Source organism: Corvus hawaiiensis, chromosome 14, assembly GCF_020740725.1.
Source record: "Corvus hawaiiensis isolate bCorHaw1 chromosome 14, bCorHaw1.pri.cur, whole genome shotgun sequence".
In the NCBI taxonomy this organism is placed as follows: domain Eukaryota; kingdom Metazoa; phylum Chordata; class Aves; order Passeriformes; family Corvidae; genus Corvus; species Corvus hawaiiensis.
Window position 1 is genome coordinate 1,954,271 of NC_063226.1, and position 144,179 is coordinate 2,098,449.

Genomic DNA, 144,179 nt, shown 5'->3' on the forward strand with positions numbered 1-144,179 from the left:
CTCTGAGCCCCTATAGCAAATGCTACACTTTATTTATTCTTCCTTAGGTGACGTGGAAGTGTTGAGAAGAAGGAATTCCCTGTTGAGATGTAGCACAAGTCCAGTGATCAACCTGGGGACTAACCCCAAACTGTTTGAAATATAAAGAATTCAAACATTATAAACAGTAGCACGAGGTAGCAGATGGCAATGGAAGTTGTAAGAGTTGTCCAAGCACAACTACCAAAATGAGCAACCTGGATGTTTGAAGTGGTTTAGTAAGGTCTAGAAGAAGACAAAATACCTGTAACAGAACATGAGAATTTCCAACAATACATCTTCCTTAGAGCTGTAAATGATTTAAGCAAACCTAATCTGCAAACACATTTGTTAGCAAAATGAATGTTTTAGACTCAAAACGGTATTAGAAGCTTTTATATAGTTACACTTGGATCAGCCTTGAGGAGGCTCATGTTGGGACAATGAGCAGCTTGGAGCACAGGTTACAGTTGGGAAAATTTCTCTTTGAAAACTTGGATTTCACAGTGAAACTGCTATAACTCTAGAAGCTGTGAGGGGCAGAAAATCTCTCACTGCTACCATGTGAAAGTCACTGTTTGGTGAAGTGCTTGAGTGAGCATCAGCCCAGATCCTGGGATTTATGAGGTGAATCCTAGAAGTCACCTCGCTGCTACTTCTAGGGAGGAAAGACACAGCTGAGCAAGTACCATCAACCTATGTGCAGCCACTGCTATAGAGGTCACTTGTCTGGAGACTGAATTACATGCATTCAAACAAATATCTAAGTTTAAACTCTCCTGGGAAATATTAAAAAGACTCAATAATACTTATTTCTTGCCAAATAGGCATTTCCACAAATTTCTACCTTGCCTATAGAACTGATTTTTCTACATTAAGGAGATTGTTTTATAATTTAGCAGCACATAATTCTTGTTTCATTTTGATGTTGGCATTTGGAGCATTTTTCAGTGGGTTGCACTAAGAAATGAAAGCTAATGACTTCATTCAATAGTGATAGATATAGAAATAATAGATAGATTATATCTATTTCTATATCTATTTCTATCTAGAAATAATAGATATAGAAATAATCCCCAGAAATGTCTTTTTACATTGTAAATTGATGCACGTTATTGTCATTATGTTATATAAATGATGGTGGGGTTTTGCTGCTCTTTCTAGGCTCATCTCTGTTTTAGAGAATAAATCATAAGGAAAATTTAGTGAAGGCCTCGCTGTTCTGTGATCTGCATGAAATATGCCTGTATCCATTATCAGGGTACAATTTGGGAATTGATCACAGCTCTTGCTCACTGCCATGTTCCTGGGATATTTGGCAGCCAAAATGTCATTTCTAAGGTGGGGAAGGAAGTGACTGAGAGAGACTTGAATTAAATATGAACTTCATCTATATGGAGGAGGAGTCAGGCAGAGACTGGAATTGTATAAAGCCTATCCTGAGGCACACAGTTGAGCTGGAGCTAAATTATTTGGAAAGCCATAACTTTGTCTGAAGTTATGAAATGCAACAGGGTTAACTTAACTGAAGTATCTGTGTGGGTTTTGATGTTCTTTTTATAAAGACACATAAGATAAAATATACCATAATTTGGGACTTTTAACTGGGGGTTGTAAGAAGATGTTGCACAGTAACAATTTACTTTTATGGCCTGTAAGCAAGCCCATGGCTCCTCTGGAGTCTCCTACTCTTGCTTCCCAAGCAGTGAGACTATTCAGCCAAGTGAAGCTCTGCTCTGTGGAGGAGTGGGAAGTAGGAAAACTGCAATTGGAAAGCCTGCAGCATATGAGCAATCTCCTCCTTCAGCAGTGTTCTTGAGCTTGAAGATAGCAAGCTGCGAGGAAAGGACAACAGCAATGGGCAGCTGTCAGTTTTACTGTTTAGCCACAGTGATTTTTATCAAAGACAGAAAACAGTACATCAAGAGTAAACAGCAAACAAATAGTTCCACCATCTGCTGTGGTGGGAGTAGCCATATGGAGTGGAGTTCAAAGGGTGCTGTGTTATGGTTGTTAACTCTTTTATTGCATCCCTGTTGTACTCGAGTCAGGAGCCGAGATGAGAGCTACTGATTATCAGTGGCAGGCTCTGAGTGGGACGGAGCTGATTTCCCCACTTTATCAATAGCAGCAAAAGAAAAATTTCAATGTAGTACACGATATCCAGGGTCCAGCTCTTCTCATCCAGTGAAAATCGGGTGTGGCAAGGAGGTGCAAAAATGTTTTTTCAAAGGGTAGGTCGCAGGTGTTGCAGCTGTGCTTCCAAATGCTGTGTGTGAGCAAACCCAGACTAGGAGCAGAGGGAGTAAGCAAAGGAGTGACTTTCTAAATTAGCAGCCCTGAAGATGTGGAATACGCAAAAGATGATAACTTAGCGGGTTTTATACTTTTTAATCCTTTATTTTGTGCTTTGCTCATTTCTCCAGTGCTGCAGCATTTCCCTAATGGAAGAGTGACCTCTCAGTGGGAATGGAGTGTGGCTGATCTGCAGTTGGTGGGTGGCTTGGGAACCCCAGCTCCCTCATGTGCTTTGTTTTCATTCAAATCTGTCCCCAGGTCATGGCAAAGAATGGTATTTCAAATTCCATTCTTACTATTTCTTTCTGGCCATCCTTCTAGTGTTTTGAAACAGCAGGTACTGGCTCTTTACTTGTGCTTCTAAAAATTCATGATTTATTTTGTAAAATAGATTTAAATCTAACATTTGGTGTAAGAAAAGCTTAAAAGAGAAAGTTTAAGGGATTAATCCCTTTAGTGCATTGGGGTTTTATTTTGTTTCTAAAACTATAAAGGGTTGGGCTTCAAATTAGATCAGAAATTAAGATAAATGTTGATGAAATTTGATCCGTTAAAGCAAGTCTTGCCTGTAAGATCCCAAGCTGTGAGTTTTACTGTTATACATTTCAGGGTTATTGGGAATCAAGCTAATGAAGGTAAGATTTATAAATCCAAAAGATTTGGAGGCAGCTTTAATCCAGTGATATCATGAGCATGCCAATAACTTGGTCTGGTGTGCAACACAGAGCACATCCTTGTGCTTATGGGTCTCTTTTTCCCTGGATTGCAAGTTTGTCACTGATAGAAGTTGAAATAGTCATGTTTGATGTCAGAAAGGTGCATCTAACTGCAGATCTGATCTGCTCAGCTCACTTTTGGCATCCCTGTTGTCATGGGAGCCTTTTGTCTATGTAGGAGTGAGGGGAACGCTGCAAATAAATGTTTTGAATACGTGGGATGGAATTTCTTTTCCATCAGAAAGGTAATTTGTGAGCAGGAGGACAACTGAATGCTGAGGAAAATTCTTGGGTTGGGAGAAGCCCAATTTTAATTCACTCGAATGCTTTAGCCATGGTAGTTCCTAGGGAGTGTGTTGAATTTTAGAATTTTTAGGTCTTGTATTGGGTTCTGGTTCTTTGGGATTTACTTTAGTCTTTGTTTTAAACACTAATGAGCAACAAGAGTTTTCTTTATTCTGTTCAACACAGAACAGAACTGATTTCCTGGTATCTCTTTTATTTCAGGATTGTGGTTTTTCTTGGCAGAAAAAACCTAACTGGTTTGTCAATGAAATACGAATGTATTAATTTTAGTTCTCTCTTATGAAAGTGTCATAGTTTTGCATTGAATGGTCTTAGAACAGATGCTTCTGTTTTTCTGTCTGCCTTCTTTTCTCATAGAAAACCCAACAAAATCAGTTTTAAAAGCTTGTATTGAAGTGCTATACTGAAATAGTTAATATGCAGAAAAACTTAACTCAAATCTTTGTAATGAACTTGAAATATCAAGGGAATTTCCGACAAAAGGTAATCAAACTGTGCATCAGGACTGTTTTGCTAACTAATGGTAATTAAAACTTTCCCCTTTGCCTGCTTTCCTGTGTTCAGAACATAATTGATTGTATTAAAGTTTCTCAGAACTAAATAATTCAACCCTGGGTTAACCATATTTCTGGATACTTAATCACATCCAAAGAAACAAGGGAAGCAAAACAAGACAGAATGCCAGCCTCTTTGTGAAATAGAAAATAATATTGTTTGCAACAATTAATTCTCTATCTAGGGATGCCTCTGAAATGATCAGTTAAAGACTTCAGATAAATTGAACTAAATAAAGTAATAAAAAAATAATTATATAGTAAACAAAATCTTACCCAGGTACAAAAATAATTTAGTTTTTTTTTAAACTCCAAATTAATTTTTGCAGGCTAATGAGTGGTGTATGCTTTTAGAGCTAATACTGCAACAACAGGTGATGTTATGGAGCTTCAAAGCTGAGGCAAAGAAACCCATGGATTTAAAACTGGGAAAGAACTGCATTACTTTGAGATGATATAAGCATTCTGTCATAATGAGAACAGTTATAACTTCAAAATATGAGTTATTCCTTCCTTTCACTGGCTTTGCTTAAAGAGGGGGATGCATGTAATGTAAAAATCTGTTGTTTTTAAAGCCAGAGCTATAATCCAGCACTCCCTTTCCTTCAATCCCAACTAACCAAATGGATTTGCTTCAGTATTTATCAACCCTGCCTGTATTTTAACTCTGCATTCCTGCCTTAGGCTGCTGGATCCCAATGAATACATTTCCAGCAAGTTTCTTGAAATTTGGGTCTTGGTCTTTGTAAAACTGTTCAAAATCACAATTATAAACTGTGTGACAACAACTCATATTGAATCCATCTGTATAATATATATTCTCCTATATTCTTCCTTGCTCAGAATAATTCTCTTTTGTAAACTTTTGTTTGGTCACTTGAATGTATCTGATGGGTTTTGCAGCCTCTTGCTTTCCTGTAAAAATAAGGTATTTTCCTCACTACAGTTACTAGAGCATCAGACAAACTGGCTGCAAAAATATCCGAATAGTTAAGCATTTTAAAATGTGTTTCAATGCGATGGAACACTGTATGATGTGCTAGGAACAATGTCCTCTGAAATGTATGGTGGGATGATTAGGTTGTTGGGTTTCTAATAGGCAACAAATGTAGAAATTCTTTGGTTTAAATTAATATTATTGCACATTTTACTATTAATTTTTTTCAGTCTTCTACATTCTTGTAATGTGAGAGGGTATCTGTGCTTATTATTAATACATTATGCTGATCTGTAGTGCTAAAGCTCATATTTGGAAAATTGAGTTCATCTTTATGAAGCTGGAATTGCAGTGAGTGGTTCTGGAAGCAGTTTTGTTACTTCTCAGTACAAGAACTTTGTGATGCACCTTCACTTCCTGCAGTTACAGTTGGTTTTGGATACACCCCTTCCTACAGAAACTTATATAAGATAGCTCCTGTTATCCTTGACTTCCAGAGAACATCAGAAGCATCAAAGAGTTTAAATGTGAGGTAATTGTGAACATAGTGATTACTGAAAAGCAGAGAACTGTGAAATGCTGCTGAATTCTTCCCTTCTGCAGTTATCTACGGCTACATTTTTTCAGAGGTACCTGATGGAATTGGGCCCCTCTGTTGTAGCATATGGAATATTTTTGACTTATTTTTGGGGGAGCAATGGAATGGCACAAATTACAAGGGAACAAAAATTTAGGGTGAGTACGATGTTGAAATTTCCTGTTATCGTGCTGTTTATTCGGTAATATTGTGTATGATGTGGGCTGCGCTGGAGCTAAAATTTTTCTGCAAATAGTATCTTTTGTGGCTATAAGTAGAAACAATAAATGTTTATTCATTAGCAGTGATACTTATCTGAGTTTAGACAGCTGATGTTACAAGTCCCATAATTCAAACAATGTTGATGACTCATTTTGTTAATTGCTCACTCTGTGACAAAATACACTGGAATTAGTTTCTTTGTTTAACAATATGTGTTCCCTTGAGCAGTGAAAGCATTAAGAATTAAACATGTCTGTCTCACTGGAATGGTAAAATCCCTTGAATGGAAACCTAAATCAAATTTCTGCCCTGTTGAGGACTAAACATTGTCCTAAGATCTAGAGCAGATGTTTGTGTAAATGGAGGATTGAGATCAGATGAGAGAGGCTGAAACTGGTCACAGGGAATGGCATCAATACACAACCTCACAGTTCTGACCGGATTTGGAATAATTGTTCCAGCATCCAACATGCAGGAGCAGTCAGGGCTCTTTGGGATGTACTTGTTAAGATGCAGAAATCATCCTGGGTAAATAACAAAAGCCAAGGCCTTTGCTTAGGCAGTTTCTATTTGATATTAACCAGCATGCAAAAGAAATCTGTTCATCTATTAATTTTTTTCCAAGTCCAACCCCAAATACCGTTGCTAATATTTAAGTTGATGTAGATGAGGGACAATGAATAGAAATTGCATCCAGGCAAATTCCAGTAGTGTGCTAAAATAAGAATTGGCAGTGTGGGTCATCAATAATTGAACAGGTATCCAGGATGTGAATGCTGCATGTTTGGGGATAGTCAGAACCTGGCTGACGTTTCCTGATAAACCTGCTTCAAAACTGGAGCCAGATGAGTTTGGAGCACGCTGTAGGAGGGGAAATGAGCCAGGTAACCCTCTGAGGTCACCTTCCAAAGAAAACAATTCTGTGATTTTTGTAGGGGGGGGCAAAAATTGCCTGAATGGTACCTGGGTTACCTGGTATGTTGCTGCCTTTTCTGCATTAGAGGCATAATTCAATTTATATCCTTAAAACCCTAAAGGGCTAACACTGTTTTTAAAGAGAGTACACAAGTACCTCGAATGGTAGCCTATTTGTTTCTTAACAAAGATCTGCTAAACTCATTATTGGAAGTAGATGTGATGAAAGGTAGATTTAGCTATTTTCTTTCATCTCTAAAGCAACTTGGATTCATATTTATTGGTAGACTACTCATGGAATCATAGAAAGGTTTGGGTTGGAAGGGACCTTAAAGATCATCTTGCTCCACCTCCTGCCATGGACAGGCACACCTTCCACTATCCCAGGTTGCTCCAAAGCCTTCTCCCTCCACAGGCTGGGCTGGGGTTGTGATTTAGCCCTGTTTTGAGCCTGGTTTATGTGGTGATGAAGCCAGGCTGGGGTTATGATTTTCCCCTTCTTTGAGCCCGGTTTAGGCGGTGATGGAGCCGGGCCGAGGCTGTGATTTAGCCCTGTTTTGAGCCGGGTTTAGGCGGTGATGGAGCCGGGCCGAGGCTGTGATTTAGCCCTGTTTTGAGCCCGGTTTAGGCGGTGATGGAGCCGGGCCGAGGCTGTGATTTAGCCCTGCTTTGAGCCCGGTTTAGGCGGTGATGGAGCCGGGCCGAGGCTGTGATTTAGCCCTGTTTTGAGCCGGGTTTAGGCGGTGATGGAGCCGGGCCGAGGCTGTGATTTAGCCCTGCTTTGAGCCGGGTTTAGGCGGTGATGGAGCCGGGCCGAGGCTGTGATTTAGCCCTGCTTTGAGCCGGGTTTAGGCGGTGATGGAGCCGGGCCGAGGCTGTGATTTAGCCCTGCTTTGAGCCGGGTTTAGGCGGTGATGGAGCCGGGCCGAGGCTGTGATTTAGCCCGGTTTTGAGCCCGGTTTAGGCGGTGATGGAGCCGGGCCGAGGCTGTGATTTAGCCCGGTTTTGAGCCCGGTTTAGGCGGTGATGGAGCCGGGCCGAGGCTGTGATTTAGCCCGGTTTTGAGCCGGGTTTAGGCGGTGATGGAGCCGGGCCGAGGCTGTGATTTAGCCCTGCTTTGAGCCCGGTTTAGGCGGTGATGGAGCCGGGCCGAGGCTGTGACTTAGCCCTGCTTTGAGCCGGGTTTAGGCGGTGCCGGCGCCGCTCCCCGGCTCGCTGCCCGTGCCTCCGGCGCCATCTCTCGGCCGCGCTCGGTGGCTGCAGCTCCCGCCTCTGCCCGGCCGCTCCCTCCCGGGGCTCCCTCTCCATCCTCATCCTCTCCTCCAGCCCGGTTCCCGCAGCTCCTGGGAGCTTTCAACATCGCCGGGATGTTCAAACCGGCACGTTCCTATTGCTGTGCTTCCTGTCCTGCTTAGGGTTAAGCAGCTCTTTAACAATACCGCCCCAAGGCTGGATGGTTATGAGTGACAGGGCGTGGGGGATAGTAAGGGCGGGTGTCTAGGACAGTGATCACCTCCAGCATTTTGGAATTTCACCTCATAGCAAGTGAAGAATCCTGCAAACCTAGTAAAATGTTTGGAAAAGCGTGCTGCTGCTCTGACAGCTCCTGAGAGACAGGAATCACTGCAATGTGCTGGGGCCTGGTCCCCGGCTAATGAGCCCTGTTCAACACTATTCGGTACTCAAAGGGAGGAGAATGTCCCTGAATCTGCCAAAACACAACAGGCACAGTGCCTGCTCCATCCCTGGCTACAGGCACTGCAGCTGCACCAAAGAACCAACCTGGGCCATTGTCAGTCACCCTGTACACAACAGGGAACACTGAAAGTCAGATTGCTTAGTAAGGGATAAAGGTGATGCCTTTTCCTGGTCTTAAAATCAAGAGTCATACATGGTTAGAAAGGGAAAAGGGATTTTACCTTGGTATTTATTTTAAGGGTCCTTAGGTGCACATGTCCAGGTTGAATGCACCTCCATGCACACTGTAATGCCCACCCCAAAAGATCTGGTATAACATTATAGGTGTTACTAATTAGCAGATCTATCAAAGATTCCCCAACGAGAGGCTCAAGTGAGCCCCCCTCCCCAAGGAGCCTTCTCCTGGATGGTTCTATCTTAGTTTACAGGATGTGTTCTGGAGAGGACCTTGGGGTCTGGGGCACACTGATCCCTGGCTACGAAGCTTCTAAAATGTTTAATCTCTTAGCTTGACAAACAAGTCCAAGAATGTAGGCAAAAAGCACTAGGAATACAGAAGTTGTAAAAAGGTATAACAGGGGTATAAAAGAAAAGGCAAAAATCTTCATGGCAAAGGAAAGGGTGCACAAGAGGCAGGGAGGAGGCAGAGCTGGGCCACCTGACTGAGCTGGCCACAGGGATGTTCTGTGCTGCATGGCATCCTGTTCTGTGCATAAACTGGAGGAAAAGTGGCTGGGGAGCTGACTGCACATTGCTCAGTTGGTGCTGAACAATTGCAGTGTGCTCCACTTGTTTTCTATCTTCTAATTATTTTATCATTATTAATTTCCCTTCTGTTTCTGTCCTGTTAAACTGTCTTTATCTCAAGGCATAAATTTTGCTTTTCCCCCCTTCTTCTCTCCCCCGTCTTGTTGGAGAGGGGTGAGGGAGTGAGTGGCTGGGTGGTGTTCACCTCCCTGCCTGGTGAAACCACAACAATGATAAAGTAACTTGCTTCTTTAGAGTAGGTAGATGCACAGTGTGATCCATCAAAATGGCACACTCTTAAAAATTCATTCTCTTTCATTTTCGAACTTCAGTGGGTGTTCGAGAGGGTGGGAGCTGTTATTCTGCACAGTATGAACCTCATGGAAATGCAGACAAAGTGGAACAGTTTAGGGCTGGCTGGGTTAGATGCAAACCCCCACGCAGGTGGAAATGTAATCTCACCTCTAGTACCTCCTGCTGATTTTTTTCTTTATTTCTTTCTTGTTTTCCCCTCTCTGCTTCCAAAGTACACATTGGCTAAGGTGAAACAGCTATTTCCTCCCAGCTGACCTGAATGGAGGGATCCACATAATTTCTTGGATTCAGTCTCTGCAAGTGACTTCTGTTAAATGAAGAGACTCTGTAATGCTGTCACAGATCATGTCCCATAGCTAAAAGGCAAGGTGTTCACCAGAAAAAGGAATTTAAGGAAGAATGGTGCTTATACTGTTATATGTATGACTGAATACTTAGTCTGTCTTTGACTCGATTTCTTTGGTTTTTGATGTTAGTTTGTTTGTTTTCCTGTGAAGACTGGAATTTTGTCACAAGTACAATTTTCTGTACTGCTGTATGGCAAAAGAGAAGAGCAAGGAGCAGAGCAACTTCTCTTCTTTGTGCCAGCTGTTAGAACAAAACAACTGAAATTTGTCAGCTTGGGAATATTGTGAGTCTTCATTGGACATTCTGGTGATCTAAAGGTGCTCACAGTGTTCTCCTCCTGAAATGACCTTACCAAGAGCTGCCAGGAAGGACATTATTTCATTTTATTTTGCGTTTCATTTGCTTTGAAGATAGTCTGTTGTAATATATGTGTTGTTTTAGTGCTCTAGTGTGTGGAAGATTTGCAGGTCTTGAAAGCGGAATGTTTTTCAAAAAGTAAATTAAAAGCAAATGTGATTTTTTTTTTTAGTATTACTTTTAATTGATGTGTATTATTACTGCTACAGTTGTCCTTCTAAAGCTGATGAAGTTAAAACTAACATATATTACTCAGATTGCTCATCAGAGCACCTTGTAAGGCCATTTGCAATGGTTTGATCCTGAACTTTTCATTGTTTGTAATAGAATGACATAATCCTGGCAGCATCTTTTCTCTGTGAATAAACACAGCCTTGTCCTGGCTGCTCTTGTAGCGCCCAGCCCCATCCCTGCTCTGCAGGCACAAGGAGAGTTCAGTGAATTCCAAATAACTTCTCCAATAAAAGTAAAGCAAAAATACCCCACAAAGTAAAACTTGTTCTCTCTGACTCTGTTTAGGCAAGAACTAATAAGATGAAGTTGTGTGATTCAGCAATGTTAGATTTCTTTTTGGATTTGTTCCTCAAATTGAAGACTGTAAAAGAATTTTCAGGACTGGTTGTAAAGGCTTAAATGTTCTACTTCCAAAATGACTGAAATGCTGTTCAGTCTTCATTACTTTTGTTCATTTGAATCTGCCAAGACAGGTGCCAATTAGTGCTACAGATGGTGCAAGCAACCAAACGGAGCCACCAAAGAGTTCTGTGTGCATCAGTGGAATATCCTGACTTGATAATGGCCTCCTGGCACCTGTAGGGATGGTGTGACTCTACAACGAGTTTTACAGAAGTGAGAAGCCCTGTGATTCTGCTACCTTCCCGAAAATTCCCTTTTGTGTTCCTTGGAGTTAATGGGCTTGTAAGGATCCCTAGAAACGGAAAAGTTTCAGGAAGTTTGCAGATGACTCATTAGTACATTATTATAATGATTCCTGACAGACTATGAATAAAGGGGTTCTGCTTTCTTAATCTGATATCTGGTCACTTAAAACAGTGTTTACTTTTCAGTGATGTGCCACTAGATGTGCAGGACTGTAATTTTACACTTTTTTCAACAAGTCTTCCAGTGACTGTACATTTTGCTCAGCCTTTACTGCAAAGATTTAAAATAGAATATCTTTTCCTTATTGAATACTTAGTGTTATTTTTTCTCCCTTTTAATGATTTTAATGAGACACCATCCCTGGTAGCTGCCATAGTCTCCTACACCTCTGTTGGGATGGAGAGCTAGGCCAGCTTTCCAGGCTGAGCAAGAGGTCTGTTTTTCATTTGGCCAATCCAGCCCTTGTGGCTGAGAGTGATCTGATCATTCTGTGCATCCATTCAGGTGCTGTTTGAGGTTGGCTCTGTCCCAGCCTTCATGGAGCAGTGTTGAAGCAACAGAGCTCTCTGTTTCCTGACTCTGCAGCTGCTCAAAACCCTCTCCAAGACCAACTCTTTATCATTTACTGGGACTTTTCTGTTGCTAAGGCACACAGCACAGTGAGATGGTGGGTTTATGTCAGTGTTTCTGAGGTACCTCACCACATCGTGGAGAAAACCTGAAGTCACCCAGGATTGTTTTTGTATCCCTGAAGCACTTAGAATGCTGTATCTTTTTGGTTAAGCTGGAATGGTTCTGTTTCTTCCTGTTTAATTATCACTACTCCTGTCTGTTCTAAGCCCTGAAGTGGATTTGTGTTTCAGTGATAGAATGAGGGCAGCAGTAGAAAACTACAGAGACTTGTTTTTTCTCTATGGACTTAAAATAAACGACCACATGTTTGATAAGGGAGCTGGTTCTGTCTAGAATTTAAAATCACCTGACAAGAACCTGTAGAGCTTAATTTTCTTTAAACTGTTAAATGGAAATCAGAACATGGGGAGAGTCTGTGCAAGAGGCATTAAATGAAATACTCACCAGCAGAGTACCTACAAATTTGGGAGCTAATAGATTGTTATCTGCCACAATTTAAAATCCTGAGACCAAATAAAATTCTAAATGTGGATTCTTATTCCTGTGTGCAGCATGAGCAGTCTTTGCTAAAATGTTCTGTGCATAATTTAACGTTCATCCTTTTAACTTTGAAGGCATATTGCCAAAGAATTACTCATACAGTTAAAGAAAAAACTGAAAATCAGTGAATGCAGCCCATAAATAAGCTACACAGTCTTACTTTCCTTTCCAGATTTTTCAACAAATGGTAAAGGATATACTCTTCAAAAATGCATTTACCAAAAAGAATCTTTTCAAATAATTTCTCATACTTACAGCTCTGGCTTTTAATGACTGCTGCAGTAAGCTTGGGAAATTGCTTTCACTCTATTTTAAGAGCATTTTTACCTAAGTGTTCTTACTGTGAAGTCCATTGGTGCCTTTGGTCCTGATTAGTGGCACTTAGTGGTTCAGGTGGAAATAATGCACTGGGGTTGGAAAGCAAGTTTAGTAAAGTGACAACTGTCACAAATGGTGTCTGTATAATTAATGTGATTTGAGAGTATCTGTGACAAGCAAGATGTCATAATTAAACCATTCCTTGCAAATTGTTGAAGCTGTTTGCTCCGGAAACTTTGTTTTTCTTAATGATAAAGGCCTCATCTCTGGGCAGCCAGTTGTGCTTGCACTGAAAGTTGATTTGTGAACTTGTTTTTGTGAGTAAATAGAGATGAAGTCTTCACAGCATTGTAAGTCCTTTATTTCTTTTTTTTTTTTTTTTTTTTTTTACTGTGCCTTATGTTCTGCTATTCCTCTAAAAAGACACTTCCATTACTTATTATGGTAGATTTGGGGCTAAATTTTGTGCTGCTATTCCTAAAGTCACTTTAAACATATCCAAAAGTGAATTTCAATGAACAACCCCCAAAACGTCAGCCTTTCCCTCTAGGGGCTAGGAAGACACCTGATGGCAATTTCAGTGTTTGTAGGTGCTGTAGGAGTGGATTATCCTTAGCACTGGAAGGTGTTTCCCCAATGTGAGAAGAGAAATCATGCTTAGAATCACTCCAATATCTCAAAAAATTCAACAAATAGAGATCAGAAAAGAACTGATACTACAGGTACTACAAAAACAATGTGTGAATAATGAATATTATTGACTTCATTGAATTTAATTTAGCTGTAGGGGAGATCTTAAGCACATGAATAAAAATACTTATTTTATGGAGAGAAAAGCAGCAAAATAGAGGAAATGGTTTCTCTGTTTCTCTCTATTCAGAACACTGTAAGAATTTAGGATTGCTGCAAAGAGACAGTAATTCGGAAACACAAAGCTTAAATAATTTCCAAAGCCTACACATTTCTTGAGTTTTGTTGTAATTCTTCCACAACCACAAAATAGGAGCCTACAGAGGCAAGATATTAAACTACCTTGAAAAATACTAAGCAATGCTCCATATAGTGGAAAGTGAAATAAAACTGCAATATAGAAATTCTGTATTGGCTGAGATTGGATGTTGCTTTCAAAAGCTGCATAAAATGGAAGCCATTAGCTTCTATTTGCATTTAAGCAGTGGAGTTATAAAACCAGAATGATATAAAATTGTAAATTATAATCAGGCAGGTAATGTTACATGTTGGAGGAAGATCGTTCAGTTTGAATACAATGTTTGAGGAAATGCTTTAAAAAAGTATTCATGGCAAGAGTAATAAAGTATTGGACTGTTGAGATATAAAGGCATTCTTGTCAGAGTACAGAGATTGCCCCTGGAAGCAGACCTTTTTTTTCCCTTGACATTTACCTTCAGGAGCTCTAAAACCTGTTCATTCCACTAACATATTGCCACTTCTTCCTTCTTCATAGAAACTCATCGTTTCTGTCTTTTGTTTGTAGGTATTTCTCAGTGCTTGCTATTATTTACTTGAGAAATCAAGGGAAATCAAAATTATACATAAACAGTCATTAATACACACTCAGATGACAAGTCCCTCTTTCTTTCCTTACCCTGTAGAAGTTTTCTTCTGAGAAAATGAAGCTTCAAGCATTTGCTTCTTCTAACATAATGGGGCTTTTAAGTTATCATCTGAATGACACGAACTGCTGGAGAACTGCTCTGGGGGATAGCAGAGCATCACTCCCAGTGACAACAGAGCTTCCAGCAGTCGGAAGCAGCGAGGCAGGAGAGGTGGGTGGCACTTGTAGGATGAAATGTTTTTGAAGTGTAGGATATGCTTCTTCTAGTTCTGTCTAATCCTGTCCAGTGGGGTTTAGGACAGGGACAGTTGGTGTTTAGATGATGTCTGTGTGAGAGTGCTGTAGGTGTACCTTTGTCACCACCAAATCAAAAGTAAGTAAATACCCATGGATACATTTAAAAGAAAAAAAATATGTCCAATCAAGGGCACAGTACTTCAGGTTTATCAACTGAATTGAGAGAGTTGGGGCTGTTCAGCCTGGAGAAGAGAAGGCTCTGGGGAGAGCTTGTAGAGATGGAGAGGGACTTTGGACAAGGGCCTGGAGTGACAGTGGAGGGAATGGCCTTAAGCTGCAGGAGGGTAGGTTTAGATTAGAGAGTCGGCACAATTCCTTTCCTGTAAGGGTGCTGAGGCCCTGGCACAGGTTGCCCAGAGGAGCTGTGGCTGCCCCATCCCTGGAAGTGTCCAAGGCCAGGCTGGATGGAGCTTTGAACAACTTGGGGTAGCCGAAGTTGTCCCTGCCCAGGGTATGGGGAGAGAAGTGGCTGATTTTTAAGGCCCTCTCTAACCCAGCCCATTCCATGATTCCATATTCAGAGCTGCAGTGCAGTGACACTTTGCACTTGTCTCTGCTTTCCTACAGGCACGTCAGCAAGAACAGGCTGAGGGGACAAGAGCCAGCCACAAGGAGAGAGAAAATCAGATTGTCAGGTAGGAATAGTGGGGAAATGGGGACACAGGAGTTCAAGCTGTATAAATGATAATCATGTTTGCAGATTACTGCACTCACAATTCCAGTTATGGTCTAGTTTCCCACTAAGTTTTGATGCCAAGCAAACGGGATTAAATCGTTCTTTAAAAGTATCTTCACTACGACTGACAGTGAAATGTTCACGTGTGACTAGAGTCAACTGGAAAATCTTTTTGCTAATGATTAAAGTAGTATTACCCAAGATAATTAATAAGGTTGGGGTAAAAGAGGTATCTGATTCCTAATAAAAAAAGTGTTATAGTCCCATTGATTTTATTTTATGTTCATATTTTATAAGTGCCTTCTGAATATGCAGTCCATGATTCAAACATCACACTGTTTTTAAGCTGTAAAATCTTATGCAAAGCCAATAAGTACAAAAATATCAATCTTAAAATTATATTCTGATATTTGTGTTACAAACTTGAGAACTGATAGACCTGTTAAACTGAAATATCAGCCTTTCAACAGCAAGCACTAGTAATAAACTGAACTATTTCAGTAACTGTAAACATAATAAAAATCCTCATGATGAATCTCAGAAAAGTTCATTTGATGAAACTCATAACAAATACTCTGAATCCAAAGGAATGAATAATTTTGCATTATTGAAACCTAGCTAACTTTTTTTTCTTCAAGTGGCAAGAAGATGTCATGTTTTGCTAAAGAAGTAACAGTAAAAAATAATCACAAGCATTTTCCTTACTTTTAACTCTATTAGCATCCGTTGGCAATGTACTGATGGGGTCCAGCCAGATGGCTGAATCCTGAAATCCTGAGCTTTGTGCCTGCTGAAACAGCCTTGCTTTTTCCTTTTTTTTTTTCCCCCCCCCCAGAAATTGTGCCACGGTTCTCAACAAGGAAATTCAATTCTGGAGACATTCCAGGAGACAATCAAACTTTGACTGTGACTATTAGCAGCTATTGTGGTGAAGTAGGTATAGCTCTGTGCAGTAAGGCACTGCAGTTGATGTCCCTGCATTTGGGGTGGGAAGGCAACAGTTGCTTAAAAGTAGTTCTGGATCCTGTAGGTTCAAAAACCTTACTGCAACGAGGGTACATCAGATGGGTTAGTTGAGCACACCGTGTGTCTGTCTTAATTTAATCCAAAAGTGTCCCGGGTTGCAGTGTATTCTATCACCATCCTCATGAGCTGTTGAAATCAGGTGGGGCAGTGTTTCCTTGCCTCCTCCCCCCAGACTATCTTGCTGTTAATGGCCCATCATTGTCCTGCCCCATGACTCCTAGATAACTCCCTCCGGACTATCTTCTGTTAATGAGCCTAATCAACACTTGGCCTCATGACTCATTACCCCATTGTGAGATGCTCCACCCAGAGGGAGGAACCAAGCATCCCATCGTGGATATAAGCTGGGACTCTGAACACCAGAGACACCCTTCCCACTGGATTTCCAGAGGACAGGAGCTACACAGCCACCACTGGGCCTTCTGAGGAAGAGCAGACCCTTTTTCCTACAGGATCACCGCTTCAGAGGACTGCAGCCACCATTCTACCAGACTGCTACCACCACCCTGCCTAACAGGGACTCAGGTTGTATCCTGACTCTGTCAGTTTGAACCAGTGTTCTCTTTTAGTTTCTTTTCTTTCCTTTTCTTTAACTTCCCCATTAAATTGTTATTCTGACTTGGTGCCTCCCACTGGTTTGTTTTCAAACTAGTACAGGGTTACATCTGCCACTTCAAGAGAGGTTTCTGCCTTCCTTAGCAGACACCTGTCTTTCAAACCAAAGACAAAAAGGGATCCAGATTAAGGTACTTGAATACCTTCAATGATTTAAATGTGTCCACTGGTGGGAGTGACCAGGAGGTACAGTTCTCACTCCCGTGAACTAAATGCACTAATACAGCAAATACCCTGGTATCTTTGGTGTGTGAGACATCTTTTCCCCTGGCCAGAGTCACGAATGATAAATGCAGTTGTTCCACTGGCAGTAGTTTGGGTCTGCCAAAAGCGCGGATAATGCTCTGCACCTCAGCCATTGGGGTGTTTTAATGCAGCGCCTGCTGTCACAACAGTTCAGGTAAAAGCATCACTTGCTCGAGGTATATTTGTTTTGATAAAAGTGCTATGAGCACTGTGTTTTCCTGAAGTGGTCTTGCTTAGCCAAGCACTGTTTAACTGAGCCCTGCAGTGCAGTCCTGGGCACATGATCACATTTTAGAAATCACCCCAGTGCATCAATTCCTTGAGCTTACCAGCTGTTCTGTTAGTGTTGAGCTTGGTATGTGGCTACTTGCTTTTCTGTCAGAAGAACGTTTCTTAATGGGTCATGTGGAGATCTCTGAAAGTGAGCTGGTCATACACGCAGCTTAGAACTATTTTAATAGCAGAGATGTAAGTCTTTCTGGTGAGAACATACTCTCCTTTGGTTCGTGTCCTAGTTACAGATAATTTCTTTGGATTAAAAGGAACAAAACATATGAATAAGTAAATTCCTCTTCTCTTATGCTTGTATTTGCTTTCCTAGTTCTACTCAGTGTGGAAAGTCTGAGGAACTGCCTTGGAAACTGAGAGCTAAGATGCCTCTCTGTATTCTGTAATAGAGTAACATCTGCCCACTGATGACAGCTCCATCAAACATTTTTGTATCTGTTTGCTTCAGTTAGGCAAGTTAAAATTATCAGCAATGGAATGTTCTTGTTTGTGTTCTTTTTGGTCCTCTGTAGCAAATACTAAATGTGCCTCTTCCTTCCCGGGAAGCTTGTTGTTGTTGTGTTAATGAGATTTTGCACATTAAAGCATACGGATAGGAGCATGGTGGAGCTAAGATTACACACTTAAAGTTGTTCCTGTTGCTAGGAAGTGATGAATCTGCTATCTAACATGTTGATTTTCCTTCCAAATCCATCCAATGTATCCCATTAAAATTTTCTTTCATTTAAGCGATAAAATCAAATTCTCACTTTACAGAGCCAAAAGCTGGCGCCCATTAATGCTCTGAGTGAGCTTAAACCCATACTTTCATAATTGAATTAACTTAAAAAGGTAAATATACTCATTTTTCTGTAGTTCACAGAGGTATTTTCCCCCTACTGTAGTATGTTATCTGCAACATAATTTAGAAGAGCTGATTGCTTTGCTGCTTTTCTTTAAATGACAGATGATTTTGTGCAAGCTCTCAATTTTCCTTCCCAATTTCCCACCTTGAGGATTGTCATACCAAGCCTTATTGCCTTTGCAATGAAATTTTTCCTTGGGAGGTACTATTTTGAGCACAGATTTTCTGTAACAGTGGGAATTACTATCTGTGACTAATAACAATCTCTGTGGAGCTTGTTATACAACGAAGACTGATCATGTGCTTGAATATATTCATCTGATTGCTTGCAGCTACGAGTAGCTTAAATTTCTGTAAGTTGCTGCTTTATCAAAAATGATTTTTTCCCTACTGAAATAAGGTAAATTATTAAACTACTGCTATTTTAGCTCAAGTTCAATAATACTTACGTGAACTTTCATGCAACAATCTGGAAAAAAAAGTATGAATTAACAGTGGTTAATCTGGTCCTTGAACTGTTCGAACAGAATTTTAATTGTAATTTAAATGGATCTTTCTATAGCTAACCTATGTTTCTAAAATAACATTTCTTCAGAAGCGCCCCATAGATGTGCAAATTATAAGATACCAGGAGGGAAGATTTTACTTGGAACCCACTTTTATCCTTGTTTATTTATTTTTAAACATCTCTTGTTTGTTATAAATGTTCTGAGAATTAATTATCCCTCTGGGCACAGTGTGGAGGTCTCTAGAACATCCACGTCTTTGCAGGAAGATCAGAGTCAGGATGTTCTTTCTTCTAATGTGGCTGAATTTCATATTCTAATACTCATTCAAGTATTTGTATTGGAAAAAACTTGAAGGCAAGGCAATCTGTAGTAATAGAGAGTACAAGACTGGTGGTTGTGTAAACATGATGTTTCTTACCTTGTTTTCTGTTGATTTTTGTAGGTGACAAGATGGTCTTTAAGGCCCCTTCCAAGCCAAGCCATTCTGTGCTTCTGTTATGGCAGGTAAATTTGTACAGTAGGTAATTTGCTTCTAGTAAGTCTGCAGATGTAAAATAGAAGTGTAAGTGAACAACAGGAGCTTGTTACTCAATAAAAGCTACAGCTGAGATTGCAAAAAGTGTCAGCAGTGAGAGCCACAAGGAATTTTTGTACTGGGCAAGTCCAAAAATGAGGATGCTGGAGGCATCCCCAGTACTGGGGCCATGTTGGTTTTCTGTAGAAATTGTGCATGGGATGGATTTGATTTATTTTGGAGGGCCTGGAATGAAGAAGTGCTTGATTACTTGTTCAGTAACATTCACTTATGACCTTGTTGGCTACAAGTTAGGGCAGGAAAATTGCCTGGGCACTGTCACCTCATTGTGTACCTGATGCTGTCCTGGGAGATGGGGCGCAAGAGTTTGTGTGCTGCTGGGGAGGGGGATGAAGGATGGGGACTGCAACCAAAGTAGGGAAAATCATTAGAAAATAAGACATTTTTTCAAAAACTCTGTAAGGATTTGATTGCCATTTGTGAATGTTTGAGTTCTGCCACTTCAGACTATAAACACAGCATGATTATTGGGAATGAAATTGTGTTTCTACTGTGGAGCATGAAGCAAGGTCAAAAAGCAGAGTGTTTGAATTGTGCAAATTAGACAATAATTTTGAGCAATACTTCATGACACAGAGCTATCAAAAAACGGGAATTGAAGAAAAGAGACCAGGGAAAAGGTTGTAACTGTATATTCTTAACCATATGAAGTTGTCAAACAGCAGAATTACTTAATTTTAGTGAAACACTGTCCTGTGGTTCTGTCACACTGCTGTAGAGTCTAAGGCGAAGAAAGCTCTTCAAGCCTTGACAATTTATTCCAAAGTAGGATGATGATGATGAATTCTACCTTGTGTTTTCCATACTTCAAAAGCTTTGAGCCAGTCATAGGATACATACGGATCCAGCAGTGCTGTGCCAAGACTTGGTTATGAGGCATCTGCTGTGAGTCACACTTGCTTCAGTAAAGATGAAATCTGACATCATCTTGTGCTCCTCAAAGTGACTTTAGAGATGTTGCTATAGGCTTCTTTTCACAGGGTCATCCACTAAAATAACTATATCTGGAGTGCTGAGATGATTTTGATGATTTTTTTTTTTTAATACTTTCAGTTGCCTTGATTGAAAAGGGAATGGCTGATACATAATCTTGTCAAGCTCTTGTCAAGCAAAGATAAGTTTTAGTTGCATTAATGCCAAACTGATGGCTTTAGCCTGCTGGTCCTGGACCAACTGGTTGAAATTTAGAAAATCTTTGTACTTTCACAAGAGGACAAAGTCTCTGTTGACTTGCAGTACTAACAGGAGATAACGGCAGCAAAAATTTATTTTGGCTTTGCGGGACAGCAGGTAGGGGGAAGGCCCAGGGGAATTTGTCCCCTTATTCCAGTGCCCTTTTTTGCATAGATGCCTTGCAGAACTGTACTGGTTACGAATTTAAGAGGGAGACTGCTCTGGCACTCTTGTGACTTGAGTTTCATTTATTATGTGCTACTTTGATAAATTACTCATTGATGTCCTGAGAGTATTTCCTCTGATCTCTGTCTGTTCTTTTGCATTGTTCTAATTATTTATTTTACCTTCCTTTTGTCTTTAAATCCTCAAAATGATAACACACATTTAAAGATTAATTCTTTATCCCACTGGCTGATAAATAATCATATTGTCAAATCCTGCTTGTGTTAGAGTTTTTGAGCTGGTGGGAGTACTTTGGATAGCTCATTAAACTTAATATATAGGAAAATTTATTATAGATAAAGAGAACAATTACCAGAAACTCCATTATGAAATGTTTGTCAAAGTTGAGTAGCTTAAATATTGATGAAGTCAAACAGAAGAATCAATGACAGTTACTGAGCTGGATTTTAAGCAGCAGAATACAACTTCATTTAGCATCATAGTCTCTCTCGCACATCCTGCATAAATCATGGAACTCATTCTAGTATATTGGGCTTGTGCCTAGGGAACCTCACAACATTTTCAGAAAACCAGTGAGTTTATGAAGTCAATGCTTGTGCGAGGTCAAAGGCCAACAACAGCATTCCTGATTTGTTCCACACTTGTAGGATAAACTCTTCTTACCAAGCAGTGATTGCACTGGGTTCATGTGGCTTTGTGTGGGTTTTCTTTTTTCCCTTCCTAATTCAGCCTTAAAACAGAAGTCAACTTTTGTATTTGATAAATGAGTCCTACTGCTCTGAAACTCTCAGCTCAATCAATGTGCTTGTGTTTGATTCTCTCCACAGTTATATCTTGTGTTATTTTCCTTGTGCTTTGCAGAGGTAAACTGCAATTTTGAAAGGGAAGAATTCCCTTCCCACTTCCCCTGCCTCCAGCCCTGCAAGTGTCTTAACTGGGGGGTCAGATGACAGCTTGTCCCCATATCTGCTACCTACCAATTCTGGATTTTTAGGTTTTTTTATTTATTTATTTTACTCAGTAATACCTGATAATAACATCTTAATTTGAAATAAAACATGACTTTGGCATTGTAGGTATCCCAGTGTGTTCAGGAGTTACAGTTTCAAGGCTGCATGCACCAGGTGGTTGGGTAGTTCTGAGGTGTGTCAAGTGTCCTCCTTGGGTATTAGGACAGATACTGGACTTTTTTAAGCTTGCATGCCTGAGAATGAAAAGATAAAATTTTGTTTTATACAAATATACTTTAAAAAAGTTCCAAGTTCCCATTATGCAGCTGGGGAGTCTGGTGTGATCTCTTTGACTGGTGTGTGGAGGGATGAGAACGAGAAAAGCAGAGAACACTGGAAATGCATTTCTGCATCCTGTTCTCAGCACCACCCACCCCCCAAAGGAAAAAAATATAACACTGTTTCCATGGAAAAATCAACATGATAGAGGACTGCTGGATAGCCAATACCATTTTTTAAAATCCAATTGGTTGCAGCTGTACTGAGAGGGAACAAATGTTTTGCTGCCTTTGCTGCCAAATAATAGATTATATTTGGAAGCATAAGACTAATGAAAAAATACAGTTCAGAAACAGAGTGATTGCAAAGCTTCAGGCATAAGAAAGGAAACTGTTAGCTTGCTTTGTAAAGCAAATCTCCGAAATATCGGGGGTTTTTTTTAGATGCAGTGTAAAGTTATACATAATGTTGTTTCCTGAGGATCCAGTTTTTCAGCATGGCAGTGATGCCAAGCTTCCTGCTGGCTATAATTTATCTACCTACCATCAGCCATCTGCTTGGGAAATCATTAACTCAGATTGGGGTAGAGGAGGGCAGCAAGGTGGGAGCAGTGACTGGGAGAGGGAATTGTGCTGTGGAGGGAAAGCAGGCACGGTGCTCCTGCTTCCCTGGGTGTGTTCCACACTGCCCTGGCTGAGGTCACCTGTGTCCCCTCCAGGGTCACTGTGTTTGGCACGTGGAACACTCCTGGCTGAAGGTCTAGCAGAGGATCAGCAGCTCTTACAACTGTGGTGACTTTATCACAGGTGACCAAATCATTCAGATATGTAGAACCTGTAGCTTCATTATTTGAAATGATTAGATATAAGAATCAAAAAAGAAAAATAGTTATGGTCTCCAGCTCCTTATAATCAGACATGGAAGTTAAGTGTGTGCCATTAAATCTTGTTAAAGCCAACAAACAGGTTATTTACTTTTCAGTCATCTTCTCATTGTCCTGATAGAACCATGGATTTGTATCTTTTAGAGATCTCTAACTGCAGGCTGGAGCTCAACTGGCACAGGTGGATGGAAGCACTTCTTCAGTGCTTCTGTGAGAATCAGGTGAACTGAATCAATAATGCCATCTGACATAAAGGAGAGAAGAAATATCTTTACAACATCAAGCAATGCAGTCTGATCCATGTTCAGGGTATTGGGTGACTCATCAAATCTCTGTGTAACAAGCAGGAATTGATCTTACAGTCCCTGCCCACCTGATGGGAATGTGTGTGTGCATCACTGAGGAGCATTCATGCAAACTTTTGTCTGCTGAGCTGGTGGTAAGATTTTACAAAAACATGCTGTAGTTCACAATTATTATTTTTTACAGCTTGCTGGTGATGAATGATTCAGGAATTTAAACCCTCACCTTTAGAAATCACCATCTGTTACTGATGTCTCCTTTAGCAGCTTAACTCAATATAATTCAAATTGCAGTTACCTCTGACCTAAGAGCTGTGTGTTACTACACCAGTAGTGTCTTTAAAAAGCCTTATGTGTTATTTTCTGTTGGGAATATGTGCATCAGGGATTGTTAGAGTGAGAAATTAAGAGTTCTGGAGTGCCTGGGAGTTGGAGGTCAAAGATGCAACTTTCTTCATCCAAACAAAGATGGGATCAGCCCCTTGCCAGATCAGCATCTGTGGTCAAGCTGAAGCCTATTTGGCAGCATGGTTTTAGTTGAGTTAATGAAGAAAACACTGTGAAAACACTTTCCTCCATCATAATGAACCATGTTTTATACCAGATGTTGTTGGGTATCATGAAACATTTGTTTATATAAATAAAAAAAATATTAATGGGAAAATGTGCTGCTGTCACACTTTTAAAAGCTAATGTGTACCTGGATTCTAGGGCTTATATTGCTTCTAATATGTATGGAATTACTGCAAGTTGCATAAAATAATTGTAAATTGTATAAATTAGATACAATAGATATATTCAAAATAGCAGAATGATAAAGAGAATTCCAAGACCTTTTTCTTTGGTTTTTTGTGGGTGTTTTTTGTTTGTTTGTTTTTTGAGGGGGGGGGGATGGGCGGGTTGTTTTTGACTTGGACACCTTTGAGTATGGACATCATGCTAGATTTTTGACACGGTATTTCCTAAACTAAAATTCAGATGCTGAAAGCCTGCTTGTTGCAAATACTTGATTTGATTTGTCATCTATTCACTGTATATTTTGGAATCAATTAAATTCTACTCAGTGAATGTTCACACAAATTGGAATTAGTTTAATGATATTTTAATTTTTTCAAAGATATCCTTGGCCCTGCTACTACAGGGCCTTCAGGCACAAATAGTCCTAAACGTGCAGGTGTTTAGCAGAAAGAATAAAACCCCCCCTAAAAGCGCAGGTGTGCATAGCAGGTTTGTCAAGTAGCGCTTCTGAAGGACAGAACAAACTCCGTTTTTCTGTGACTTAGGAGGGAATCACTGGTGCTGTGTCTCTCTGGCTGCCTTTCCTCCATGGCTCTCTCCAGCTCCAGGGCTGTGCCATTTTCTCAGGGATGCTGTGACTCATTCCCTGTTTATTTTCCCTCGCAGATGGCGTCATTTCACCTCCAGGAGTGACACCGTGGCACTGGCTCGGCTGCGTGAGGCTGGGATGAGTGCAGGATGTGTGGTGCAGCTTTCCTTGCGTCTGCCTTGTGCAGCAGTGGGTGAGGTGGGTAGGAGCACGGGGCTCTGGGTGCTGCTGTGAGTGCACAGCCAGGCAGGAGCAGTGACCCCGCTGGGGTCGCACACAGTCCCTCTGGTAGTGGCTGGTTTTCTGTGTGCCAGGGAACACAGGGCATGCAGCCGACCCACGGGCTGACGTTGGCATTCTGGCACACAAACAGTTTGTGAAATGCTTCCAGCTCTGTCTTACTGTGCTGCATCTATTTGCCCAGAACTTTTAAATTCCTCTCCAGTGCTGGCAGGTTTGGTGGGACTGTAACCTGGGCATCCCACAACACTGGACTTCTTGAAACTGTGAGATGGGGAAGTGTTTGAGGTGTTGCCTCAGCAAAAGATATTCTAAAACCTCATGTGAAAGGTTTGTTCTTTTCATTTTTATGCTGGTGTTATGATAGGCAGAGAGGGAAAAGATGTGCTGTGAAAGACCTTCCCACCACCATCATCACACAGGCTATATTTTATCTTTCCTCGGGATTTGCTGTAGGCAGCTGATTTAGAACTGGTTTATTGGGTGATCAAACATCTCCATTTGTGCTTGGTAAGTGGGGACATCAATTGTGTCCACGTGACTGGGTCTGACCTTACCTGTACTGCACAGTAAAAGGGTTGATAGGTGGGAATGGGGCCTCAAAATAAAACATGCACACAGTGGTCACTTGGGATGAAATTTGGCCTCCATTTTTTGCTGATGTACTTGCAGGTGTTACTGGCCAAAATCTGCTCTTCAGCTCTGCAGCACTTTGCTGTATTGTGCTGCCTTTTCTACCATTATCCCTGGCATGCAAGTCCTGAGGCTAACACCCCTTGGAGCTGCATGAGAAATGTTGAAAATATTCATACACAAAACATCATTGGCATCACAAGTTATTTTTTTATCCTTCCCCTTCTGTAAGGACCTTAAAAAGTCAATCTTCCTGCCCACACAGAGTGTTATTTTTCTGAGCTTGCTTTCTGTTGAAAGGACATTTCTGTGGGAATTTTGCTTCCATTTGTGTGTCTGCTCTGTGCAGTGACTTTATTGACCACATAAAGAATGATGATTTTTTTTTTTCAGTAGTTCCTTCAAGAGGCTCTTCTGAAGCTTGGTTTGATTTGGAGAGAGAAAAGGGGTCAAGATAACAAAAAACTAGCAGGTAAATAAGCACATGTTCTTGCTTGCAGTAACATTTCTCTAGAATTTCTCCTGATTTAATAAAGACCTGGAGTATGATTTTTGTATCTCCTGAATTTAATAGATATTTTTAAGCTTTTACTGCTCTATAGTAGATCTGAAAAAGCAGATCTTATAGATTAATTTGAGAGCCTATTTCCCTGGTAGAGTGTAAGGAAATGGGGCACTCTTAATGTTTTAGGGTGAGTTGGAAATTCATCTTAGAGTTCAATGACTTGAACCCACAGATGAGATGTGGGCATTGTTTCACTATTAGTTCATGTTCTTTCTCTCAAGCTCTCCAATTAAGCTTGTACAAAAATATTCCCTGGTACAGAAAAAACCCCAAACTCTTCAGGCATTTGAAAGGGTTATGGCAACTGGAAATGCCACCTCCTTTTTACACAGCTTTTTTTTTTTCCCCTTCCCACATCCTCCAATACTGCTGCTCAAAGGTCTTTGTCCAAATATATAATGGAAACAAATTGCCAAGGCATGGAACACACCATCAACCAGACTCTTTTTCCTGGGGGCTCTGAGAGATGAGTGCTGAGCCTCCTGAGAACAAATGCCTGTCTCGATTAGCCAGCAGCCAGAGCCAGAGTGCAGAGCAGCCCCTGGTGCTGAGGACCATGTGTTAGCAGAGAGCTCTGCTCTGAGCAGGACATCTGCTTCCAGAGTGCTCTCCTCATACAAATGGGAATGGTAATGAGAACACACCCCTGATATGAAGAAATGTATATTTTAAGTAACTGTTTTAAGAAATTTTTCTTTTGTCAGTCTTTAAATTTTTTGGTCTTGCAAGTCTGTTACCACTAGCTGCTGGGGATGGTTGCAGATAGTGAACAGCAGATAAATCTGTTCCTCCTGCATTTTCCAGGCAGACAGGAATGTCTGCCAGGCCAGCCCTGAGCCAGGCAGAAGCTGTGGCAATATGGGCAATATGGAACAGAATTTGATGTAATGTTAGCATGCCTTTGAGGAGGTTTATTGACTTGATTTCACTATTGTGCTAACTAAATCCATGCAGCTTCCAGTTGATCTGGAGTGATGACTGCTTTTGTCTGCAAAATGCTTTCCAGACAGATTCCTAAACCTGCCAATAAACAGAGCCACAGGTGAAAATTGTGGCTGCTGAAGGAAAAGTGGGTGTAAAGGTGATTGTTAGAGGTTGGAGCCCTAGAGAAAAGACCAAAAGAAAACCTAAATCACATAAAAAGCAGAATTAGACCAACACTGGGAGAAGATAACCAATTCCAATTTCCAAAAGGATGCCAATAGTCTTACAGTTGCTCAGTGAGAGGGCTTGGCCAATTGAAGTTCTGGGAGCAGAAAATTCCATTGTTTACAAGATGCGTTTGTTATTCAAGTTACTGGATATTGAGCATTCTTGAGCTTATACAAGGCGAAAAATCATCTTCATACATTAATTATGAAATAAATCTTAATTCAGCTTTATAACTACTACTTCAATACTGCACCATCTCTAGGCAAAGACCCCTACAATAGTCCAGATTAAAATGATAATAGAATCAAAATTTTCTGTGCCCAAAGCAGGGTCATACATAAACCCTTCTGCAGCAGGAGTCTGTGGTGCTTGTCAGTGATGCCACCTCTGTAGCCTTTTACAAGTTCCACCATTTCAGAGAAACATTCATGTGATGAATGGGAACTCCTCCCTCCCTGACCCCATCCAGCAGTTATTAGTGAACCAGACAACTCCGTTACAGTATGAGATTACTAGAAAATATAACCTAATTCTGACCCACAGATTCATAGTAATATTTCAGAAAACATCCAGAATTAGCAGCATCATTGATATGAAGATCTGGCAGGAAAATATTGTTTATTGTGTAGAAAAACTACACATAGAAAATACATCTTTTGTGGCCTCATTTCTTAATATACATATAAAAACTTTCTGTTTCACTGTTTTAATTGCTTTGAGCAACAGGACTAAACTAGAGTTTTGCATAGCTTGGTCAATTGAATGTTGTGTAAGCACTATCACAACTGTAGCTCTTGCAATAGTTGGAGGGATGGGGAGAAAAATGTGCAAGTCAAACCTATCTTCCTTGGACAATGGGGAACAAATAGATATAACAGAAGTAATTGATAAATTGGTCTGGGCAATTGTGTTAGTGACAAACGACAGTTGAGTAGGAGTCATTGCAGTCAATCTAGAGGGACAGTGTTCAAAATATCGTCCTTTGCCATAAACACTTTATCAATTTCTCCATATTTAGGTATAACGCTGAATAAAACCAATCTATATTTGTAACCTTGCATTAGAAGCATAGAGATAGTGCTGTTGTCACCATTTAATCCTGGTAATGCCCACACAGTAAGAACTTTGAGATGTGTCTGTTCAGCTCTTTCCTTATAGGAAGATCTTCAAAATAGACATGAAGGAGAGCACAACAAATCTTTCTCTGTGTTCTGCTTCTTCTCTTGCATCCTTCCAGGACAGGTCCTTGCTCCAGGCCTGTTTTCAATCAACTTTTTCATTTTAGAAATAGCAGCAGACTCCACAGAACCTGGTGTAGTCACAGGGAATTGTCCTTGTCCCTGCTGAGAGCTGTGTGTTTTACCCTACCTTTCCCAGGAAGGGGAAGGCATGGTCCCTTCCCAAGCTGCAGGTTCTCAGCACCACGTTGTGGCTTTCTTTCCCAGCAGAAGAAAGCAAAAATGAGAGAGTTTCTGGCATCTTGTTGTTCAGCTGTTTCCCTGGAGCAGCTGTGACCCTGGAGGCCTGCCTCTATGTCCTTGGAATGTAACACAGGCACTCAGGACAAACTGTACTGGTTTGGTCCATTTTAACATAAATCCATCTGCTGCTCAAGAATAGGAAGTGGACAAATTGATATCTAATGAATGGCAGTGTCAGATATTGGAGGTGAATTTTAAATAAAAGGAATCTGAAACTAACTAGGCATTGCAAAAACTGCAACTTAAGATGAATCATTTTCTCTTCTAAGAGAAAAGACACTGTCTACAGGGAGAGCCTGGCCTCACTGCATGATAGGTTTGAACCAGAATGGAGAGAAGAGAGAAATTCCTCAGGGTGTGCTTTGGCAGAATGATGAAATAAATAAAGAAATGTACTGGGTGGGAATACTTTTCTCTGTTACAAATGGTTTGAAGCATTCTTAGGGTTTTTGGCCAACTTAATACATAATCCTTTAACTACAATGTTCTTGGCAAAGAATGTGCTTCAGCTTCTGTCTCGTTAGAAGATGTGGCTCCTTTCAAAACTGCATTACTTTAGTTTGGTGTGACATTTGCAAGGATTTTCAGCAGTGCAGGAAGAGTTTGGTTGTTGCAGGAGGTGCCTAAAACCCTGCTGTGAAAGTGAGCAGGTTGAGATAGCAAAGCATGGTAGAGAAATGCAAGAGAAGGAGGAAAACCTGCTGAGAGGGAAATTCCCATGTTCATGTTCTGCACAGAGTGAGAGCTTCTGGGACTATCCCCTTATTCCCACAGCTCTGGCTGCTACTGCAGCTCCCTGAGCCTTCCCTGGGAGCAGCAGCAGTGCCTGCCTGACACCTCAGTGCTCCTGTTTGGAACAGGGACCCTTTGCTCTTGTGCTCCCAGCAGCAGCCTGTGCTCTGAGGTGTTTGATGGCATTGCTCTTGCCAGAGCTTTAGTGCAGAGAGTGCAGGGGCTTCATCTTGGCTAGGGAAGGACTGAGGCTTGGCCTGAGTCTCAAGTTGGTTAAGCAACTCAACCAGGAGTTTATTCTGGTCTCCTGTTTTATCACCCACAGTTGTCAGTTCTCTATTGCTGAATTTTCTGACACTCAAGGGAAACATGCTTAAGATGTCCCAGCTGTGAACAGGATTTAACTCCATAGTAGCTGTGTGTCTCTTCAACTCCCTGAAAGGAGGTTGTAGGGAGGTGGGGGGTGGCCTCTTCTGCTGGGTATCAAAGTAAAGGATGAAAGGAAGTTGTCTCATGTTGCACCAGGGGAGGTTCAAATTAGATATTAAAAAAAACCCAAAAAACCAATCACTGAAAGAGCAGTCAGGCACTGGAATGAGCTGGGGAGGTGGTGGAGCCACTGTCTCTGGAGGTGCTCAGGCATCTGGATATGGGGTTGTAGTTCAGGGGTGATTGTGGTGGTGCTGGGTTATGGTTGGACCAGATGTTTGAACCTTGTTGATTCAGTGATTTGTAATATGTAAGAGTGATACATAATGACTTTCTAATTGTGGGTAGCAGTGCACTCCATGACAGAATTCTGCATTAATACTAGCTGTGGGTTTAATAGCTGCCTTATTATTTATTGATGTATCAGTTCTTTAGTACTGTGTTGCTTAATCCATAAGTATTGTGGTCCTTTAAATTAATTATGCCTTGGGGTTGTAATTGCAGAGGAAGAGCCAGGCCATGAGGAGGGCTCTGTGTTAGTTGGGCTGAAGCTGCACCTCAGGAGCCATGAATCCCCACAGATCACTCACAAATGGCCAAGGTCTCTGAAAGCAGATGGACACCATGCAGATAGGTAGGATTAAACCAGTGTATTTCTTTAACTCCCTAGAGAATGATGAAGAATGATGTTTTTAGAGTGGCAAGTGGGAGCTCAGTTGGAAAGGAGATGTTGCAGTTTTAAAGACTGCAGTGTTTGTGTGCTGATGTCAACACAGCAAAAGGTCTCCAGTCACAACAATGAAAAATCACACTGGCACTGTTGTCTCAGTTTTGCATTAGCATCTTGGCTCATCATTCAGGGATTTTGAGTAGAGAATAATAGTTTTCTCCTTCAAGTTAAGGTTAAAGAGCAAATTCTTAACACAAAAGTTTCATATGAAATTGATTTGAGTCTGGTAAATCTGAGAATAAACAAATCCTATCTCTAGCTCAATGCCTGTAAATAATTTATTTGAAAGCGTTTACACAATCAGAAAAAAATGGGGCTGAAGGAGGAGGTCATCTAATCCATTGAACTCTCTCTTAAATCTCTATCTCTACTTAAAAATCTCAATGCAGTGCCGGAAACTTTCATTACAGTGGCATGATGCAGTCCTTCACTAACTTACAGTGAAGAATTGCCTACTTCTAATTCGTCTCCCTGGCAGCTGGGAAAAGTCACCAATTTAGTCTTGTTCTGTGGGCATAGAAGTGAGGCTCTCCTTTTTCTCCTTTCACCTTGATGGGAGTTTTTCCTACATTTTGAAGTTTTTTTTTAACAGTAATTTCAATCTAAAGGCCATAAAGACTTTTATATCTGCTGGTATTTGAACATTCTGAGCGATTTGGGTTGGTGATTTTGTTTATCTATGCCCAACTCAAGCTGGTTTTCATCTTGGATTAATTCTTTTTGGTTATTCTTCTGTAGCACTTCTCCCATCTGTGCAGTCCAGTGTTAAGCCAGCCTTTTGGAAAATGATGCAACTTGGGTGCTTACCTGTACATTATAACCACTTCTCTGGAGGTGTGTTAGGAGCAAAGATGGAAGCAATTTCAGCTGAACAGAGAAGATGGAAGGGTCTGTGGAAGGTGTGAGTATCCTTAGTGCCTTTGCTGTGAGGGAAGAAGGCACTGTAAGTAGGCTAATGTGTGGTCCACCTACTATATCATCCAAGAAAAGTGGGGGGATTATGGTAGAAAGCTGCTCAATATATATGAAGCTCCAACAAATGTTTTTTTTTTTTTTTTTGTCTTTAAGACTGGTGCAAGTTGAAAACTTGCTGAGCAAAAATATTTAGAAGTAAAGGCAATAGAGCTGGCAGGAGCGTTGCTACTCTAATCAATAATAAAAGGATAATCTGTCTTTCTTTGTGGTACACAAAGCAATAATCTGTTGTTCAGATTGATTAAACACCTCAACTCTGCTTTGATTATTAATCAATCTCTAACATAGCTTATTGTGAGTATAATACAAAGTACTAGAGATTATGCATAGTATTGATGGCGATAAGAGCAGGGGGGTGGGGGAGTCTTTGTTCCATCATGGGAAAAAATTGAACTGAGGTGAGGTGGAGGCTTTCTGTGGATGAGTTTTTTGTTGATGTACCTATGAGAGGTTTGACTGCAGAATTCTAAAAAGGGGTCTAAAGGTTGAGTTTACACAGGTCATGGTGATTTTGATCTCTGATTCACAAATGTAGAAAGTGCCACTGACGGGACAGAGAAAGAATGTAAAATATGAGAACCAAGCTTCTCGGCTAGAAAAAACCTGTCCTTCAGGAAACATGCTGTTATCTGGTATATTCTTTGCATTAAAAACTTATTTTATCTCTTTCTTACACGAAATCTTATTTGAGCTTTGGGCTAGCCTAGGCTTTCAGCTTTTGAGCTTTTTAAATTATGAGGAAAAAACCCTCCTTCCTCATCCTGTGCCTGGGGTTACATTATTGCCAAAGTGGTTTATTTTTTTTACTGGTAGGTTAGGTATCGGTTTTACTTCAAAAGGCAGGGCAAAGGGTTAAAATTTTACTTGTTCAAATGACTTATTACTGTCTGAAAGGGGGAATTTAGGTTTTTCCTTTTCTTTTCTTTTTTGACTTCTCTTAAGATATTCAAATACACCTGTTTGACTGAAATGTGTGAATCACACTTTATGAATTGCAAAATCACTTAAGCATCTGGGCAGTAACCTTTAATTTGTCTCTCCTTTGAGTCCAGAGTTGGACTAAATGACTTCTAAAGGTTCCTTTCAACTTTTCTTATTCTGGAACTCGATGGTTCAGTGATAAGGTGTGGAATAAAGCATGCTCAGGATGTTAAAATTTAGATAGATTTGGTTCAACTGGTGAGGGAAGTTGAGTTGATTCTTAATTGTCTTTCTCTTTGGGAGGGTTCCCTTTCACCAACACTTAGGACTCCTTGTGACACAAGCTCTTCCACGGTGCTGCCACTTATTCACCTTGGTCATCCCAGCCCTGCGGGACTTGGAGGAAATAAACAATTCTCCGTGATGGGAACAGCTCCAGTCTCAGTGCCCCCTCTCTGAGGATTTGCACACATGCCACAGATGCATCTTTGTCCTGTTCCATTCTTTTAGGGTAGCATTGAATACCCATCTGTGGTTTGCTGGATATTCAGAAAAATCTTCACCTTTTGAACAGTACTGACCTGCATGATTAATGATGGATTATGCTGACAGTATAAGCTTAATTGCATTTTCTGTCTTGATGTTTTCCAGTTGTGTTTGGGGTTTCGATTTTGGGTTTTTTGTTTGCTTGTTGGTTTGGTGTTTTTTATAATGGCAGCATGAAATAATGAAGCTGATGATAAAAATGCCTATAAAAATTCTGGCAAATTTATTATAGAACAACATGGCTTGATTTCTTATTTTTCTATCCATCTGGTCATTAGGCCTTTCCAACTGTCAGTGTCTAATATAATCGCGTTTAATAGCAGCGTATAATTAGCTTTATGTTGATCAGAGGCATTTGGGATGGTGGTGGTAACATTCGAATCCAAATATCAAAATCCCAAAGAAGATAACTCAAAGACACATATGTCCAAGCCAGCATTTATGACTTTTAGTCCTAAAGTCTGTAACCGGTGATTTAGGCATGTGAGCTTTGAACTGTGGTATGGAAATTTATCAATTAAGAATCCTCAGGAGTTCTGGAAGCAAAGTACAGATGTCTCTCCAAATGGTAATGTGGTAATAAGTCACTTTCCCCCCCTCTATACAGTCCTGTTATTGCTTCAGATATTTAATTTCTTCTTACTTGTCTAGCTTCTTATTTTAAAAAGGTAATGAAAGCTATGTCTTGCCATTGTTCCACAAGGAACAAATTTTCTCCATTTTTAAGCCTCCTCCAGAGCTCTGTGTATGCAATCTATACACACATGTGTTTCCTTAGTGGCTGTTACAGGAGTGCAATTTCCTAGTGGGTCTTTTGGGAGGTGATTTTGAGGTGAATTTGTGTTACTGCACCTATCCGATAAATATTTCTCAAATTTAACTTGGTAGCCATCGCTAGGCAGGCAAAAGAAGGGTGTTGATGTTCCTGGAACTTGGACTTCATCCTAAAAGTACCTGTTTCTCTCAGTTCTTTAAAGGAAAACTTGATTTGAACGGCTGTCTTGCAGAGATGTTCTTGCATATGGAGTTGGACAAGTCAGGTATTTGATCATAAAAGACCTACTTACAGGGCAGGATTTCAAGCACTACAGAAATATATTTATTGACTAGATCTAGCAAATTTTTTGGTTCATTGAGACATATTGGAGCATCAAGCTCTGTACTCTGCTCTGCAGCCAGTCAGAATAAACCAAGCAGGGCTTCAAAAAAGGAAATACACCTTGACAGGTGAAAATTACATCTCCTGCATTACGGTTCTTTAAAGCTGGAATTGTCTTTGAATTTAGGCTTTCAGTTCTTCAATAAAAGATCACAGTTCCCTTTTTGTTCTCTGGCACTGTAACCCATTTGAGGATTCTGTCAACACCCCTTTCAAAAAATGCAGAAACCTGTTAAGATTTGTAGGAGAAAAAAATCTATATAAGTTACCTTTTGCTCATAACTTGAAGTGCACAGCCAGAGCTTCCTCCAAGAAATATTTCAGTGCTAGAGAAGGAAAAGCAGACCTCTGTTTCCATATGGTTCCTTGTTGAAAATAAGTAGTGGTACCACTCTGGGGTTTATTTTTGGCCTGGGCGTTTGCTCAGGGATTATTTTGGTTGTGCACTACTCTGCTCTAACTGACCAGCATGTGAGGACACATCTAAACTCTGACAGGGTGCTGGGACAGATACCAAGAGAGTCCGTGCAGCTCTTGATGACTGGATGTGAAGCACGTTGACTTCTCCTCAAAGAGATCTGCCAAGATTCATTGCAGGATCTGTTCCTTACCTTCCTCCTTTAATTTCCTGCATCATTTAACCAGTGTTTTCTGTGGCAGAACTGCTCTGCACATCAGTGCTTCCCTTTATGTTTGTTAATAAATTGTGGCTTCTGCTACATGAGGGTTTTTGGCAGGTGCTGGTGAACATAATCTCTCCAGACTGCAGACACAAACTAAAGACAATTCCCAGATGTTTTAATAAGGAACCAGAACCTGTTAATGATGCATGGGAAGCAGCCAGTCATTCACATGACGCCTCCCCTTTTCTCTCCCCCTTCCCAATGAATGTAGTTTAAGATTAAACTCCTTCTCTATTCTTTATATTCATGTTTTCTGGCTTCTCCCAGGAACTTACATCCAACCAAACTTCCTCGTACCTCAAACCACCTTTGGACAAAGTGTAATTTTGGTGTATAGAGTGGGGAAAAGGGAATGCTACAGTTGAAAGTAAATTGAAAAATTATACACCAACATAGAAGAGCAGGTAAGAATGTTTTGTGCAGAGCTGAACTCTTTAAAAATGGTACTAAATATTTTGGACTATTTTAATACATGTACTAAGCTCTATAGACAAAGCTATTGAAATATTGAGACCCTACAGAGATCCTAAAAAGCTTTCAAGCTAAATTTAACTGAGTTAACTCCTAATTGAATTTGGTTTTCTTTTTTAAATTCTCAACTATGAAAGAAAAATTAAAAAAATATACTTGATGTTATATCTTAGAAGCCTTGAAAATATCCCCAGAGCTCAACATAGATTTTTCACTGTTAACATAAGTATTGATAATTTGAGGCATGTGCCCTACAAGACCATAAGGGGAAGCTGTAAATTGGGTAACTCATCTAAACAAGTCCATTCTTATTCAGCAGAAAAGAAAACTTTCAGTAGTGTAGAGATGGCACAAAAAATTCTTATAACAGAAGCATCTTCAGTGCTAGTTGGGAATGTGATGCCTTTTAGGCTTGTTCCATTAACAGCTCTTTAAGAAACAAAAAACCTGAACAATGTTTCAAAACTCCACTCTAGCCTCTTTGCTGCTGCTCTTGGCATTATCTCTGATACATTCGAAGTAGTTTTGCACAACTATTAATTGGATCTTTTGGGGAAGATCAGCAGAATTTCCACTTCTCAGCAAAACCAAATGGCTATAACTTAAGGCTATCCTAGATCACAGTAAGAATATCAGCCATGGGAATTCCACCCTGAAGAATAAGACCTCTGTGAACCTTTATCTCGTGGCTATCACATTTTGTCAGTGAAAGGCACCTGGAGGGATGTGTGACAGAGTGTTACGTGGGGCAGAAACAGGGCTGGCAGAAATTAACCTCGATATTGGTGGAAGTGAAAAGAAGCTTGTGTTTTGTGAATTGTGCACGTTTGAAGAGAATATTATTCCATTCATTCTTTTTGCCGACATTGCCTGAATCTAGCAAGGTGATTTGCAGTACCTGGAATATTGGGGTTGGTTTGTTATTAGTGGCTGCTTCTACATTTTGAAGACATTGGCTGTGCTGCTCTCGTTAGTGCCTCTGCACTGCTCTGTGAGGAGACTGCGGGCTGCTCTTGCCTCCTGCTGGCAGAGGAGGTTATTTCCCAGCCATACTGCTTCAAATTCCTTCCAGAGTTGAATTCACGCAAAAGAGTTTGTCAATCCACTGAACAAATAAATAGAAAACTTTTTGCCTTGCAATTTAAGTAGTTTTGTTCTTTTAAGTAAGGTGAAAGGCCTCCTTCTAGGTGAATTATCAGTCAGCTCTTTGAGCCACCTGGGAACGACCCTGTTCAAGTTTGTCAGTTAAGAAATGAGCTCCTGGAGTGATTCTGAGCATCTTTGCATTTTTTGTTATGGAGTGGAGTCAGCTTTTTTTTTGCTAGTCTTAATTGCCTTCTCCAATATATCCAGTTATTGGACATTTAGCACTTCAAGTGGAGTAAAACTGCTGGAAGTACTGGCCATGCACTCTTTTGTTCAGTAGTTTAGCAACTGCCAGAATTGGAGAAGGAAAGAGTTTCACTTTTGTGCCAGAGAAAATAAAGGCAGAGAGAAAGGTCCTTGATAACAAGTAATTTTGGGAAGGTTATGGGCATGGGTTAGCATGGAGAGAGAAAGATTGTTCATGTGCTGTTTGGAAGTTAATGTATTTGCTCACACATTAAAGGTGTTTTGAAATGCCTTCACCACTTCCATTCCACCCCCAAGAGGAAGCAGCTGAGTCATAAATTTGCATAGAGAGTATTAGTTGTAAAAAATAGATATTACACCCCAAAATTCAGGAGTGTTGTGTATTAAGCCCAAGTGCAAGACATTAAATGTTATTGGAAAGCTATGAAATTGGTTTACAAGTTAAATCACTAGTATGGCTTTTTTAGGATATTCATCAAAATTTACTTAAATTAAAACAAAGAAACACATTTGTTGAATGATTACAATTCCTGCTGCCTCCGATTTTTTTATATTCATCCTTGAAAGCTATTTACTTAATTTTTTGTGTTCAATGAGATAGTTATCATAACTGATTATGTAAGATAATGATTTTAAGTTCTGTTGATACATCACTTAGAGAATGTAGTTGTTGGAATCACTGTAAATATGGCAGGTAAGAGCAGAAGAAAGGAAGAAAATGGACGTAAACATCCGTGAGCTCCAGTAGATTGATTTTTCTTGAGTGGTTTGACAGATAAAATGGTAAAGCAAAATGTTCAACTTCAAAAGCATCACTTGAAGGAAGTAGGAGAATGTGGCAGGGAAGGAAGGAGATGATGAATGTTACTTTGTTAGAGAGGAGAAAATGCAATTGTTCTGCATGAGGTGTTCATCACTTTCCTTTTTCTCTTCTACAGCATTTGATAAACGTCCATTTAGCTGTAGTAGGCAAAAATCATGTTTAAAGTCTTGGTTCATGGGTCATCTTTCAAAGCATTACATCTTAATAGTTTAAAACTTTTGTCTGGTTCTGTACAACAGTTTAATGTCTGAGGCTTCAAGCAATTCTCAGAAGAAAGCAGTGAGGAGTTTCACTCTGAACAAGGAGGGTGTGATGAATATGCATTCCCATCAGGGCTAAGCAGCTTCTCTAGAAATTCCAATTTCTCAGAGGAGAAACACATTACTCCAAATACCCCTCTTCAGAATAACAATGGAACTGCCCTCTGAGGGTCTGTGTGATTGTTACACAGGACTGTGGGTGTTGCTGTTAGGTAGGAAGGGAGGAGAACAGACACGCTTTATAGTGTTAAGTCATGGGCGAGCATATACACACAAGTGTTTCAGGTGGAAGAACAAAGGGACTAAGGAAAAATGCTGCATGTAGATTTTTTTGACTTTAAAAAACGCAATCTAGCTTATTTACAAAGAATTCACCAGTTTTGTCCCTTAAAAATGTTGGTGAAAAATGAGGTGCAAATGAGAGGTGGAGAAAGACTTTTGCTGGGAGATGCCAGCCTTTTTACCAGCACCTTCACCCACCCCTACAAAATGCTCAGTTAGTCTGAATCTCTTTTGTAGTCTCTAGCTTTTGACTCTAGTACACATTTATATGCAAAGCACTATCCAGCAAAGTTTTTCCTTGTTTCTGAGTTAAATTGCCATAGCAGATTTCCACGTGTTTTTGGAAGGTGACAGAGACAGCGGTTCTGTTCTCAAGGCAGGTACTGTTTTGTGAAAGATCTTTACTATTTATTGCATCTATTCCTGGTGGAAGATGGCAATTACTATCCCACTTCCAGCAACTCTTTACCTGAATCCTGACAGCTCTTAATTATGTGTGAAAGAAGTTATATGCAGAGAAATTTCTCAGAGTGAATTACCTGTGAGATGTGTTCCAGCTTAGAACGTCTGCAGCACCACCGTTTGTCTTGTGGTTCTCATTTGGTTGTTTTTGTTTCAGGAGCTGGGAGACTTTGCCTGGCTTTTGATACCAGAATTTGCATTGGGAAGGAATTTCTGCTGCTGCTTTCCCAATGTTTCTCTCCCTCTTTTTATTTTTTTTTTCCCCTTTTCTGTTGGATTTGGCTCTATGTTTCTTCCTTTAAATGAGCCTCTTGCAGTCAGCTGCTGAGTTTGTCTACTGCTGAGTGTACTGCTCAAGGAAACACAGAGAAATAAGTAACAGGCTTTCAAATTTCTGATCAAGTTTAACATTAAATCTTATTATTCAGCTACATAACTTCATTACCCTTCAGTTATAAATGTTTTATTTTCTCTTTAAGTATTTATTGGCAAAAACATATTTATGTCTATACTCAGAGAAACGTGCCATGATGGCAGTCATGTTGCAGTTGATTTCCAAAATAATTTCAAGCCTGCAGAAGCTGGCGTTTGAAAGATGTCCTATTCCAAGTCATACTAAATCCAAGATTTTAAATGATGCCCAGCTTCCAGACCAATGTAATGAGTAAAGATAGCTGAGCCAGGACAGATGTACTGCTTCCCGGTCCAGAGTAGCTGGGTGCTGGCAACTCTGCCATTTAATGCAGGAGAAATCTTGCCGCACAAAGGCAAGGAAATTCCAGTCCTCTAGAAACATCTAGTTGGGCTATTGTGACAGGATTTTAATGCACAATCCATCTCACGAGATTTTTGTTTCTGTGGGAAGCTTGGGCTTTATTGCATTGATATTTCCAGAGAAACTGTTTTCCCTGAAAACTTCCAGGGAGCTCTCAGTGTTTTACCACAATTAAATTGCACTTATGATGGGTTATTATTTCCTGCCTAGTCTTTCATCACAGATGTTTTTCAATTATGGATGGTCACTCTCTGTTTTAATAATTCTTTCTGGATTTATATTTCAGCATGAGATTTAGGATGGCTTGAACTAAACCTCATTTATTAGAGGTAATATTAACAGCACAAGGGATGTTAAATTATAAAATGCAAAGAGTTCCAGGAAAGAGATGATCATTGGGGATTGTAGTAGTAACTTGATTTTGTAGCTTGACTGCCATTGATGACTTCACCACTCCCTAATCAATGTGCCAAAGGAAACAGCTACATATGTGACTGTAGTTTATCTTTGTTTTCTCTTTCTGCTATTAAACCATCAATATAATTGCCAATAAAGGAGCTTGGCCACTTGTTGGAAAGCTCCCATCTATAGTATAGATAGCAGAGAATGTTCCTGAAAAAAGCCACCGGTCTCCCAGCAGCACTAAAAATTGAGTTTCAGAAAGCCAAGTAAGCATTTTCCACAGTAGGGCCAAGCTTTGTAGGGACAAGGTCACCCTGATGCCCTCAGTAGAAGGGGAGTGCCCAGCTGCTCGGGAGACAAGAATTGCAGGGCTTTTTTCCTGCCTAATTAGCAATATTGCTTTATATTTTGCATGTCCCTCTGCATGTGTTCGGAAGAAGTCTGCAGGGAGCTCATTATGTTCCCAGCCTTGTAGTTATAGGCTTGCAAAGTTGTACCTTCAGGGGGGTGGGAGGTGCATCCACTTGAAGGAATTCCATATCCAGAATGAAACGCTGCTGAAAACCTGTAGGAGCTCTGTTGGATGTCTCCTGTGGGGCATGCTTTATCCTGCCCTGCATGTTCCTGCAGAGAAGCTGTCCAGATGAATCTTCTTGACATATTTTCTCTTTGAGATAATGGCTGAGGGCAGAATTTTGGCTCAGATGACATCTGTTAATGAGTCTCTAACCAATGAATGGGTTTGGGTAGAAAAAGGAGACAATGAAACCTTGCTTATCACCTCCTTGTAGTGATTTTTGAGAGCCCAGTGTGGTTCCAGTTTCTATCAGTTTAGTGTGGGGGTTTTTATTTTTTCCCCTCTTTGGAGGAATGTGGGTGAAACATGACAGAATCCCATTCCCAGCGCACTGCTGTGCTAACACACTCCAAGCAAGACAAGGAGTTTTCAAAGGAAGGATGTAGGGCAAGAGCTTATGGAAACCCCTTTGAGGACAGTAACATGAACATTTGTTGCAAGAATGGCTGCCTGAGTCCAAACTCGCTTCTCTTTGAGCTTTCTTCTTCTGAAGGCTGCATCTCTAAATCAGAAAGATGGCCCCACATACCTCGTGGAATTATTTTGTGCAGCCAAAATAAACAGTTTAAACTGAAGGAAGCATTGTGCCATTATTTCCTGGCCGTCATGGAACTATGCCAGAAGCTGCTCCTCAAAAGTTCTGTTAATCTTTACTCAGTGGGGATGTCACTGTGTGAAGTCCCAATTGCTCAAGCTGATCAGCACTTTAAAGAGAATTATCAGTCAGAGGCTTATAAAAAGATGCAATACTTTCCCCTGTGGATGAACTGCGCCTTTCTTGCTCCCACTACACAGATTTTGGATTTGTATAACGATTTGTGGGCACACACTGCACCCCATAATCCTGTGGAAAAAGTCTAATTTAAGTGATCACAGATGTAAAATGGTGTTATCACACACCCTTCACTGAATTACAACTGCACAGACCCCAGGATAATCCAGAACTAACAGGACAGTTTTGTTTAGTGGAACCTAGTTTGCAAAAGAACAGTTTTTAACAGTTGTAGTTGAAATACTGACATTCATCTATTTCTTGGGATATCAGCAGCCCTGATAGCTGTCTAGTAGGAATCCAGATGGTTGATAAGGAAAATTCAAGTAGCAGGTGACAATTAGCACCGTGCTCTCCCTTAGACCACCTGCATACCCCAGGACTGAAAAATTCACTAATCAGGTAACACCCAGTGTTGCTCCTGGAAGATGCTTATTGTGCTTTAGGAGAAAAAAATGAAAATTTATTCACATAGGGAAAAATAATTGCCACAAATCCATTTTGTTTGCTCACAAATCATTTGATTTGGGGCTGATCAGCCTTGGTATTTTTGTTTTTATTAATATGAAAGGCTTCTGTGGGGTGTAGAATAGTTTGGGAAGCTGGTGAGAAATATGCTGTCACACGATCCCTGAATGATTATGCAGATAAAATTTACCAACTTCCCTCCTCCAGTTTATCCTATTTGGAAAGATACATGAGAAATAAATGGCTGGTTTTAGTGAAAGTAAGTGCTACTTCATCTGGAATAAGCATCCTGTCATTTCAAGATTTACAGCCGTTCTCCACTGCTGGTCGCTTCTGCTCTGCCTTTTTCACTCTGCTTCTTCTCTGCTTTATTTGCATTTTTGAGCCTTTCTCATTTGCCTACTAACTTGTTTTTTGTGGGTTTTTTTTTTCCTAGATAATCTGGAAGGTGAAGAATGACCAGGCAGAACTCAAATGCCATTTTGTTATGCTTAATAGCTGATTAAAAACGAGCTGGCCCCTCTCTGGTGTTCACGCGCAAATGCTCTCTCTCGGGTTTTTGAAATTGAGTCATAATTGCTGATGCCAAAAGCTGTCAGTACAACAGGATAGAAAGCAGTCAGCTCTTCTTAGTGTTATATAAAGTTGTCATTTTGGAAGAATGAGCAATGATAAAGAACTGTTGCAGTGCTTCTGCCCATTTTCACAGTAAACCATGCTGTTCATGTTGCTTGTGTTGGTCTCTTTTCTAATATATTAATTTTCTCCTCTAAGAAAAGAATTCAAAACAAAGCAATAGGAATTTAAGCACAATTTGCAGGGGAAATAAAGCTGCATTTTTAGAAATATTTATGTCAAACATGCTCATTCCTGCATGCAGTATAATAATATGTAAAAAATATTTAAGATTTTAATGTAAAACATGAAATTGAATGTACATTTTTTACCATGGCAGGCACATCAGCAGTATCTAGCTGTATATTTAAAGGAAAAAAATTCTGTAAAACGTTCTTAGCTCTGTATGTAATACATACATTTACAAAACAAAATGCTGGCTTCCCTAATCATGTGTGATTTAGTGGGTTAATATAAGGTATATTAATATTTATAGTGTCTGAAATTTTAACAGAGAATCCTCTCACTGGCTTCTGCAGTATGGATGTTTTCAAGTGGACAACAGCATGCCTACTCTGAGAACTCATTTCTTTGCTTTCTCATTAACATTCAAATTACTTGTAGGATGATTATTAATGAGAATGGACATTGCACAATCTAACTCTGCAGCCACTATTGCTTTTCAGTAAGCAGTAATTTACTTTGGCTCTCTGTAACCTCCAAGACGATGCTTCTGAAATTCTGCATTTCATATCTGTAGCTGAGAATCGGCCTTCAGAGTCCCAGCATCTGTGGCAACATGTGCTCATGCTTTAATTTGCTGAGTCAATGTTCCAGTTTTCTGATTCACCTCTTTTGCTGAGGGGATAACAGCTTTTCTGAAGCTGCTCTGCACCAGAACTGGCTGCTTTCTCAACCAGTGACTCATTGTTGCGCGTATTATGCTTTAAAAATTTCACAGTGGACAACCTGTGCCCATTAAATAGACATAACTTCCTAGGGCTGCTCATATGCCTCCTCGTGCTGTTACTTTTCTGTTGTTATCTGACTGCAGCTATCAACTCTATAGACATTAGGGTAAAAAAATATGTTCAGCTGACACACCAGCAGAAATTCACCTGACTGCAGGGTCTGTAAATCTGCCTTATAAATGTCTCTTGCCTTTATAAAATACTGAGCAAAACTGAAAATGAGCAAATTCTTCTGCAAGGCAAGAAATGCTAAAGCAGAGGGGAGGAAGGCTCAGAGAGAAAACATTGGATGTACCTGTTTACAGGAGCTGAGACTTTGTAAATTAAATAGGAGCACAGAGGCAAGGGTGTTCTAAGAGATGGCAAATTCTCCACATGGAAATTTATTCACATCATGGCACACCAGTTTGACCAAGCAAACTGCATCCCAAGGGCCTGACTTTCAGCTGTGGGCTGCTCTTCCTCTGTGTGCCAAGTAGCACAAATAATATTTAAGTGGTGCTTTTTTGTGCATTTATGTTTGTTTTTTTCCCCAGATAAGCAAAATGATGGAGACTGGGCACCACAAATTTCTTTCAGCTTTGTAAGTATCCAGGTTATGTTTGATAATTTGAAATTTAGATTTTGTGTCTGGGCAAATCACAAGTTTGGAAGCAGAAGAGAGTGGTTTCTGTGTATAATTAACCCCATTCCAAATACCACTAGTTACAATTAGATCAGACATAAGAAGTCAATTATCCTTGGCATGGGAACTTTGACATACTCAGTAGTTTTGGAGATAGATTAATGAAAGTCTGGAAAATTTAATAGCCTTACTCTGTTGTACCTGGGAGGAGATGGATGTTGGGATAACAATAATATCTCGCTTTTACTTATGAATGTAGTTTGGCTCGATGCCGTGTGATTTCCTGATGAGAGGACCTTGTTGTGCGCAGTGCTTTGAATTCCACAGAGCCATTCCTCAAGACTTTTCTAAGGCAAAGGTTTTCCTTTGTTTGTCCTGGGCTTCTGCTGTTTCCTTTAGCCAGCCTGGAGCTCATTTAATCCAGGAAAATTCATTACAGCCCTAAACCTACCCGTGTAAACTCCTGTTCCCATGCAGGCTCCTTTGCTGGTGCCACAGTCCCTCCTTCCCCCCAGCAGCCTGAGGGAGAGATTCTGGAACATAAATCCAAGGATAAACCCTGTGCTCCACCCTTGGGTGCTCCAGCCATCAGCTCCGTGTTTCACAGAGCACAGTGCTGATCTGCCTGCCTTTGGCATGGAAATCTTCCTATCTGGACAAATTTCAGAATACTCTGATTGCCACCATGGCCTTGGGCTTATTTAAAAAGGAAAAGGAAAAAGCATCACATGCTGTTCGAGGGGGACAAGGGTAAAGGTCTTCTAAGCAAAGGCTCGACAGTTTTCTAGTCTATCAGTAGAACAAATACCACATCAGGGTATTTTTCGGTTGTTTCATCTGTCATATTTCAGATTTAACTTGATTTATTTGTATTTTACTTCATTTTTTATTTTTAGCTTGATTTAAAGATTTTGGAGGAAAAATATCTTCTAAGACTTATCTATTATTTCGGTTGTTTTTCCAAGTTGTATTCTATTTTTGATTAATCTTCTGAGCAACAATATTCAGTTTTTCACTGTGTACACACTGTACACATGATTAAAACCCCTGGATCTGAGATGTTAATATTCAAAGCCAGAATTGTATTACTGTGTTTATGACATAAAGATATTTTCAATATGTTCATACCAGTATCTGATTTTTAAATTACCCCTATTTTTGCAGGGTAAATAAATATATAAAATAAAGAATTTTTTTGTACTTCTATATTTAGCAATAATGATTATGTGCTTATTTATATTCATAGATACTATATAAAGTTATTACTATTGCTTTATGAAAAAGCAAGTGTGCTTTTTATTTTGTAAGAGGATACAGAGTCAACTTTTTTTAATGCCCCCTTCTTAAGGGGTAAGGATAACTGAGATGCGAGGAAGTTTTCAAAACAGGGACTCTGGTGCTGTGGCTTGTGCAATTTCAACCTCTAAAGGTCAAACAGTGTTGTTTTTGCAGAATTGCAGTCACGTGCTTGGTTCCCATCTCACCCATGAACATTCCAGGGCTGAAATCTTCAGTTTTGCAGAAAAAGTAAGCAAACTTTTTGCCCTTTGTCCTGTGAGAATATTTGATGATGCATCTCCTAAAATAGATGTGCTCGAGGGTAAACTGAAGTCACTCCTCTGTCTTCCTGCTCTTGATATGAATGAAATTTTCTTAATAGCTTATTTACCTGCAAATAAATATTTGGTGATGCTGGGCTTTGGTAGAGCTCTCCCTGTATTTAAAGGAGAGCACCAGGAAAGACCCAAAAAAAGAAGGGAAAACTATTTTTCTTTCCATAGAGAAAACAATCTCTGAAGCTGCATGTCATTTGTGGGCCCACGGAAATCAAGGTGAGATTTGACTTCCACAAAACAAAAACATTTCAGAAACAGAATTAAACAAGGAAAGTCATTAGGTCAGTCGATGCCACAGACAATTGTCTCTTTAAACTGAGTATTGCTGTCTCTCAGTTTGAGGGTGCTTCCTGGTTTCTCTGTGGCTGCCAACAGAACAGATAATGCAATAGTTGAAGCTCATTTGAGCTTTGAAGGCTTAGATGGATCCAGCTCTCAGCTCTCCAAATGTCCTGTGACTCAATGGCATTTCTTGGGGTTTGATTGCTCTGCTCTCAAGAGGCTTCTCTGCAAACCTGGCAGCAGCAGAGCAATATTCACAAGGAATGGAAATTCGAACTCTATTTCTTTAAATTTTTCACTTGACTTTTAATATGTTTTCCCCTCGCTCATTTAATTCTTTTCTCTGTAAGAAGTTGGACAAAATTCTAAGTTAAGACTTCTTATTTTTTTGTAACTGCTTCTTTTTGGCTTGCATGGAAATAATTTTCTTAATAATGCCACAACGCAGAGCACTTGTACAAATTAGCCTGAGAGAGATGTGTTGAAGTCATTTTGAGACTATTGCATTATTTACATCATGACATTCTGTCAGTGTACTAATGCTCAAAAGTATTTATATTTCTGGACTTAACAAATATGTAAATCAGGTGCGCATTTCCCTCGGAATGCAAATGTCTCTAATGAGGAAAGACAAACTTCAGAACAAACAAACAAAAGCAGAGAAAATGTTAAATAGCTCATGTGAAAGTGGGGATAGAAAGGGAGTGGACTGGAGATACTGGGCTGTAATCCTTGCAATCTTGGGGTTGTTTAATCAGCTCATCTTGAAACTCTTGACAGATCAATTGTTCCTTAGCCGGGAGAGAGCTGGGGAAGGATGGCAGTCAGACTGAGTTTTCCCATAAGAAGGCATGAAAATCTCTGTTTTTGCTCTTTGTGGCAATCTAGAGAGCTGAGAGGATTGAGTTCCACAGGCTGAATTCGTTAACTCGGGCACAATACCACTCCAAAGGGCCCCAGCTCTCTGAAACACTTGTTTGTGTTGCAATAATTAAAATAGCTGTTTGATTTCAGTGTAGAGGCACAGAATGGGAATAGCGTTGTGGTGAATTGGGTTTGAGTATTATAGAAGGATTTGAATGTCCTTTAAAGAAGCATTCAGCTCAGATTTCATGTCAAAACTTTGCCCTGATTTATTAAGGATGACTGATATCTTTGAATCACAATGCTCTGGATTGAGCATATGCATGGTGGAATGGTTTTTATTGTGCTATGTTTGTGCTGTGCTTTTTATTATGCACTGCTCACTGAAAACTTTATCTTGCATTACAAGCTGAATTCCTTTCTGAAGAGCAATTAAACAAAATTTGCTTACTAAAATAAGACATTATTTATTTCAAGCTGGCTTCTATTTTGAATTTTGATGGCTTCCTGCTAAATATGCAAGCTTTCTTTTCTGTGAAATTAGCTCAGTATCTAAAAATCTGAGTTACGTGGTGTTTTGTTTTTCATCATGTATCTTCAGCCCCCAAAGTTCTGGTAAGCATTATATTTCCCAATTATCAGCCATCTTTAAGAAGATCATTTTGGTAAAATTAGCCTGAGTTCTCAAAGAACTATGAATTATGGATAGTGCCTGAGTAATAAATGGGGTAAAATGTTTTAATTAACATTCTTCAGTAATCCTTTAGCTGCATATTGTATGTAGCTATTGCTTTCTCTCTCTAATTCCAGACTTTTAACTAAAAAATGTGCTTTGTGTCTGTTACAGTCAGTTGGTTTCTGTGCTGTGACAGCCCCACATTCATGATGCTTCTGTCTCATTTGTCTCTGTCATTCCAGATCTGGTCCTGCTTTAGCACACCCTCATCAGTTTGTACTGGCAGAGCTGATGGGGAGGGATCATTAGTAGCAGAGCAAAACCATCTTGAAAAATGCTATCTTGAACTTCCCATGTGCTGCTTAATCTGTCATGCAGATATGGATATTAGAGGCTGGAGAACAAGTTCTCTGAGCAAAATTATTTCCTGATCAAATCTGTCCCACAGTTATGCCAAATCTGCACATCCCAGTGTCTATGGAATGTCCACCCATGAATTAGAGGGGTGACAATTCCTTGAAAGGAGGACATGAGGAAGGCTGTGCTGGCAACATTGGCCTCTCTTAACTTCCCTTCCGCCATAAAGGTGGAGCAAAGGTCTGCACCAATATCGGCCAACACAAAATTTATTTCTCATTTCTTTCTCAGCATTACACTTCCAGCAGCTTTCTACTTTCCCTCTGCTAGGAGGTAACATCATGTAGGAGGTGCTGGTTTTGTGCTGCATGAACTCTGAAACCTCATCTCTGGAAGAGCGAGGAGGCCGTAATTACTGTGAACTGCTGGGCAGAGAAAACCTGCTATTCACTAAACTCTCAGTAGAAGATGGACTAGGATCTTATTAAATTGATACCTCTAATAGCGCTAATTAATGCCTTGGCTGGGTCTCCAATAGAGCAGGAGTTCAGTGACTTTCTTACAAATTATTCTTCACTATATAGGCATTAAACTGACTTTTAAGTAGTGTACAGTTGCTGTCAGCTAAAATGCTGCTCAGAAATCTGAACGGGAAGGTGCCCTTAAGTCCTGTTGATTAGGATTAATGTTTTAAGTACTACCAGAAACTACATTTACAGTGCATAAAAGCAATCTTCAAGTGTAGCTGCAACACAGAATATTATTTAAAGGCTCAGACCCTCCAGTGGAGTATTTATGTTTTACCCTAATTTTGTAGAAAAATGTGAGGAAAAAAAAGATGTGTGACAAAATAGCAGATGAATGCACTGATTGTTTATGGTAGCAAACTTGTCTAGGGAGGAGAGTTTATCCAGGCTTTCCTTGGGATCTGCAACTTTACAAAAAAGAATTTTCATGTCAGGAATTTTTAAATTGATAAGTTAGGAACATCCTTCACCTTTTATGTTCTCTTCTTGTATTTAAACTTCTCATTGTGGATATAAAATACATCAAAGCAACCAAAATGGAAGATTTGGAATGAAGAATTCAGGAAAGAAAAAAAAGTCAACTTTAGTAAATAGCCTGCCATTCCATAATCTTTGAAAAAAGCTTTGACATGATATGCTTGTTAATTTTTATTTGAAATACTAATTTTTTTTTATCAAGATTTTTTTATCAGTTGATTCATGTCCTTTGTGCCAGAAGTCAATGTGAATTGTCAAAATAAGACACGGATTCTAAAACTACAGGAGTGAAGAAGAGATGAACATCTTTGTTCCTGTTTGATTATTTCAGCATATTTTTCTGTATAAAAATATCTATTTGATTTTAAATGATTTGATCCTCTTATTTTTTTTAACTTTTTCCTTTTTTTTTTTTAGGCTTCATTGGCAAAAATAGTTCTGTAGTTCTCTGTTCTTCTCAAGGACAGTGGAAATGAGTTTTTTATAATTTCTGAGTTTATGTTGTTCTCTTTTTAGGACTAATCCTTACAACATGAGTCTGACTGGCTTTTCAGATTTAAAAGTTTTCTGAGAGAGTGGAGAGAAGAAAGGTTATGTGAGAACAAGGATTGCATGTTAGTTTGATTTCCTTATGAAATAATGATGATTTCTTTTCCTAGATACTGCCTGCCAGAAAGATTTGAAGAGGTACTGAGCAGCAGTAAATAGAAACTCTTCGTGGATTTCAGTTTTGCATGTTTAAAAAGCCTTCACGTGAAGGAGCAGCCTGGAAAGTGAACGGACAATAATTGGTGCCAGAGAACCGGGAGGCTGAGTCAAACTCTCTGATTTGAATTTGATAGTTAATAGCTTGTTTTTGCAGTTGTTGGAATTTTTGTGGTGTTCTGTTGGTTTGTGTGTGTTTATACTTCTCCCTGTACTGAGAATGGTTTCTGTTCCCTCTCAGTGTTTCCTGTCATCCTGAACTGTATCACTTTCCTCACGCTTTTGAAACTTAAAGGATTTCTGAAAATCCTTCATTCACTGAGATCAAAAGCTTCTGTAAACCTGGGTAAGTCAGCTGCACTGGAGCTGTTTGAGGTAATATTGGTTGACAATCTACCTCCCAAATCTCGTTCTTGCCTAAAGTGTCTGAGCCAGTGATTTAAGCAATGTTACAAATTTGATCAGTGTTCTTATTTTTCACCTAGGTCTTACCCCTGCTGCTTTACCCTTGATTCAGTTCTCCTCTGACCAATTCTTCTTAAGAGGTAGTGGCTGTTTTCTGATCCCACTGAGCCCAAGTGGTTTGAAATTCACTTTTTTTTGAGAGAGTGATTTCTCCATGTTTAAATAGAAGTCATCATGAAGAAGGCAGTAGTGCTTCAGCAGGGATCGAGCTGAATATATTTCCTTCTGAGCTCAGTTAGCTTGTGCTCTTCAATTTCACTTGGAGCTATGACTACTATAACTGTAAAAAACAAAAAAAAGCAAGTTCCAAAGTCTTAGATGACCTTGAAGCATAGTTCTTTTTCAAAAACAGTGGCTTTAGGTGGGTATGATTGTTTGAAAAATGAATTGCAGATCTTCCCAATGTTGAGATGTTCCCAATTTGGATGCCCCTCTTATTTTAAGTGGTTTCTTGGGGTTCTATCTTCTGTTTTACAGGTAGATGAGGAACTGCTCCAAATGGTTTCTTTTCAAATATGACCTTTTATGGCTGGATTATATCTATCACAAACTCATATGATGATTTAGCTGAGATAGAGCACTGGGTTGTGCTACTGTGCCGGCACTGTTCCTGGACTCTAAGATCTGCCCACAGCTAGAGCCTGATTGCACACTCTGTCATGGAGAAATTTCAGGGAAAGACAAGCTTTCATTTGTGAAGCAAACAGAAAATCCTGTATGTTCATTTCAGCTGTTCCTGTAAGAGCAAAATAATCCCAGAAAATCGAAGAGGAATCAGAGGAGGCATCCTACTGCTCACCCACTTCATGCCTATCAGTCAATTTGTGTGAGGAGAGAAATAATATATGAAGAGTGTCTCCTCCGAAAAATATTTATGGCATGCTCATTCCTGCTTGTTTCCTTGCTTTATTTCATTTTGTTGTTGAAAGAAAAGGCTGACATATTCCTCTGTGGCTGATGTCTTTAGGAATATTCAGGGTAGTCCCACTGATTAAGATTTTCATATTAATACCAAAAGTAATCAGCATGAAATTGAAAAAAGAAACCCACCCTTTCTGTTTTGGCAATAAAAATACAGAATAAACAGCTTCTACCCATCTTAAGTGCATGATGGGTTAATCACTCATGAAGTAATCATTATCTTGCAAACATGACTTACAGCTCAGGGGAAATGGAAAATAAAATAAATACCATGCTGTTATTTTTCTTTATTCTTGGAAGACATTCTGTGGTGTCAGTGCACGCAGAGAATGTTGGACAAGTGTTTAAAGAGATTAAGCTACTGTTTGGGAAGGATTTTCAGAGAAAACTGGAAAAGCTATTATGCAGTGTGCTACTTCATGTTTCAGAAGGTTATAAAAACTTAGAGAATAGGTAACAAGACTGAATAAACAAATGCCTGCTGAACCCTGGGGGTGTTGGCTTCAATAAGAGAGACATAAGCCTTTAATTTTTAATACAAGTAATGTTTCTTTTAAGTACCACTTTTTGTGACATAACAACTGCAGATCATAGAAAAATATGGCTGAAGGAAGCTTTTTCAGCTTTTTCTTCAGTTTATTGCTCACCCATAAGAAAAGATCAATTAAACTATTTGTGATTAATATTTACTCTGTTTTCTAAATATCCTTTTTTAGCACCGTTGCTCCATGTTCCTCCCCCCTTTTTTTTTTCTCTTTTAAATTAGACTCTAAACCAGTCGACTGTACCAGGTTACAAACACATTATGGTTTGGAAATAAAAAGGGAAATTCATGAGAACCTTAGAGAACTTTACATAGTAAGTTGTGTATACAGTAAGAGTTTGACTTTTTAAACTCTGGCTCAAGGGGTATTTAGGGAGAAGAAGAAACGACTGCTAGAAATGTCTAAATTTTTATGCTTAACAATCTTTTGCTACAAACAACTGAACATTTCTAGCTATGTGTATCATCTGTCTTTGAAAAGGACCAGTCACTGAAATAGTTTTACAAAACGAGTCTTTGATCTTAGAAGGAAACAGGAATTGTGGACAAGCCCATTATTCTTTTAGTATCTCTCCCCACTTCCACACCTCCTCCCCAGTCAAATCCATTTGGAAAACAGGTGAAATTAGTGGAGCTTGATAATACTGAAGGATTGCCTTAAGAAAATCCTGTCTCTGTCCACCATTTGGGGCCTGTATGAGGAGCCAGGTGATGGGCACAGCAGAAACAAAGCCACAGAAGATCAGTGGAGATATGAGCAGAAGGTGAGGGCAGTTCTGTGGGAATGGGACTCAGTAATGTTGGGCTTAAAGATGCTGTCCTATTGTACTGAAATGGGCTCTGGGAGTGTCTGGAAAACATCACTAATGTGAGGAATAAAACAACAGAGCAATGCTGCTTGAAGGCCACTTTAAATACTTGTCTCTGAAAGCAAAATGTCTGTCAATCTTGGCATTAAAATCGGGCATCTCCTATCTGATGGGGTTTCTACGATTGTCAGCAATCACACTGTGATGACTTGTATCCATCAGCACTGGGGGAGTTAAATCAAGTGCAGTGGGCACTGGTAAGAGCCGTGGAGGGAGCCCCAGGTCAGTGCCAGTTTGTTACAATATTAGAGAGCGTCATGGTGGGTGCGTTTTTATGTCAGAAAGAGTCTCAGAGTTAAGTAGGATAACATTACTGTGTCAGGATAGTGGGACAATAAATGCATAACAGCTGTTATTAGACTCTCTAAGTACAAAATAAATCTGTTTCCAAGAACACCATTGTGAATGAGAAAAGGAGAGAGAGAATTATCCCTTGCTGGTAGCTGTTAGCATAGTGGGGTAAGCTGCTTTCCTCCTTCTTTCTGTTTCTCATGAGTTCTCCAGAAAAGGGACTCTAACACAGAGGTTGTTAGCTTGGCAGGAAAAGTCAGGTGTCCAATTTTTGTTAAGCTTGTTTTTACTCATGATTCAGTACACTGCATTTATGGCAAATAAACTGGTCCTTATGGCAGATTTGCACGGTATTTGCTCTTGATAAAAATGCTGGTTTTGCCCAATGTTTTGGAACCTCCAGAAAACTGGAGGCAAAAGGGCTCCCAGGCTACTTATATGCCTTTGTTGGTCTATTTGTAATTTTTACTACTTTTTAATTGATATCTGTACATTTCAATATTTAGCTACTGCACTGTTGCTCTTTATCCATTGCTCTCTCTTGTTTCCAGAATCTGGATGTATGAACTTGCAGTAAACCTTTTAAGTGATCACCCTGGGAAGAACAGTCAGTTCCATGTGAAAAAGCATTAAAGTCAGCTCATGTGATGCACACTTTTGGGTTCCCACTTCCCACAGGAACACATCAGAAGACAAAGTATGTTATTAAGTCAACCAAGCTCAAGTTTGTCTTACAATTTTTCCATTCATTGAAATGGGACGTGAATATTTTGTTTCCTAATCAGCACAATTACCCTGGAGCTCATGTTGCAGTGTGTCACCACAATGACAGCTCCCCCTGAATGACAACTCTCATCTGTAGTGAAAAATGACGGGATTTGTAAACCCAGGTTGTTTAAAGAAGACTCAGTTCTTGAGTGACTATTTCACAGTTAATCATTGCTGCATTTTTCAGTACACCTCGAATACACCTATTTCAGAACTGATCAATCTGGTCTGCTGAAAGGGACTTTAATGGTGCATAACAGGAGATTCTGTTTCAGCACCGACTAACAGAATATTGTTGATGGTAATTAGAGGATTCTCAGACACATTCTACACATTGGAAAATGTAATCTAGTAGAAAAATCAATAGTGATGGGTGACAAACTCTCTTATCATGCCTTTTGTTGTCACTTGGGCAGTTACTGTCACCACCCTCTTCCTAAAGGAGGCCTTAGTTTTTTTATGTAGCAGAAGCCACCACTTGTCTCTGAATGTGCATTTGCATGGAGCTCTGTTATGTATATATGTATTTATATATATATAAAATTCCATTTATCCTTAGGTTTCTTTAATGGCATCTGGCTTAAAAAAAGGAGAAATGAGTATTTTACACTCGTGAGCATGGGAAAGGAGTCTTGGACTGAAGGCTGACTGGGAAGCTCTCCTGTGGTTTTCATGCTCATGAATGTAGCCAGAAATCTGAATATAAATCACTGTAAGGTTTGGTAGGTACTTTAAACACAAGTTTTGGGAGTTCAATTTGTATCAGCAGTACATGGACTGTATGAATTTCAGATCTTGTGACAAGGGATCGACTCAGCAGTGTTTGGATGGCACCAGGCCTCTATTTGTACTTGCAGACCAGGGAAAATACTGCAAAATGTGTATCTAATGCTAAGAATAATATGATCCCTCCTCCCAAAATGAGGAAAATAACTGCCAACATCATAAGTGCTTCTGAACACTTCCAAAATGTTCAGAAAATCTGCAAATTGTCAGAAAATTTTACGGTGTACTATGGCAGAAATCTTGACATAAGTGTGCTGCAGACATCAAAAAGACTGATGCTGGTGTCACACTGATTTCATTTTCCTTTTGTTATATAAATATACACATAGTGCTTTAAAAATATTGGAGGTGATCTGCAGTGGTTCATAAAACCTTGCTGGTTTGCAAATCACTAAGATATTTTAACTGCTTTGCCTGGTTCTGAGTTAGTGTCTGCAGGCATCTTGCATTATATTATACCTTGGAATTGCATCTGAAAGTTGTGGATCTGCAACATTGATCCAGAAACTTGGTATTTCAGCTTGAAGGAAAAGAGCAACTTCTGTGTGGGGTCTGTGGTGTGAAATTCTGCTCGTGGTAACTTCAACAGCTTCTCCTTTGTTCAAAAAATGCTGATGGTTTTGTCTTTCCTCTGCACTTCAGTGGAAGGAGCTTTTTTTAGGCTCTTTACTTTCAGCTCTTCTTCTGAGATTCTTCTCTAGTGAATCATGCCACATCTTTTTGGTACCAAAATGCAGAGACTTTGAAAGAAGCACTGCTTCCTAGTGCATACATTTATACATTTTATTCACTATATATAGACATTCATGGTTGGTAAATATTTGATATGTTGGCAGTTGAAGAAGGTTTCTCTGGAAAGGATGACTGAAACTGGTGATGATTTTGAATTTCAAGTAATTAAATGATATTAAAATAATTTAACAAACATTAAATAATCTTAATGAATAAAAAAAAAATTTTAGTGTTCAGCAGTTAATGACCAAGAAAATTTGTTTTCAGCAGTTTAAGGGCATTTAAAATATTTCAACATTTTACAGTGTTAACGCTTTAATTATATTACTTAGGATAATAATAGGACATTTAACTTGCACTTCTGTTCCTTGCTTGCCTATAAGATTTCCCCCAGACATTTGGCATGGGACAGCTGAGTGTACCTAATTATCATTCCCAAGATCCAGTAACTCGTTTTTTCCCCCACCCCCATACTATATTTACCTTTCATGTGGTGGGTTATAAAAACTCTTACTCTGAGGGCTCACTAATCCATGTTTTAGCAGGCTGGGTTCAAAATGTTCTGCAGTCACAGATAGTCTTGCCTGGGCGTTTTACATAAAGCAAAGCCAAGTTTATGTAACAGAAACAGAATATGAGACGTATGGCAAATAGTATTTGTGATCCTTCTGCTCCCAAACTCTGCTACCTGAAACTTGGTTTGTTCTGTTTTGTTTCTTTTTGTGCTCCCTAATGAACGTTCCTCCTGTGTCCTAGGATAGCTGGTCACACGTAGATGGACCTGTGTGTGGTGAGTCCAGCAATTATTAGAACCACTTTAAATTAAAGCATTTCTTAGCACTGCTGACATGATGAGAGTAGATGACAAAACGTGCAATGAAATACTGTACCTTCAGAGAAGTGTAAAGTTGGTGTCATGTAACACTTGTTTGGTGATAGATAAGCTAATGTAATTGCACGGAATAAATGTCATCACCTGCATGAAGATAAATAGCTTTTCCTGCACTAGCATGCTTTTGCACATAAAATGCTGCCATTTTACCAGTTGTCCCCGTTATTTTGCCAAATAAATTTTTAATGGCCATAAAAGAAAAGTGTGATATGTCTGCTTAAGTGTTACAGTGTTAACAGAGGGCACTGCTGTGGTTCTATATAATTGAAATCAATGACATTGTTACCTGAAAAGTTGTTTTGTAGCACTGTTACTTGACAGAAATGTTGCTTATTTCCATTTCCTGACATATCTAAAAGTCAAAACGTGTGGAATCAGATGCACACGCATTATTAGCATGTGGATGGCTGGGATTTTATGCTCACAATGCTACCTTTTGCCATAAATACCTGAAATGGAGATCTGATGCGTTATCCTGCCAGACTGGGACATGAGGCTGTCACCTGGAAGGGTGGCACTGTGTGAGTGGAAATGTCAGCTCATTCTGTCCTGATAACAGCACTGCCAGGGCACAAGGATTTGCCAGGAGAAAAGTGTCTATAGCATATTGATGGTATAGAAGAAAGGTCAAAGAGTGTTATCAAAAAAGTTTAAAAATATTAGAGCAGTTTCAGAGGGTCTTTTATTATGAATTGGAAAGTGTTTCATGCACATGTAAAAGGGATAAAGTGAAGATATATATTGTAAATATGAAAATTGCTAAGAATTCTGGGCTAAGATGAGTTAACTGCTGGGCAACTACTTTTGCATCATATTTGCTAAGCTGATTTGGGGTCCAAAACCAGTTGTCTGAAATTTTTAACACAGATATAGTGATTGTCTGCATTTCATCTGACACACTGATATCCCAGACTTAATGAAAGCAGCATTTCTAACACTCCAGTGAACAAACCCAATATGTATTCAGATGAGGAATTAAATTACTTTCATTTTTGCTAAGTACTAGCTTTCCTGGACATGTTTGGACAGCTCCTTACTCATGTTACTCCTGTTTTGTGGAGAAATGGTTCTCGTTTTGCTTTTTGTAGCTAATAGTAATTTAACAGGTAATAGTTGGTGGCATTGGAAAATGGATTTTTTTTCTCTAGGTCTCTTACTGTAACTTTTCCCCTGTGAAACACCAGGAAAAACATAATTTCTCTTTTAGCGTCTTATGGAAATGTCTGAATGTCTGGGTGTGGGACACACTGTGTTTGGTAATCACAGGAGTGGGTCCAGCACAAGGGCAGCAGTTTATTCCTCCATGTGATTATCCCCAGTTTGTGCCAGTAAATAAGTAATGCAGTTTTTGGTGAGCACTAATTAGAGCAGTGGCAGCTGCACACTGTGTCCCGTGGTGCTGGGCTGCTGCCAGGCTGTGTGGGTGTGGTGTCAAGGCCTCCCTGCAGATGTTGTTTCAGATGACTTCAATCCTCACAACTGGCACATCCCCAGAGGAATTACGGAAGTCTTCTCAAATGAGTTAAATCAGCTTCTGTAGAAATCTCAAGGGGCTGGGTGGCACTTTCTGGGCAGTCAGGTTTGGGAAACTTTTCCCTGCCTGCACAGCACTGATTGTCCTCTATATACACGTCAGGAGTGCCCTCAGCAGGGCCTGATTATATGTGATAAGGAACAGAGAACTCATTTGGTTTTTCAGCTGCATATGCTTTTTAATTTCCCCCATAAGGAGATCTCTGTGAATGTGCTTTCACACAGCTCGTTGGATTACAGCCCAAACTGTGTTTTAATATTTGTGTTCCTGTAGCTGAAGGGGTCATCACTGATGTACTGGGACCCAGTAAGCACTCCAGTTAATGATGCAGAGCTTTCTGGCTTGGCTGGAAAGAGATGTTCCTATTCTTGCAGGAATACAATTCCACTGCCTGGCTGCTGATAGTCAGTAGAACATTGCCACCCTTTGGCCATAAAGCAAAGGCACACGGGGAGAGAAGCACATTATGCGAGTTGGGGATGCTGCACAAAACTATTTAAGAGTATATTAATTTGTAATGTAACTGCTCGGCAATGGGAGCCCAGTTGGGTGGAGGTTGTTGGCATCATTTCCTTTGCCTTAGTGTATTTCATACCACGGTGATGTGTTTAGAGAGAATATATTATGCTACGTACTAATTATGTTTTCCTGAGAACTGAATTGCATATGCATTGTGAAGATAGGATGAAGGCTACCATGGTTACCATTGTGCACCCAGGAACTTATTTTATACAGTGCCAATTAATCTGAGGTAATGCTTGAGAGAGAAGAACATTGAATAAGAAATGCTAATGTCTCAGCTGAAAAGATGGAAATTAGATAGAAAAGCACTGCTTTTATTGAAAATTATATGTCAGGGTCAGCATTTATAAATGAATCCACCTGTAAGACTAAAACCAACAGCTCTGCTTTACATTAAAAACCCTGTATCTCCCTAGGCCTAATTGACACACAGGACACTGCTGCTTTATCAAAGATATTCTCTCAATAGGAGTTTTTCCCTTCTCATGATTTTTAACAGCATATTCCTGCAGTTGAGACTATAATTGGGGATTATTGCTATGTCAGAAAGAGAGTGCATTTGCAGGATGCAAACACATCTAAACCTTATGCAGGTTACAGTTGCTTGGGATAAATCTTGTGCTTCTGGCCAAAGGCTTCCAGATGGTGGGAACTGGGTGTGGCACAGCTCTGACTCCTCCCTGCTCCTGGCAGCTCCCTTTGGCTCTTGGAGTGTTGCTGATGTGGCTGTTCAGTCACCTCTATCGCGTTTGCATGGCCAGGGTTTGGTGGCGAGGGGGATACGGGGGTGGCTTCTGCGGGAAGCTGCTGGAAGCTTTCCCAAGAAGCAGCTTCTGGGGAGCAGAGCCAAGGCTCCAGCGTGGAGCTGCTGCTGGATAAAGCTGAACCCATCAGTGACAGTGGCAGCACCTGTGGGCTGATGTGGGTAAGCAATGGCAAAGTCTCTGCACAGTGTACTAGTTTGAAAACAAACCAGTGGGAGGTACCAAGTCAGAATAACAATTTAATTGGGAAATTAAAGAAAAGGAAAAAACTAAAAGAAAACACTGGTTCAAACTGACAGAGTCAAGATACAACCTGACACCCTATTAGTCAGGGTCGTGTCAGCAGTCCTTTGAAGCAGTGATCCTGTAGGAAAAGGGTCTGCTCTTCCTCAGAAGGTCCAGTGGTGGCTGTGTAGCTCCTGTCCTCTGGAAATCCAGTGGGAAGGGTGTCTCTGGTGCTCAGAATCTCAGATTATATCCACGATGGGATGCTTGGTTCCTCCCTCTGGGTGGAGCATCTCACAATGGGGTAATGAGGCATGAGGCCAAGTGTTGATTAGGCTCATTAACAGAAGATAGTCCGGAGGGAGTTATCTCTGAGTCAGGCGGCAGGACAATGATGGGCAATTAACAGAAAGATAGTCTGGGGGGAGGAGGCAAGGAAACACTGCCCCACCTGATTTCAACGGCTCATGAGGATGGTAATAGAATACACTGCAACCCAGGACACACAGGAGCAGCTGCAGCCAGGGAAGAGAGCCGTGAGAATACGGGAGAAACAGCCCTGCAGAGCCCAGGGCGGTGCAGAAGGAGGGGCAGGAGCTGCTCCAGGCTCCAGAGCAGAGGTTCCCCTGCAGCCCCTGGTGCAGCCCATGCAGAGGCAGCTGGGATCCACCTGCAGCCCCTGGAGGAGCCCACACTGAGCCGGGGGATTCCTGAAAAAAGCTCTGTCCCCATGGGAAGCCCACACTGGAGCAGGCTTGCTGGCAGGGTCTGTGGCTCTGTAGGGTACCCACACTGGAGCAGCCTGTTTCTGAAGGACTGCATCCCATGGAGAGGGACCCATGCTGGAGCAGTTTGGGAACAGCTGCAGCCCAAGGAAAGGGCTCAGTATTGGAGCAGCTCTTTTGATCATTAATTTTTACCATGTTACAAAATGTACATGACACTGAACGTTTAATCCTTAGAAGAAATCCTTCCATTCCTTTTGGTTCCCTACAGTGCATGACCAGTTGGATTGGAGTTAACTTGGCTGGTGTTCTGCTGAGGCAGATGAGGGAATCCTGCTATTGTTCATTCTGCTAGCTGAGCAGCATCACATTCTGTGGGACTGGCAATTTTTGGCAAAAGAGTAATGGTAACAAACAGCTGGGAGGCAGCAACTTCAGCTCCCACAGATGTCCCAGCAGTGAATAGCTGCTCGAGGCAGCAGCTTTGATATTTAAGTGATGGAATGTTTATCTTACCGGAAATTTAACTACTGAAATGCATTCGTACCTTTGTCCAAGTGTTACTCATTAAACATAGTCCATTGGCTTATGTGACTTGTAAGTATATTGTTACTATCTTTCATTAAAAACTGATTTGCTGTGCATAGTAAAGCATGCCAATGAAAATAAAAGTAAAGCTTTTTCATCAAAATCCCTTGTTAAAAGAGAATATTTCTTCTAAGGAGATATTTACTAGCCAAATATTTTGGAAAATGATCAGCTGCTGATTCAGATCCTATGTATTAAACTTTGTGTTGAACTAAAGAAGAGCTGCACAGATGTGTAACAAAGAATCAAGGGCATTTCTGCATCTCTGCTGAAGCAAGTTCACATTTAATAATCAAATTCTTGGCAGGAATATTTCTACAACCTGTGTCAGTGGAGCATGTATGAGCTTAGAAAGGAGGTTTATATAATTATCTCATTATCTAATTTCAATAATAAAATAATTGAGTTGCCTAAATGCCTATCAGTGGAAAACCAATGGAAATGGTGGATCGGGAGGTGTCAATGGAAACCTTAACTTGTCGGTCTGATGGAATCTGCCTGATCTCTGAACTACTCTCCTTCCTGGGTGAAATGTTTGCTTTCTATTAGTTTTTGTTAGGATGCTAATAAAATGTTAGAACGAGTGATTTCATTTTCTCATTATAAACCCCCTTTGCAGGTCTCCCTTTGTCTCTGGCAGCAGCAAAGTTGACTTGTGAGGCCAACACTGCCCCTGACCAGGTAAATAAACACCTGAGGCTCCAGGCAGGTCAGTGGCTGCCTTTGCTTGCAGGGCAGTTTTGGCAGGAGCAGATTTTGGATATGGATACATCAGGCAAGGTGGGTGAGGCATTCTGAGAGCATCTGGTTCTCTGGATGGGTGGACACACAGATGGAGGAGTTCTGAGTGACTGAACAGCACCGGGGTTATTCAGCAAGCTGGCACAAATTTGTTTCTCTGTGAGGAAGCCTGCAGTGGAGCTGGAGGCCATTCCAGCTGAAAACCTGGATCTGAGAGGATGGAAGGTGGTAGGGAAATACAAAGAACGCTATATTAATGAATATTAATTTTAGAAGACTAGCTTTTAAATTAAAATCTTAAGATAAGTAGTTATAGAGGGAGTTTATACATTAGGAAGAAGTAGGACATGGTATAAAAGCACCTTGCCTCATTTGCAATCCAAATGAAAACATGCAAAATGGTTTTTTGCAATTTTGGATACTCTTATAAATTAGGACTCATCCTACAAGCAAAAATCATTACAATAGGACCAAAAAAAAATTGTCTGCTTGACAATAGCTGTCACAGGATAGTGTCTGCTAAATTATATTCAAATTGATGAAATGTATTGATTATTTACGTGTTGAATAACACATGGAATTATCCTTGTGAAGGAGGCTAGCCATTGCTTCTAATGGCATTAGCTTATCCATCCTACCTCTTCTGGTTTCCCAGTTTATAAATTCCCTGATTTTTGGCAACTTTTGGTTTTGTACTTGGGCTGTATAATTTAGCATCATAAATAGCTGAGACTGGCAAGCAATGTGTAACTGATAATGTATCCAGCAGCTTCTTTTATGTTCTGGAGTAATTGTAAACAAGAATAAAACTGATTATTTCAGCAAACAGTCACAGAAATTGGTTTTAATTTTAGATTTTTGCCTACAGCCAATAGAAAGAGGATGGTACTTTGCATTGGTTAATCTTTGCTGAGGATGGAAGGAGCCAAGAACTACCATAACTTCACTTACAAAGGATTCCCATGGATCTGTTGTGCAGCACACTGTGTGACTGTGCAAAAAGAGGTGGATTTGCGTGCAAGCTCATCCCCTCACTGCTGAGCACTTTGTGTATCCATTCTCCAGGAAAGATGCACTCTGTTGTCATGTTTGATTGTTAAGAGGTTTTACGAGGTTTCTTGAGGCTTAACTCCATTTGGAATGACTTCAAGGTTGTTCTGCCCTCAAGGCAGAAGCATCAAGGCTCTCCTGCTCTCACTGAAGCATGTGTAACGTCGAGCAAGTCAGTGCTGCCAGTGAACTCAATTCTTCAGTGTGCGAGGAAGGAGAATCCCAGTGAGCAGAGTTTTGCTCATTTACTCCCTGCAGAGAAATGACATTTGTTCTCCACAGCATTTTCTCTTGAGAGGACCAGTTATTGGCTTATGTCACAAGCAGTCTACCATTCCTCAGTGATTTATTCCTCCAGGCATACACGGATCCCTTTCAATACTTGGTGATCCAAATTTCACTCTTATTGATTGTAGGAGTGTGTGGTGGCTGTGAGAACAGAAATTGTTCTTGAGTGTGTGTTAAAGTTCACCTGGTTTTCTTTCCGGTGCAGTGCTGCAAGGTGTAGTGTGTGTATGTACACACATACTCGTGCTTATAGGGATAAAAGCCTTCAGTAGCCTTTTGTATTCACTAGCTGACACTAATTCTAGTCAGGCCCCTGCCACTGGTACAGAGCTGGTCAGGATAATCAGAATAGAAATAGATAATCAGAATGGCAAAAGTTCCTCTTTTTCCTTTACCTACTACAGCTGGTTTGAGGGTAAGCACAGAGAGCGTATGTAAAAACCAGACAATATTATATTAGCCTGTACATTGTTATGTGTATGCTAACTTTTTTGTTGCATTGAGGGTGATTAAAACAACCAAATTGGAGACAGAAAGCAAAAACTAAGAATGAGAAAGTGATGTCAAAATTTGATGGCAAGCATATGGGTATGCCTACATCTCTTATAGCCCTGTTACGGGATTTCTCTGGTGACATTGCATTGATTGCACTCCTGGAATAAAACCAGTGTTCTCTCTTCTGGGTGCAGTGTTAGTATTTCTGCTCTTTGTTGCTCTCTGAAGGAGCCATTTAGAGATGAACCGGATAAGAAAGCAGTAAAATAGTTCAATGCCGTGGTAGCTGTTGTGGTGAGCAAACCTTGTTAGCTTGGCTTGGGCCAAGGGCCACTTCAATGTCCAGAGCACACTCAGGGTGCCACGGTCACCGGGGACTCACCACTGGCTGGGACTGGCACTGGTACTTTTGAGGCCCTTCTCTATTGCAATGCAGTTTTTCCAGGCTTGAGCATGAGGGGGAAAATATATAATTCAAAAATAATCAAAAAGAATGAGAAGGTGACCCACTGATGAACTTAGTCCAGCCTTGACTCATTGGTTTTTTAGCCTTGCTAGTTAAATTTACTAAGGCAACAGTTCTGGTGCTTTACACAGTACATTAAACAGCTTAATCATACTGTCCTCTCTCGCATTCATAAATTTAGTGTTTGTATTCCTCAGGCAGCTGTTTTCTTCTCTTGCTCTACTTTAGTTCTTCTTCAGAATACAAATTCCAGCTCATTTCCATTTTTTCCAGACCTAAGACTTTAAAGTTTTGTTCTACTGTTTGGTTTTTAACCCTTTAGACCAAAATTTGAGTGGTTTTTTTTATTTTTCAAATAAAATATTCCTTTGCTGTTAAATATTTCCCAGTATTCTTGATCATCCTTCTGGAAGGAGGGTCTTCTGGGACAGTATCTGAGACAGAAGAGCTTGTTCCTTCTCTTGAATTTGACTTGATTGCTTTCATGCAGAACTAATTGCCATGTTTTCACAGGTAAGTCCTCATTCTGGGTGCACCTCAGTTTTTACACATCAAAGAATAAAGCAGACTTCAGAGATGGAACTTTTAAGATGGGAATTAATAGGGTCTGTGCTTTGTCCTTCAGAAAACTTTAGACCTAAAGTATTCTGAATTTGGCAGTTGAAAATTTTGGTAATAGTGGCAGATACTGATAACACCCCTTCCCCTTCTTCCCCCTTAGCTCCAGGCCGAACTTCTGCACACTGAAGTCTGCTTCTCTTTAAAACCCGACAAAGATTGCTCAAGGGTGGTAAGTTTAAATATCAGGCTTAGATCAAACAATTTAAAATGAATATTGTTTATCAAGACTTTTTTTTTTTATTAAACTCTGGACTTGTAAATTCTGTGAAGGCTGGGAGTACACAAAGAGATCAGATGTGCCCTGGGTGACCCCAGCTGACCAAAGGGATATCCCAGACCATGGCATCATGCTCAGCAATGAAAGCTCAGAGCACACAGGAAGGGAGGACATTCACAGTTCTGTCCTTTGCCTTCCCAGGGATCTGGTGCATCGATGGAGCCCTGCTTTGCAGAACAGGGGTTTGGGAGGCCTCACCTGCTCCATCTGGAAAGTCATTGCAAGGACCCTTGTGAGAAGCTCTTGTTGCCACCCAGGCAGCCACCAACCATCCTGGGAGAGACTTGGCTCCAGCAGGTAGGTGTTACTATGCCGAGATGGTGATAAGTTTTATTATCATAATTCACTTAAACAAGCAGTGTCTGTGCAGTGAGGGGTGAGCACAGGCTGCAGCATTTCACAGGTTAGAGATGAATTTTCTACTCCTCCTTTGCTTTAACCCACTGCAGAAGCAAACTGCAAACTGCTGACAGACCTTGAGACATTGCATTTCTTCTGTGCTTACTCAAGGAATGGTGTGTGACTGTCTCGGTTTTGAAAGACAGGTGTCTGCTAAGGAAGGCAGAGGCCCCCCTTTTCCCTCCAAGTTATTATATTTTGAAATCAAGGGCCTTTAGGCAAAGATGTGGGAAATAGGAATAACAGTTCTTTACTATATATATATATGTATATAACCAGTCAAACAAAACAACAACAACTATGGCAGTAACAGCAATCACAAACCCAGTCCCAGCCTTCTCGGCTGTCAGGCTATTTCCCCTCGGGTGCAGTTCCGCTCGCAGCCGGCAGGGGCGCTGGCGGCTCCCGGTGAGCAGGGCAGGTGCGATGGTTCCCCCGCGGCTGCAGGGGGCGCTCCGGAGCGAGCTCGGGAAACCCGCGGCTCTGGTGCCCTGGGATCCCGGGAAGGGATGGAACAAAGGCTTCACAAACCCCTGGGCAGCTGATCCCGGGCTCTCAGGAACAGCAGGCTGGAATGGCAGGGACGAACGCAAATCCCGGGTGGCAGACGAGATGTATCCAGATGGGAAAAAACCACGGAGGCCCAGGCAGGCAGGGTGAGCAGGGCTACAGCGTAGTGAAAGCTCGAAGCAGCAGCGGAGCAGGACAGCCACAGCTCGGTCTCCAGCAGGGCAGGGAAAAGCGGCTTTTGGGGTCCCGGCGTTGCTTCCAGCAGGAAGAAAGAACGGCCAAGAAGAAAGAAGCAGCAGCTCCTTTCTCTGCAGCTTCTCTCTCCGGACGCTCAGAGCGAACTGCCCCCACACCCAGGTGTAGACAAAAGAGTAGCCAGGCCCGCCCCACTCCCCTTTTTGTCTTTCTTAAGTACAGCTATTTGTCCCCTAGCAACATGCATATGGGAGAAAATTCCTTTAACAGGAAAACCTAAGACTAAACTAAAACCCCAACATTATCCACCCCGAATTTTTTCCCATACTAACATGTTACATGAAACTTAACTTTTTTTTAACCATATAAATCTATGCATCACCCAGATTATATACAAATATACATGCTGATATTGATACAAGTGCAGAGCCATGGGTAGTTCACCCTAAAACAAGGTCCTCTTGAGGTAAGCATCGGGTCTCTCCATCCTTTTGCATCACCCACCAGGTGCAACCTGGTCCCTGAGCAAAAACAACCCCACGGATGGGTTTGTCTTTGCTCAAGGCAGACTTTACCCAAACAGTTTTTCCAAGCATACCTCTCATGTGCACCACCGGAACCTTATCTCCATCTGTTGTTTGTAGGGGTTTGGATTGGGCAGGGCCTGCTCGGCTGGTGGAACCTCGAGTGTTAACTAACCAGGTGGCTCTTGCTAAATGCATCTCCCAGTTTTTGAAAGTCCCCCCACCCAGTGCCTTCAAGGTGGTTTTAAGCAGTCCATTACACCGCTCAACCTTCCCAGCTGCTGGTGCATGGTAAGGGATGTGGTACAGCCACTCAATGCCATGTTCTCTAGCCCAGGTGTTTATAAGGCTGTTCTTGAAATGAGTCCCATTGTCAGACTCGATTCTCTCAGGGGTGCCATGCCTCCAAAGGACTTGCTTTTCCAGGCCCAGGATGGTGTTCCGGGCAGTAGCATGAGGCACAGGGTAGGTCTCCAGCCACCCAGTGGTGGCTTCTACCATTGTGAGCACATAGCGCTTGCCTTGGCGGGTTTGAGGCAGTGTGATGTAATCAATCTGCCAGGCCTCCCCATACTTGTATTTGGACCATCGCCCGCCATACCACAGAGGCTTCACCCGCTTGGCCTGCTTGATCGCAGCGCATGTCTCACAGTCATGGATCACCTGGGAGATACTGTCCATGGTTAGATCCACCCCTCGGTCTCGTGCCCACTTATAGGTGGCATCTCTGCCCTGATGGCCTGAGGCATCATGGGCCCATCGAGCTAGGAACAGTTCTCCTTTATGTTGCCAATCCAAGTCTATCTGGGACACCTCTATTTTCGCAGCCTGATCTACCTGTTTGTTGTTATGATGTTCTTCATTAGCCCGGCTCTTGGGGATGTGAGCATCTACATGACGGACCTTCACGGATAGCTTCTCTACCCGAGTGGCAATGTCTTTCCACTCTTCAGCAGCCCAGATTGGTTTTCCTCTGCGCTGCCAGTTTGCCTTCTTCCACCTTTCCAGCCAACCCCACAGAGCATTGGCTACCATCCATGAATCGGTGTAGAGGTAGAGCTTTGGCCACTTCTCTCTTTCAGCTATGTCCAGAGCTAATTGGACAGCTTTGAGCTCAGCAAATTGGCTCGATCCACCTTCTCCTTCAGTGGCCTGTGCAACTTGTCGTGTGGGGCTCCATACAGCGGCTTTCCATTTCCGGCTAGCGCCTACAATTCGGCAGGAACCATCAGTGAAGAGGGCGTATTGTCTTTCACTCTCTGGTAGCTCGTTATATGGTGGGGCTTCTTCGGCACGTGTCACCTGCTCCTCTTCTTCTTCAGAAGATAACCCAAAAGTCTCACCTTCTGGCCAGTTTGTAATTATTTCCAAGATCCCAGGGCGACTTGGGTTTCCAATTCGGGCGCGCTGCGTGATGAGGGCAATCCATTTGCTCCAAGTAGCGTCGGTGGCGTGATGCGCGGAGGGAACCTTTCCTTTGAACATCCACCCCAGCACCGGTAGTTGGGGTGCCAGGAGGAGTTGTGCCTCAGTGCCGATTACTTCTGAGGCAGCCTGGACTCCTTCATAAGCTGCCAGGATTTCCTTCTCGGTGGGAGTGTAGTTGGCTTCAGATCCTCTGTAGCTTCAGCTCCAGAATCCCAGTGGTCGGCCCCGAGTCTCACCAGGCACCTTCTGCCAGAGGCTCCAGGACAGACCATTGTTCCCGGCTGCAGAGTAGAGCACGTTCTTCACCTCTGGTCCTGTCCTGACTGGGCCAAGGGCTACGGCGTGAGCAATTTCCTGTTTGATCTGAGTGAAGGCTTGCTGCTGTTCAGGGCCCCAGTGGAAATCATTCTTCTTGCGGGTAACCAGGTAGAGAGGACTCACGATCTGGCTGTACTCGGGAATGTGCATCCTCCAGAAACCTATAGCACCTAGGAAAGCTTGTGTTTCCTTCTTGTTGGTCGGCGGAGACATTGCTGTGATCTTATTGATGACCTCAGTGGGAATCTGACGTCGTCCATCTTGCCACTTTACTCCCAGGAACTGGATCTCTCGGGCAGGTCCCTTGACCTTGCTCTTCTTGATGGCAAAACCAGCTTGCAGGAGAATTTGAATTATTCTCTCTCCTTTCTCAAACACTTCGGTTGCAGTGTTCCCCCACACAATGATGTCATCAATGTACTGCAGATGTTCTGGAGCCTCACTCTTTTCTAGTGCAGTCTGGATCAGTCCATGACAGATGGTGGGACTGTGCTTCCACCCCTGGGGCAGTCGGTTCCAGGTGTACTGCACGCCCCTCCAGGTGAAGGCAAACTGAGGCCTGCACTCTGCTGCCAGAGGAATGGAGAAGAATGCATTGGCAATGTCAATAGTGGCGTACCACTTTGCTGCTTTGGACTCCAGCTCGTACTGGAGCTCCAACATGTCTGGCACGGCAGCGCTCAGCGGTGGAGTCACTTCATTCAGGGCACGATAGTCCACAGTCAATCTCCATTCCCCGTCAGACTTGCGCACAGGCCAGATGGGGCTGTTGAAGGGTGAGTGGGTCTTGCTGACCACCCCTTGACTCTCCAGCTCGCGGATCATCTTGTGGATGGGGATCACAGCATCTCGATTTGTCCGATACTGCCGGCGGTGCACTGTCGAGGTGGCAATTGGCACTCGTTGCTCTTCCACTTTCAGGAGCCCAACTGCAGAAGGATTCTCAGATAGTCCAGGCAGGGTGTTCAATTGCCTAATGCCCTCTGCCTCCACAGCAGCAATCCCAAATGCCCACCTGAGTCCTTTTGGGTCTTTGTAGTAGCCATTCCGGAGGAAGTCTATGCCCAGAATACACGGGGCCTCTGGGCCGGTCACAATCGGATGCTTTTGCCACTCCTTCCCAGTCAGGCTCACCTCAGCTTCCAAAAGGGTCAACTGCTGTGATCCCCCGGTCACCCCAGCGATGGATACAGGTTCTGCCCCCACATGTCCCGATGGCATTAAAGTACATTGTGCCCCAGTATCAACCAATGCATCATATTTTTGTGGCTCTGATGTGCCAGGCCATCGGATCCACACCGTCCAGAAAACTCGGTTCTCCCGTGCCTCTTCCTGGCTAGAGGCAGGGCCCCTCTAGCCCTGATTATCATTCTTTCCCTGGGCGTACATGCTCGAGGTACCTTCAAGGGGATCCGACATATCATCCTCCCTTCTGTAATACCTGGCAGCTCGGTCACGGGAGGCTGAGGCTACCTTCACCTTAGCGGAACCCCCTCGGTTAGTGCCTCCCTCCTTGAGTTCACGCACCCGCGCTGCCAGGGCAGAGGTGGGTTTCCCATCCCACCTTCTCATGTCTTCCCCATGCTCACACAGGAAAAACCACAGCTCAGCTCGTGGGGTGTACCCTCTCTCTCTAGCAGGGGGACGACGGGCTCTGACTTGGGGGCCTGTGACTCGCACTGGTGCCACACTGACCCTCTTCATCTCCTCCCTCATCTCCTCCATCTTCTCCTTCATCTCCTCTTTGAGGTCCTGGACCACAGCAGAGACATGAGCTTTCAGCGGGCCATTGATCATGCTGTCATAATGCCTGAGCCTGTTGGCAACAGAGCCCACTGTTTCTCGGGTATTGTCAGCATCAATCGTTGCAATGAAGGTGGTGTATTGCGATGGCCCTAGCCTTGCCAGGTTCCACATCATCTGTCCTGTGCACCTGACCTTATCGGGGTCATTATCATGCTGTCCATCCTTCCCAAAGAGTACCTCTAATATTGCCACCTCTCTTAGCTGTTGGATCCCTTGCTCGAGTGTCTTCCACTGCATTCTATGATGATACTCCTGCATTCTTTCTTTGTGAATGAACCTTTCTCTCACACTCATTAAGAGCCGCTCCCAGAGAGAGAGAGAGGCCCTGGCTCCCTCACAAATATCTGGTCCACACCTGGGTCCTGGGTCAACGATCCCAGATACCTTGCCTCACCACTATCCAGTTGCACACTTGTGCCCATAAGGTCCCAAACCCGAAGCAGCCAGGTGGTATAAGGCTCACGCCCCCTTCGCACAATGTCGTTTCGCATAGCACGGAGACTGTCGTGCGACAGGGACTCAGTAATGATTTCTGGCTCTGGCTCTCCTGCTGGTTGTGAGGGCCCTGGTTGCCCATCATCATTAACTGGTCGTACTGATTTGGTCTTATACTTCCTCCTTTGCACAGGGGCGACTGCTGCTGGCTGTGGTTGTCCTTGTGGTTCAGCTGAAGCCTGGACGGTTGTAACATCCGTGGGTTCCACTGCTGCACCATCGGACTCACCCTCTTTGGGGCAGGGAGAGGGTTTTTCACTAGCTGAGGAGGTGTATTCCCTTAGCAATTGGCATATCTCCTGGCGCACCTGGCCCATCTCCTGGCACATCTCCTGGCGCACCTGGCCCATCTCCTGGCACATCTCCTGGCGCACCTGACCCATCTCCTGGCATATCTCCTGGCGCACCTGGCCCATCTCCTGGCATATCTCCTGGCGCACCTGACCCATCTCCTGGCACATCTCCTGGCGCACCTGACCCATCTCCTGGCATATCCCCTGGCGCACCTGACCCATCTCTTGGCACATCTCCTGCATCCCTTTTGCCAGTACCCCCACCCAGTTTGGGTAGTCCATTTCTGAGGTGGACTGTTGGGCAGTATCAGTCTGTGGGGCGGGATCTCTAGTGTCTGGGGCTGTGGCAGGCTCTGGCTCTGGGGTAGGATCTCTAGTGTCTGGGGCCGTATCAGGCTCTGGGGCAGGATCAGGCTCTGGGGTAGGAACTCTACTCTCTGGGGCCATGTCAGGTTCTGGGGCAGGATCTCTAGTCTCTGGGACTGGTGTCCGGGTAGATATCCAAGCCAATCTCAACTTATCCTTGAATGCTAAATAGAGTAGGCCTATCAGCAGCAGATGGTTAGTATTCAGAGGGAATTTAAACTCTTCGAAAATTGATGGGGTGGGCCCAAAGAACTGGTTGAGGGGTTGGGAGAAAACTTCCCCTGGTGTCATTTCCTCACAGAAGGTACCATTGTTAACATAACCCCAAAAACATGTGCTCAGTGTGTGATAGCTGTTTATCCATGTGCCCACATTCCGGAGGAAGTTAAAAACCCATGAATTCCTCACCTTCTCGACCCATAACGCAAGCTGGATAACAGCAATGGTAGCCTTAGTCAGAGGACCCATATTCAAGTAAGGAGCTGCAAAGGGGAAGAATATAGCCACGGCTACATGCCACCCAAACCAGGGTAAACTAGACCACATAGTGCTGCCTAACAAGGTTCCAATATCCAGCACACAAAATAAAGTTATCGAGGAACTGTTATTCCTTTTTCACCTCTATCTCTTAATGCCCTCAGGCCCCACATTGGGCGCCAAGGTCTGTCTCGGTTTTGAAAGACAGGTGTCTGCTAAGGAAGGCAGAGGCCCCCCTTGAAGTGGCAGATATAACCCCTTTTCCCTCCAAGTTATTATATTTTGAAATCAAGGGCCTTTAGGCAAAGATGTGGGAAATAGGAATAACAGTTCTTTACTATATATATATATGTATATAACCAGTCAAACAAAACAACAACAACTCTGGCAGTAACAGCAATCACAAACCCAGTGCCAGCCTTCTCGGCTGCCAGGCCCTTTCCCCTCGGGTGCAGTTCCGCTCGCAGCCGGCAGGGGCGCTGGCGGCTCCCGGTGAGCAGGGCAGGTGCGATGGTTCCCCCGCGGCTGCAGGGGGCGCTCCGGAGCGAGCTCGGGAAACCCGCGGCTCTGGTGCCCTGGGATCCCGGGAAGGGATGGAACAAAGGCTTCACAAACCGCTGGGCAGCCGATCCCGGACTCTCAGGAACAGCAGGCTGGAACGGCAGGGACGAACGCAAATCCCGGGTGGCAGACGAGATGTATCCAGATGGGAGAACCCCACGGAGGCCCAGGCAGGCAGGGCGAGCAGGGCTACAGCGTAGCGAAAGCTCGAAGCAGCAGCGGAGCAGGACAGCCACAGCTCGGTCTCCAGCAGGGCAGGGAAAAGCGGCTTTTGGGGTCCCGGCGTTGCTTCCAGCAGGAAGAAAGAACGGCCAAGAAGAAAGAAGCAGCAGCTCCTTTCTCTGCAGCTTCTCTCTCCGGACGCTCAGAGCGAACTGCCCCCACACCCAGGTGCAGACAAAAGAGTAGCCAGGCCCGCCCCACTCCCCTTTTTGTCTTTCTTAAGTACAGCTATTTGTCCCCTAGCAACATGCATATGGGAGAAAATTCCTTTAACAGGAAAACCTAAGACTAAACTAAAACCCCAACAGTGACAACATCTGCAAGTGCAGGAAGGAGCAGTTTAGGAAGAGTTGCTTGTAGCTTTTTGTTTTAAGCACAGCCTTCCAGGAGATTTGCATACTATGGCCAGGCCACAACATCATTTGAACCCTGTGGGAATTAACACAACGTGCTCCACAAAGACTTTGAGGAAGCTGCTTTGTACCATTGCAAACACTTGAGGAAAAAGCTTCTGCAAACGCTACAGGATACTGCAAATGGCAGCACTGGAATCTATTTTATTTTAGCTGACTGCCTTCTAGGGCTCTCCTGTTATTTTTCTTCAGATCCTGCTTTTGTGCCCCACACAAAGGGAAGTGTGTGTTTTGTTGATTGCCTTGACTGTGCCAGCAAACATGCAGAGTAAGAGTGACTGATGTTCTGTGAGCTTTCTTATCTTCCATGATATGATTTCTCTAACAGCCATTCTAACTCTTTTCCCTGCATATTTTTGGTGCTGAATGCAATTCATCTTTTCACATCTTTTTTCTCATTGCCTTCTCTGATTTTCTTCTTTTTCTGGCTTAGAGGACAGCAAAGTTGTAATAACCATTGTTAAGAAAAGGAAGGGAAATGAGAGCTTTTATGATTGTTAATACAGAGCTATTTTATCACAGCAGATATTAACAGACCTTTTACTAGAAACATACATTTTCTTTTATCAGGTCATTATTAAGGAAATCTTTGGGTCTGAGAGTCTTTCTCCCATTGTCCCTCCTACCCTCCCTCCAAAATCCAAAAACTGAGAGGCATCATGCATGAATAAGTTACAGAGAAAGTTTTGAGTTTGGTCCAAAAAAGACCATACTTGGAAGCAAGTGGCTGATCTGTATTTCATTCTGCTTTCTAATTCCTTGTTTCCTGTGCTGAGAATTCCCTTTAGGATTCCTGTAGATGGGAAGGGTTTGATGCTGGCTCTTGACTGAACCACCTGAAGGCCTCCATCAAACTTTTCACTTCATAGGAATTATCAGGTTTTTTCCCTGGATTTTGTTGTTAAGTTTTTAAATTGTGTTATGCTACCTATGGATCAAGGTTTTAGCAGGGCTGAACTGACACAGAGGTTGTCAGAAAGGAAGAGTGATGATGCTTACCCTGAGGAGGTTAAAAAGCCCAACTTGCCATTATGAAGGCATTTTACTGCCTTAGGAGGTCAGTACCTGGATAAGGAAGTTCCAGCAAAGACTGTCAACAGAAAGGAGTGGGTTGAAGTGATTTTTATGGAAGGCACACAGCAGGTCAGCAGTAGAGTGAGGAATAAATTTCAAGTCTTGTGAATCCCAGCCCAATGTCTTTGCATCAAATTCTGCTGTTCTAGAAATCTCATAACTGCTGAGCACACCAGAAGGTAAAAGTTGGGCTGCACACCTGTGCCACGTGACAATCACTGTGCTCTAGTTAAAAAACCCCAAAATACCATTAATTAAACCTAATTAAAACTCCACCTATCTCTGATTACAAAAAAATAATCTGTGAAAGGTGAAATGTCAGCTGCGCCAGCACTTATGATCCCTTCTGAAATAAACACGTTTGGAACCCAGAGTGATGGGAGAGCTGTGGGCAGTCCATGAGAGCAGTGGAAATGTGTCCTATGCTCGAGGCTGGCCTGGGAGGGCTGATTCTGCAGGCTTCTCTCAGGTTGCCTAGTTCTTAACATTTGGGGAGTCTTTTTCTAATTGGGAAATATTGCCTATTATGGTTTTTTGTTTTTTTTCTTTAAAGTGTTTCTAGTCTTTGTTTCAAAACATCCCATTATTGTTTCAAACATCTTTTTTTCTCTTTTCCCAATTTTTTTTCCTTCCCCAGGATTGTAAATCACCTGGAGTGGGGTGTTTTGTGTTGTAAGCCAATGCTCAGAAACAAAAACCATAATTTGTGATTGTATTTCTCAAACAATTCTTAAAAAAACACCTTAAAGTTACAGAAATAGTTTCAAGTATCTCTCTTTATTTATCCAAGATTCCTATACATGCTTGCTAAAATAACTAAAAAATCAGCTAGATTACTGTTTCTTGTTACAGATTTACAGCACAATGGATAGAAAAGCTTCCAGAAGTGCTTGGGGAAAAGATCTGGCACAGACTGTGTAGATTGAGAGTCTGATACAAAATGTGGGAAAGCCTGTCTAGCTTTTATTAATGCCATTTTCTCACTTAGTCCCTGTTCCCTCCCAGAAGGCCAGTCTGTAAGCGTGGAGACACAACTGCAAAGCAATTTGCAGTTGGCTGGCAGGCTGTGGAGAAACATCCTGAATATCTAAAGCTGATATGGAAAAAAAATATTCTAAAATCACTCTACTACACCACCAAGATCATAGGACACTTCACAAACAGACCAGGATAAAAAATATCCAATGGTAGCTCAGACTACTCAAAAACTTTTTAATTGGACTGGAGATCCATTTTTGTTACTTTGTCTTGCTGTTACATTTCAGAAGTGCAGCAATGCTTTCGAGTTTCAAGAGGAAGATGTCCTGCATAGGTGGGGCATGTAAATTTAAATACAGACACTTCCTACATAATAAACCCACACACAAGTGTAGGGACATGAGACGTGTTAAAATATATCACCAGTGATACTACAGATGATTATATTTGGCACCTGGTGGAGAACATACCTAAGAAGCAGGAATTACCATCTAAATGACTAAAACTCCCACTGAGATGATGGAATGTATTTATTAGGTGGCTGACAAGCTGGTAACAAAGACTGATATAATTGCAGCTCCGCGTTTGTTAGGTTAAAATAGCAACGCTCTGTGAGCTGTACACATGAACAGGAGGCTGAGCTGTTGCACTGGGTACGCTTGGTGCAATCTCCTTGTCTTTATCTTAACCCCTGAACTTTCTTGTTTGTGTTCCTATTTATCCACCCCTGGTCCACCTGAGGGGAAAGTTAAGTGAGCCAGGAGCTGGGTGGGAGTTTGGCCATCAGCCGAGGCTGACCCACCACAGCTGTAGACAATTAACAGTCAAAACTGCATCCCAAATTAGACTCTGAAGGGAATGAAGCGATAAATGCCTGAAAATGAGAGCTTCCCTTCTAGAAAAGGTGGATCGCTGGTTTTTTTGTTTCATTGGTTAGTTGTTGTTTGATTTTTAGCAAAGAACAGGTATAAATGACATGTCCTGGAATGAATTTACACTGGGAACTGCTTCTTTAGCTGTTAGACAGTGAGGAAGCAGCATTACCTCTGAGGAAAATGAGTCAGACAAAATTCATTAATTGAAAATAAGATGCACCACTTAATGGAGGTTTATACGACACAGTGGCCTCCAGGAGTGCAGTGCTGCTTTGGGTGATGCAGGGAATCCTCTCAGGGCTGCTTTGGGTGATGCAGGGAGCCCTGTCAGTGCCTGTGTCTGCAAGGACTCTGCAGAAATTCCTCCTCACCTGTGGGTTTACAGTATGATGTACTGCCAGGCTCCTGAGGAGACTCTGTTTGTTTTGGTGATGCTGATAGGCTTATGCAATGCCATCTCTCCTGAGATTGTTCTTGGCCAAATGTTAAATCTCTCAGGTATTTATTTGTATTTTCTTGATACATTTTGCTTTCCTGTGGTGAGTCACGCGAGCTGTGTAACACAGGGCTTACCCCAAGTGGAGGTTACTGCCATGAACTGGTAGTACAGATTCCCCTTTTCCCCTGCTCCCAAGGAAATTTGATTCAGCAGCTGAGGCTGAAGCCTGGGAGGTCACTGCTGCCACCAAGAGATCTGGATGTCACATTACAGTGGGAGAAGGGGCTGTTCAAAGGCAGAGAAAATGTCTGGGGTATGTCCTTTTGTTTACTCAGTCAGGAAAAAACTCCTTAACTCTGAGGAAACAGGAAATTAAAAAGAGCTTGGTTGTGCCATTTTTATTACCCAGGGCTTGAAGCATGTGAGGCCTGGTGCAATTCTGGGAATATGAGGAGATATGCACTAATACAGCAGCAGTTTTACTCTTTAGTATTTTGTCCTAACTGCTAGTAGAGAAGGGGTCCAGATACAATTTACTATTTTCTTATTTCTGTTGTGCTGGAAATTGTCCAGCCCAACACTGTGTGTGTATATATAAATAAACACACCTTGCACATGAAAAAGACAACTTTTGTTTCTGACACAGGACTTGTACTGTCTTTTGTCACAATTCTGGAATTAATCTGATTGGAACACTTATTAAGATACTTAATATGAATATTTTTCAAAGAAAAACAAGGAAATCCAATTTTCCTAATATTGTGTGTGAGGTACATTTTTAAGAAGAGGAATTTATGCTTTTCTTACATATCAAACAAACTGACAAAATATGAATAATATAAATACAGCACAATTTTGCATGGCTGTAGCCCCTGCATATGGATGCTTAAAGGCAGTCCTTGGCCACCAGGCTAAGCAAGATGATTTCAGGATGTATCTTAATTCAGTAAGATCTTGAGGAGGGGCTGGTGTATCACATGCACACCTCTCGTGTCCCCCAAAAGGGCACTTCTGATGAATTCTCTTCTGTTTTCTCCTCTGTCTTCCCACGGGAAATAATCATGGCTTGGTTCTCTTTCCTGCCACGTGAGAAAACCACAAACCAGTCCCCAGGCTTGCCAGGTAACTGTTCAAGTAAGTATAAAGCAAAAAGGGCTGGCTGCTATTGTAAACAGAATGTGAAAGAGTGACAGAGCCATGAAACTGCTCCTCTGTTATCATACTGGCATGAAAAGAGATGGAGATTTTTACACATTTGCTCTCAAAATCTAAGTGGTCCACTGAGAAGTTTAAAATACTGGCATAAATACACTGGGCTTTAATTGATTATGCCTGCATCTGTAGTTCCCAAAGCTTTTTGGTTACACAGAAGGATCAGAAAAGAAGCCTATGGCTGAAAATAAAACTAAGGTTTCACAAAAATGCTGGTTGATCAGTAGTGCTGTAAGGATAGTGTGTGTGTCTCATATGCACAATCATATGCTTATGTCTAAAGTAAAAGTCCAGAGGCAGACCTTTGGCCAGATCTTTTTCCAAGATAAGTTTCATAAGAAAGTGACAATTTATTAAAAGGTTTTAAGAAAAGGTCAGGTTCTGATAAAACTTCAGAAGCGAAGTTATTTTAGGTCCAGCATGATTACCTGGTAATGAGAGACCCAGCAGGCTGGGTTTTATGGCATTCATTAAGGGGTGAGAGAAGGAAGATCTTAGGTCTGATTTAATGGCTATTCCTGTCTTCTTCCTCAGAAAACCTCAGGTTAGCAGAAATTGAGGAAATGAGTAGAAAAACTAAATATTTTTTGCATAGATATCTTTCATCAGGAAACTATGTACAAGGACATGCAGTGCCAGGACAAGGGGGAATGGCTTCAAGCTGAGAGGCAGTAAGTTGGAAATAGATATTAGGAAAAATTCTCCCCTGTGAGGGTGGTGAGGCCCTGGCACAGGGTGTCCAGAGAACTGTGAAGTGTCCAAGGCTGGGCTGTACGGGGTTTGGAGCAATCTGGGACAGTGGAAGGTGTCCCAGATTGGGATGAGCTTTAAGGTCCCTCCCAACCCAGACTGTTCTGTGATTCTGACTCCAGCTGTGCTTTTACCTGAGCCTCACCCCTCCCTCATTCTCTCACTACCTCCGCCACTTTACAGCAGCTTTATTTGCTGTGTTACCTCTTTCCCACTGAATGCACAGGGAAGCACCCAGGAAGGACCAAGACCCCTGACCCTGAAATAGCCACCCATCAGTCTTAGGTGGCAGCTCCCTTCTGTGGCAAGGGTAAAATCCTCCCCCTCCCATCCTGGGTTCGTTCTGTCCAAGCAGATTTGCTCTGTACATGCTGAAGTTGGGAGTTCTGAATGCTCTTGAACTTTTGTTGTGGAATCAAAAGCAAAATCTTCTGCCTTCGTGTGTTACTACAGAAATGCTGTTTGAGAGCGGAGAGAGCAGAACTGTTTCATTAAGAATGCAGTCAGAGCTGAGTGCCAGCGCAGAGTGGCTCGTTGGACCACTGCAGCAATGAACTGTTCTCTGGGGCAGCAGGCAAATACTACATTCAGATAAAGATTCTTCTCTTATTTCATCTTCCTTAGATATCTTTATTTTCAGAGGGAATCATGTAATGCCTTTACACTGATAAAAGTCAAAGCAAAAATATTGGTAAAAGCACTCCGTGGTGTTTGAAAGCTCCCACTACAGCTTGCCAGGACTGAATTTCTGTCAGGTGTCTCTGTGTATTTGATTTCTGCCTTTAGCAGCTGTTTCAAGTCAAAGAGGCCTTGACTTGTATAATTTAGTGCTGATTTGTAACTGGGATACATATGTGCTCACATAAACATAACATCCAATTCAGAGGTCATAATTACCCTGTGCTCAGCCTCCCAGTTACAGAGCTGAGTCTCATTTACATGCAGCACAGCTACCAGTGCTCTATCTTTTGCTAGAGACAAGAAGGTGTCCTTAGATTTAAAAATACATCCTCTGATTTGCTGCTGAAGAAACAAATTAAACCAGCTCTGCACTATAAATGCTATATAGTGTTTGCATCACAAGGAATGATAGAGAATACCTCAGGAGGTGTCTTAGGATATTTTCAGTTGAACAATGAAAAAAAGTCCACGTGGAGATTCTGAAAAATACCCAGGAGAGAGAGTTGTAATAGCTTGTTTCCACAAAGGTGGCAGGGAGGCCATAATGATGGGCTCCTTCTTAGGAGAAAGGAGAAATAAAGGCCATGCAAAACCAGACCCAGGAGCACACACTGTCAGTTTTTGCAGCTATTTCCAGACTTCTTTAGAATACAAAGGAAGGCGAATAACTGAAAGCTGTGCTGACAGAGTTGTAGAAGTTTGTGAAATTGTCATTATCAAAACTCATGTAGGTCTCCAGCCACGGTGGGGACAATTATGAATTCATAATATTTTGCATCAGTGCAAAACAGTGAATGAAGCAGTGAATTGCAATACACATTTAGAGGCAAACACTATCAAAAAGGTGTTGGACTTTCAGAGTCTAAAAAATGCTCACAGGTAATGTAAGGGACAGATGGATGCAATGTATTTCTTTTTAGGATGAGCTTAAAAGCTTTTTTAGTCCCTTACTGGTGCTGCTTCATTCTTTCCCTCCACCTCTCTTGTATGTCTCAAACCAAAAGAAAGAAATTTAAGTGTACATTTCTAATTCATGTAACTGAATAGCTGCAAAGGACTTTAAGGACCTCAACTTCTATTTTTTGAATACCCAGATGACGGAGACATACACTACATCAAGTCAGACTTTATAACCTTTGTCCGTCTCAGGAAAACAAGAAATCCTTTTAGAATATGAAGTGGGCTTTGGCTGCAGTGAGGTTTGGCAAGTGTTCCTGACTGCCACAGCACATTTGTAGCTAAACTGACAGTGCAGATTCTCTAAACATCCAAGCACAGCCAGGTTTATCACATTCTGCTTCTTGATGTTTGTAAATTAGTCTTGCTTCTCTCTAATAAAAATCCTTGTAGCAGAACCAAGTGTTCAGCAGTTCTATGACAGGAGACACTATTATTTTGGAAGCACAGCTATTTTTCTTCAAATTAACTTGTTGACAAGAGGAAAACCGTGCTGGAGTCACTCAGAATGATTCCTGCTACATGACAAAAAAAGCCTACTCTATCACTTGCAATTTTAACATGCTGCGCTTTTGTGGAGGAAAGAACTTTCTATATTGACATCTCGATGCCACTCACACCTTTATGTCTCAAAAATAAAAAAGCAGAGGTCAGTTCATGAAAGCAATTCCAGATCTACTGAAGGCTCAAAAATTAGCTTTTGTCCCAATATTGGCCAGTCTTTGGTTCGACATCATTCTCAGTTTAATGCTTTAAACTGCTTCAAACTCTTGGTATAAGTTTCCCAGAAGATAAAAATAAAGATCACCATATGTGTTATATAAGATTTAAGCTCTATCCCTCCGAATTAGATTAAACTGAATTCAAATTGACATTGTTGTTTCAGTTTTAAGTGCTCTGCTAGTGGGTTGATGTTATGAAGCATTACAATTTAAGACCGGAAAAGAAAACAGTGTTCAATCAGTTTATCTGCTTTCACAAAGAGAGGGAAAGCAGCAGAATTGCTATAATTTACTTTTAATTAAAAGCCTGCAAATTGTTATTAAAGCGTGTGGAAGCTTTATGTGAGTGTATGTCCAGTGCCATTGGCTGAAAAACAACTGAAATCCAGGCAGGGGCCTTGCCCTCCCCCTTCCAGAGCCCCCTCAAACCTTCAGCCCTTCCCCAAACGTGTGGTTGGCAGCCGTGCCTGCATGCAGCAAAAAGAAATGCCTGTGCTTCCATAAATACAAAAAAAAAAAGAGAAAAAAGCAATCCCTACCAGCCCTCCACCCCCAAATCCACACATTTCTGTGGTGTAGCTCGAAACCCACACCCCAGCTGCAGCATCAGAAAGCTGCACCCAGAGCCGAGGGGGGTGGAGAGATATCTTTTGTTTTGAAGTGCAGCACTTAAATGGAAAGTTAGACATCCTATAGTTTTGTCCCTTTCCCATTATTTTAAGTGCAGTGCTGTTTTTCAGAATTCAAAACCAGGGCTAATCTCAACAATAGCCTTTCCGTGGCAAGTGCTGCAGCAAACTCTGGAGTGCAGATTCTGATGAGCAGTGGTGAGCCTTGCTGTCAGTAGGCGATTTGCTGGCCTCTCTTCAGAGCCAAACAGGGATTTTACATCTGTGCTTTTCTCTAAAAGCAGTTAGTGGCATGAAAAGATTTGATTTGTAAATGTCGAAGGCAATAGACTTCATCTTTACAGCGCACAGAGAAAGGAAGTGTGGAGGACTGAATTGCACAGCTGCCTGCAGAAGAACCACTTTCTTTTCCAAGATCACCATTTATCAGACAGATGAAACAGGAATATTTCTGTGAGCATTGTCTCAAGAGCAGTACAGAATAGATCTTCTACCTCCTCAAGCACGTGCAGTTATTTAATGAGTTTCCACCTGCCAACAACGTCTGAAGTTCTGCAGACTGCTTTGCCCTCCTGCTACACCTTTATTTCCACTTGTTAAAAACTTATTATTCAAGCACTCACTGTACGTAGTGGGCTGAATCCACTAGATAAAGAATCACTCAATCATCACCTTCTTTTTTTTATTTCTTTTTTTTAAGGTAAAAATCAATAACCAGGTTCAATATAAGGAAAAATTTCTTAATTGCAAGAGTAGTCCAACATTGGAATGAGTTGTCCAAGGGAAGTGGAGGAGTCCCAGCCCCCAGTTGTGCTCAGAAAATGAGTGGCTGTGGTGGCCCTTTGCCCCAATACCACCATGCCCATTCAACCAGCTCCCAGAGGATTTGGTGATCTTGGAGATATTTTCCAACCTTAATGATTCTGTCATTCTGTGATCACACTTTGTATTAAGCAAGAATCAGTATCAGTAATCACTCTTTGTTTTCAGGGTGCGGACATCTAAAACAATTTGTGTTTCTAAAGCTCTCACATCAGGGAATGTGTGGGGTACAACATAAAGACAGCTCCAGCCCCAGTATGCACAAACTCATGGCAAAGTTTAGATATTTGCAGGTGAAAACAATAAAAACCTGGATAAAGAATCACTTGGAAAATTATTTATACTTAATAAAATGGCATATTTGGACAGCGTAGGGTGTTTTAAGAAGGATCCATCTCTTAGCAGCTGTGAAGTTTTAAATGGAAGAGAGTTGAAGGCATTAAAATCCTCTCTCTTTAACTCTCTGCAGATGTCTCCAGTGCTCAGTGGGAGCAGTCCTCGTGCTGCTCTTGCAGCTCTCAGAGGTTCAGGCATTGGGAAGGTGGGAGTTCTGTCTGGGAAATGGCAAAGAATGTCAATCTAAACTCCAGTAACTCTCATCCTATACTGAAGTCAGTCATAGAAAACAACAAAGGGCATAAAATTACAGCCTGAGCAGTATCAATAATTTAAAAAATTATTTCAGTGACAGAAATTGAAAAAAAATGTATAAAAATTTAAACCGAGCTAGACAAAGAAGATAACATTTTCCTTTAATAAGCCCATCTTGGATATTGATTGCTATTTTTCTTAGGAGAGTTTTGCTAGCTATCTCAAAGAAACTGTCCTTTGAGCATAAAACCAGTAGAGACCAATTAAATCACAGAACATCCTCCAGTAACTTACATTGGACAGCCAGAACTAAAATATTTTTAGTGTAGCTTAGGAAGTCAGACCATTCTGAAATTTCATACTCTGTTTGATCTTTCTACAGATAAATGGGTAGAAGACTCAGAAGAACTAGCATTTATTTGAAAAATTGCTTTTTCTATCCAGTAATAAAATATGCAAATATATAAAGTCTTTCCCTTCCCCATGTTTAAGTTATCTGAGCCAGTTCTCCATGTCTTTCTTTAGATTTTAAGTCAATTTTAATTAAATGTTTCACATCTCACGAAACCAAGAGAGACGTCTCAAAACTTCAGTCAAATATTTGAAGATAAATTTCACAGAAATACAAAACTTAAACTTGAATAAGTTACTTTTTCTGTCAAAGAAGCTTTAGGCACCAAGTTACTTAGAATCTTTAAAATATTCTTTTATATATGATTATGATATTGCCCAGAGTGCCTAAATTCTTTGACAGAGAGTTAGCAAGTAAGATCAGAAACATTTATTGTTTAAGGCAGCCTCCATAATAAGTTTGGACAAAAATGGATTTTTTTTTTTTTAAAGCATATTACCAGGGTGTTTCAGTCAAGCTTTTAGCTCTGCAATTGTCTCTCAAGGCTCCAGGGTCCATTTCTGTGCTTTTGAGGGGTCAGTCAGTTTAAACTCTGAACAGTGAATATCATCTGTACTCTACTGTGCATTAACCCATCTCTGGTTACTCTATAATTTGAAAATATTTAAGGATTTTATAATTTGACTCTCACTGAAGAAACATAGCTAAACATTGGATAATAATAGTAATAGTAATAATAATAATAATCTAACTCTTTCCATAGGAGCAGCAGCAAATGATAAACCAGGTCTCCCTCTCTGGCACGGATGACTTTGGGTGTGACACTATTAGTAGCTAATTTTTCTCCTATTGCCCAAGATCTGTCTAAATCCAGACTCCACAAGATTATGTGGATAAATGCTTTTTCTCCTTCCTGAAATTTGAAAAATTCATTCTACTGTGTTCTTTCCTGAGCTTTATTCTGCTCTCCCTAATGTTTATTCTGTCAGCTGCTGTCTGAGAATCTCATGGGTCCCCCACCTCTCCCTCCTGAAATATCACACTCCTCTCAGCCCTTTTTTACTCACCTTCATATCTGCAGTCCTCTTGAATTCTCAACCTTTAACATCCATTTCTAAAATTTCTGCAATTCCTCTCCTCCATTCCACCCCATTCCTCAATAGCCCAGTCAACTGCCAGTGCAAAAAGAAAAACTTATTTCTTTCTTTACAGTGCTGAAAATCCTCGAGCTCTGCCTGCACATCACAAAGGTCCTCTTATCTCCCCGGTTCTGTGCTGTCAGCACATACCTTGAAATCTGAGCAATCTAAGCAAGCTTTATATCTCCATCACAAACTGCCTCATGTCCTTTGCTGCTGTTTGGCTCTCAGACTAATGTTCCTAGCCCAAGGTCACAGCAGCTGTTGCTTTTTTAGACTTCTGTTCCTTACACTCAGATACTGCCCGAATTTTCCCACCGTATCAGCGGGGAATTCAGAGGAACACAAGCTCCCAGCCCTTACTGAGAGCCCTCTTGCTGCACCCCTCCTTCCAGCTTGAAGCAGCTGTTTCACCCCAGGATGGCAAATTCCCAGTGCTTTTCCTTTCCTGAGTGCTCAGAGAGTTCGAGGAGCTGGTTCATTAAGAGTCTGCACATGTAGGTACTGTGCGAGAGCAGATAATATCCAGCACACCCAGGCAAAAAAACTCATGAAGGGCTTGGCTTCATTAACAATGTACCTGTCCAAGAATTAGCTGGAGTTCTCAGCCTTGTAACTTAGAAAATGTGGAGAGGTTTACATGGGGGCAGCAAAGACAGATAAGTGCTAAAGTCCATCAAATGTGGTTTCTGCAGCAAAGTCTAAGTTTTCCGAAAATCAAAGGCTCAAGAGAATGAAGGGAAAGTAAAATCCAAACTAGAAATATCCACCCCCCAAAAAAAAACAAACCCAAAAACCTATCAGTATACTACTTCCTTAGGTTAACTCCCGACTGCTTTGGCTGAAATAAAGAAGTAAACTGGAACAAAGCATCACAGGGGGTATAGCTCTGTGTGGGTGTGTCTGAGAATGTGGGAAAGCCCTTCAGAATGGAGACATTCTCAGAGCTGCTTGGCAAAACTCTGAGCTGCTGAGAGTTGCTTGTTACTAAAAAAAGTATCAGAAAACCTTAATGATGGCCGTGCTGCCATGCCCACCTCAAATGTATGTGCTGTTGAGACAGCCAGCAAGGAATCTCATCCTAATGAGGTGAGGTAGTGTGGGTCTTCATCTTCTGCAAAATGAAACCCTGCTCTCATCCCAAACGCGGTTTTGGGGAAAAACCCCCAAACCTGAACCCCCTGCACAATCTCTGGTGTGTTTCTGTGCCAAGCAGCCTTTATTTGCATTATCTTTTCCCAGAAAGCTCTCTGCAGCAGGATTGGAACACCCCCCGGGGAGAGCATCGCTGATTCTGCCCTCAGAGGGTTCATTGATGCCCCATCATTGCTACCTTAAAAGAGGTTCCTTATTGTCCTCAGGAGAGCAGTTCAGCTGCATTACCCTGGCACTGGCTGCTTCCAAATGGATTTTCATCCTCAGGAAAAGCTGCTGATGATGCTTTTGTTGATAAGAAAATCAGAAGACTTTCCCCAAACACTTCAGTTCTGCCATAGGAGGAATTACTTGTCAGTAAGGAAAGTACCTTGGGAAGTGAAGCATCCTGAGCTTTTTTTCTGGGGTCACAGAGGTTTGTGTTATTGGAAGGACAAGGAACTGCAAGTTGATCACAAAATTACAACTGAAAAACCCCAGCAACCCAGAGGGATAAAATTGGACATCCCAGAGCACTACTTTATCTGTTCTGCATGAGCTCAAGAAATCTTAAGGATATCCAGTGCTTCAGTGTGAAAAAAAAGTCAGTGCCAGTCACTCCTGAGAATAAGGTAACTCAATAAATTAAGGCAACTCAAGCTCAGTATTTTATACCCAAGGGGTGTTAGACTGAGGAAGGATAGAAATTGAGTCTGTCCTTTATCCGAGTGGAATTGTAAGCGAAACTCACACTTCCACTACAGCTTGTAAGATTATATTTGTCTTTAATCAACATTAATAAGAAAACAGGGGAAAACAGAAACACCAAGCCCCAAAACATTCTGGTTTCAAAAATGAATGGAGGATATTTAGTGGGATATGAATTTCCCCTACAAAGCATCATGCAGACAGTTGGAATAAAAATCCCTCATTCCACTTTCATTACTAAGGCAGAAAAGCAAAGCAAATGGGAATGGCTCTGTAACCATAGCAACATTTGCCATTATTATTTTTTCAAAGAATTTTCGAGGCTCTACAATTTGAATTCTGCATTCTGAGGATAAAGTTTGTATCAAGGAAAAGAATGGAAGAACTTTATTTGGTTGCAGGTCCTAATGGCAACTTCTAAAAAGATTTTTTTTTCTAAACTCTGGTTTAAAAAAGAAGTCATGTGCAAAGAGTAGGAAACATAATTGCTTGTACTTTACTTAAATATGGTGTAAGATGTGTGTAACTCTCAGGAGACAGGGTATGGAAATTATGACTGTATGAAAACATGCTAATTTAGAATGGTCAATTAAAAGACATTTTCAATAATGGCAGGAAGTGTGGAAAAATAGTTGTGGTTTCTGTACAGTATCAGCTTAATCAGATCATGTTATTTTTCATAATTATGGATACAAATTTCCTGGGTGCTGTTGCTTGGGTCAAATACAAGATTCTTTCTTTCTGCCTCCTTCACCTCAGTGGGCACATTTAATCTCATTTTACATTCATTATGAATAATTGTACTCACAATAACTTACAAGCACAACCAGTTCTTTCACCAGACGCCCCAACCTTTGATTTTACAATTAATATTCAATGTTTATGAAAAGCCATACTCAGAAACAGAGTCATAAAATAACACACAAAGCACTTAAAATATAGAAGGTAAAATATATTCAAATTCTAAATATTGCAACCTAGGAGGCAATTTGAAGCTATTCTTTCACTATTCTAATATCCCCAAACAGCTCAGATAAGCCAAGGTCACTGTTCCAGAGTTCCAGGAGATCCTTTGGATCTCTTTACAACACCCAGACAGGCATGGGCAGAGAGAGGAGGGGACTGGAAGAGACTTAGTCACTAAAAGAGATTCTGGTTATCAGTAGAGAGAGCAGTGGAAGGAAAAGGACAACAGCAGCAACTGGAGAGCATGTTCAACTGCAGAGTAGTCCTTGCTCAGGTTGCTTTATCTACATCTTTCATTTTTATTTACAAAGTGAAATAGAGTAATAATGACACATTATAGTCAGGAAGGGACTCAAGTACCACCAAAATGGCAATCATAAATCCATGAAAAATACTGCCAGGAGATCCTGAGTCCTGGAGCAGCATCTTGAGAAAGTCTTGCAGCCAGTTTTCTTTTCTTCTTTTTCTTTAATATTTCTTGTTAAAGCTCTCAATTAGGAATGTTCTTCTGGGCTTAAGGTGGTCAAATTAATGTGATTTATTACCTAATAAGGGTAAAACATTTGTATTTTATGTGAGTGGCATATAGCTCCCATAAGGTAGCTATTCGTCAGGCAAAAATGAGGTTTTCTTTTGGATACACGGGGAGTTGTATGTCCTTTCAGGTCTAATCTGGGCCATACAGAGCAAGATTTATTTGGATTTACATGAAGGTTGTGTTGGCAAAAAGAGAACCAGAATTCCTGAGATGCAGCACACCTTAATACATCACAAGAAGTGAGGAAAAGATCCTCTCTACTTGTTAGGAGAATAGATCAGAAGACATGATAAGATCGTGTGTGGAGCTGATAGAATTAATTTCTCCTGGCAATTTCAAGTGAGCTGAATATTTGCCTCTGAAGAGCCCAATCAGCTTTGCAGCAGTGGCTCCTCCAAGGAGAGTCGATCTGCTGCGGGATCCCGAGGGGGCACAGGGGGCCCCTTTGCAGGGCTGAGGTTTGAGCTGCTTTAAAGTGTTCCAATTCACAGCTCACCAATTCACCCCAGCCAAAAAGTGAGTGTTTAACCCGTTCTGTCCAGTTCTGTCCAAGGCACGTGAGGGAGTGTTTGCATGAGCTGCTTCATCAGCAGGTTGCTGCTCATGACAGTAAAATCTCCCAAAACCAGGGCAGCAACAAGCAGCTGCAGCTGAGAACCCTTTTTACTCGCACAATTGCCTCTGGAAGATATTCATCCCCTCCTTACTCCCTGTGGGCACCCACTGCAAACAGAACAAAGGTGAAATGATGTTTTTGAGGAACCTCTGTGGCAGACCAGCCTATGTGGCCTTCTGGGAATTCATCTGCCGGGTCATCCTGTGGAAACTGCTTCACACTGCACTCTCATCCTCGTGAGGTGTGACAGCAAGGCCACTGCAACTGTTTGACCTAGAATATGGCAGATGTGCTGACTGAAATTCCTGTCCATGTTTGTGTGCATGTGAAGAACAGGATTTGGCTCTAGCAGGGAGGCAGCAGCTCTGGAAACGCTGCTGCTCGCGAAAGCAAAGTCCTGCCCTGCACGCCCCTCGTTTGCTGTGGTTTTGTCACCACAGCTTTCACCAACCCCACCTCTCCCAGTACTTTCCCCAACAGCCTCAGCCCTGTGAGGCTCTGACAGGGGCAGAGGACACTTTGCTGCTCCAGCAGAAGGTTCTCTGCAGGGAAAGTTCTGCCAGACAGAAATGCTGCTGGTGCTGGTGACCCAGCTCTGCTCACTTGCTGGTAACCAAGAAGTTTTTTGCAACCAGTGGCTGATTCCTCTGCTCCCAGCCAACAAATTCTGTTTGCATAAGGTCCTCGAGGTGATGAGTGATCAAGTGATCACACTCCCAGTTATGCAACAGGGGCAGCTCCCACCACAGACTTATCCCACAGCAGCTCCTTCATATCAGATCTTCCCTTTCTCAGCTTTGTGACTCCTAACCCATCTCGGCAGTGCCTGGTAATAATTTTCTCCCTTTTCCCACTGCAGTAACTTTTCCATAACTCACAAGACAGCTTCTTGCGAGGAACGGTAGCAAAGGGAATTCCAGGTCTTAATCAAGGAGAGATAAGCTCCCAATATTCCCATCACTGAACATTTCCAGTTTGTGACATATTGCAGCTTTGTGCATGTCTGTGTTACATTTCATGTATATTATACATGGAGGCAAGCAGCAGCGTGCACACAACTCGCTACAATCACTTATTTTCTTGTTCTTCTAACATTTAAGACTTTGATTTTGTGCTTTACAGGAGGCCAGGTGCATGCAGCTCTTACTTTAAAAAAAAAAAACGAGCTAAGCATAAAGGGCATGATGTTTTTCCACAATGGAAAATTTCAGTAACAGCTGAATAATTCAGGCATTTCTCAGACTTCAAAATCTTAATTTGGCTTAATTTGGACAAAGATTCGTCCAAGACTGTCCTATTTATAAGCTTCTGGAAGTAATTAGTTACACTTGTAAAACACTTTAAAATTATAAACTGTCAGATCACATAAGAAATCCCAAACACCCAACATTCAGGTAAGACTTAAGCAAAAAAATGATCTTTCAAATATGATTTATAGGAAAATTTTACAGCTAAACTTATCTGAACCAAGGCATGTATATTTACTAGGAAGAACTGAATGCCCAACCTGCCAATTTATCAGTTCCACAGCACATGACAAATTATCAGAATTATTTGCTCTTTTTTTAATCAATAGGAACAATTTTGTGCAAATAACTTGTGAAAATCATCTTCAGTGATGCTCATATAGCCCATATTTTGCAATATGTATTACACTGCATTTTTAAAGGAAATAGTTATTTTGGTGGTTTTTTTGGTTGTTCCTTTCTTGTTTGTGTTTTTCTTGGGTTTTTGTTTGTTTTGGTTTTGTTTTGTTTTTGTCCTTTTCTTATCCCTCTTTGTAATTTAAAAGAGAGACACTAAATAAGGAAAAATAGTGTAATTTGTGAAGGAGCTGGAATAATTGTAAAACTAATCACTCTTAAAATACTATAGAGACACATCAAAGGCAAAAAAACCCCAAACCAAAACAAAAATACAACTCAAAAAGCCAAACCCACCATGCATAAGAGTCAGGATATGCATTCAGCAGGACCAGAAGAAAATACACACGTGGAATATGACTTATTTGTTATATTTTATTTCATGGCAGATGTCAGCAGGAGCAGCACTTCTTGTGCTCCATTTGGATGGGAAAGCTGACACTTAAAAATCTATTTCAATCAAATCACGATTGATTTAATGAACATTAATCAGATGCAGAAGACTATGCCAAAATATTAACTTGTTAGTTGGAATAATTCACTGCAGGTAGAAGAGCCACCTCATCTTCAAACAACCTGCTAGAACACACAGCTGGCCAGAGAGTTAATCTGCCCCGGACAGGAGGCACGGAGGCAACAGAACCTAAAGACTGAAACGGGAAAAAAGCACCAGGTAATAATGTCCCTTCCTCAAATCTCTTCTTAATCTTTCTCTTTAGTGCATGATCCAAACATAAATAACTCCTTGATGGGTAGACACAACAAGCTATTAGGTCTATTGTGCTAATGATCTGCAAATTAAACTGCAGCAAACCCAAAGTCTCCATGCTGAAGTTGTTAAGACCTTCTCTGCCAATAACCTGCAGAAAATGAATTACACAATTATACCTCAGTGCAAACTGTAATGACTACAAATTACAGCAGTAATTGTATTATACAGCAAAGTGATTTGATTCATTGCTTACAAGGCATAATTAATAAGCTGAAATAAGATTATCTCTATATTCTATCTTTAGAGTCTATTTTTCTGAGCAGTAATTTGTTGGGTTTGTTTTTTTTTTTTTGACCAACATCTCATTGCCCTGACTGTCAGAAATATTTAAGTTGTTTTTTTTGGGTGAAAGTCATTGAGCATCATCTTAAATTACTGAGGTAAGGCTGGTAGGGTCTGTAAGGAATCAGGAGGCATCACTACTCTCAGGAGATGAAATAAAGAGATAAACAGAGATAAATAGAAGGCAATCTTGTATGCAGAGAGCTTTTTAAGGGTATCTGTTGATGAGCAAGGGCAGGGAAAGGACTACGGCAGATTACATTTGCATTTCTGTTAGGTGACAGTTCATTTTAATTTCATTGATTGTTTTTGAGTTAGGATAACAAAATAGCCTTTGTTATTTCCCAGAGGAAAGAGAATTGGAAGGATAGGCCAGGCTGGGGTGACACCTCCCAGCCCCAGCTCCCCAGCCCAGACAAGGAATTGGCTCTGGCAGCAAAGCCGCTCTGAGCAGTCCCTCTCCTACGGGACTGGAAAAACTGGGATGGCAGAGGAACTGGGAATGGGCAGAGAGAACCATCCTTCGATCAGCCCAGAGTGCCTGGCTTGGGGCTCACAGGAGCGACATCCTGGCTCGGGACCGGAGCAAGGGGCTCTGTCTGATGGCAGCCACCGGTGCTGAGCTCAGCGTGGGCAGGGCAGCAGCAGAGCTTTGTGCAAACCCCTGGCATGTCACACTTGGGAGCACTATTGCACGAGAAACTGGAAACCAGAAAGAGAAGGAAAAATGTCTTTGCTGTGGACAGTGGGCAACTTGTTAAAGGCTCTTGATGACAGAATAAGTGGGAATGATCATTAATAGCACTCCCCCAAATCCTTCATATTCTTGCCAGTATTTTTTGAAAGCCTGCTTTATTAAGATATTATTTAAATACCAAGAGGTGATGAAGTGAGAATAACAAAGGGGTAACATATCAATACTTTCCCTCTGTCCTAGTGAGCAGCTCTGTTCATTTCAATCAGAGATTTCACTGGGATTTAGTTGGTGGTTTTGATTTTGTTGTTTAAATAAATGATCTTCATTTTATAAGTCTACACTATTCTCCTCATTCCAGAAGTTTTTCTAGAAGCTTCCAGCTTGAGCTCTCTGTTCTTAAGGGCAACACTGAGCAGCAGAGCTGCCGTGGAATGCAGTTTATCCTCCTGCTGCAGTCAAATGAAGGAAATTTGTGAGCTCCAGAACTTGCCTGGGAAGATGGGGCTCATAGAAACAAAAGCTTTAAGAGTTCTCTGGCTCTTTTTTTGCTCAAAAATAAAAATCCTATTAATTTATTATTAGAATAATCTCCTTAATCAAAATGCTGATTCAGCTTGTTATTTATTAGATGATTCTAATGAAGACTATGAAAATCAGGAAAGCAGCCAGAACAGCAATCAACTCCATTTTGCAATAAACTAAAGAACACCTGGTGCTTTGCAACTTTGTCCTTTGATAATCTGGAGAAACAATTTTCAGCATCTGAACAAGTATGCTGGTCACCAGAAGAAGCTACGTTAGTTTACCTTTATTTTTCTTCACGCTGTGCTTTGAAAACATTCAGAAATCGATATTGAAGTGTTCATATGAAATTCCAGTGCAAAGCCTGAATTTCTGAATGCTTGTATTTTTCCATAACAGTCTCTGCAGTTGCACTCAAACAGGGAGAATAATCTGAATGTCAAATATTTGACAAGTCATTTTGAGCAGAAGTAGGTAACTGTGGAGCCAGGAATGATTTTCAATAATTGATAGCACTCCATATCATGCAAACTACATATAAGAAGCATAATTATCAAGAAATAAGGTTTGATAAACCCTTAATTTTAGTAAGGATTCTTTCTTTTCCCCTCGCATCTTAAAACTGCGTTACTGCTGTAAATTGCATTTTTATGCAAATTAGAGGGATTTTGGTTGGTTTTAGGTTTGGTTTTTGTTTGTTTACTTTTTAAACTAAAGATGCTTCCTACTTGAAGATATGTCACCATCAGTTATGATTTAATGGATCTGACAGAAGTTCTTTATGTGTGTGCAGCTCAGGAAAAAATCTTTGTCTACTGAACTGTGCAGTAGCAGTAGAGGTGTATTCACACAGCAGTGATGTTCTCATCTTAATAAAAAATTAGATAAAGCCCATGATTTATAACATTATTGCAGGTCTTCCCATGTCCAACCCAAGAAACACAGCTTTTCACCCTCTATTCAGGAGGCCAAAACCAGAACATGCACTCACACACACGGGGAAAAAAATGAAAGAAGATTGGAATATTCTGATGAAAAAAATCAAAGCTTTCAAGTAATCCAAATTTTTCTTCTCTCCCTTAAAAGCCTTAAAGCCACCATTTTTGGGTGTTTTGTACACTGTTTTTTGCAGGACTGTGTTCAAATGAAAAGGCTGAAGTGAGTGCACTTTTTACCCCTGAGGTAATCTGATGCTCTCACATGTCTGATTTTTGACAGCAATGTAAGAAACCAAACAAACTACAAACAAACCAACAAACCAACAAACCCCAAACCCCTGACTTGAATGGCTCCCTCCTCTCAGGAGCTCTGCACAGAAGTAATTGGCATAGGAAAAGCTCTGCTTCATTCAAGTTTCTTTCCTTATAAAACAGAGATGAGAATGCCTTTGAACATAATTCAAATAATTGACTGTCTGCATCTATTTTTGTTGATATATGTCAACCAACAGAGCTGTAAGTTAGCTAAAGCAATTGCACAGCACCAGAAGAATTCTATCCAGAGCAGCAGAGTACATGAAATAATTCTTTTTATGCACATTACCCCAGAAGCATTTTTTCTATTTCAAAACAATGTAGGTACCCCACCACACCAAAAAGAAAATCAAGGCAATACACCTGCAAGCAAAGTAGATTTTAGGCACTGTGACAGGCAATTATAGATGCTACTACTTTTCAGCTTCCAATTTTAGAATAATGAAAAATCAAAGTTCACTGAATTACACTATATAGACTCCTAGGTTGAAATGCAATTAAATAATCCATGAAACAATTCTTTTTCAGAGCTGCTTAAACAGAAACATAATCAGCAGGGTGTAGGACTATTGATATAGGGAAAGTTACCAGTTCTGAATCCCAGGATGGGATCTTGCTTATACTGGGATTTCTGTGTGAACAACCACGTCCTCCAAAGTGCAGTGCAAATGTCTTTCAGTAGGAAAAACTTAACATTATTCTGCTTTGCACCATGAAATTGGCAAAAATTCTGCTGTACTCATCAGCACAGAGAGATTCTGTCTGTCTGTTGTGAGGCCCTGGCACAGGGTGCCCAGAGCAGCTGGGGCTGCCCCTGGATCCCTGTCCAAGGCCAGGCTGGACATTGGGGCTTGGAGCAGCCTGGGACAGTGGGAGGTGTCCCTGCCATGGCAGGGGTGGGACTGGATGAGCTTTAAGGTCCCTTCCAACCCAAACCATCCTGTGGTTCTGTGATTTAACATCCAGTGATGGAAATACCTCTGCTTTTCCCATTCCCTTGTTCTAAATTTCCAGGTTTTGCATTGAATTCTGCAAGCCTTAGGTAACTCCAGCTTATCCTAATGCATTTAATTTGTAACAGTTAAACCCACTATGGTTATTTATGTCTAAATCTCCATTAAAGCTCACTTGTTCTGGTATTTTAGGGACATTTAGCTGTTACATGTCATAAAAACAACACAATGAAGTCACCACAACCAGACATCCCTCTCTAGAGGCAGATAAGCAGGTCCATATTTTCTGCGTTCTTCCATGTGAACACACCATTCCTTGGGCACAAATTGCCCCCACCAGAGCTAATGCACTTCCTGAGGCATTATCCCCACCTTTTCCATGTGCTCCTGCCTCTTTCAGATCCAATCCAAGCAAATCTCACTACAACAAACTCTCTCACCAAGATGAAGCTGCTGCACAAGCTCGAATTATCACCCTCTCAGCCCTGCTGTGGAATCACCACGAACAAGGGCAAGACATCAGTGAAAAATCTGCACCTCTACGGGAGTTCACAGCTCACAGCACCTCCCCAGGTCCTGTTCCTGTCCTGCCAACACCAATCCACCCTGGAGAGGCTGCCCAGGGGCACCAGTGAGCCCTTTTGGCAGGCTCAGAACTGCACTGATGTTCTTGGTGCCCAGACCAAGGTCTGTGTCTGGGGCACCTCAAACAGCACCAGTCCAAACGGCCAGCACAAGGTTTGCTCATCTTTCTGCTCATCTTACAGAGCAATCAGTGTGTTGAAAATCCTTGGGTGCTGGTGATTTTCTTTGCCTTTTGCCAGCTTTTTTTTCCTCCTTCATTTTATTCATTATTTTTTCAACAGTTGAAAAGACTGAACAAAATCAACACAAAAATATATTACGCTAGCACTAAACACTGGTCAGCCACTTGCACTGATTAGACAAAACTGATACAGTTGAATTTGAGTTTCAGTGGGAATCTGAAACTTAAATGTATGGAAAATTGTGGTGATGCATGCTTTATTTTTACTTGTTTGCAAAAAAAAGCCGTAACTTTATCAAACATTATAAACACTTTCACTGCTGACAACCCTCTTCAAACATCAACTACTGTAATTTTCCCCACATTTACATAATACTGCCTGATTAAGCTGTCAGAATTTTCATTGGTGCTTGCTGCAGAAATCAAAAATAAAAACACAGTGTTAGCAATGGTTTGCCCTCCTAAGATATTCACATTGGAGTGTAAGGAAGAGTGAAACAGCCAGTCTGAAGCAGATAGGGGGATATTCTCCTCAGTTGCTGATTCCCTCATCCAAGCAGAATTCAGCTTCTTTCCCCCAGTATAAAACCTGCTCCAGCTGGCAGCAGCTCAACACCACGCCAAGCCCTGGGTCTGCAGCCCTGCCTGAAGACAACCACTGGATTCCCTCTTCCTTCACAACCCTCACTAAATGACAGCCTCTTCCCCTGATAATTTATTTCTCAGAGTAGCTACAGAGCCTCAAGGCACGAGTTGCCCGGGTACCCAGAGGGCTGTTGCATGAGCACAGCTCTGCCCCGTGTTATTTCCATGTGTCCCCATTTTATCACACTCACCTGGCTGGGTTACACTGAGCAGCAGTGATGCTCATCTCAAGATGCACATGGCAAGAGATGTTTTCATGTGGACAGAGCAGGTTGGTAACAACAAATTACTGTGTAGTTATCATTGTTTCATTGTCATGCAGATTCAAAATAATACATGTTGTCTCACAGCTTATAATTAAATCATGATCTCTTTAACTTCCACAGTAAAAACAAAGTTTCAGAGGTGAAAGGGAGGTCAACAGAGAGCTGCCAATAACACAGAACATCCATAAAGACAAAGAAATGCTCTACTCTGGTCAAGAAATTCTCTGCTGTGGTTAAAGAAGTAATTTGGATTCCTTTCCTCTCTGTAGAACAGGATAAGTACAAAAAGCTTTGCTTGTGAACACTTCTAAAACCAAAATTTTTAAAGTATCACAGAAAGATAAAAGTAATCAATAAATCCCTTATGAAATCATCCCATCTCGTTCCAATACACATGAAATTAATTCAGACCAATAACACACCCCATATATCAGTTTAACACTACTCCAAAAAGGAGTTTAATGATCCCCAAAATCAACCATTGAATATTCTGCACTGAAGCCTCCCAAGCCATGGGAACTGATTCTTTTGAACTGGTCTTCCTAACATTGGCAACCAGTTTCAGACATAAATCAACTTTAGAAACACAATTCTAAACTAAGAACAAATAAAAACTGTCTGGAATGCCTGTATAATCACACAGTGAGAAATCTGACATTAGTTTCTTCTTAAAAGAGCAGCTGGAATTGCCTCTGAACTCCCATTTCAGAACATCCAATTTCTCTGTTGTCATTTTCATACTCATTTACAGTAATTTCCATGGCTCAGAAAGAAATCTGGTAAACAAGAATATGGATTATATCTTTCTGCTGGAAAAGGTGCAGCATGGTCAGCTGCTCTGTGGGAGAGCAGGGGGCTCCTGCCCTGGTTTGCAGCCAATCTGCTTCCCCATTGAAATCTGCCTTTTGGCTCTTCACTGGGGAATTAATGCTGCTCTCATTATGCTTATTGTGAGCAGTTAACCTCTATTTTATAAAGAGAAAAGATGCTGCTCTGATGCAGTATCCCTGTAAGTATTTTATCTTCACCCAAGCTATACCTGTTTCTTCCTTTTAACATCAGCTGTGCATTCTGAAAGTCAAAAAATGGTGGATACTTTTCCATCTTTTATAGATTTGGCTTAGCATCAGATAAATTAATAGGAAACTTCAGCTCTCAGTTGAAATCTAAGTAAAACTGTACACTGATATGTAAATATTTCCCTTGGACTGAAAAAAAAGAAAGAGCTTATTACCTGTAATTCTCTATTTGTCTGGTGAAGGAAGCATTTCTCAGTCGAGCTTTTTGGTGGTTTTCATTCTTGCATTAGTGGTGGGGATGAGATAACTGGGACTGGAAATAAAAAGGATCACAGTGGTCAGCTGGTGAATGCAACCCTGTACCAACTTCTTACTCTTCAGAGAGCTGAAATTAGTTATTTCAGAAATTAAATATAATTGTGCAAATGGCTAATTGCTAATGCATTGATTCACTCTCTGGTGAAGGTTTGGTGAACCTTCCCATCTCTGCAGCTATAAAAAGGAAGCTAAAATTACTTTGTCATGACCAGAAGAGAACAAATGCATCTTTACAAGAAAGATTTTCAGAAACATTACCATGCTTTTGCTCCTATTTCTCAGTAAGTTTTTTGAGGCTTGAGTCTACAAAAAATGCTTTCAGGAAAACAGGGAAGTTCACATGATTTGATTAGTTTTAATTGTAGTGTGATCTATTTATTTCTTCCAGAGTGCAGAGGAAGCAGAGGTTGGAAATGAATGACAGAATGTTTCCTCACAATAAAAGAACTCTCAGGTGTGTAATAAGGGCTTGGGGAAGCTCTGCAATCATGCAAAACTCAAAGGCAACTGGAGAACACGAGCAGTTAGTACAGGAGTGAGCGGGACTTAATGATATTCCATGCCTGAGGAGTATTTGACAGTCATGGAATTCCAGGCAGTAACGTGGATGAAAGACAGGACACAGAAGTCAGGCTCAAGGGGCTGTGAGAAACTTCACAGGATTATGAGTGGTTTAGTGGCCTGCATTTCTCTCTTCCCCAGCCTATCCTATTCATCTGTTTTCTAAGATTCCTTTCCTCTCCCCCATTTCAATGAAAGAAATTCTTTTATTCCCCTCCTGGACTTTGCAGGATCTTTCCCAACAAGTTCCCTTGTTATCTCCATCCTTTCCTAGGACCCAGACCAACCTTTCCTGCTGCCATGCAGCAAAAAGCAGTCCCCTCTGCCCTCCAACTCAGAAACCCGAGTTTGCCTTTCTCCAGCTTCTGGGAACAAGTGCACAAGAAGGAATAGGGTGGGGCCAGTTCTACCCTAAGAATCAGGAGGGATTCTGGACAGTAAGAGGACTCTGCTGCTGCTTTTCCCTGGGGACAGCAGCTGCTCCACAGCCAAGTGCTGCCTCGTGGAACTTCAGCAAACTGGGGAGCTCCTTCCAGCTGCACCTGCACAAGCCATGCCTGGGGCACACAGGGGCTTTGTGCTCGTTATTAGGAGATGCTAAATGGCTTCTGTGAGTTTGAGGACCTGTCACCACACCCTGGCCTTGCTTCATTTGCCTCCATGTATTAAATTCTTTCCGAGCTGTAAAAGACTAAGGAAAGATTGACTGTGATGGGGAGGAGAGGGGAGGCTTCAAGGGTGTTAATATTATTCTAGGCACCAAGGTGTCTGTACAACCTTGATGAATTATTTCTAAAAATAGCACTGGTGCAGGTAATCAATCCTACAGGTTTGGTCAAAAGGATGAGCTTCCCCCAGCCCAGGTATTGTCTGTTTACAGTAGGACCATGTTTGAGAATTATAAAGGGCACTTCAGTCCCTGCAAACTGTGGCCACAGACACCTTGAGGCTCATGCAACAAAAAAAGGTGGTTTTTTGTTTTGTTGTATTTACTTCTCCTCCTCCTTTAAGTGCTGCCTGTTACTCAGCTTCCACAGTAACTGCTGTTCTTATTTCTTTACAGTTTGCAGTTATCTTTTAAAATAACAAATGAGGGCTAATTGTTGCCACAGCAGCACCTCACAAGCAGGTACACAGTCAAAAAAAGGGGAAAAGAGAGGATGATGGCCAAGCTATGAAAAGAGGGATTTCCTGCTGGTTGTAATGCTGATGTGATGGCTGTGATACAAAGACAGCAGATTTTTTTTGGTTTTAATATTAATTATATGCTGCGATTTAAAACTTAAGTAGCATTTCAAATCACAAGGTGACTTCAAGAGTATTCCTGGAAATTGCCAGCAGTGTTGTGCCTCAAGTGAGACAAGAATTGATGGGAGGATCTTGGAGCCTCTCACAGGGTGTCCGCTGGGAACCTCATCACTTAAACAGCACAGCCAACACTCTGTGCTGGCTGTTGCCTCACTGGCAGAGAGATTCAGAAAATCGAATTCAGTTATGTATCTGACATCCCACTGAACTCCAGTTTGTGCTAAAGGACAGATATAAGGTTGACACGCTGTAAAATATTTGCTTTTTTTTGGCAGAATCTTTGTGGTTTTCTCACGTTTCCCTTAACGATGCTAGAAATGCCCTCATGCAACCCCAAAAAAACCCAACAAAAACCACCCAAACCTAAACAAAACCAAAAAATTACCCGAAGACCCAAGATACAACCCACATTTCAAACAGGTCTCCCTTAATTTACCCATCATCAGCTGCCCCGGGTGTCCCATTTTGGAAATCTCTCATTTGTATTCTCAAATTTTGGGTTTATTCAGGGCCATGGTTCCTTCTGCTGTACTGCCTGACATAAATAGATTCTGGTATCTCTTTAATTTACCTGTGGAATTCTATGTTCACAGCATGCAATGTCCTGAGTAATATTTAAAAGCTTTTCTTAGATTTGGACAACTAGGAAAGATGGATTAATTAACAGAATACCAGTAATATATTAGTAAATATGAGGCAAAACCAGGGCACTACCTATCATCAGGTAAAAATTTCAAATATTTTGAAAATCAATTATTACTGAAAAGGATAGAGCAATTCTGAGCTAAATAATTATTCCTCTTAGAACATCATTTATCTTATTGAAAATTTTTAAATGTGCAGAATACACAAGTGTTCTGCTCTTATACTGTGAGAGCAGAGATTTTAGAAATGATTCATTGTCCTGTCAGACTATTTGCCTAATGCCAGAAAAATTCCATTAACATCTTTCAGCCTTCCTTTCCCCTCCAAAATATTGGTAACAGAGCTGCTCTTCCCTCTCCTACCTTCTATCACATTGAGTTGGAAAGGAAAGCAGAGGGAGAGGGACTCTCTCTGCCACAGTGATTTTACAGTGCAATATGTGATTATTTAGCAAAACACGGCTCAACTTCTTGTTCTTCTTTTATTTTCATTTTAAAAAACGACATTTTCCCTATGCTGCAACACAGAGAGTGTGGGCAGTACCAGGTACGTTTTGTTCTGGACTGAACAGAAACTCCCCCCTAATTTCACAGGAGTCAGGCTCCCATCTGAAGCCAGGAGGGCTCTGCCCATTCCTTCCTATCACTTCCAAACATTTCAGCCTTGTGAATGGTACTTTCTGGAATCTCATTAGCATAGATTATGCATGTTTTATACGTTGCCTCCGAGAACTGCATATTTTAAAATACACACATCTCACCAAGAAATACTCGACCTGCCAGTTTTGCTTTATCTGCCCTTCCTAGATAATTTACCTTCTGAACAGAACTGAAAAGAGATTTTAAGTGATTTTAATACAGGAAGAAATCCAGCAGCTGGAGCCAACTGTTAAAAAATGTGAAGCCCTATTAATTTTTTATCACATGTCCAAAAGGACACTGCTTTGTGTAGATTATACAGGCATATTCAAATAAGTTTGGGAACGAAGCCTCAGAATAATTTTAAGTAATGGATAATGATGCCCATGAAAAGATGAGTGAGAAAAAAAGGCTAAGAAAAATCTATTTTGATCAAGCAGCCAAGCACAGGAGCGTGTCAAACACATGCATTTCCATTTCTGTGAGAACAGGCTCAATGAAGCATTAAAGAACATGTTACCACAGAGACAGCTGGATTCCAGCATCCCAAATCAGGAGACATCCAGGTTATTCTCCTGATTTATATATCCCATAGCATCCTCCTGCCAGGGCTGAGTCCCGTGACAGAGAGAGCAGACTAATTCCAAAGACATATGCTACACTTCATCTTCTCTCAGAGGCTCAGGCCATTGTGATCATGGCAGAATTTGACACAGAAACTGAAAGATTTATAGCTCTCAGCCTTGCCAAGCTTTGCAGAGATGACCAAAGCAGCACTTATTTAATGCAATTAGTAATTGTATCATAAAAAGCCGAATCACTGTTTACAGTGGTGACACTTGACAAAAGTTAAATGGCAAAAATCTTTACTCTGGATTTCTGAACTTCCTCTTTAAATTCTTAATGCATACAACAAAGGACATAAATTTTTTATATTCACACTTCAGCTGGGACCTTTTTTTCCTCTTTCAAAATAGTTCCCTGCCAAAAAACCTAATCCTATCACTTCCTACTTGCTTTTATTCAGTGTTCACCAAAACTTGAACTGCAACTCAGAAAACAGCATTGCTAAACAGCAAAATTTCTAACAGTATCTATTACCTCCTTTATATAACAAATGAAAGCTCCAAATCCTTTGGTACATGAACAAAAAGCACTGCTGATATAGAAATGAAAGAAAATAATGTCAAAATTGTCTTAAAATATTTCAAACTGAAGGCAAAGTTAATTTTTCAATAGTCTAGTCTATCACTAAGGATCAACACACATCCAGATAGAAAAGCAAGAAGCTGCAGCTTACCTTGGAGAAGTTTGGTGGCACATCCTGTCACAAACCAAGAGTGTTCTCTAGTCCCCAAAAATGTATTAAAAAAAAAAAAGTGTAGTCCAAGCCATCACTCACAACAAACATGGATCATAAAGGCAGAAATAATTGCCTGTACTTGTAAATGAATGTAAATATAGGTTATGCTCTTATTACCAAATTATTTAATTATTACTCCCCATGACCATCATCACTGATGGGGCAGGACACGTTCAAGAAGTTCAAAACTGAAAAAAACCTATTTCCTTCCTCAAGTCCTGACACAATTTTTCTTTGACAATATTGTCTACCTCACTGGGAGAGACTTTGAGAAAAGGAAACAATGGAGCAAGCTCCAGATTCATCAAGATTCATTTTACTCCCTGCAACTGAAATAAACAAAATATACCATTCCTGGGCACATAGGGCTTTATACACACAGTTACCAAAAGAAAATAACTTACACAGGTCCTTGTTTGTCTGGAAGTTGCCCATGATTTCACAGCCCACACAAAAAATTAGGAAAGAACTGTAAAAGAGCTACATTCATGTACATGTTCAGATCATTTAGGGAGCAGGAGTAAATTTATAAGACTGGTGAAGCTCAGTGTTCTGTGTTTCCATGCTGTAACACTGAGCAGATCACGACAGAGCCCTGGATGGAAGCAGTGCCCTAAAAACTGTACCTTTTCTATTACTATTTAGTATCTGTTTGATGCAATGTACAATAACTGAGTTTCTTTCCTCCTTATTCAGCACTTTTAAGATGTCATTTGAGTGGCCAGGCCAGGTTCAGATCCCCTCATGACAAGAGAGAGCGAGTTCAGCAGAAGGTCACAAAGAACACGAGGGGACAGAAGCATAAGGCAGAAAAAGTTGGCTGTGCTGAGCCTGGAAACAAAGCTGGGAAAAGCAGCTGATTTCAGTCTTTTCAGCTCTGGAGTTATAGAAATAACAGGAATAGGAGTTGTAGAAATGACAGAGACAAATGTTTCTCCGAGGTGAGAGGAGATAACAGGTTAAGAGTCAAGAAGAAGACAGAAACGACAACAATGAAAGTATTTCCTCGCCATAAAAGAGTAATTGACAACAGGAGCAGTCTCTAGCTTGAAGTGTTTATGGATCTCCAGCTTTGGTGGTACTTGAAACCTGGCTGGAAACAGCCCTGGTTTGCTTTGCTGGTAACCCTGCTTTGAGCAGAGCTTCCACTGGGCCATGTTCAGAGGTCCCTTCCATCCTGAAGCATTCCATGATTCACCTCCTAACACACTGAAGTAATTGCTGAGCATCTGAAATGTCATTTAATGGATAAGACAAGCGAATCTGATTTCAATAAACTGAGGGGATTTAAAACAATATTATGAAAAAAAATCCAACCCAAAAATGGAATGCGACAGTTAATCAGCAGATCAGATCCCCTTTCAGGAGCTCTTCCTGATATTTTGCTACATATTGGAGTCTTGGTTCATTTAGTTTTGTTAGCAAAAAGCCTAAATATGAATCAAGAAATAAATGTTGCCTGTTCAGGCCACTTACAGGTATCGAAGTTGAAAGTGTGGGTTTTTTTTGTTTTGAAAGCCACTTTAATTCAAAGTATATTACAAGACAAGCAAAAATACAATTGGGAACAAAAAGTCATAGAAATATTCCAGTAAAACACTTCAGACATCTCCAATATTATGTGATCAAGTACATCTTGGGAAGGATCATAGAAATAGATTAGAAAAAAGATGGGAGTCATTCTTCAAAGCTTAAAACGTCTGCAGGGATTGGGGAGATGTTTGCAACTGCTGAGTTTGGACACATTCGCTTATCTGATCTCGAGCTCTTTTGACAAAGCAAGCAAGGCATGGAATGAACTAAATGGACCATGTGTCAACCCAAACTCCCCTGGCAGGAAGTGCAGAAGCTGAGTTTTCATTGACAGCACTGCAGTTATTTGGATGGCAGAGCCCACACCTTGTTCAGCTTTAAAGAAAAAAAAAAAAAAAAGAGTAATTATTTCTGGCCTTTTAGTCTGGCTTTGAAATTACCCAAGATGAGCACATTCAGACAGAGTCAGATATGATATAATGGGGGAGAAGAACAAACAAGAAGTCCCAAACACCCATTCTTTAGTTATGGATTTTATCTTTCAAGGTATGTCTACAGTGCCTGTATGAAAAATGTAATTATAGTTCAGAAGCAGCAGCATTTTCTTTAGTCACTAAAAGTAACAAAAGGAGCCAGAGATAAAGCACAGCATGGAAAGGAGATCCTATGAATGCTATGTACTTTATTTTTAAATAGTTCCAATCTATTGAAGTTTCTATACCTGTATCTAACCAACACATGGAGTCATACCCTCAGAATATCATTTGTTGGAGTGTTTTCATTAAAGAATCTCTTTTACAGCCTTTTCACTTCTGCATTATTTTCCTAAAGTCAGTAGGAAAATCTTTATTTCTCGCTTTTATTTTCATTACCCTTCAGTGGCATCAGCAAAACTATTGCTTAGAGGCTTTTCTTGTCAGCTTTTTCAGACAACTTTACTTAGGGGATCATTTTTTACTGCAGCCACTGAGCTTAAATCTGCATGCATGTTCCCATTTCCTCTGCTTTGTGATTCCGTTTAACAGAATCATTATTTCAAAAGGTAGAACACTTAGTGTGAGACTCATCTTGAATTTTTGTCAGCTTTGCTGAACGTCTTCATCTTAAAAAATAATATGGAATAATCTAGATTTTTCCCCCCCATCCTTTAACAAAGATAAAATGGAGTGGTTTTGAATTACCTGATGTTTTACACAGGTTCTTTTTCTCCATTGTGCTGAAGCCATAATCTGCATGGAATAAAGTACTTGAGAAGAACCCTTTGGTTTTCACAATATCTGAAATTACTGATGTTAAAGAGCTTGTGCACAATAATAAAAGAAAACAAATGCTATCCATTTCCTTATCAGTTACCTCCCCTTCTTTAGGGAAAAGTTTCTTTTAAAGAGACTTTTTAAAGTCTTTAAAAGAAATAAATCTGTACAGCACTGTTTTAATTCTTACTTCCAATAAAATAATTCTATTTTAAATCTGCTAATAACACATTTTTTTATGAAACTGCTTGATGAAACTATATTTTTAGCATTTTATTCTCAGAAAGTTGTGGCTAGTATTAGATACCATTGTATTTTATAAATACTGTCATTTTCTGAGGTTGAAACATTACATAACTTTTCAGATGACAGCAGTAAAATTGCATTCAGTCATGTGCACTGAGATGACAAATCTAGATTAAATTCCTATTTCTGTAAGTCTTCCATCAATCATAGGTGGGACAAATCCAAACCCTCGTTCTTTTAACACCCAAAGCTTCCAAATCCATGCTCACAGTAATTATTGAATGTTTAGCAAAAACAGCCTTGAATTTTGAATTTAGATCAACTCAGAGAAGAGGAATTCAGCAGCAGACTGAAGAGCAACTGAGAAATAACTTTCCTTCCCTCACAGTTTATTTCAGTCCAGGTAAAATGAGTTGTGTTTATGTATATTTATATTAACTTTCATTGCTGGTATTAAAGAACTACCTCAGCACATAGTTCCCCTTCCCACAATTCCTGTGGCATTTTAAATATAAGAATAAAATATCATTTCTGCCAAGGACTGCAGCTGGCAAGAGAAAGTATCCTGCAAGTCCTGAGTGACAATGAATTGGACAGAAAAATTCGCACTGTGCCCTTACCGTAAAGAATCACCCAAATTTTGTGAAACTCTGCGGTTGGGTTTGTCTGTCTTTATTCAAGGAAACTAAAATAGGATTTATTGGAAAAGCAAGACAGCAATAAGTCCACTTGCCTTAATGGTGTTACTGGATATTACTGGTTATGATCCAGTGAGTTATGTAACATCCTTATACATGTGGAGCATGAACACTTTAGTACCCTTGCAGAATCACTCCTAAAGCATCCTCAGAGTGAGTGCTCAGCCTCCCCACTTCATTAAATGCCTAAAGCAGAGTTAGAACTATAAGAAATTGCTTTCCTATTGCTTTCTAAAGGCAGTCTACTCTGTTCATCCTTGGTTTTTTTAAGCTTTAAATTGTGCAAGGCTCATCTGATGCTGTAGCCTCCATCCTGCACAGCATTTGACATGAATTTCCCTTTTTATATAGAATGGAATGGAGAGTTTTTTATGACTCTGTTGGATCTTTCAGCTGCTATGATGTAGAAAGAGTACAGGGGAGCAGGGAGAAAGTGCATATTCTCAATAAGCTTCTTAACAAAATGTAGCATCACATGACTTTTACACTTTTACACCTTTCTCCCCATGATTTTGTTCCATCTCCTTCACATGATTCAATCACCTGTGCTTGTCATCTGATTTTTGACACTTTGCTCCTTGTCTGGCTTCTGACAAGCAATTTACTTCAGTGAACTCCTGTGCATGACTCTGGTGAGGTTTCCTAGGACAAGAAAATCCCTTCAGTTTTACATTCCAATCGCCTGTACATTTTCAATTCCCTTTGCTCTTGCTCTACCCTTTCCAGTAATTGTCTGGGTCATTTCCCCGAGGGAAAAACATCATTACAGTCCTGACTTGCTTGAAAATCACCATGTTTTGACTTTAATTTGAAATCAGAACTTTATCAAGCGTCTGCTGTAAACACTGGGTTTGTCATGGTATTTTAAACTGTTATCAATAAATGAGATAAAATTTCTGTTGGCCTATTGGTATTCCTGTTGTGTTAGTCACAACCAGACACGCCAAAATCTGCTCAAAAGCTATTCTGGCTCTGCCTTCAGCTCCTCTGTATTGGCTGACATTAACCCCAGCTCCTGCATAACCAGTCTGCTGCTTTTTCACCAGATTTAATTTGTAGCCCTGGTTTGTCCTTAGAATACTCTGATGCCTTTTATGTGTGCTCCATTTCCATGGTGTAATTACTCTGCAAGCCTTTTCGATTGCTTGATGTGATGGTTGTGTAAAAACCCTGCAAATCCTGTTTTAGAAACTTCTTTTCAGATTATTTCAGTTGGTACTTCTGCAGAGTGTTCCTACCAGCACCAGATTGTTTCATCTCTCAGAAAGTATGAATTTTGCTTTCTGCTCTAATTTTTTCATCATGCTCTGTAACTCTACTCCAGCCAGTCTCCCTTAAGCTGTAACCAGTATCAGGGCCTCTCCTGGAGTCCATGGTGAGTATGGATGGAATTGCTCAGAAAAATGATGAGAGAAATTATGCAACTGCTGGCACTTGGGTCAATTATTTTAACCAGCTGGATAGAACATCTTGTTGACTTCTTTAGGGACATTTCTGTTCATTCGTTCAATTTTTTCTGACATTTTAAAAGTACTTATTGGACAGGAAACAGCAAAACATTAGAACACAAGAAAAGCCTTCTGCTCTTCTTAAGTAGTTTTTGTCTTGTCCTAAATAAACTCCCAAGTTTATGCTTGTGTTACAACTTTGCACTTCAGAAAAATTCTTAACTGTGTCATTAATAATCAGCTCTTTCTAGAACTAATTGAGAAAGAAATTGTCTTTGCTCAGGCTTTCCTAAAGTTAGGACTCGCATTTTTGAAAGTGCAAACCTGTAAATGCTGTGGTGATCTGAAACATTTTTGTTGGAGTTGAGGAACTACATTTGCACTGATGATAAAAAGTAGAAAGGTTTCTGGAAAATGGCAGTGCTTTGTAGCACCAGCTGTTATTGACAGCACCTCCCAGGGTTCTGTCTTACTGCTTTTTTCAGAAATAATTTTGCCCTTAACTTTTTGTGTCTTGAAACTTAGGACATAAACTGGGGTTTTATTGGAAGGAGTATGAGGAAGCTTCTGTTTTGGATCATCACAAACACCAGCATTTACTGTAGGTCACAGAGGTCTCTTGATTTCCAAGACAGAACAAACCAATCCAGTATAAGCTGAGTGTAATATTAATAAAAATTCCTTTCTCTTCCCTGTTACTGTGATTATTCTAAAGATTTACTGCTGCAGCTTTCCCCCCTTAGTAAGGATCACATCACACCACACAGGATGGTGTTCAAATATTTGCTGCTGCCATGACCTATCCAGCATTAGGGTCTTAAATTGAATTTCTAAGCCTGTAACTCGCATCAGTGTTACTTTTGTTCAGGGAGTAACTTTGTGTGAGAGGCTGTTTGCTCTGCAGTGGGTTTGTGTTTGAAAATGCAGAGTTATGAAAACACCGTTGCAGTACATGCTGACAGATGACTCATTTTAATATGATGTACTTCGTCTGAACATTGTTAAACAGCACTGAAAGGTTGTTTTTACATGACCTGACACCTTTGCATTTCGTTTCCTTCTCCCAGTAGAGAAAATGGATGTTAGCATTTTGCCACAGAGATTCCTCTGTGCATTGTCACACTCTGTGGTGGAAATACTGTGAAAATGGATATGGTGTCACCTTCACTTCCCAGATCCAGAATGGATGGGAGCTCTCTGCCTCCGATGAGTTTCCAGCTATTCCTTTGTAAGATAAAAATATTTTGCTTTGTTTCTTGTGTACCTCTTGTTTTACATTCCAGGTGCTCAATTAACATTCAGTTAAATTGTGTCTCTCCAGGTTTGCTTTGGAGTGGTTGGTGCCTAATCAACGTCATTGTTATTCTGGGCAGCTCAGTGAAAAACCCAAGAACAAATAAAAGGAACCTGGAATTCTTTTGATAGAACGTGTGTGATGAGCTGCTTGAGAAAGCTTGCTGTGTTTTTGGGATGCCACAGACAAAGGCAATTTGTTAGGTCTGGAACATGAATTTTAGAAATTAATCAATACACCAGTCAATGCTAAAAAAACCACTTCTGTGCATCTTGTAATAAATGGGAGAAGAGTTAGACTCTCCACTAAGCAGTGTTTTTAAATTAAAATTCTCTTTTTCCAAAGTAATTGAACTGACACATTTCCTATGTTAAATTGTTTTAAATGCTGAATTCTACTATCTGCTACTTGCCTTCTCAAAACTCATCAGAAAATCATAAACAAGTTCTCTTCTGACTTAGTATTTATCTTCTGTTGATGTAGTGTTCAATAAGAATCTTCTAACCCACATTTTATTGGCAGGCAAATTTACAAGAAAATCTTCAGTAAATGCTTCAGGTGTAAGAATCTCCCTGCCATTTGTAAGTTATTGGTGTGCTACATCTTTGCTGAAACAAGAATCCAGATTAGATTTCCTCTCTTCCAAGAGTCAAGATCACACATACTCTACCCCTGACATGAGCTTTATACTTCACTCTGTGCTTACTGTCCTGTTTGAGTGTTTTACACACTTGTAAACAGGTATTTACAAAACTGAGCTGGTTCAGCCCAAGCAGAGTAAAAACTGTGTTTCCCAAGGAGTGTTTCTGGTCATCAGTTCTCCAACTGTGTGTGTTGAAGGCATTCAGCAGGCAAATTCTTTGATAAAGTCCCATTTTATGTGTAATTGTTCGTTCGTACTGGGATTTTGAAATTAAAGGTTTCCATGTAAATTATTTGCTCTGTTTTAGACAAAATCCCACCTTTCCAAGTGTGTTTCATTTCTAAAGGATGGAATGACACCAGGAATGTCCTGTCTAAGGGTGACACTGACATTCCTTGCCATCACATCTGCAGTAGAACCTGTCCTGTCCTGCATAACTTTATTTTCTTGTAAAGACTCTAATTAGTGCCTGGGAGCACAGATGTGATGCATGGCACACAAAACCAGCATTTTATTTACTCTGACTTTTAACAAGGAAACAACAAACACTCCTCACCTCCCTTGCATCTTTTTTTCTGTCATTCATACATTTAATTAACACAGTTAAAAGTATGGGGCTTTAATTGCATAATCCTTGAGGTTCATTGACCTTGTGAGGCTTTACTGCCAAGTAAACATGACTATGGCATGAAGACTTCTTTTACAGGACCCATAAACTATGATGATAATATTCTTGCCTTTGGTTTTAAGGAATGCTTCATCTTTTCTCAAAAGTGACTTTGCAGCAAGAGTCCTAAAAATATAAAGTTTTTGTCATTATCGATGCATATTCTTTGGTTTTAGAATTATATTTGTAACAGCAGAGAAGTCTTGGTTATATCAAGGTGAATTATATTTGTGGACCTCTCAAATATACTCATTAACTCTGAAAAACCTTTTTAGACTTAGTTCTCTTATATCCTTCTTACTGAAAGATCTGAAGGCAGATTTCCCAGTTATTAAAATCTGTGTCGTAGTGTATAAAGATAAATATATATATATTACATAGTGTATGAAGAACGGGAAGACAAACATTAATTAATATTTTTAAATCTGTCTGTGTTCCATCCTCTTTTCCCTGGAACAGAAAAGTCCTAGCACAGACTGAATTTTATGAGCTCAGTTAAATGCTGATTATTCTTTTCCTGGTGCCCAAAGCATCAACTGCACACTCATCTGACTCTCCAAGCACCATTAAGCCAAGTCCCTGTTGCTGCTATGGAGTGTTGATGATTATATCTGCTCTGTGTTTCTCAGCAGGATCCTCTCTCTCAATGAGGATGCTCAAAAGTGATGTTTCCTGTGGGCTGCCTCGTGAAGATACAGCCCTGCCTCAGTAAAACTCCTCTCCATCTGTTAGAGGGTGCTCTTAACTACAGATCTGCCTTCACTCTGGAGAGGGACCGGGTTTTAATTCACACACCAGTTTGAAATGTAACATTCCAAGCAGCAAGAAATAAACCATTGACTTTGAGCTGTGCAGTAGAGTAATACAGAGGACAAGGTAAAGAGCTGGTATGTAAATATTCACCAAGGAAAAAAAAATAATTTTAATTGCTGAGTTTGACTGGCAGCTTCTTTTTTGATTGGGGTCATAGACAGCATTTCTTTCCTGTGAGAAGTTGGGAATGTTTGGTCACAAAAATAACACCTAAGACATGCAATTAGTCTGTTTGGACATTGTCCTGTTTGACAAACCTCACTGACCTTTGCTATTTCCTGTATTTCTACCAAGATCTAAGAATGTTTTTCTGATGTTGATTTCACTCTGATAACCCTGAGGTGTATCACACGTGTATTGTACCACACTGCAGGCTGCAGAGGCAGGATAATGGAAGCAGGATAATGGAAGCAGGATAATCTTTGAATGTGATATGAAACATTCCTCTGGTGTTGTATCAAAATTAATTCTTTCAGAGCAATTTGCTGTTCTCTTTTGTTTTTAACAAAGCCCAAATCCAAGGAGCTGCTGTGCTCAGCAAGACCATCACATATTTTTGGCAGGGCCAGCATATTTTGACCCACAGGCTGAGAGGTGAAAGCTACCAGAGGTCTTCAGAGCACCAAAGCTGCTTTCCATGAAGTCTGTTGAGAACCAAGATAATATCTGGCCTCTTGTTGGGTAACAGCCAAATCATATTATAATGCTCCTTATCTTGCTTCATTTACCTGATGAGGTAATGAGACTTTCACAGCAGTTTTAATTCAAGGGTGTGTTTCACTGTGCAGTCAGCTTCATGTGGAACAGTTTCTTCCAGATTAAATCATGGCCCAGATTTTTGGGTGGTGCCTGTGGGCTGTAGGAATTTAACACCGGATAGGCAGCTGTCACTTAACTTTCAAGAATTGTAGTGTAGTACCTTTGCATTAGATGTTGTGAGTATATGTGATCTCTGCTGGCTAGCTGGGAAAGAAATGGCGAAGCTCCATGGCAGAATTTTCTGTCCCTTGCAGTTTTTACATTTGATAATCATTAGTGAAGATCATGAGAAGTGCTCGACAATAACAACACACGTAATTCTGGCTCTGAGAACCTGTTAGGATGGAAAAACCCCAAAAACTTCAACCAACACACCAGCCCACCAGTCTAATAGTATATTTAAATTTCATTTCTGTTCATTCTTGTCCTGCACAACACTATCTTGCTGCGAAGCACAGACCATGGGCTAGTTGAGGCTCTTTCCCTGAGGACCAACTGCTCTCTTTTTCCAGTTTGTTTTACATTTAGCACGCTGATCAAGTACAGTTGTCACTTTTGTAAGTGTTCTGGGAGGGGACCTGGAGTCACTTGAAGCTGGGTTAAGGTCAGGATCAGGTGCAGAACCCAGAGGATGGAACCTGCAGATGCCCTCTTAAACACTGGAGTTCATTCCCTTTTATCAGAGCTACAGTATCAGCTGATAAGCAGGGCATGTAATTGGTCTGATCAATTAATAATGCCAGCTCTTCTCTTGCTCTCTGTAGAAGAACTTGAATCTTCTGTTGTGATACAGAGAATGCTCCTGATGCATGTTCCTGCCACCCCAACACCTATTCCTGGATTTCAGTGCCCTGAACTTGCTTGCCTGCAGTGATTAACAAGCACAAATAAATGCTGTGATATGAGAGTAGGTTGCAATGCTCAAGCTCCTGTGCACAATTTTGTTAAGCTTTACACCCAAAATAGGCTCAGATGAACTGCAGTGGCTACAAACCTTGCTCTAGAGAAACTGGGTTGGAAAAGCAGCAGTGCTTTTTGTTGAGACTGGTTTGTATAAACGGCACTGAACCTGTGACAGCTCACAGGACTGAGCAGTGACCTCCCCTGGAGAGGCTCTTCCGTGGTGTTCAGTGTTTGGGGAGTGTCAGTGTGCCTAGTTCTAGTCTGGAATTACCCAGTACCTGGAAATGCTGACTATTTCCAGTTCTTCCTCTGCGTGGTTTACTTTTTAAAGCAAGGAGCAGTAAAGCCCAGAGCTCCCTACACTGCTGACTGAACTCCTCAGGGTGTCTCGGCAGAATAAAGGGGTGTGTGTGGTAGTGGTGGGGGATTTTTTGTTTTGTTTAAACAAAGGACCCTTGGATCAAATGCTGAGTGAAAAATGTGATGAAGCAGCACCACTGTCCAATTCTGCAGGCAGATGTGAAGAACCAGCTACAGTTTAATTAAACACCAGTTAGACCAACACAATTAAAATTTTCATTCAAACCTAGGTCTTAGATAAAAAGGGAAAAATTTTAGTTCAAAAGCTGCACACTGTGTATGAATGTGCATGGGCTGTGGGTCCCACTGCGAGTAGTGTGTACAGCATAACCTGAATGGCTCATTTAGACAGAATTCTGAGTATTGCAGGATGGAATTCTGAATACTGCAGGATGGCAGGACCAGGGGCTCTGCCCCTTGAAATGTCCACTGGTCAGGGAAAAGTAAAAACCAATTTCTAGCTTTACCAGACCCCCATCCTTTCTACTGGAAGCCATGTGCTGCAGCGTGGGGCTGAATTATATTTTCTTAGACAGAAAGAACAGGGTAAATAAAGTTTACTGTGCTGAAAAACAACTTTTATTATACAATGTAAATAGGTAACTCATAAAAAGAGCTGGGGAAAATTCAGTGAGGATTTGAAGCTGGAATTTGATTCAGAGACTTCCAATACCTGATAGTTTATTTCTTAACCCTGTTCCTGGGAGACTGGAGATTTTTCTCATGCAGAAAAAATATACTTAATTTTTTTTCCTTGGAAATAAATATCAAATATTCTCATTAATTTTAATGACTTTTGCATAAGCCAAAGTTTCAGCAATGACTTTTTTTTCCTTCAGAACCCGTAATTTCGAAGGGAGTGAAATTTCAAATAAATTGAGAGTGAGTTAACTGTTTTTCTTTTTATTTTCTTTTATTCTCTTTGGGAAAATGTAATCGTAATTTTAAAAACTCTGCTTGTTGTCATCACCACTTTCTTTTTTCTGCAGATAGATTTGGGTGTTGCAGGCAGTGAGTACCTGTTCCTTCTTGGATTTCCATTCACTCACTCGAGCACATACATCACCAAAAGGATCAATTCTCTCAGTACTTAGATTATAAATCTGAACATACACAGAGATCTTGAGATTGGTCTGGTATCCCAAAATCTTCCTACTGAGTGCTGACTCATTCCTAGTATCTAAAATGTTGGTTTTAAGTACAAGTCATAAATATTCCTCCAGCCTTTTTCATTCAGATACAACACTACAAATATTTGGAGAAACTGAGAAGTCCAAATGCAAATTTTCCTCTTTGTCTTTTGCATTTGACCATTTTAAGGACTTGCACATGGAGTTTCTGAATGAGTTAAAGCTGGATGAGGTAAAGCATTATCTGAATTGTTCATTAGTTTACTCTTATGTGGTGTAAATCTCCCAACCTTATTAGAAAAACAGGGCTTTGGCCACAAATTCTGCCTTGCAGTAAATTGAACCAGCCTCTAATGTGGTTAATACTTTTAGCTTTTTTAAAAGTGCGCATTTATTCAAGGCAACCTCTAATTTTAATGCCCAAAATCTAGGATATGGAAGAAACTAAGTGTGTGTATGTGGAAAACTCACCCCTATTAGCAGAGGAAGAATAAAGAGCAAAGAAGTGACACTTTTAGATTTGCTTGCATCTCCCAAGATTTTATTATTAGATTTCTTTGGTCTAATTCATCGGACTCTGCACGTCTTGGGAGCTCTTGTTCTGTTTCAGACCTAGAGAGCTGATCTTAAATGGTTTATTGGTAATTTCCTCAAGTGTCTCCATAATTTTCAAGTGTTGCTTCAGACAGGGATTGTCTTATACAACAAAAAAATATTAATTTTAAATTTCTTTGCTGGAGCTGTTCCTGCTTTTGCTTTGTCCTCCCATTCAAGAGTCTTGATGGTGGTTAAACAGCTCTTACTGAGAGCAGCTACTGCTCTTTTGTACTTTGAAGTGACAGAGACTGAACCTTTGATAGGAAAAAACCTCACATAAAATCATTAAAGCGCTGAAAGCAGTGGGAAGAATTGCAACTTAACAGATGTTGCTTCTGGCTCTTAGTGTGGTATTGTAGTTGCTGCAATTGTGTAAGGAGAGGCTAAGAGGCTTTTCAGAATGTGGGATCAGTCATATCTGTGGCTTTACACGGAATGGGATTTTTGTGAGAGATACTTGTTTTTAAGGTGTCAGCAAAAGCTCAAACCTTTATCACTGCTGAGCAGGCTGAAGTGCTCGAGGGCTTGAGTCGTGTACTTTGGAGATGTGCAAGATTTCTGAGGCTTTCTCTGCTGAGAGTGCTGTAGATGGAACACTGGGTTTTGCTCATAGCTCGAGCCATTTTTGACCTTTTACCCTGCAAACTGGCAATTAATGTTTCCAGACCTTGTTAGCATATGTAAATGTGAGATAATTGCTGTATTTTTAAGAGAAACCACTGCTAGCTGAATTTCAAGACAAGTTCTTTCAGCTGTGGCTGCTGTTGGTTTTCAGTGTGCTGAGGTTTCATTGGTCCTGGTGAAAATTGAAGGGGAAATTTGATTTGCAGCTGCTCAGCAGTGATAATTTGTGATCAAGGGATGAGCTGGCATGGGGGGCAGCAGGCCTTGGGTGGAGAGGGCATTCATCTGTCTGGAAGCAGGAATGCAGAGGTGGAGCAGCTCGTGGGTGAGGGAAGCTTCCTGTGGTGGTGAGTATGGACCAGCCACAGCACTGCCTTGTGGACATCATGGAATTCCAGGGCTCAGGGGCTGCCTTTGGGCAGCAGAGCTGGGCTGGGAATGAGTTCATGCTGTGCTTGCAGGAGGGGCTTTGGTGTGAGGGTATGAAGGAACCTGCTTGTGATGCTTCTTTGCAGACTCCTTGTAGAACTCATGGCCACAGGACACCACCCAAGGTGTTGCTCTTTCGTTTATTTACTTTTCTTTTTTTAATGTTCTGATGCAAACACGTTTAATTTGCCTCCAGAGGTGCACTCAAAATTTCCCAACCAAATAAACATCTGGAAACTGCTGAATTGCCTGTTCTTTCAGTCAGGGGATACCCTGAAGGGTTCTTAGCGTAATGCAAATCTGGGGACTCTGGTTTAGGCAGATTAAAATGCATCAGGCTCCAGCAGTGTGCTTTTCATTCTGCCTGTGAGAATTACATATTTCTGTTTCAGCATTGAGAGAAGACTGAGAAATAATGTAGTCTTTTGTCATATATAGTGTTCCAGCACAGAGTTTGTTTTGTGGATAATGGTTTTTGTTATCCTGGCTCTACTTTATAAGGTTTGGGACGCGTAAAGAGCGTACAAGTGAGACCCTTTTTGAAATTGTCTCTACTTTGAGGTTGGGATGGGACTAGATGAACTCAGTGTGGTCTTTCTAACCCAAATTGCTTCATGACTTTTGTTATATTTGCCTGTCTGGGAAGTTGGTGTGATGTAATTACCGTAACAGGAAGCTGAATGAGGTGGTCTGGTTTACTTTCCCTGCTTGGGATGAACTTAACAAAAAATCCAATTCTAGCCAGAGTTTGCCTTTTGATGTTGCAAACATTTATCCTTTGTGCACATGGTGACTCCTGCAGGGAGTCCTGTGAATGCTGTTTCTCAAGACTGCCACAAATAAAATGAAAACTTTTGAAAGACAGTTCTGCTTTTATGGAGCTGTTGCATTGCTTAATTACATATTTAAGGCTAAACCATAAACATATTTGTTTTATGTTTGGCATAACCTCAACAGTTTTCATTGCACTTGAGTTTATGGATAAATGCATTTTTGTATGGATGATCCGTCAGGACCATGTTTAAAAATAAATTATGACTATCTCTGGTTTGTTATCCAGTTAGACTGATCTACAGGTTGTTAGCAGTTCTGAGAGTCTTTTGCTTCAGTTTGACCAGAAGTTGTCCTGTCCTTGAGAATTTCTATTGAAAGAACATTCCCCAGTGAAATACCAGGTGTCACTTGCAACATCTCACCTGAAACTGGAAATTTTCCTCGATTTTGGTCTGACCTATACAAACACTCGCCAGAGTCTTAGAAGCTAATACCCAAAGCAAAAAACCCCAAAACAATATTCAGACATACCATGCTTGTCCTAAGTTTTTTTCTTCCCTCTGTTTTTTTAATTTTTTTTTTTATTTTCAATGCTCAGTGTTCTGTTTGCTGCATCTGAGTGCTCTCTTTTTTTTTGTCTTCTCAATGTTAAGGCCTTTTTTAGGGTAACATGTACTTATTTAAGACTGGCTCCTGGTTCTCCAGCTCTGAATTGTACCTTTATGGATCCTACAGCTCTACTACCCCATAATAGTAGATTAAGTTTGGAGATAGTCACCGATGGGGAGAATTGTGCTGCTCTGGAGACAGGCTTCCCATCTTTTTTTCCCCTTTTATATTACCTCTTTAAATGAGATGTTACATTTCAGAGGATTAAATGTGGTAAAATGTTTCTTTGTGTATTCCCCCAGTTGTTAATAAAATAAATAAGATCAGGCAAGTCAATGCATTTCTGAGCAAAGACTCCTCTGGTTTTTTATTCTGTTGTATTTGTTGGAGCGTGATTTTGGCTTTAATCCTGCATGTGGCCACAGTTAGACTTGCCTTTTGTATCTTTTATCTATCTTTTAATAAAGCAAGATGAGGGCGTGGTTATTGTCAGTATTGACTTCTGGAACAGAGTAATAAATGAGGTTTTAATGGGAAGTTGGAAACACTGATGATTTATGGCTTCCTACAACACTCATTAGACACACACATCAGTGTGCAACATGCCATAAATTATGGTGCATGCTGCAAAAAGCCATAAATTGTCATTTTCAATTCCAGTTATCACCATTAAAGACTTTTATTCCCTGCTGTTTTTGTGAGTTTCCACGGCTTCCTTCACCAATTCTCTGACTAATGATTTCAGCAGCTGCAGGAAGATGACCCAGAGATGCAGTGGCTGATTAGGTAACACAATTGCCTTAAAGCTGTGAAGTCAGAGGTTAAACTGCTTTATAGAGAAAATACGATCTTCCAGTCTGCTAACATCCTTAACACCGAACATTTCTGAATTTCGTTCGCACCAGCGGCATTATTTTTCCTGGCTGTTGTTAATATCTGCCTACTGAAATTCAGAAACGCTTTAGAAATACCACTATCAGTTTGCTGAACAGCCAGCTGCAGCAGAATCGAGATAAGCTGAGTCCTGTGGAGCAGCTCAGTGTGTCCTGCTGATGTGCCCATCACGAGTTTGCAGCGGAGGAGATATTGCTGCTATTGCTGCAGTGCACTGTAGCAGCTGTCATACTTTGAAGGGATGAGCCATCAAATCACTGGGTTGTGTGTTTGATTCTGCGTTGTAAATCGACCGGAGTGGGGCTAAATAAGGTGAGGCAATTGCAGGGAACACTCAGGATTTTTCCTTGTGCAGCACTTGGCTCTGGGGAAGGTGCTGTGTTCCTCCGAGCTGCGGGGGTTTCACTTCCAGCCCTGTGCAGAGGCTCGTGCAGCAGGAAGGCAAGAAAGGCTGTATTAAAATGTACTTCTAATTTTAGACACCTTTGGGGTTCCTTTTGTTTGAAAAGCGAGTGGTGCCTGTTAGGCTGCTGGCTATGAAGAGTCACGATGGAAACTACACACTGCAGCTTGCAAATGCAATGCAAACCCCAAATAATTCATCCTGGCTTTTCCAAGAAATTCTTTCTGATGAGTCTGTTCTTCTCTTTGAACACTTGTGTGCACCAGGGCTCTTGGGGAGATTTTTTTTCTCTGCCACACCTTCATTAAACCTTACTTTAGCAAGTATCTTTGCTCATCCAGCATCTTCCAGCTCAGGGTACTGAAGACAGAGAAGGACATCTCTCTAGAAAGCCTAGTTTCAATCTTGTTTTAGGCACAATGAGCAGGATAATTCTGATAAAATGAATTTGAACATTTTACTGGCCATTTTTGTTGCATTATGAGAGAAGAGCTTTTTGTGTTCCTCCATCCCCCCACTCCTCTCGCTGACTACTAAAGCACATTTTTGGCTAAATCGTGCCCTCTAGTGCGTCACCTCGGCGGGATTCAAATTACAAACTTTTGTCGTGACCGAGGTGGGGGTTTTTTCGTTTTCTCTCTCAGGTAGCTTGGATAATTAACCCAGTATAGTTCATATGAATAGCTAATTTATACCTCTTGTCAGGTGAGGGAGAGGGCAGTGGTTGTGTAGTTGTGATGTGTTTCTAAAGCTGCCACACTTTGCTGTCAGAGTGTGCAGGAGGGGAGCAGAGCTGGCTGTAATCCTGGTGTAGCAGTAATTTCAGAGCTGTCCGTGGCATGGGTGACCTCGAGAGCAGTCCTAAGCCAGGAAAGAGGAGGCCAATAAGAAATAACTTCCAGGTTGTTTTTTTGTTGTTTTTTTTTTTTTTTTTAAACTAGATCTATAGTGTGTCTAGTTGATTACATTGAAAAGGACCAGCGAACATTAGCAAATTTTAAAAAAAGTCAGCTGAAGTAAGTATATAACCGGAATAAAATCACTCCTGACTTAAGTCCAGGAATACCTCTTAGAGTCAGGAGTGATGACCAGCTTTTGCTGACTGCTGATTCCAACCATTGTTTAAATTCAGCCTGAGGACTGCAATATCTTGTGGTTGGGTAACAGCAGAAGAGATCATCCCCTGCTTTAAAATGCTCACACGCTTTACATATTCAATTACATTTCACATTTTATAGTAATGGCAACATTGTCTGTAAAATGTGTTTGCCACAGTCCAGCTCATTCAGATTTACTGCAGAACCAGCCCTTGTGCCATCAGTTCTCTCCTGCCTTCAGAGGGCATCACCAAGGCTTTTATGATCAAAGCCTGGGAGACACATTTCAATAGGAATTGTGAGTGAAGGGAAAGAAGTACTTGGTGTTCCGTGTGTATTTCATTAAATAAGCATCTTTTAGGAAAAAAAAAAATGAGGCTCTAGTCCTACCGAATTCTTTTACAGCTTTTAAGATATGGAATTTATTCACATGTTGAAGTTTTTTGTGCTTTTGAGATATTCTTCAACTCTTACCTTAAGAGGTTGTGTAAGAAAATAATTTCATTCTTATGAACACTAGGTCTCAAATCAATTTTGATGCTGTACTTGATTTACATTGAGGGTTTTTTTTTTAATCTGCTTTAAAAAAACCTGCAAATCTGAAATTTTTAAGAATGGAATATCTGACCAATTCAGTTTCACTGAGAAACTTTGCTTGCCATTTACTCCAATGTTGTTTCAAAACAGTGGGGTTTTTGTTTGTTGGATTTTCTGTTTGGTTCTTGTTTGGTTTTTTTAATGACTGTTTTCACATTTTGGAAATTGAATGTGTTGACTTCTTCCTGGTGAACTTTTTTTGGGTGATGCTGAGGAATCATAACATGTGAAACATTTGGAGTTTGGGAACAATTAATTTCTCACCTGTTCAAGAGTAATTTTTGAGCAGTCACATGTATATATCTCAAGAAACTGTGATTTTTTTACCCTTCTCCTGCGATGATTGGATAAAAAGAATTAGAAATATAGAATATGCAATCTAATAGTTGAATTTAAGGACGCCATAATGACATCTGATTGCAGTTAGGATTTGAAGGCAAGCAGGTGTGGAGCTTCCTCACCTGTGACAAAGTCTCTTCATATCCTGGATGCGTTTCTGCATCCTCCCAGTCCTGGATGAATTACTGCATCCTGCCACACAAACTTTGGGACACTGACACAGTCTGCAGGGCCACCTAGAAACAGTAAATGTGTGCTGACTGAAAGAGTCCCATGGTTCGTGTCTCCAGGCTTTTCCATGTTTGTGTCAGGTGGGTTTAGGAACAAAAAGAATTCACCTGTTAATCTCCAGTAACCCTTATGCACTTCACACGAGGAAGTCTTAAATACAATAAAGGACAGAACTACTAAGCTGGTATTTTGAGCAATAATTTCTGTTTTGGAGACTATGCCCAAGAAACTTCATCACATTGTCCCAGGCAGGATTTATGATTTCTCTCCTGCGTCCCATTCTCTGTGATTCCAACTGTGTCAGCATGCTCAAGGTCTGTTTTTCAGTAACAGATGTTTTTCCCACTTCTGCACAAAGTAACTGCAGCTGATACTTAATCATAAATATCTCTAAGAAGATATTTTTAAATTAAAATGATATAAATTACTTCAAAATTACCACACGCTTGAAATATACACACTGCATTTATTTGTTTTGAATTTGTCTCGGTTTTGAAAGACAGGTGTCTGCTAAGGAAGGCAGAGGCCCCCCTTGAAGTGGCAGATATAACCCCTTTTCCCTCCAAGTTATTATATTTTGAAATCAAGAGCCTTTAGGCGAAGATGTGGGAAATAGGAATAACAGTTCTTTACTCTATATATATATGTATATAACCAGTCAAACAAAACAACAACAACTCTGGCAGTAACAGCAATCACAATCCCAGTGCCAGCCCTCTCGGCTGTCGGGCCCTTTCCCCTCGGGTGCAGTTCCGCTCGCAGCCGGCAGGGGCGCTGGCGGCTCCCGGTGAGCAGGGCAGGTGCGATGGTTCCCCCGCGGCTGCAGGGGGCGCTCCGGAGCGAGCTCGGGAAACCCGCGGCTCTGGTGCCCCGGGATCCCGGGAAGGGATGGAACAAAGGCTTCACAAACCCCTGGGCAGTTGATCCCGGACTCTCAGGAACAGCAGGCTGGAATGGCAGGGACGAACGCAAATCCCGGGTGGCAGACGAGATGTATCCAGATGGGAAAAAACCACGGAGGCCCGGGCAGGCAGGGTGAGCAGGGCTGCAGCGTAGCGAAAGCTCGAAGCAGCAGCGGAGCAGGACAGCCACAGCTCGGTCTCCAGCAGGGCAGGGAAAGCGGCTTTTGGGGTCCCGGCGTTGCTTCCAGCAGGAAGAAAGAACGGCCAAAGAGAAAGCAGCAGCAGCTCCTTTCTCTGCAGCTTCTCTCTCCGGACGCTCAGAGCGAACTGTCCCCACACCCAGGTGTAGACAAAAGAGTAGCCAGGCCCGCCCCACTCCCCTTTTTGTCTTTCTTAAGTACAGCTATTTGTCCCCTAGCAACATGCATATGGGAGAAAATTCCTTTAACAGGAAAACCTAAGACTAAACTAAAACCCCAACATTATCCACCCCGAATTTTTTCCCATACTAACATGTTACATGAAACTTAACTTTTTTTTTTTAACTATATAAATCTATGCATTACCCAAATTATATACAAATATACATGCTGATATTGATACAAGTGCAGAGCCATGGGTAGTTCACCCTAAAACAAGGTCCTCTTGAGGTAAGCATCGGGTCTCTCCATCCTTTTGCATCACCCACCAGGTGCAACCTGGTCCCTGAGCAAAAACAACCCCACGGATGGGTTTGTCTTTGCTCAAGGCAGACTTTACCCAAACAGTTTTTCCAAGCATACCTCTCATGTGCACCACTGGAACCTTATCTCCATCTGTTGTTTGTAGGGGTTCGGATTGGGCAGGGCCTGCTCGGCTGGTGGAACCTCGAGTGTTAACTAACCAGGTGGCTCTTGCTAAATGCATCTCCCAGTTTTTGAAAGTCCCCCCACCCAGTGCCTTCAAGGTGGTTTTAAGCAGTCCATTACACCGCTCAACCTTCCCAGCTGCTGGTGCATGGTAAGGGATGTGGTACACCCACTCAATGCCATGTTCTCTAGCCCAGGTGTTTATAAGGCTGTTCTTGAAATGAGTCCCATTGTCAGACTCGATTCTCTCAGGGGTGCCATGCCTCCAAAGGACTTGCTTTTCCAGGCCCAGGATGGTGTTCCGGGCAGTAGCATGAGGCACAGGGTAGGTCTCCAGCCACCCAGTGGTGGCTTCTACCATTGTGAGCACATAGCGCTTGCCTTGGCGGGTTTGAGGCAGTGTGATGTAATCAATCTGCCAGGCCTCCCCATACTTGTATTTGGACCATCGCCCGCCGTACCACAGAGGCTTCACCCGCTTGGCCTGCTTGATCGCAGCGCATGTCTCACAGTCATGGATAACCTGGGAGATACTGTCCATGGTTAGATCCACCCCTCGGTCTCGTGCCCACTTATAGGTGGCATCTCTGCCCTGATGACCTGAGGCATCATGGGCCCATCGAGCTAGGAACAGTTCTCCTTTATGTTGCCAATCCAAGTCTATCTGGGACACCTCTATTTTCGCAGCCTGATCTACCTGTTTGTTGTTACGATGTTCTTCATTAGCCCGGCTTTTGGGGATGTGAGCATCTACATGACGGATCTTCATGGATAGCTTCTCTACCCGAGTGGCAATGTCTTTCCACTCTTCAGCAGCCCAGATTGGTTTTCCTCTGCGCTGCCAGTTTGCCTTATTCCACCTTTCCAGCCAACCCCACAGAGCATTGGCTACCATCCATGAATCGGTGTAGAGGTAGAGCTTTGGCCACTTCTCTCTTTCAGCTATGTCCAGAGCTAATTGGACAGCTTTGAGCTCAGCAAATTGGCTCGATCCACCTTCTCCTTCAGTGGCCTGTGCAACTTGTCGTGTGGGGCTCCATACAGCGGCTTTCCATTTCCGGCTAGCGCCTACAATTCGGCAGGAGCCATCAGTGAAGAGGGCGTATTGTCTTTCACTCTCTGGTAGCTCGTTATATGGTGGGGCTTCTTCGGCACGTGTCACCTGCTCCTCTTCTTCTTCAGAAGATAACCCAAAAGTCTCACCTTCTGGCCAGTTTGTAATTATTTCCAAGATCCCAGGGCGACTTGGGTTTCCAATTCGGGCGCGCTGCGTGATGAGGGCAATCCATTTGCTCCAAGTAGCGTCGGTGGCGTGATGCGTGGAGGGAACCTTTCCTTTGAACATCCACCCCAGCACCGGTAGTCGGGGTGCCAGGAGGAGTTGTGCCTCAGTGCCGATTACTTCTGAGGCAGCCTGGACTCCTTCATAAGCTGCCAGGATTTCCTTCTCTGTGGGAGTGTAGTTGGCTTCAGATCCTCTGTAGCTTCGGCTCCAGAATCCCAGTGGTCGGCCCCGAGTCTCACCAGGCACCTTCTGCCAGAGGCTCCAGGACAGACCATTGTTCCCGGCTGCAGAGTAGAGCACGTTCTTCACCTCTGGTCCTGTCCTGACTGGGCCAAGGGCTACGGCGTGAGCAATTTCCTGTTTGATCTGGGCGAAGGCTTGCTGCTGTTCAGGGCCCCAGTGGAAATCATTCTTCTTGCGGGTAACCAGGTAGAGAGGACTCACGATCTGGCTGTACTCGGGAATGTGCATCCTCCAGAAACCTATAGCACCTAGGAAAGCTTGTGTTTCCTTCTTGTTGGTCGGCGGAGACATTGCTGTGATCTTATTGATGACCTCAGTGGGAATCTGACGTCGTCCATCTTGCCACTTTACTCCCAGGAACTGGATCTCTCGGGCAGGTCCCTTGACCTTGCTCTTCTTGATGGCAAAACCAGCTTGCAGGAGAATTTGAATTATTCTCTCTCCTTTCTCAAACACTTCGGTTGCAGTGTTCCCCCACACAATGATGTCATCAATGTACTGCAGATGTTCTGGAGCCTCACTCTTTTCTAGTGCAGTCTGGATCAGTCCATGACAGATGGTGGGACTGTGCTTCCACCCCTGGGGCAGTCGGTTCCAGGTGTACTGCACGCCCCTCCAGGTGAAGGCAAACTGAGGCCTGCACTCTGCTGCCAGAGGAATGGAGAAGAATGCATTGGCAACGTCAATAGTGGCGTACCACTTTGCTGCTTTGGACTCCAGCTCGTACTGGAGCTCCAACATGTCTGGCACGGCAGCGCTCAGTGGTGGAGTCACTTCATTCAGGGCACGATAGTCCACAGTCAATCTCCATTCCCCGTCAGACTTGCGCACAGGCCAGATGGGGCTGTTGAAGGGTGAGTGGGTCTTGCTGACCACCCCTTGACTCTCCAGCTCGCGGATCATCTTGTGGATGGGGATCACAGCATCTCGATTTGTCCGATACTGCCGGCGGTGCACTGTCGAGGTGGCAATTGGCACTCGTTGCTCTTCCACTTTCAGGAGCCCAACTGCAGAAGGATTCTCAGATAGTCCAGGCAGGGTGTTCAATTGCCTAATACCCTCTGCCTCCACAGCAGCAATCCCAAATGCCCACCTGAGTCCTTTTGGGTCTTTGTAGTAGCCATTCCGGAGGAAGTCTATGCCCAGAATACACGGGGCCTCTGGGCCGGTCACAATCGGATGCTTTTGCCACTCCTTCCCAGTCAGGCTCACCTCAGCTTCCAAAAGGGTCAACTGCTGTGATCCCCCGGTCACCCCAGCGATGGATACAGGTTCTGCCCCCACATGTCCCGATGGCATTAAAGTACACTGTGCCCCAGTATCAACCAATGCATCATATTTTTGTGGCTCTGATGTGCCAGGCCATCGGATCCACACCGTCCAGAAAACTCGGTTCTCCCGTGCCTCTTCCTGGCTAGAGGCAGGGCCCCTCTAGCCCTGGTTATCATTCTTTCCCTGGGCGTACATGCTCGAGGTACCTTCAAGGGGATCCGACATATCATCCTCCCTTCTGTAATGCCTGGCAGCTCGGTCACGGGAGGCTGAGGCTACCTTCACCTTAGCGGAACCCCCTCGGTTAGTGCCTCCCTCCTTGAGTTCACGCACCCGCGCTGCCAGGGCAGAGGTGGGTTTCCCGTCCCACCTTCTCATGTCTTCCCCATGCTCACACAGGAAAAACCACAGCTCAGCTCGTGGGGTGTACCCTCTCTCTCTAGCAGGGGGACGATGGGCTCTGACTTGGGGGCCTGTGACTCGCACTGGTGCCACACTGACCCTCCTCATCTCCTCCCTCATCTCCTCCATCTTCTCCTTCATCTCCTCTTTGAGGTCCTGGACCACAGCAGAGACATGAGCTTTCAGCGGGCCATTGATCATGCTGTCATAATGCCTGAGCCTGTTGGCAACAGAGCCCACTGTTTCTCGGGTATTGTCAGCATCAATTGTTGCAATGAAGGTGGTGTATTGCGATGGCCCTAGCCTTGCCAGGTTCCACATCATCTGTCCTGTGCACCTGACCTTATCGGGGTCATTATCATGCTGTCCATCCTTCCCAAAGAGTACCTCTAATATTGCCACCTCTCTTAGCTGTTGGATCCCTTGCTCGAGTGTCTTCCACTGCATTCTATGATGATACTCCTGCATTCTTTCTTTGTGAATGAACCTTTCTCTCACACTCATTAAGAGCCGCTCCCAGAGAGAGAGAGGCCCTGGCTCCCTCACAAATATCTGGTCCACACCTGGGTCCTGGGTCAACGATCCCAGATACCTTGCCTCACCACTATCCAGTTGCACACTTGTGCCCATAAGGTCCCAAACCCGAAGCAGCCAGGTGGTATAAGGCTCACGCCCCCTTCGCACAATGTCGTTTCGCATAGCACGGAGACTGTCGTGCGACAGGGACTCAGTAATGATTTCTGGCTCTGGCTCTCCTGCTGGTTGTGAGGGCCCTGGTTGCCCATCATCATTAACTGGTCGTACTGATTTGGTCTTATACTTCCTCCTTTGCACAGGGGCGACTGCTGCTGGCTGTGGTTGTCCTTGTGGTTCAGCTGAAGCCTGGACGGTTGTAACATCCGTGGGTTCCACTGCTGCACCATCGGACTCACCCTCTTTGGGGCAGGGAGAGGGTTTTTCACTAGCTGAGGAGGTGTATTCCCTTAGCAATTGGCATATCTCCTGTCGCACCTGGCCCATCTCCTGGCACATCTCCTTGCGCACCTGGCCCATCTCCTGGCATATCTCCTGGCGCACCTGACCCATCTCCTGGCATATCCCCTGGCGCACCTGACCCATCTCCTGGCATATCCCCTGGCGCACCTGACCCATCTCTTGGCACATCTCCTGCATCCCTTTTGCCAGTACCCCCACCCAGTTTGGGTAGTCCATTTCTGAGGTGGACTGTTGGGCAGTATCAGTCTGTGGGGCGGGATCTCTAGTGTCTGGGGCTGTGGCAGGCTCTGGCTCTGGGGTAGGATCTCTAGTGTCTGGGGCCGTGTCAGGCTCTGGAGCAGGATCAGGCTCTGGGGTAGGAACTCTACTCTCTGGGGCCATGTCAGGTTCTGGGGCAGGATCTCTAGTCTCTGGGGCTGGTGTCCGGGTAGATATCCAAGCCAATCTCAACTTATCCTTGAATGCTAAATAGAGTAGGCCTATCAGCAGCAGATGGTTAGTATTCAGAGGGAATTTAAACCCTTCGAAAATTGATGGGGTGGGCCCAAAGAACTGGTTGAGGGGTTGGGAGAAAACTTCCCCTGGTGTCATTTCCTCACAGAAGGTACCATTGTTAACATAACCCCAAAAACATGTGCTCAGTGTGTGATAGCTGTTTATCCATGTGCCCACATTCCGGAGGAAGTTAAAAACCCATGAATTCCTCACCTTCTCGACCCATAACGCAAGCTGGATAACAGCAATGGTAGCCTTAGTCAGAGGACCCATATTCAAGTAAGGAGCTGCAAAGGGGAAGAATATAGCCACGGCTACATGCCACCCAAACCAGGGTAAACTAGACCACATAGTGCTGCCTAACAAGGTTCCAATATCCAGCACACAAAATAAAGTTATCGAGGAACTGTTATTCCTTTTTCACCTCTATCTCTTAATGCCCTCAGGCCCCACGTTGGGCGCCAAGATCTGTCTCGGTTTTGAAAGACAGGTGTCTGCTAAGGAAGGCAGAGGCCCCCCTTGAAGTGGCAGATATAACCCCTTTTCCCTCCAAGTTATTATATTTTGAAATCAAGAGCCTTTAGGCGAAGATGTGGGAAATAGGAATAACAGTTCTTTACTCTATATATATATGTATATAACCAGTCAAACAAAACAACAACAACTCTGGCAGTAACAGCAATCACAATCCCAGTGCCAGCCCTCTCGGCTGTCGGGCCCTTTCCCCTCGGGTGCAGTTCCGCTCGCAGCCGGCAGGGGCGCTGGCGGCTCCCGGTGAGCAGGGCAGGTGCGATGGTTCCCCCGCGGCTGCAGGGGGCGCTCCGGAGCGAGCTCGGGAAACCCGCGGCTCTGGTGCCCCGGGATCCCGGGAAGGGATGGAACAAAGGCTTCACAAACCCCTGGGCAGTTGATCCCGGACTCTCAGGAACAGCAGGCTGGAATGGCAGGGACGAACGCAAATCCCGGGTGGCAGACGAGATGTATCCAGATGGGAAAAAACCACGGAGGCCCGGGCAGGCAGGGTGAGCAGGGCTGCAGCGTAGCGAAAGCTCGAAGCAGCAGCGGAGCAGGACAGCCACAGCTCGGTCTCCAGCAGGGCAGGGAAAGCGGCTTTTGGGGTCCCGGCGTTGCTTCCAGCAGGAAGAAAGAACGGCCAAAGAGAAAGCAGCAGCAGCTCCTTTCTCTGCAGCTTCTCTCTCCGGACGCTCAGAGCGAACTGTCCCCACACCCAGGTGTAGACAAAAGAGTAGCCAGGCCCGCCCCACTCCCCTTTTTGTCTTTCTTAAGTACAGCTATTTGTCCCCTAGCAACATGCATATGGGAGAAAATTCCTTTAACAGGAAAACCTAAGACTAAACTAAAACCCCAACAGAATTGATGAATTGTTTATGGAGCACATACACACATAGCCTTTTGTTCCAAAATGAATGGGTAGAAAAATTTGGAAACATTGGCTGAAAAATTTCTTTCCATTTCGAGCTTGCCTCTCCCTAGCTATTAGTCAGCTGTGTATGTAAGAGCTCTGTCTGGATGAAAATAAATCAGTTGTGCTGATTAAAAGTAGCTTAATTATTGTCTTCCAGTTGCAAGGATATTACAAAGCTCTCTCTTTCCAACGGTTAAAATCTCTTTCTGATTTCTCACCTAAATTTACTTATGGCCACGGTTTGTCTGCCTGACTTGAGATCTTGAATGTCCTTTACTAATGCCCAAAACTAAAGTACGGACTAAACCCCAATTGTTTGCTCTTTGGAATTTTTAAGATCCCAGTGAAAAGTCCTCTAGAGCAGAACCTGTGGTAGTATCTTGAGGTGGGAGAGCTCTGTTTTGGAAGCAAATGAATTCTTATATTCTCTTCCTTGATGGATGTTTCACAGTAATCTCCAATCACTGGATATTAAAACATACACAACTTCTGTAGCTGGCCTTGAACTCAGACCTTATAATATTTCATTAATATCTTACTTGCCAATGTCCAGCTTCTTTGCTGACTGAAAGGATTAGTTAAATAATAAGATTTGGTCCAAATTCTGTCATCTGGGCCAGAGCTGATTTTGTAAATATGTTATGGTAAAAGGAAGGAATTCATCAGTTGTGCAGTAGGAGAGTAGGAACGTGGAGAGTAAATTCCACTTGCAGGGATGGAAATTCTGTTCGTGAATATGTCCTGCAGCAATTTTGGATTTGCCTTTCCCAACTGGCTTTTTATTTGCTTCTGTATGAAAAGCAGCTGATACCAGGTTTTCAAACTGATATTCATCCATTTAAAAGATGTGAAAAACTGAACCTTATTTCATGTTTAACCTTCAAACTTGAAGATGGTTTGTGGCATATATTTTGTCCTTTTGTCCTCCCTCCACTGGCACCAATTTCTGCAGAGGATTTGCGCAAGTTTGAGGCATCCCAGTTGTCATTCTGCTTCTCCAGAAGAGAGTGCAGGAAGGACAGAGTGTCATTACTGCTTGCTGTGGAACAAGTATTTTCATCTGGTAGCTCAGTGGAAACCAGAAACTGATGATCTTGTGCAGGTGTAGACTTTTTAGATTACAAGACAAAAAATGCAGCCTGGTGTGAAAACTCAGCTGCTAAACTTATGAAACACTTGCTGATATCCCCAAGGGTTTTCTGAAGCTGCTAGTGCTCAACACTATCAAAGACACCCAAAATGACATTTCACTAGAAATTTTTGAAAGTTCTCTGTCTCTGTAGTAGCAAGGAGAAGTTAAAAATGAGAATCACAGAGTGCAGATTCATTGCTAGCACAGATGAGAAATAAAACTTTGCTGGGAAAATGGATTATATTTAAAAAGCATGAATAGAATATTGCTGATTTCTACAGAAGCCTTACAAAGACAGGATGGTGATGGGGGAAAGAACAGTACTTCTAGGTGGAGTTATTTATTTGCACTTTGTAAAAATTGTAATGTGATTTCGAGTAGCCCCTGAAGTGGGTACAATGAATTGTTTCACCCACACATAACCCTGTGGCTCTCAGACCCCTCCCAGGCATCTTTTCTTCCACCAGGAGCATCCTAACAACTCCTACAGGAATTTGCTGCCTTTTTCTCTCCTTTCCCAGCTGTTAAATCCGTGCTGCTTCCTGAGTGGAGTCAGCCACCCTGGTGCTCCAAGTAGAGAGCAGCAAAGGTGGTGGTGGTGGCACAGGGCAGCCTGGAGTAGCCACCTTTCTTCCTAATTCCTTATTTTTTTCCTCCTCTGGAGATCTTGTAGGCTAAAAGGCCCTGGGATATAGTTATAACTAAACTGGTAAACATCTAGTGAACTACTGGGTGTACCTTCTTCCATGAGGTGCAGAGGAGGGAAGTTGCTTCTGCTGTTTGCTCCCAAATGTTCTTGCACTGAAATTGCAAAAAGATCCGTGAGATCTTCCTTTTTGCTGGCATCCTTTTACAAAAGTACTTTTGTGTTTGCTTGGTTTATGATATGTATATTCTTGATTAAGGCTCTTTCCTAATTTTCTTTTCATGTATTCTTATGGTAGTTATTGGAAAAATTCAATTCATGCAGGAGCACCTGAATGTTTTCTGACATTTTCTATATCCCTGCAGTTGTAATAATTCCAAGGCAACATATCTATGGAACTTTTAATAACAAATTTGGAGGCTAGCATGAATTCAGGCATCAACACTGTACAGAAAAAAGTTGTGAAGCTGTACAGATACTGGAGCACTCCATGATTCTGCCAATGGGCAAGTAATTAAAAAAAAGAGTTGGTGGATGTGTTTCAAGGGAGCAGCAAGGTTGACAGGACTGCATAGTTTGCCTTCAGCAAGGTAATTTGCTGACAAAATGCTGGGTGTCAGACTTTTGGTTCTTCTTTTGACCTCTATATAAGGTTTGAAAGAATCAAAATAAATCTTAGTGTGGCAGTTAGCAGATTAAAACAGGTGGAGAGCTCATGTGAGCCAACAGAGCAAATACTGGGAGCAGCAGTGATTACTGGGAAGAGAAACAAAAAAAGAGTGGATGTGCTTTAGGCATTCTAGAAATGTTATTGATACCTTAGATCCCACTGGCCATAATCAGCTTTTTGAACACAGGAGGAAAAAAAGTGCTGAAATTTATTGGATCATTCTGAATAAATACTTCACAGAGGATAATGTATTCAGTGAAAGTAATTTTTTTTTTCTTGAAAATGTTTAATGGCACATTAGACTCACCTCTAATGTATTGTGAACGATGAGTGGAATAATCTTGAAGAATGACTTGGAGATCATTACTGACTCTACGTATTTATTACTGAGAAGTCAATTTTGATGTACCAGTGGTGTGACATTGTTTTTGGAATTTGCATAACAAAACTTCTGGGTTGCCTACTTTAGCAAGCAGTGAAAACTAGGTTAGTGAGAATACAAAAAAATAGAAGAAAACACACGTTTCCATCAATATTCCAGCTGAGCCAGCAGAATTTTATGCAGAATTTTTAGTGTTCTAACAATGGAGAGCAGAAGAGGAGAGTAGATCAGCCAGAATCAAATCTTATAAATGAGCACCTAAAATCCATCCTGTTGGTGAAGCAATAGTGAAACATTTTCTCTGTCCCTGTACAGCTGTATCCTGGACACGTCTGTGTCTGCAAAGCAGAGCAAATCCTTTTCCCTCTCCTTTTATGTTGTGTGCAAACTCTTTATTTTCATTTCCACATTCAGAGATGCAATATCTTTTGAATTATTATAAAGATGACTGTTCACTGAGAGACTACTCTGTTTATCTTTAAGCATCCTGATCCGAGGCTAATAGTTATAAGCTTAAGCTTTGCCCACCCAGAGCTGACGTTTAACTCTCCAGCCCTGCCTTGTGATGCTACAGTGCTTCAGGAGACAAAATGCTGCTTCAAATAAAACACAAATGTTTCCACTGACTCTACTCAGAACGGTTCTGGTTAAGCATCAAGGGATTGTCCCTTCTTGCATGGATGGTTCTGCAGGGTGGGTTTACTTGGACGAGTAAACTGAGTGGAATACAATCAAGTGTTTTAGAATAGGATGTCCTTCTACCTGTCTGTCCCACTTGGTTGTTTCTCTGTCAGCATCATCTGTGGTTTCTCGTATCACAGGAATGCTGTCAGTGCCAGTTTGGGGTCAACACCCCCCTCAATACTGGGCAGGCACCGAGCTGCTGCAGCACCAAATGCATTTTGCTTTCGAATTGCCAGGCAGGAGCTGGTGTCCAGATCTGTGGCACTGGGAACAGACAGTGATTTGGGGTTTGGGCTTGTCTTTGGGGCTTGGTGTTGGCTGGCTGGTCTGTAGAAGGAGGGTTGTGGGGTTTTTGGGATGTTTGTTTGTGTGAAGGCAATCACAGCCGTGCCCCTGGGGGATGCTAGGGGTGCTGGGCATGGCAGGGGTGGCATTAGGGGAGGTGGCACCTTGGCAGCTGCTCTCACACACCTGATACAGCCAAGGCCTTTCTTTCTGACGTTAATAACTGGAATACATCTAGGCCAGACCTGTTCCTGCAAACGGTGTGAGGAGTGAGCAGCACTGAGTGCACACACACCATTGTGAGAACTCAGATGTTCACTCCTTGGGCTTCCTGTCTGAGCTCTGCTGTGCTAACAAACAGATTACACCGAGTTTTGACCTCACAAGGAATATTTAAGTCAGCCCAAATCAGCTCATGCTGCAGCCAGCCCGACTGACTGGAGGCTCTGTGCAGTTCTCAGGAAATTCTGAGGATTTTATACAAGTGTGACAAAGTGACACAGGGGTTGTTTGGTATGTCTTTGAGTGCAGCTATAAGTGAGTTTGCCTTCCAGCTTTACACCTTTCTAGGCATGTCTTAAAGGATTGTTTAAGAACACTCTTCCTGAGTTTGAGCTCAGAATTGAATATTTGCTGTAGAAGATGTCAAATTCAGAACAGTTTTTAATATCAGGTGGGTCAGTGACCTAGAAATCTGTTTCTAGATATTCCCTCTTGAACAGAATGTTAGAAAATCTGTAAGTAGGATGTTCTTGCCACGTGTGACATTATCCACCCTTAATCACCACTTCAGTAAATATTTTTTTCCCCCTTTTTTTTTTCTTTTGTTTTGTTTTGGGATTTTTCCAATTTTTAGTCCAAGCCCTGAATTTTACTGAACAAATGAGTTTGCTGAAGTAGATTTTTTTGATGGCTTTTTTGGTTTGTTTTTTTTTTTTTTTTTTTTATGGAATGCAGGAAATTGCAGCTGGGATGCAAATTTGGACACTAATTTTTTTTATCCTTCTGCTTAAAAAAAAAGTTCTATTTGCTTCGAGAAAATCTTGAGCTAGCTTAAATTCAACACTTTGCTGTCCATTAGAGAGTTGGGGGAAGCAAAAACTCAAATTCATCACATGCCAGATTGAAAATGGAGCTGTCCCAAAGAGCTTGGGGGAGGGAGGAGGAGCAAGAGGTTTTAGTGGACAGAGGTGCTGTGGGAAAAGCTGTCCAAATATATTGTTTGTTTGTGTACAGCTGCTTTAAAGGATTTTACTCCCCAAAATCAATAACAGCTCTTCATCAATCTTAATGAATCAAAGTGACAACTAAAAGTTTTAAGAATTGGTGATTTAGGCTTGAAAATTATACCCAGATTAGTCTTTTGCGTTTCTACATTATAGAAAGATTTTAAAAAATAACAACCTCTTTTCCTTAAGAAAAATTCAGTTCAATCATTTTTGTCTCATCGGCTTTATCTGATTGAGCTTTGTGAATTTGGAAATGCTGCTGCATTTACTGTTTGCTCATTTGTTCAGAATAAAATTTTATCACTTGTTCATCTCTTGTGGGTTTTTGTGCATCAGTGTTTGGCTGCACTTTAAACTGTTGACTTAATATGTAGTAAATTGATACATTTTATACTGGTTTGCAGTAATTAAACTGAGTTAATTGAGCTGTTCTATTGTTTGTAGTAAGTACAATGGTATATTAGTACTTAATAGCTTCACCACTCAGTTTTCATGGTTCTACAGCTGTAATTGGACTTTTACACAGGCAATTAAAGCATTTATTTTAATTATTTTTACTTTTAATAGCTAATATTTAAGCCATGCTTTTAGTTGAGTACAACTTCTCCTGCTGCCTGGCACTTGTTAGTGATAAATAGGAAGTAAATTATGTATATGCTTTGAACATATGAAAGAGCACTGCCACCCATGCCTCTGGTACTGATTGGCAGCTGGACTTAGGACTCTTAATTAAAATCCTTTTGTTTGACCAGCCTGGACAATTTTCAGCCATTTATAGGGGCTCATAGTCCATTTATCTTGTCCAAATCTCAGAAATTTGGCTACAGGATGCTGCAAGTAATTCTGTCAAAAGTCTTTCCAGCATATTATCACCATTAAAATGCTATAACAATATGCTTCATTGTTTAATAAAAATGAGGATATTTTGAGGATAGACTCTTAAAACTTTAGAACACAGTTATTTTCATCCAGGCAAGCAGCAAAAGTTTCTATGTAGAAAGCTTGGCTTTCTTAGAAAAGAAAGTTGTTGGGTTTTTTTGTGTGTAATTATATCCTTGTGAGGGGGAAAAAGTCTTTGAAGTATCTGTGGGAATCAATCTCCATAAAAATTTAATGCCACCTTGGTGTTTTAATTGTGTGGGATCAAATGAAAAGATGCAGAATTCTTGGTAGCTCAACAAGTTCTAATGTATCTCTTCCTGTATTATTGAACTTCTTAAAGCCATTTATCAAATTGGTGAAGAAAAGGGAAAATTAAATGTTAAATGTTTTTCAGGGTCCAGCTGTGGTTTGTAAACCATTTCTGAAGTGTTTAATTAAAGATGGAATATAAGCAATGGAGCAGTTCTTTCAGCCACTAAACAGGGAGAGAGGTGACTGTGGTTTTATGCTGAGGTATTTTTCAGATTTGGAGTAAGAATTGAAACAGCAGGAGACTTCATGACCAACAGCTTTTAATCTTTCACTTTTGATCTTGGGTAGCTGCAGCTGGGGAGGGTTTTTTAGCCCAGAAAACCCAGAAGGAATTTTTTCTGCAAGTGCAGTAGAGTTGGTCTAATGTGTGTAATAAGCATCTGATGGCAAACTCTGAGAAATTTCTCCTGGCAAAATACCAGTTCCTTGCTCAGGAAGTTATTGGGAATCAACAGGGATGCAGGAAGATGTCTAACCAGGGAACATGGTGAAAATTTGTCTAGGAAATAAGATTTCCTGTGTATTTAAGTATTTTCCAGCCTACTGACTTAGGGGCTGGGAGTAAAGTGGGTTTTTCTTGTACAGTTATTTTTGTTGTGAATGGTCTTAGACCAGGAGTAGTTTGACTCTACTCCACAGCTTTCTTTTCCACTTATCCCATAAAATATGATAGAACTACTATCTGAAAAGTTCATCTGGGGATTTTAATAATTTACTATAATGGATTATTTCAGAAATTGTGATTTAACACTGTCATGCTGTAAATAAAAGTAAATGCAGTTTCAAAGATAAATGACTAAATGGAGATTTTGAGTTCATGCTTTAAAATGTTTAGGGATTGGGGTTTTTTTTCTTTGCTTTTTAATTTTTCCCTCCCTCCCTCTTTCTCCCACAATTCTATTACTGGCTCACAATTTGAAAACTCACTGGATCAGAACCATATTTCTTTTGATTTGTTGGTTGTTTTTTTTTCCCCCCCAAATATACCCTGATGAAAATAAATCTGACTGCCCTGAACAACTGACAAATACAAACTGTTCTAAAAGGAAGAGCATATTTAAGCATCAAATATTTTATGTGCCCACCAAGGTGGGTCACATTTGTGAAGCACATGCCGAGCTTTCATGAGAGCTTCAGGTCCTAAAGTAAAATCTTTTCTGATTAGGAAGATTCAGTGCCCATTGTCAAATGCTGATGGAGTGGAAAGAATACATTTTAAGCCACATAAAAATCACCTGAATGTAGTGACTCCCTCGTCAGACACTAAATCTGTGTCCATGGGGGATGAATCCATGGTTTCAGGAGCTCACACCACTTCAGGTGCACTCTGACCTTCCCTGTGTGCTGCAGGTGCTGCTGGAGAAGGTTTGGCAGAGCAGGTGACTCCAGCACAGATCCCCCGTGGAAAACTCCTTCCTCTGTCCTCTCCCGCCCTGCCCAGACTTGGGTTTGCTGCTCCCCACCAGAGCAGGGCTTTAACTGCAGCCTTGTCCTGTATGGCGCCTTTTCCTGGTCTTAAAATCAAGAGTCATACACGGTTAGAAAGGGAAAGGGGATTTTACCTTGGTGTTTATTTTTAAGGATCTTTAGGTGCACAAGGCCAGGTCATATGCATCGAGATGCACCCCGCCGAGTCTATCTCTGTTCCCCCAACATTGGGTATAACATTATAGGTGTTACTAATTAGCAGATCTATCCAAGATTCCCCAAGGAGAGGCTCAAGTGAGCCCCCCTCCCCAAGGAGCCTTCCCCTGGATGGTTCTATCTTGGTTTACAGAATGTGTTCTGGAGAGGACCTTGGGGTCTGGGGCACACTGATCCCCGGCTACGAAGCTTCTAAAATGTTGAGTCTCTTAGCTTGACAAAGAAGGCCAAGAATGGAGGCAAAAAGCACTGAGAATACAGGAGTTGTGAAAAGGTATAACAGGGGTATAAAAGAAAAGGCAAAAATCTTCATGGCATCATGTAGGCACCAAATTAAATGTCACAGGCATTTCCACAGGTGTGCTCATGCTGTACATCCTGTATTTCATCAATACTATTTTATCTTTGATAAATAATCTTTGCTTTCTCATCAGATTTCCCCTGAATGAAGGGATTTTCTTCGGAAAGGTTGCAGGAGTGGGGCCCTTATGCACATCCAAGTCTCACACATGAATTTAAAGGATGTGTCTCGAGGACAACACTCTGTAGAACTGGGGTCCTTACCTGCACAATCATTTGGAATATTTTGTGACATCATACAGTGTTAAGTTTCTCTGAAAGTATTTGGTATTTGATCTATGTAACACTGCATGTCCGTTCTGAGGATGGGATACTTCTGTAGTTTTATGTAGAAAGTGTGGATAAAAATCAGGCTGTAGTCTGCTTTGGGGAGAGAAGATAAATACAAAGCTATGGCTGAGCTTTGGGCATTAATACATTATAAATACAAATTACAAGTGAATAGATTGGATTCTTTTCTTCTTAGTAACCATCCAGCAAATCAAACATGGGGAGTATGCTCTTTTTGCGTGGCTTTTCAATTGCCTGCTGTGGAAGAAAATGTATATGGAAGAGAAGTTAAACATGCCTTAGTGTGTTCTGCCTTTGGATGCATTGAAATATTAGTGCATTGAAGGAGATTACAACACGAACTCAATTACCACATTTTACTTCCACTGCAATTTCTCTCAATTTAGAGGCTGCTTATTCTATTAAAAGAGAGGACTTGAACTAATGGTGATTGGTGATCTGCCCTACTGACTTTTTTTTTACTGATTTAAATCAAATTTAGTTGTGCCATTGAGGAAATCATTTAATATCTATCACTCCATTTGTCCAATTTAGACACAGAAAAGGAAATAGAATGCACATTTTCAATAACAAAGCAAGCTGAGGGTGAAATAGGTAAAAATGCAGATAAGGGCTGAATGCATCCTCAATTCAAATGCTCCTAAGAGACGTCCTGGGTGCTGGAACCCGACTCTCTGTGCTGGCAGACTGTTAGGAAAGTCCCTGATGTGATTTTGGTGTGCTCAGCCTAATGAGCTGTGAAAACAGGTCCCAGCCATGGTTTGGCAGTCAGAGGTCCCAGAGGGTGCCTGGAAATGAGGCCATGTGGGCTCTGCCAGGGTCCCACTTTGATTTTGCAACATCAGGTCCATGCTGAGTCACTGGAAATTGTTTAATCTCTCTTCCCATCCCTGGTGTGTTTAGGGTTTTAAGCATTAGAACATCTTTAATTACCATTATTGAAGGTCTTTCAACTCTGAAAATTGGAAATATATTTCACCAGAGACTCGGCCATGGTAATTGGCATGTTGTTGCAATGTCTGCGCAATGTTGTTCCTATTTTAGTCTGCTGCAGAAAAGATTGTTTGCTGTTTTTCCCAGAAGTATAAAATTAATTCAATCTAGGCTCTATCATGTAATTTTTGTTAGTGAAAATGAAATTGCAATTTCTCAAACTGTGAATTATTAAAGTCTGCGTTGCTCAGAAAGATTTTGAGATCCAGAGCAGCACTCTTTCCTTTTATTTACATTAATCAGAACAGTGCAGTTGTCACAGCTTAATTTTCTGTGTTATAATGGGTAAGTATAGAAGTGTCAGTGCTAAAAAGTTTTATAAAATACAACTGACTTAAAAAAAAAAAAAAAAATCATTTTATGTTGTTTTCACCCAACCAACCTACATTCAACTATAACCAATATTTTAGCGTAAGACTGGGAAAAAGACTCTTCAGGACTGTCCTGTCTGTTGTTTTGGGTTTCATTTTCTATCTTTGTGTTTCTCAGAGACATTTCATGAGATGTGACGTGGTGATTATTCCATGTGAGCAGTTAAAAGTGCACCTGCAAGCTGGTAATTCATCTTCTGCATTGGCACTTAGGCATTCTGAGGATGGTTAACCATTGGCACAAGTTGCCTGTAGAGGTGATGGACTTGATATTTTGGGAGGATTTTGGTGAGCAGCAGAACAAACTCCTGAGCAAGCCAATCCTTTTATGCCAATGGAATGTTCCAAATCAAAAGGTGAAAACACAGCAGCCAGAAAAAATTCTTCCAAGGCAGCTTCTGATTAACTTCTTGGATATTAAATAGTGGTTTAGTTTCATTGACATTACATGTACATGGTTTTTTGGAATCCTTCATACTATTCCCAGGAAATAATATTAGTCTCTAGAATAAAATATGATCTCTTAAATCTTAAAACACCTTCCTGAACTTTAGTGGACCTACAAGATGCCAGGAATGCTGGTTCAGACTTCTTGTGCATAGGGAGGATGAAGTTCCATAGGTCTGAGCTGTCAGCATGTGCTTTTGTCTTCACCTTGCTGAATTCCTGCCCTGGCCTTGTCCTGTTGATGGTCACATCACTGGCAATCATTCTCCTAAACTCAGGTTCCTCAGTCCAGCCTTTTATGGGACACTTGAGCCAAGAATCTCTTTTAAAAAAGAATCAAAAGATTCTGTTTTGTGTTTAGCTCCCACTTGTGCATGTAGGTTCCTGTAGTTCTTCTGGAATTTACTGCTTAGGAAAGCTCTGAACCCAGTGCTTGAGTGGGCAGTCAAGACCATGTGTAGTGGGATTTCCTGCATTAGGATGAAGATCTGATATGGGAGCAAGAGGGATGCAAGATGTGAATCTGTGCACAGACTTACTTTATTCATTAGTTCCTGGTGACCAGTGCTCTTTCACTGCTCAAGTCCCAGGGCATGGGCTGTTGCTGTGAATTCTCAGGTTGGATACAGGGTGGTACTGCTGGTAATTGGTCAATGATTCTTGCTGCACGTATTGCTGATATTTTGCATAAATCCCTAGATTTTCTTGGCACAGCTGTGCTACCAGCTTTGCTGTTCTGGACACATGGCTTAATTGCTTACTTTTGTCCCATGTATCTTTCTGATTCCGCGGTAGTTTATGATGCTAATTCCATGGAGATGCTTGGATGACACCGGTCTCTTGAATGATGTGCAGGATCTTTGCTTTCTTTCCAAAACCAGTGAATAACACACAGGCTTCATCAATTAGCTCCTCAAAGTTTGTCATTGATACATTTTAATATCTCATAATGTGCCTAATACAGTCAGGAACAAGACAAATACTTTGACAAGAACTATAAATGATTTAGGTATTGACCATCAGTCATTTTAATTAGCAAATCTCTGGATACACTGGAATCAATTTGTTCAATTAGAAATTAACAGAGGTACCTAGTCGGGGTATAATGTTAGTTTTGAAATGCTAAAATTGGCAGTGTTACCAGATGCTAAAGACAAAAAATAATTGGAGCAGCTGGAGTAGAAATGGGATATTGTTAAATGTGCTCCTGGTTTATTGCATTCTCTTTTTCAAGCGTGCTCTTTGAAGTGAAATTGGTCACTTACTGGATTTGGCTTGATCATTTCTTTCTGCTGAATAATTACACTGTTAATTTTCATGACTAAAAGCTGGTAATCCAGGACATAATTAATGAAACCTTAATTCACTAATTGTAAGCTGGTTGCTCACTGATGTAATTAATAACTGAATTGACTTCCTAGAGGCTGCTGTGATAGCAGCGCTGAAGGCACAGTGTTTCTTTGCTGCCAGGACTGACAAAAAGAGCAGGAGTGGTGTCAGAGGCTGTCCCAGGTGGGGCAGAACCTCTCCTGGAGGATTATTTCAGGTCCATGCTTTTAGTTTTTTGTCTTTTCTGAGACAACAAATAGCATTAAATGTAATCAATATTAAATATAATTATAAGCCAATGAAGATCTCTTCATATTAAAAAAACCCCAAACCAAACAACCACCACCCAAACAATTAACAAGTCCCTCTATCCCCCCCCAAAAAACCACCCAAACCAAGGGGAAAAAGCGAACCAAAACAAACAACGATTCAGAAATAGTTTGGGTTCAGACTCGTGCCTTAAGGTGAGAAAACTCTCCACTGCAAGTTCGAGTGGTTCATTTCCACCTCATCGATGCTTTATATAGAAGTGTCAAACAGGAGAGACTGCATTTTTTCGCTGAGATCATTCTTCCTGCTGATTACTCCTTTCTAGTATCATTTGTTTCAACATTGATAAGATGCAGATTAAAGGGTAGCAGAATATTTTGCTCCTGAGTGCGGTTTGCAAGTTGATTTTTCACTTCCCACATGGGGAGATTTTAAGATAAATGCCTTAGAAATCATGACTGGAAAAGGAGAAGTTTCTAGCTGCTGGATTGAAGTACATTTTTGTGAGCATCTCTGTTAAAAATACAGTTGATTTACATCTGGTTGGGGTTTCTTGTGGAGCGTTAGAACCTGGTGCTCATTGCTGTCATTTTTCTTTCTGCCTACTGCCTCGTGAGCCAGCAGTGCTGCTGTCACTACTGCGTTACTGTGACACTCTGTCAGCACTTTCTTTCACCGGGGTTTTCTCCTCTTCTCTAGCAAAGAAGGATCTTTTTAACTTTTAGCTCTGCTTGTGACTCTTTCTTACACAGTTTGTAATTTGGTGCTAAGAATAACAACTGGCTCGAAGTGCATAACCTCAGTCTAGAAAGATGTGTAACAGCAGTTAAATTTCCTGGGATCATCTCCTTAACTAATATTTCTTACATTTACACTGTTCAAGGCGTTCATTAGTGATTAACAAATCAGAAAGAATGTAAGATAATGGTAATTCAGTAATTTCAATTAGACTCAGCTCAGGCTCTCGGATTCTTCTATAATATTTCGGGTTTTCATGAGACACACACAGAAAGGAGCATCCTTCCATTTCCATCTCAGTCTCTCTTCAACATACTTAGGATTGGAAACCGAGTGTGTGAGCGTTGGGCAGTCGCTGCATTGTGCAAGTCAGGGAGAAAAAGCTGGATAATGCAAGAACTTTCTTGAGTTGTTGAAAATAGCATAGAAATGAAATTTCAAAGTTACCCTTTCACATCTTTTTGCTCCTTGCTGCAGGTCACTCACTGATCAGCTTTCTTCTTTTCATGAGTGAGTGAATTTATCTTGATGGGGTTTTTACCAAGTGACTTTTTCCCTCCTGAAACTCTCACTTCATGCCCTGTGTAGTTCTTTTAATGGAAGTAAATTCCTTGTTGCAGTGGGGATCCTGCAACATGCATATATCAAACCAGGAGTCCCGTGGAAAGGAAATATATAGGACAGACAGATTCTTGATAGCTGTTTCAGAGATGTTTATTCCTCCAGCCGCATGGCCGGAGCTCTGCCCAGGAACTGTTCCAGTCACGGGACCAAGGGTCCTTCTGCCCGCGCAGGGAACACAAACCAACCAATGGGAACGAGGCTGAGCAGGGACAGGGTAGCCCCGTGTCTGTGCCCTCAGGGCCCCTCTCCCAGGGCTACACGGCAGGGGAGGGACCCCAACACCTCACCCGTTTTATTTTAATAAAAGGAGAATGAAAACAACTGGATAAACATAACAACAACAGTTCCAAAACAAAACAAGCCACCCTCCTGAGTCTTTAAATGTCCAAACAGATTCTCTGGAACATCTTAGGGCTGACAGAAGGGAGACACGACTCTCTGAGCATGCTTTGTGGGGAAACTGAGGCAGGAGAGGTTTAACTTCTTCCCTCCCCCTTTTCATCCCCCACTCGGCATTGGAAAGGGATTTTTGGGGAAACAATTGGCAAAAGCATGGTTTTGTGAGGGAAATCATGGATGAAAAAACGGATTGGGAATACACTGGGGGTAATAGGACATAGGGTAAAAGGGAAAGGTGGGATTAGGAAAGGGAAACTGTAGGGGGGGCTTACAATGGAGATACTGTCTAACATGACTACGATTTTTTGCATATATACTGCCTTTTACAGGAACACCATCAAGCCCAGTGACCTGCGATGCTTGTAACCCTTTTCTCCCTAGTACAATATTAAATTCCACCACCTCTCCATCTCCCAAGCTTGGGATGCATTTTTCAGGGTTATTCTTTTTAATAGCAGTTCTATGCACGAATATGTCTTGCTGGTTGTCACACCTTGTTATAAAACCATAATTTTGCTTAACATTATACCATTTTACTATCCCTAAGGTCTTAGTTGCTATGATCTTTTCCTTTTTCCGAGTGGCTGCTGTTTTCTGTCTCGCTGCGTCTTTGCTGTCTCCTTCGGTCGCTCCCGTGTTGGAATTGTCGGGGCTGCTGGTGCCTGCGCGCTCTTCCCGGGGTCGCGTTCGGGGCTGCGCGGGCCGGGCCGGGCCACGCCGCTCAGTTCTCCGTGCGTCGCCTCCTCTGGTCGCAGCTTCGCTGCCGATGTCGGGCGCTGCACCCACGTCTCGGCCGGGCCCCCGAGCGACGACTCCCCCGCGCTCCGCTCCAGCGCGCGTCTCGGCCGGGCGCGGCTCCGTTCCACCGCCATCGCCGCCAGCCGCTGCCCGCGCGCCGCCCCTCTCAGTCGGGCGTTCACGGGGCTCGCTCCACCACGCGCTGCACAGGACCGGGCAGGCACCGCCGGGTCCCGCCGCGCCTCGCTCCGCCACCGACACTGCGGCTCGCGTGGCTCCGCCCGCGCGCGGGAACTGCCTCGCTGCTGCTCTCAGAGCGCTCGGTGCACGTGGCCTGGGCCGCACGGTCCCTGCGCCACGCTTCCCTTCGCCAGGACACAGCTGACATTGCTCAACAGTCTCGGTAACTAAATAATATTCACGAAAATATTCTTCCATCGGCATATATTTTGACTCCAGTATTAACTGTGTCCAAACGGTTTTCCAAAAGCCCTTGGTAAGAATTAAATCCCAAGAAACATAGAAAAAGTTCTTAAACAACCATGCCAGGAAGTGTTTCAGTTCTTTTTGAGCTTGAATCAAGCTAAAATTTACAAATCGTTGTTCAAGAATCATTTTAAGTTTAAGATAAATGTCCATATGCGGCTCTGAGAGCCAAGAGTCTTCCCACGGTTCCTCCATAGTTTAGATACGGAATAGCAAAGCAAAACCAAGAAGAGGAATCCAAAGTTTCCAGGGTTTACTCACACAAATCAGTCGCTTAGGGATCGGGGATCGTTCTGCTCTCAAATCTCCACCATTTGTTGCAGTGGGGATCCTGCAACACGCATATATCAAACCAGGAGTCCCGTGGAAAGGAAATATATAATGGACAGACAGATTCTTGATAGCTGTTTCAGAGAGATGTTTATTTCTCCAGCCGCATGGCCGGGGCTCTGCTGAGGAACTGTTCCAGTCACGGGACCAAGGGTCCTTCTGCCCGCGCAGGGAACACAAACCAACCAATGGGAACGAGGCTGAGCAGGGACAGGGTAGCCCCGTGTCTGTGCCCTCAGGGCCCCTCTGCCAGGGCTACACGGCAGGGGAGGGACCCCAACAATTCCTAAGGATTGTAAGTAGAAGGCAGGCCTACAGGAAAGACCAGGTTTGTAATGAGGAGGGAGTTCATATTATGACACTGACATTATTATATAAAGATCACCACGATGATGACTAGAAGGAAGAGTTTCCATTTAGATGGAAATCTGTGACTTGATTATTTTCTTAAAACACTGTTTCTGCATATTTTGATGCCCAAATAATGTGAATTTTCTACCTTTATCTAGGCTGATATATTTGCTGATATTGGCCATCAAATTTTCTGAGGAAATGTACTTTTTTCTTTGTTGAAAAATGGAGCGCACAGGATATTGTTATGAAAAATTCTGATCCGAGAATAATTGTGTCTGCAGGCTATGCCAGCCTCTGCTGCAGCTGTGTTCATCAATATCTACATTCTACAGACAGCTTACTCCCTGGGATAGGAATGGTCTGTGTGCTGGTAGGTCAGAGACCACTGGAGTATGCATCACCAGCTGTAGGAAAGAGAGCAGAAACAGAATGCAAGGGTTTTGATGTGAAGATCTTAATTTTTGAATGTTAAAAAACCTTTCCATAACTTGGGAGTCTCAGCAGAGAAATTTTGCAATTAACTTTGCATAGTGGAATAGAACAGGGAGGTTCCATGGTTAGTTTATTTCAGGATTCAGGGGCACTGGGAGTAGGCAGAGGTATTGTTTGGTCATTGCTGTACTTTTTTGGATTGTCACTGCACATCAGCCTCATTAGGTTAAAATTCTTGCACTACTGAATCCACTCACATCCTGTGAGCACCTTAGATTCTGGTAGGAGTCGAAGTAAATCAAGGGAAGATTTTCATACTGAAGTAAAGAAATTCAGCCAAATTAAATTTAATAAATAGATTTTATTCTGCAGCCGAAAGATCGGTTACACAGAAAGCCACGATGGAGAAAAGCAGCTCGGAGCCGGGGGTCGGAGCTGGGTGAACACGCACAGATCTGATCTCTATCCCACCAGAGCTCCCAAGTTCATGACTGCTGCTTCGGCTGGTCCCTTCTTATACAGTTTTTGGGCAGAGTCCGAATTAATTCTATTCTTCTTGCAATTTTAGCATATTCATGAAGTTTTCTTGTCCCGGAGTTGGGCTGCACAAAGCCTTTCCTGGGTCTGATGAATTGTCCATCCCGGGTGATGATTGGTTGGGCCATTTCTGGCGATGGAAGGGCCATCTCTAGTGATGGATGGGCCATCTCTGGTTCCTGGAACAGTTATTTTTAGTTCCCGGAATGTCCGGACATTCCGATTCCTTATCAGATGAGATGTAGATATCAGAAGGTGGTAATCAAGTCGTCATGGTGCAAATGTCCTGGTGATAAGATCCAACCCCACCGAGGTGGAATCCTTATTGTGAGAGAACTTCTTTTAGTGTTGTGAAATTTTTCTCTCAGCCAGACTGGTGGAGGGATTTTGAAACTGTCTCTACATGGTCTGATTACATTTCAGTTTTATACATAATAGCACGAATTACATACTTTATTTATAACAATACGCTGTGTTACAGTTTGATTTTAGTACTTACAACCAAAGAAACGGCAACTTTAAAACCAGCAAGTTTTTCATTCACAGAGAAGTTCAATACTGAGAAGCTGACAGAGCTGTGTGGTGCTGGGGTAAGGGAGAAGATGGGGGAAGAAGGTGAAGTGCTTGCTGTAATTAATTACACCAATCAAATCATAGTGTGAAATAGCAAAACCTGCTGCAGGCAGAACCACTTCTGCTTTTTAAAAATAATTTAAGGGAGGCATCAAACTGTAAACCTACAGAGAATAACTGATGTTACTACCCTGAGAGGGGCAGCACACAATACAGAACCTTGAGATATTTACTTATTATCATCAAACCACATAATCTTGAAGCAACTGATTTAAAACAAACTACTTATGAGTTTTACAGGCAGCTGCAGTGCACAGTAAAGGAGATTTCCTTAAGATTTGTACATTCTGTCTACTTTTGCAGTGCCAGAATTGGAGTATTTTTTAACTTGACTTCATGGCAAACAGTGTTGTAGAATAATCATGAAATTTACCTGCCTAGACAGTCTATTTGCTCGTATTTCACCTAATGGTAATGAAAAATGAGTGCTATTTTCCTTGCTTGTCAAACCCAAGTTATTTAACCCTGATGAATGGCAAGGATGATAACATAGGTAATATTTTTACAGCTGGTAATACAGAGTTGTAGAACTTCTAATTTACTGTGCAACTCCAGGACAAATATGGTAAGGGGCAACTTTTATTTAATAGAAAAATTGTCTTTTGCT

The 144,179-nt window shown here is 41.6% G+C and overlaps 1 protein-coding gene across 18 annotated transcripts; it reads left to right on the forward strand.

Moving 5' to 3' along the window:
- The first annotated feature begins 2,491 nt into the window (after positions 1-2,491).
- Positions 2,492-55,224, forward strand: LOC125333098. 18 transcript variants are annotated; one of them, XR_007206758.1, is made up of 10 exons: positions 5,207-5,564; positions 24,231-24,351; positions 25,420-25,498; positions 29,890-30,019; positions 30,854-31,016; positions 41,481-42,344; positions 43,167-43,213; positions 44,694-44,782; positions 49,001-49,105; positions 52,401-55,224. XR_007206758.1 is itself a non-coding variant. In XM_048318717.1 (9 exons), exons 1-6 carry the CDS (start codon positions 14,046-14,048, stop codon positions 30,882-30,884), a joined length of 549 nt encoding a protein of 182 aa, XP_048174674.1. In that variant the 5' UTR covers positions 14,019-14,045; the 3' UTR covers positions 30,885-31,016; positions 44,708-44,782; positions 49,001-49,105; positions 52,401-55,224. The 18 variants fall into 18 exon arrangements, 4 of the variants coding, with proteins under 4 accessions (XP_048174671.1, XP_048174672.1, XP_048174673.1 ...); XR_007206756.1 differs by having other exon boundaries at positions 44,708-44,782; XR_007206762.1 differs by lacking the exon at positions 41,481-42,344 and adding an exon at positions 45,037-45,087 and having other exon boundaries at positions 5,215-5,564; positions 44,708-44,782.
- Positions 55,225-144,179: the final 88,955 nt, after the last annotated feature.

What these genes read in the sequence shown, in the direction of transcription:
- LOC125333098 (XM_048318714.1), top strand. Translation starts at nt 5,406, where the DNA reads ATGCTGCTGAATTCTTCCCTTCTGCAGTTATCTACGGCTACATTTTTT. An exon ending in CAAGGGAACAAAAATTTAGG is followed by an intron (nt 5,565 to 14,821) that starts GTGAGTACGATG and finishes GCTTTCCTACAG; the next exon opens with GCACGTCAGCAAGAACAGGC. An exon ending in CTTGTGCAGCAGTGGGTGAG is followed by an intron (nt 24,352 to 25,422) that starts GTGGGTAGGAGC and finishes TTTTTTCAGTAG; the next exon opens with TTCCTTCAAGAGGCTCTTCT.